The sequence below is a fragment of the Marmota monax genome, unplaced genomic scaffold (genome assembly GCF_021218885.2).
Source record: "Marmota monax isolate L192 unplaced genomic scaffold, Marmota_monax_Labrador192_F-V1.1 WCK01_AAM20220418_F8-fsc00008, whole genome shotgun sequence".
Lineage (NCBI taxonomy): Eukaryota > Metazoa > Chordata > Mammalia > Rodentia > Sciuridae > Marmota > Marmota monax.
This window is the reverse complement of record NW_026694432.1, coordinates 25,929,839-26,058,201: the sequence shown is the minus strand read 5'-3', so window position 1 is coordinate 26,058,201 and position 128,363 is coordinate 25,929,839. Positions and strand designations below refer to the sequence as shown.

The 128,363-nt window shown below is 53.8% G+C and overlaps 3 protein-coding genes across 6 annotated transcripts; 2 read left to right on the top strand and 1 right to left on the bottom strand.

Annotated features, from left to right (window-relative positions):
• Positions 1–15,614: 15,614 nt before the first annotated feature.
• Positions 15,615–26,972, top strand: Nbl1 (NBL1, DAN family BMP antagonist). Its single transcript, XM_046418778.2, has 4 exons — positions 15,615–15,742; positions 23,837–24,025; positions 24,117–24,228; positions 25,494–26,972. Exons 2-4 carry the CDS (start codon positions 23,859–23,861, stop codon positions 25,755–25,757), a joined length of 543 nt encoding a protein of 180 aa, XP_046274734.1. The 5' UTR covers positions 15,615–15,742; positions 23,837–23,858; the 3' UTR covers positions 25,758–26,972.
• Positions 26,973–31,736: 4,764 nt separating this feature from the next.
• On the top strand, positions 31,737–43,836 carry Htr6 (5-hydroxytryptamine receptor 6). Its single transcript, XM_046469309.2, has 3 exons — positions 31,737–32,940; positions 41,330–41,488; positions 41,616–43,836. Exons 1-3 carry the CDS (start codon positions 32,227–32,229, stop codon positions 42,057–42,059), a joined length of 1,317 nt encoding a protein of 438 aa, XP_046325265.1. The 5' UTR covers positions 31,737–32,226; the 3' UTR covers positions 42,060–43,836.
• Positions 43,837–44,127: 291 nt separating this feature from the next.
• Tmco4 (transmembrane and coiled-coil domains 4) lies at positions 44,128–122,243 on the bottom strand. Of its 4 annotated transcripts, none has more exons than XM_046418885.2 (15): positions 122,019–122,241; positions 110,316–110,476; positions 106,562–106,736; positions 101,595–101,769; positions 100,676–100,703; positions 87,682–87,814; positions 79,989–80,086; positions 79,723–79,866; positions 79,108–79,227; positions 75,518–75,682; positions 74,365–74,501; positions 71,298–71,382; positions 54,032–54,149; positions 49,514–49,631; positions 44,128–45,161 (listed from the first exon to the last, which is right to left on the bottom strand). In XM_046418885.2, exons 3-15 carry the CDS (start codon positions 106,726–106,728, stop codon positions 44,772–44,774), a joined length of 1,878 nt encoding a protein of 625 aa, XP_046274841.1. In that variant the 5' UTR covers positions 106,729–106,736; positions 110,316–110,476; positions 122,019–122,241; the 3' UTR covers positions 44,128–44,771. The 4 variants fall into 4 exon arrangements, with proteins under 4 accessions (XP_046274841.1, XP_046274842.1, XP_046274843.1 ...); XM_046418886.2 differs by lacking the exon at positions 122,019–122,241 and adding an exon at positions 113,603–113,623; XM_046418887.2 differs by lacking the exon at positions 122,019–122,241 and adding an exon at positions 113,514–113,535.
• Positions 122,244–128,363: the final 6,120 nt, after the last annotated feature.

Below are 128,363 nucleotides of genomic sequence, written 5' to 3'. Positions count from 1 at the left end.
ATATTAGGGCTGGAGTTGTGTAGCTTCGTGGTAGAGTGCTCACCTTGCACATGTGAGGCACTAGGTTCAATCCTCAGCACCACATAAAAGTAAACTGAAGGCATCATGTTCATCTACAACTAAAAAAATATTTATATATATATATATATATATATTATGTATATTATATATATAAAAATATTTTATAGGGCTAGAATTATGGCTCAGAGGTATAGAGTGCTTGCCTAGCACAAGGCCCTGGGTTTGATCTTCAGCACCATGTAAAACATAAATAAAGGTATTGTGTCCAACTACAACTAAAAAAAAATAAATATTAAAAAATATTATATGTGTGTGTGTGTGTGTGTGTATATATGTGTGTGTGTGTGTATATATATATATATATATATATATATATATATATATATGCAGTTTCTTATGGAAATGTATAGAACCCCAGAATTCAGGCTTTTGTGTTTAATTTACCATTTTTATAATAAGATGGGCAGAGCTTGATCCTATTACCCTTCATCTTGTAAGTGGATTTTTGTATATTTTGTTTGTATTTGAAGTACTATGTATTGAACCCAGGGTCACTCTACCATTGAGCTATATCCCCACCCTTTTTAGTTTGAGACAAGGTCTTACTAAGTTGCTGAGTCTGGCCTTGAACTTGTGATCCTCTTGTGTTAGCCTCCTGAGTTGCTGGGATTATAGGCGTGCACCACTGCATCTGACTTCATTTGAATATAGGCACTGTAGGCAGCAGAGATAAATAGGTAAAAAGGCACTGACTTCTAATTTTAGAGAGCCTGTAGGAAAGACAGACGTGCAGACACTCAGGACCTCCCATTTTAATGAGGAGACGGGTGAGCAGATGAGGACTGAGAGCAAAGGGGAAGGAGTGGCCAAGGCTCTGCAACCTTGCAGAGGAGAAAGTGAGGACGAGAGGAAGAAAGCCTGCAAAGGCTGAATCCTGGAAATTCGTGTCTTAGCTGGGGAACGACAGGTGGTTTGCACAGAGTGTGCAGAGGCAAGGGAGAGGTACGGAAGGGTGAAGCTGGGTGGCCTCCCGGGGCAGAACTAGTGTCTGACCCCAGTTTGGGCACACTGAGTAGACCTTAGTTCTTATGATTACTGTGATGAGTAAATTCAGAATAACAGATCTCCTCCCTCCATTTCTCCCTCCCTCATTCTTTGCCCTACTCCCCTTTCCAGAAATGTGTGCTAGGCTCTGGACTGGAACAGGCAGCAGAGCCACTCTGCCCCAGATGGGCTGAGCCCAGGATTGTAAGTCATGGTCATGATGCTGTGGCCACTTGGCTGTTTTTCTTTCTTTTTTAAAGTTTTTTTTAGTTGTAGGTGGACACAATGTCTTTATTTATTTTATGTGGTGCTGAGGATCCAACCCAGAGCCTCCCACATGCGAGGCGGGCGCTCTACCACGGAGCCCCAGCCCCAACCATCTCTAGGCTCTTCTACATGTTGCCTTCTGTTCCACTGCTGGACACCTGTGGCCTGCTGGACTCATTTCACATGTCTTCTCCATATTTGTTTTAAAAGTTAGCAAGTATGGAAAAGAATCATTCCCCATTTTTCCATCTTCATTCAAGCAGAGATAAGAATAACAGGTTCCCAACCAAGAAGACAAAGACAGAAAACAATGTGCTTACTAATTCTCTAGATACGTCAGAAAGATAGAGTGTCCATCGCTAGGCTGTAGGTCGTAGCATCCATTTGGAGGGATCCCTTTGCCCTGCACCTTTGAAGTACCACCCAAGATTTTTGAGGAATCACAATCAGTTCTGTGAGGGAACAGTTCTGGGCAAAGGTCAGCAGAGACAGCTCTGGCTGTTTGTTTTAGTCCCAGAATACTTTGTATCCCTGCCTTACATACCTTAGCAGAGACTGGCCCAAAGCACAATGCTTCATCTTGTCCCCACTCCCTGCTGCCATCCCAAATCTACCTTCAGAAAGTTCCAGTTTGTTGGCAAAGGCACACATTCTCTTCTACTTTAAGTTTCATTAGAAATTCAAGTCCTCCAGGGCCCCGTTCCCTTGTGGGGTTGCAAAACTTTTGACTTTGCCTCTTGTCTGCCCTTCTGGAACCAAATACAAGGAAATTCATGGGTTTGAGAAGAGAGTGATGGGAACCCAGCTGGGCACAGGCACACTAGGATAGAGCTGTGGCGCCCCAAAGGTGGCCTGCTCTGCCAACATACATAAATACATACAGTCTGAGCTTGACACTGTATAATTTGGCCCAGAACAATATGTATTTTGAACTCATTTAGGTGAATGACTTTGGCATTCCAAGTACCCACTAGGGGAGTCTTTATCAGGAGCGTTGCCTTCTGCAGAAGTGTGCCTTTGTTCTGAGACATGGCCTTCAACACACTCTGCTGAGCTGTCTCCTTTAGTGAGTGTCATCCTCTCTTGCCCATTTCAAAAGACCCAAGAATGCAGTCTTGAAATCCTGTTCAGAGGAAATGTAGAGATTGGGGGAATGAAGATGACTATGTAGTTTTGCTTTTAGTTTTCCCAAACCTCACTGTTTACATTTTTTTTTATGTAACCAAGCCATAATTGCATTTTACTTGTCATGGTTCAATCTGATTGTATTGTTGGATGGACTATTTTTGAACCTGTCCAAATAAACTCTGCAAAATCTTTCCACAAAGATGTACTCCATGGGGCTGGGACAGCCTTCATCCCAAACGGTCCCGAGACACATGGTTTCCTGTTGCATGCTTTCTAATTGCATAAATGCAAAAGGGTAGAAGGGAGAAAGTGGAAATTGTAAGTACCCAAAGGAATGTTAAGTTTAGAATAATAAGCTCATCTGGAAGCCATCACCACTTTTTCTTTTAAGTGTGCTGCAGTGAGTACCACTTGGCCTCAGACACCAAAGCATGGTGTTGGGGTGCACATGGACCTGGGCAGGAGCAGGGAAGACGTCCCATGTTCAGTGAGCAGGCTGTGGGTGAACAAGTATGGGTCAGTGGTAACTTATAGCAGCAAAGGGCCTGAAGGAGAAGGATGGAGGGGTGGAGACAGGCAGGCTATGAAGCTGGGAGACTAAGAGTTGGGATTAGACCCTGGATCTAAGTGCCTACTTACTCCATTGCTTACTTGCTGGGTGGCCTGGGGGAGGTTCCTAATCTCTTCCAATTTAAGATTCTTCATCTGAATAGAAGAGGAATATTTATCTACATTCACCTGAATGTAGATAAATTCCTACACTGTATTGTCATTGAGGGTGAAATATATGTACTAACATAGGTGTATAAAAAAGATTATAGAGGTTTAAGGGGCATGGCTCAGTGGTAGAGCACTTGCCTAGCATGTATGAGGCCCGAGATTCAATCCCCAGCACTGCCATAAATAAATAGGTAGGTAGATAGATAGGTAGGTAGATAGATAGAGGTTATTATTTGAATCAAAATAGAGTGCCTAGTATTAATGGTAGTTGGAGTTCTTTCAGAACACAGGGCATAATGCTTGTAGAGAATTGACTCTTGGGATTGAAATCAGCAAGATCTGTGGAAGAAAATGAGCATCTCAGTGGTCCAGCAAACCTAAGTTGTTGAAAAACACTGCATCTTCCTCGATGAGTTTTAGTGCCATTTATTTTCACTCTGCCCCATTGAGATGCATATGAGCAAGGCCATTATGGCTTCTCTCCTTCTGAAATGCCATCCTAGCTTTTTAAAAAATCTGACTTATTTGCTGAGCACATGGGCTTGGTGCTCAGACTTAGGAGAGGAACCAAGAGCTCCTCAAGGAGGTTTGGCTGGTAGGAAACGTGACTTAGTGAGTGTGCACACTCAGGATGATTGGGATTTTTCGATCCCCTTTGGGGTTCAGAGCCAGAAGGGTAATATTAGGGGGATGAGGTTTCAAGGTGGGGGCAGGTGTAAGTCTTCAATAGGGAAGGGATTGGGGCTCAAAAAAAATAGCTCATTATTAACTGTCAAGTCACTTTACTCCAGGACTAGGCCTTATGAACGAACCAGCACAACATATTTTGTTCACCTCAAATATATAATAACACTTCTGAGCTAATTACTGTCCTAAGATTTTACGTACATCATAGTGAAGAAAGAATTTGGAAGGATAAAGTAACTTGCTCAAGGACAAGCAGTTAAGAGGTAATGCAGGTGGAGTTCACGTTCTGATTCCAGAGTCCAGACTTACCCATGCTCTGTGCTAGTCAAAAGTTAAACTGTTTAAACTTAGAATGGTCGGTATGAAGTAGCTTGATTCAGTTAAAACTTGATTTGGCACACTTAAGCTAGTTGAAATTGATAAGGGCCAGTTGAAATTGATAAGGATAATTTGAAATCATCTATGTTTCTTAAAAAGTATTAATTTTGCCCAGAGTTGCACACCTGTAATCCCAGTGACTTGGGAAGCTGAGGCAGGAGGATCTCAAGACTTGGCAACTTAGTGAGACATGTCTTAACATTTAAAAATGGAGGGCTGGGGATGTGGCTCAAGCGGTAGCGCACTCACCTGGCATGTGTGCGGCCCGGGTTCGATTCTCAGCACCATATACAAACAAAGATGTTGTGTCCGCCAAGAACTGAAAAATAAATATTTAAAAAAATAAATAAATAAAAATAAAAATGGACCAAGGGGCTGGTGATGTAAAGCTCAGTGGGTAGAGTGCTTGCCTCACATGCACAAGGCCCTGGATTCAATCCCCAGCACCTCTAAAAAGAAAAAAAATGGTGGGGGAGACTGAGTATAGCCCAGTGGTGGAGTACACCTAAGTTCAATTCCTAGTATTGCAAATAGTAATAATAATTCCAGTGTGTGTTAATTAGAAACACATTTGTTTTCTTTTGATAGTACTGGAGATGGAACCCAGGGGTGCTCTATCACTGAGCTACATCCCTAGCCCTTTTTATTTTTTATTTTGAGACAGAGTCTCACTAAGTTTCCATAGTTGACCTCAAACTTTCAATCCTCCAGCCTCAGCCTCCTGAGTCTTTTTTTTTTTTTTTAAAGAGAGAGAGAGAGAATTTTAATATTATTTTTTTAGTTATCGGCGGACACAACATCTTTGTTTGTATGTGGTGCTGAAGATCGAACCTGGGCCACAAGCATGCCAGGCGAGCGTGCTACCGCTTGAGCCACATCCCCAGCCCCAGCCTCCTGAGTCTTTAAATTAGAAGCATGTACTATCATGTTAGATTCAAAAATACAATTATTGATCAGCTTCTAGTCAGTGTTACAGGTAAGTATTGCTTAATCCTTGCAAAAGTAATAAAGTATTATGACATTTCATTGATCTATTCATCTTAAAAATATATACTTTAACATTAGAATCTTTTTGAGACTCTTTACAAACTGTAAAATGCATCCTTCACTAGGTACCCCTACTGGGTACAGTGATCCCAGCCACTAAGGCAGCTAAGGCAGGAGGATTGAAAATTAGAAGCCAGCTTCAGCAACTTAGTGAAATATTGCCTAAAAATAAAAAGGACTGGGGATGTAGCTCAGTAGTAAAGCACCCCTGGGTTCATTGCTCAGTACCCCCAAAAAAGAACCCCCTTTTATCATGTATACTGCTAATGTTTACTATCTTAATATTTTAAAGAGGTGAATTTTTTGTAGCTTTTGATTTTTTTTTTAGTTGAGCATATTTTATTTTTATATGGTGCTGAGGAACAAACCCAGCGTGTAGCGTTTGATTTTCGACACAATTTTATATGTAAACAAAATTTTCTGTAAAAAAAAAGTGAAAATAAATCCCAGATACTCAGGAGGCTGAAGCAGGAGGATTGCAGATTCAAGGTCAACCTGGGCAATTTTGTGAGAACCCATCTCAAAATAAAATTTTTTAAAAAGAGGAAGGATGAGGGCTGTAGTTCAGAGATACAGCATTTATCTAGCATGAGTGAGGCTCTGGACAATCCTCAGTCCTTCAAAGAAGAAAAAGGCAAAGTGAATTAATACAAGAAGCTCCTTTCTCCCTTTTACCCATGGTCTTCCATTGTTCACACTTTATTTTTTTCTTCATCCTATGGTGTGCGTGTGCACAGTACTTTTGGACACTTAATAGGAAGCCAGAGACAGACATGCTTATTTGTTCCAGAGTTTCCATGTATGTGATCTAAGAACGAGGTGTTCACAGTACAATGATTGAACTCAGGAAATTAACACAGCTGTGGTGGTGCCATCTAAGCCACTTTATAGCTGCTAATTTTGTGAACTGTTGAAGTAATACATTGTCCAGTTATTTCCCCCAGTCCTGGACCATGCGTTGAACCTAGACGTTGAGTCTCTTTCTTTAATCCTGAACAGTTCATCAGCGATTCTTTTTCTGTCCTTGACCATCTTTGCCAGTTATTTTGTAGACTGTTTCTTAGGTTTTCGGTTTGGGTTTGTCTGATGTTTCCTCGTGATTAGATCCAGGCTTTGACACTTTGGCAGAGCTGGTGATGTGTCCTTTCAGTGCATGATATCACAAGGCACCCGACATCCATTTGTCCCAGTATTAGTGATGTTCATCTTGGTCACTTGGTAAAAGTGGTAGTTGCCTGGTGTCTCCACTGTAAATTCATTATTTTTCTTCTTATAATTAATAACTATGGGGAGAAACTGTAAATATCCCATCCCTTAAACTGTCATCAGCTTAGCATCCACAAATGATTTTGTAAACTTATTACTTCTTATTACCTGGCATTCTATGAAGAAGAACTTTCCTTCCTCTCCCTTTTATCTTCCATTTATTTATCTCAGCATGGACTCACAGATTCTCCTTGCGTTCAATTACCCAGTGCTATTAGTGTTTTGTTTTTAAATACTTTTTAGTTGTCAATGAGTCTTTTAATTTTATTTATTTATATGCAGTGCTGAGGATTGAACCAAGAGCCTCACATGTGCCAGCAAGTGCTCTACCACTGAGCTACAACCCCAGCCCCACTATTAGTGTTTATTACTCCCATTGTCCAGATTGGTCCAACAGGGACTCTTTCAAGTTAGCGCTTGCATCCTTTTGACATATCCACTCCATCTTTTGAAGATATTTCACTTTTTTTTTTTTTTTTTGGTACCAGGGATTGAACTGAGGGGCGCTTAACCACTGAGCCATGTCTCCAGCCCTTTTATATATTTTATTTAGAGACAGGGTCTCACTGAGTTGCTAAGTGCCTCACTAATCTGCTGAGGCTGCTTTGAACTTGCGATCCTCTTGCCTGTCCTGAGTTGCTGAGATTAGAGGAGCGTGCCACTGCACCTGGCAATATTCCACTTTCACATGTTGCCTACCCCAATCTTGGAATAGCCAGTTCTCCAAGGAGTCCTGGTTCCTTTGAGTGGAGAATGGAAGTTAGAAACCAAGATGTCCGGGTGCACCCTTTACTCTTGGTTCATCATCGCCCGGATGCCAATAGCTTTGTTGGCCTCTCAGTACACAGAGCTAGGAGACATGTATGCATGTCTGTGACCGTCAGTTCATACTACTATCTTAAGTCCCAAACTGAAGGAGCTGTGAGGTTGGCGTGGTGGTAGAGCCCGTGCTTACTTAGCACAAGGCCCCAGATTCCATCCCAATACTGCAGAAAGTAGAAAAACCCCTGAAGACTGGTCTGGCCTTCCCCATATTTGTAACTCCCTTATCTAATAATGAGAAACCTGGTCCCAGGGATTAATGTTTTAAAGCGCCGCACTTGTAGATTAGGTCTAGTTGGCTTTGTATGTATGTGAGTGTAGGACAGTGTGTGATCCCTGGTCTCTCCGCCTTTATCTGCAGATGTCCTCCTGTTTCTGTCATTCCTCGCCCTCCCCTTTCCTGCTGCTCTATCTCTTGATGTGATTAAAACCCAAAGTACATTTTCATCATGTTTATGGCATGGTTTTACCCTTACTGTTTCAGCTAGGTGGTTGAGTTTAACATTTTCTATATTTTCAAATTTCCTAATTTAACTTGATTTTTCAGCGGGTGGCCCTGACCACTTCTGTGGGTCAGTCACTTTCGGTCAGAAGAAAGGCTTCCCCTGGTCCTTGCTCCACAGCACGCTCTGCTCTCATCCCAGCTTCCCCAGCGCACTGTGTAAAGTCACTCCATCCCCCACCCCCTGCCTCCTTGTGAGATGGTGGTAATGATCCCTGTCCCTTCAGCTGTACTCTGTCATTGAGGAGAGTAAAATCACCAGCTAACTAGTATTATTTCATATTGTAATCAATTATGTAATACGTTATAATCAAAAGAACAGTTCCCCATCTAAACTGGAGGTATATCAACTGTGATTTCACATTTCAGACTCTATACCAGAAAAATAAGTGGTCCACTTGCTCTTCTTGCTAGGGTTGACTTCATGCATAAAACACAGGTTCTACTTGGTTTTTCCAAAGTCTTCTTGCTGAGAATGTGGCGGTGATAGTAGATCTTGCCTTAATCCATTTAGATATCCCTGGGAGGTTGTGCAGGAGGTAAAGCATAGAATATATCAACCAATAGCCAGGTCTCTTAAGGGTTCTTGACTCCAAGTAGCCTCCCAGCCTGAAGCTCCCCTTCCTACCAGTCTTAACACTATCTTAGGCATGCTGTTTTTGATTCGGGAAATTTCAGAAGAACCCCAATAGGCACAGAATCCAGGGTCAGATTTCTTAACCTGGCATTCTAGGCCCTCACATCCTCCTCCTGTCTCTACTTCCTACCATGTGGAATAGGGTAGGATGAAAACAGGCTGCACAGCTAGAGTTTATGGGATGTTTTGTTTTATTTCACATAGGGTCTCCTAAGTTGCCCAGGCTGTCCTCAAATTTGTGATCCTCCTGTGTCAGCCTCCTGAATAGCTGGGATTATAGGCATGTGCCATTGTGTCTAGAAAGGGCAGAGATTTTTATCAGTTTTGTTAGTTGCTGTATCCTAGCACCAGAACAGAGCCTGGAGCAGAGTAGGCACTCAGATATTTGCTGAGTAACCAAATATTGTCATAGTCACTCTATTTATTTTTTAGTTATTAACTCTATTTCAATCAAACTAGTTGTAACACTTTCCTAGGGGTGACAGATACTTTCAAAGAAAGAAGTTTCATCTCATAAGCCAGATGTACATACCCCGTGGAGGTGACTGTCCAGGGGAGCAGTGTTAGCAAGGATTCTGAGGCTTTTCTGGGCCAGCCAAGTGTCATGTTCATGGTGACTGCTGTGGTGGTGTTATGGAAGTCTTAGGGCCACATATTTGTCAAATACAAATCATTTTTTTCAGGTCTTCTTTCTTAGCACGGACTGCTTTCCTGATTTGCCCATGCTCTGCTCAAACCCTACCTCCTCTAGCCAGTCCACTCTAGTCCCCAGAGATTGTTCCTGTGTTACTCATACTTTGGTCTCTAGGACAAAGATACTTGACAAGAACAACTTGGAGGAGTAAAAGTTTATTTTGGGTTCATGGTTTCAGAGGTTCAGTCCGTGAGTGACCAACTCCATTGGCCTGACCCAAGATAAGGCAGAACATCATGCAAAAGGATGTGGTAGAGGGAAGCTGCTTACCTACTGACAGCCAGAAGGCAGACAGAGAGAGAGAGAGAGAGAGAGAGAGAGAGAGAGAGAGAGAGAAAGAGAGAGAGAGAGAGAGAGAGAGAGAAGCCTGGGACACGACATAGTCCAAGAGCACACCCCCAGTGACCTACTTCCTTCAGCCACTCCCACCTGCCTATAGTTACAACCAGAGAGTCTATTCAAATTATTAACCCATCATATGGATTAATCAACTGAAAAGGTTATAGCTTTCATAATCTAATCTAATCACCTCCTAACATTCCTGGATTGCCCCATGAGCTTTTCCAGGACGTGAAACATCCAAACCATAACAGCTCCCTTCTCTGAACTCCTGAGCCCTCATGGCTGGGCAGCTTCCCGGGCAATGAACTTTCTGGGCAATGACTTTCCCATTATTGTGTGCCTGTCCTTTTCCCCTGGATGGCAGCTCTTAACGTCTTGTCTTATCTCTAGTAACTTGCAATGTGCTGGACACTTAGTAGCCCCCCAAAAAAGTTTGTTTTAGTTAAAACTTGTTAAGAGGCAATTAACTCAAGACAGCTTGAGACTGTAGATACTCGAGAAGCTCCTGGGATTCGTGGAGAAGGTGACCATCGTAAGCACAAAGCAAGGCCTTGTCAGCTTCTTCACCAGCTAGAATCCTCAACGCTCTTGCCCTTCATGTGAACCCCATGTTCCCCACATGTCCCTGTGCCTCTCAGATCAAACTCTTCAGAGAGAGAATTTGATTGGCACAACCTGGGTCATGTGTCCATTCTGCTCCAGATCCCATTGTCCAGGAGGACAGGTTCATGGAGAGCAAGCCTGGCGCTGGGTGCGTTCTGGTGTAGGTCCTGGAGGCCATTCTCTGGGATATTCTTTTGTGCCCTCTTTTTCTTCAACTCCCATGTTCCTGAAAAGTGAATTATTTTCCCCAGTGAATTTGAAGTACAGAAACCTTAAGATTAAAAAAAAAAAAAAAGCCATTCTGCAGGTTATTAAATATATACAGAAGGATCAACTAATTCTTGAGGAAGGAGAAAAATTCTTCTCCCACTCGCTGTGTCTGTGTGGGGGCCACTGGAAGCTGAGGAATGGAAGGAAGAAATGGGAGGAAAACAAACCTGGAGAAGAGACACCATAAAAGAGCTGTTTTGTCCAATTTCTGGCCTGAATGGTTCAGAGGAGAACTGAGTACTGCCCACAGGAAGGGTAGGGAGAGCAATTGGTTTTTGTTTTTGTTTTTTGTGGTGCTGAAGATTGAACCCAGGGCCTAGTGCATGTGAGGCAAGCGCTCCACCAACTGAGGTATATCTCCAGCCATAGGGAGGGCAGTTGGGAGAAAGAGGCAAAGAAGTGCATGGTAGAGTGAGTGGCTGAGCAGGGGGCTTATCCCTTGTGGCCCTTGGCACCGGCCCCTGGAGTTGGGCCACATTTCTGGAAATATCAGGATATTCATTTTTGCAGAGAAGGAAACAGCCATAACTGCCCCCCCACTGCCTCTTAGAAGTGCAAAATAGATGATTATTGGAGTCGGATAGACTTGGACTTACCCCTCCACTCCAGAAACCCTGGAATTGAGCTCTCACTTCTGACCCTCTTCTCTCCCCTTACCTCCAGGGTGCTTAGCATTTGGTCCCTCTTCCTGATCCTTTGTTCCCACCCCACCTACAAAGGGCATTTAAAATTTTCCCAAGGGACCTCATACCTGCTCTCCAATCCAGGCCAAGGCCTCCCTTCCCACACCCCTAGCAGCCCTTGGGAGGGCAGACCCCATTAGTGCATGGCCATCTTCTCCTCCTGAGGCCACCATGGAGCCCCTGAGACCATTGACAGCAGGGTCAATGGTCTGAGAGCCTCCAGCCCAGGGCAATGGACTCAAAGTCAGAGCATCTGGCTGTGGTTCTGGATCTCTACTATTTGCTGAGTGAACTTGGGCAAATCATTCTCCTTGGTGGGAAAGGTCACGTAGCCGCCACCTCCTGAGAGGGGAGCCCTTGCACTGTGCTTCATGTGCATAGCTCAGCGAGTTCTCACAGTCATGTGGGGATGGAGACCGCTGAAATCTCTATTTTGCAGATGAGGAAACCGAGACTTACGAAGTGCATTACTTGAGCAAGAGGAGAACACTTTGTGTTAAAGCCTGGATTTGATTCAGGGGATCCGACTCCCCACTTTTCCTTTGCTATGCACAGAAGCCTCCCTAAAATACCTTTCATTTTATGACCCCCTGTGCTGTTTTCCAGGAACTGTGCTGAGCACTTTGCATCTATTTATCTCCTTAAATCCTCATTCCTCCTCATCACATTCTCACCTTAAATGTCACCTCTTAGAGATGTTTCCTGAGACTTCTGGATAAATCCCTCCCTCCCCCATCGCATCATCCATTCTGGGCTAGGTCTCTTACAACGCTTTGATTTTGTGAAATTCATCCATCAGTTTCCTTGCTACACACTCTGCCCTTCTGTTCTTAGGTTTTGGTTCTATAGAATATATCTTTTGTGTGTGTGTTGCTGAGGATGGAACCCACGGTCTGGTGCTAGTCAAGCAATTTACCACTGAGCTTCATCCCCCAGCCCTTTGTATTATTTTGAGACAGTGTCTTGATAAGTTACTGAGGCAGGCCTCCTACTTATGATCCTCCTGCCTCAGCCTCCTGAATAGCTGGGATTATAGGTTTGCACCACCACAATCCATGAACAAATTCCTTGAAGGCTGGGACCTTATTGGCCTAGTCCATTGCTATGTCCCCACCTCTGTGGCTGTCTGGAACACAGTAGGCACAATGAATATTTGTTAGATAAATGAACGATTCCTGACATTGACCCTAGGGAGCACGTACCAGTACTGGATCAGGAAACCAAGGGGCAAAGTGAAACCCATTCGCACTGAGTCCCATGGGTGATGGTGGGTGATGTCAGGAAGAGGCAAAGCAAGCAGGGAGGTGCCCACAGGAACCTCCCACCTCAAGTGCGGACTCTGTCTTCATCTTGAAGATGGTGGGGGACCTTGGGCCTGGAAGGAAGGTCCTCTGCTTGTTTTCACTCTTTCTCTTGCAAGAGGGCAGAGGCTTGGACCCCTATTGAGCCCAGACTGACAGGATTAGAGGAAACAGCTGGCCCGAGCCGGTGCCCTGCGGGAGGGAGCTCACATTCCCGGGACTCAGGGAGGGAGCAGCTCCCTGCAGCCCAGTCACATTCCAGGTCGGTCATTTTCCTGAGCCCAGATGTTTGCTAATGAGCTGGGGAGAGGGGCTTTCAGCCCTCAGCCCCAGCTCTGGGCCCCACGTTACCTCGGCCCCAAGAGGCTGGCCCTGGGCCAGAAGGCTCTGGCTGTGGGCCCGTGCTCTGTGCCAGCCAGGCCTGTCAGGGCAGCTGGAGCAGCGCTGCCAACCAGGTGCATCTCCTGGAGCTGGAGATTCTGACTTGACAGGTTCTGCCTTCCTGCCGGGTCCCATTACCCTGGGCCCACTGCATCTGCACTTGCAGCCTGATGGGAGGGGCAGGAGGCAGCCAAGAGGGCGGGGTGGGCACAGGAGCCTGGGCTGGGGGTTCAAGTCCAGACTTTGTCAATCACTAGCCATGTGGTCTTGAGCACGTAACTACATTTTTGGTGACTTGATACTTCTGATCTGTACAATGGGAGCATCGATGGGACTGTGGTAAGGATTCCACGAGATATAGCAATATAGTGCCTAGCCTAATGCCTGGCTTAAAGTGGTAGCTGTCTATAGATAATATTAACATGTCCCCTTCTGAGCCCCCTGTCCACATTACTGTCCTCCTCCAGTCTTCGCCAGATAGGCGTGACTTAACTCCAAACCCCATGTCCTTGAGTAGGTGGTTGGTCCTCGATTAGGTGGTGGTTGGCATTCTTCTAGAACCTCCCTGTGTTTGAGAGGGGTGGGCTGCACTGTCAAGGGTGCTGACTGGGATTCCAGCCTCCTGCCCACAGACCTGGTGTGATCCAATTAGCCTCCTGCAGTGAGGGAGTGGGTTCTTCCAAAATGTAGACCTTCACATTAAAAATGTTCCTGAGCAGTTACTGCATCCAATGCAGTGAGGCTGGTTTCTGTAGTGCATTGTTATCCAAGAGACATTAACTGGTATCCTACTGTATGATTTTATTTATTTACTTATTTTGCAGTGCTGGGAACTTGAACCCAGAGCCTCACATATGCTAGACAAGTGCTCTACCATTGATCTACACCCCCAGCTCTTTTTTACTTTTTATTTTATTTTTTCGTGGGAGGGGTAGGGTACCCAGGATTGAATTCAGGGGCATTCAACCACTGAGCCACATCCGCAGCCTTGCCTTTTTGGATTTTATTTAGAGTCAGGATCAAACTGAGTTCTTTAGTGCCTCGCTTTTTGCCTAGGCTGGCTTTGAACTTGTGATCCCCCTGTCTCTGCTTCCCAAACACTGGGATTACAGATATGTGCCACTGCCCTGCTGACTTTTTGTTTTGAAAGAGGGTTTTGCTAAGTTGCCCTGACTGAACTTGAACTTATGATCCTACAACCTCAAGCCTCCCACTGTGTGACTTTAGATGAGCTACTTAACCTCTATCTCTCTAGGCCTTGTTTTTTTTTTTTTTTTTGTTTTCATTTATTAAGTGAGGATAACAATATTATCTAATAGATTTATTGTGAAAGTGGAAAGTGCTTAGAAATAGGCTGTGCACATGTAGTTATTATAATTATCCTTTGGAAAAGCCAATCTATGGGGGATAATTACTTGATTCAACCAAATATGTTTTACATCTCTTCTGGCCCCTTACACACTGGGGATCCTGAAGCACATGAGCCCTGCCTTTGAGGAGCCCAAAGTCTCATGGAGGAAGAGATGTGCACAGTTATCCTAGAGGGAGATTAGCATGGACAGATGGATCCCATGCTCCAGGATCACACCTGGGGGAGGGAGAACTTACGGTTACCCAAAGGTCTTGGGAAGGCTTTCCAATATGGTGTTTGAAGAATGAGTTTACCAGGAGATGAAGGGTGGGGAAGGAAACCCCAGCAGATGGCACAGCACAGGCAATAGCAAGGTGGGGTGCTGTGTTTGGAGAGTGCAGACAGGCTGGAGTAGGGCAGGGGCTGCCACAAGGCCACTAGGAGCCACCTAGGATGCTGGGCAACCCTGTAACATTGGATGAGCAGGTGTGGAGTCCATCTGGGAGCTTCCAGCCTAGCTGAGTTAAAAAATATGGACATAGGTGACCATAATGTAAAGCAAAACCCCGAAGTCCAACACTGTGAGCTACCATTTTTAGGGAGCAAAGCTATCTTCTCACTCCGTTGGAAGAGATCGGTTCTACCACAATCCACTGCAGTGCCCACCGATTAGATGAATACCCCAGGTGAGGCTGGACCCTGGACCCTGGACCAGGCATCCCCGCTCTTCCCCAAGAGCCAGAGAAACGAGTCATTTGAGTCATTTTCTGGCCTTCTGGTTCGGAATAGTCCTTTCTGGGGCTCTCAGCCCCTTCTTGGATGCTTAAGTCAAGTGCCTGGAGCAGATCAGAGGTCATAGAAACAGTATAGACCCGAAACTGGCTGCAAGCCCAGGAGCCGATAGGATGGGCGCACCGCAGGACTGCCGAGTGTGATGGGCTCCCGGTGGCGGGACTCGGTGGGCTGGAGCGCCTCATTCTCAGAGCAAGAAGAATGCCCAGTTCCCATAAAAAAGGACACCTCCATCTTTGTCACCCCGAGGCCTGGCCCGGCCTGAGAGCCCAGTCTCCGGAAAAGTCAGGCGGAGAGAAGTTGAAGGGCAGAGAAACCCAGGGAGGGCGCCTGAGAATCGGTTGGGGCACCCGGTTCGCTGTCGTGTGTCTGCGGCGCCGGCCAGGCTTGCGGGCCGCTGCCCCGCGCCGTCGGGCCGCGCGGAGGTCCGGCCAAGCTCTGGCCGGCGGGCGGGCGGGGAGAGGGGCCGGGGGCCGGGGGCCGGGGGCCGGGCGGCCGCGGCGCCCCTCCTGCGCGCCTGGAGGGAGCGGCCGCGCTCCCGCCCGCTCTTTCTCGCGCGTCCCTCCCCTCGCTCCCCCGCCCTCGCTCCCTATTTGGAGCCGAGACACCCTGACGTCGGAGCCGCTCCGCTCGCCGCTCCCCCGCACCGCGCGCCCGCCCGGGCCGCAGACGGCGCGCAGCGCAGCCAGCCCTGCCGGCCGCCTCGCCCAGCCTCCCGGGGCGCCCCGGCCTGCGACCCCGCGGCTCACATCTAGCTCCGAGGACCCGCGGGCGCGCCGCGCTCCCTGCCGCCGCCGCCGCGCGCGGTAAGTCCCGCCCGGGTCGGCACGCGGGCTCCCGGCTACGGGAGGCTTCGGCCGTTGCGGCCGCGCCGCGCCCCCGCCGCCAGCTGCTCGTCGGACGGCCGCGGACACTGGGCGAGGCGCCGCCACCGAGCCCGGGAACTCACGGGCCGGCCGGGCGACTCCGGCCGCCGGCGCCGGGGACCTGGGCGCGGCACGGAGTGGCCGGGGCACTCCGAGTCCTGAGTTCGTCCCCAGCCGGGCTCGGGGTTCCGTTCCTCGGTAGGAGTTTCCGCGGCCCAGAGAGAAAGTGGGAGGAGGATGCGCGGCCGAAGGAGAGCCCGGCGGGTCGCGCGGGCGCCGGGCAGCACCGGGGCTCGGCAGCGGGGCTCGCGCGCCCTGCGGCTCTGCCCGGGCCTCTCCGCCCGAGGACCCTCTGCGTCCCTTCTGCCCACTCTCGGCTTCTCCCTCCGCATCCGTGTGGCCCTGTTGCTCCGTAGCTCGCTGCATTTCCGCCCCTACGCGCCGGTTCTGCCCCTCCGTCTGCTTCCCCTCCGCCTTCGTTTTCAGTTTCCCTGGGTTTCTGTCTCTGCCTTCATGTCCTCTCCTTTTCTCTGTCCGCGCAGCCCTCTGTGGGAGTCTGCTCTGAATAGCGCCTCCCTGACCCCCACCCTCCGGTTCCTGGTCCCCCAGCATCGGAGGCTCGGTGGGTCCCCCCAGGTGGGTTCGTGGATAGTTTCCTAGACCTGGTGAAAGACGCCAAACCCTCCCGCCTTCCTTCCCCAGGGCCTGGCCTGGGTCATCCCCTCGGAATTGAGACTGGGGCAGGGAGAGCCAGCCTTTCCGGGGGCTCAGTTCTCCTAAGAATTCCACTCCTGAGAGGCCGTGTGCGCTACAGGATCCTGCTGCCGGCCACCTGCCCCCTGGCCCGCTCCCAGGCCCGGGATCTTTTACAAACCTCGGTAAAGGGGACAAGCTGCTGGCCTTGGTGTGGCCAGAGCCCTTGGCGGGAGAAGGACACACTTCCAGACTTTCTGAGGTCCTCACCCAGCGGGAGGCCACCAGTCTGTAACCGGGAGCACCCCCGGAAAACAACCCTCTGGCAGAGAATGGGGGTGGGGAAGTAACTTGTCAACTAGGATCCCCTTGCCCTTTGTTACCATCTAAACCGCCAGCCTGCTGAGACTCCCCCAGATGCTGGGGCTGCTTGGGCGTGGTTTGCCTTGAGTTGGGGCCAAAGAAGAGGCCAGGCTGGAGCGTTTCCTTGGTGACCCCCACCCCTCTCCACCCACCCCTGCATGCCGGACCTCTCTCCTGGGCCTATGTGTTGGAGGGGTGGACGGGGAAGTAAGTGCTCTTCATTAGCTGGGGATATGGCCTCATCATTTTAAAGTGAAATTTCAGACTGAGTTTAGCTCCTTCCCCCCCACCCGCAACCCCAAGGGTCGGAGGCTGCTGGAGCGGGCAGGGTTGTTGGTGAGGTCTGCGGGGACTTCTGCTGAGCAGATGTGCAGGCCCGGCAGCAGCTTATTAGCATGAATGTGTTTCCGAGGCTGTTTGGGTCTGCAGGAGGAGGGTCTGTGGGTAGGAGGGCTGGTAGCTGGGGTTGGGGGCCAGCAGAGGTAGCCAGGGCTGGAAGGTGGAGCTGCCTGGCAAAGGCAGGCCGGCAGGCCGGGATGGCATGGGCTTGGCCTGTGTGCCCTCCTGCTGGACAGTTGGTCCATGCTCAACCAGCCCCAGCCTCCCCAGCACTGAAGGACGGAAGAAAGCCACCCTGTGGTGAGACTGGGGTCGTGTAATTGGAATCACAGTGGCCTTAAGCAGCTCTCCAGAGCCAGATCCTCTCCTAGGGAATCTGCTAAGATAGTCGTTCCCAGGCCATGCTGCCCGGTTCACTAGTGGCAAATGTGAGGCAAATGGCCAGTGACTTTGCCTATGACCATTGGACTATCCTGCCTTCAGGCACACAATGAGCCGGGGAAACTTTGGCTGAGACAGCCTGGAGGATCCCAGAGTGCTCAGGGATTCCTGCTGGGCTGACCAGGGACAACGTCTGACTCGAGTGAGGGGGCATCACAGGCCCACCCGACCCTGCCTGTCCCCCACACACCCTGCCTGTCCCCCCTCCCAAGCAGCATTTTCAGTTGCACCATCCTAGGAAGTCCCTGTATTCCTTCCAAGACCTGGAGGGCTGCCCCACCCTGCTGATCCCCAAGCCTAGGGCTGGCCACCAGCGCCACACCCTCTGGGCCAGCCGCATGCGCAGCCTGGCACTGGGCAGAGTCTGTTTTCCAAAACTGATCTGGAGGGGGCTGCTCTCTCCAGGGCCTTTCTATTATCAGTGGCTCACTGGGAGAGTCTGCAGGAGAGCTTTGCTCAGCTGCTGCCCTGGCAAGGGGGCATGTCGGGTGGCACCTGGCAGCTTATAAAACTCTTCACAGCTGTCCTCTCTTTTTAGTTTCACCTCAAGGAGTCCCCTTCATCCAGATGCACCCCCAGATTGAGATATTCTCAGGACCCGTTCAGGATCTGGAAGGAGAGGCAGAGGCCAGGAGAGATAGAGGACCCCTTGGCCACACCAAGGCCAGTAGCTGCCCCCTTTATCAAGGCTTGTATTGTGGGCATTCTCTCTAGAGGGTTCCACGTACACTTCAACTTAATTCTCCTGGCTTCCCTGTGGGGTAGGTTTAGCCATGACTCCCACTTTGCAGATGAGGAAACCAGGGCACAGAAAGGTTCAAGTGGCTGAGCTTGAGTGTGTGTGTGTGTGTGTGTGTGTGTGTGTTGGGGAGTGCAGGTAAAGGAGGAGAGGAGGGGTGGGGAGCACTGGGTTTGAATGAGCCACCACCCGACATGCTCATTGTGTGTATTTCCATGTCACCCGACTGCTGAGTCCACAGGTAGAAGCATCGGGAGCCAGCTGGGGCAGATGTGAGGGAGTTTCCTTCAGGAGCTGAAGTTGCAGGGAGAAGTTGGCCTATCCACCAGAGATGTGCCCGGTGTGGGCGTGGGCGCGTGTGCGTGTGCATGTGTGTGTGCGTGTGTGTGTGTGCCTGCACATGTGTGCACATTGTCAGGGAAGGAAGGGAGACAGGTGAGTAGTCACAGTCTACCCTGGGAATCCTGGTGAGCTGGACCTCAGCTGACCCTGAATAGTCCACTTACCAAAAGAGGAAATGGGGAGGGGGATGGTTCATCTGTTTCACAAAGTCACCTCTTTACTACACAAAGGATTTTGTGGTGGGTAGAAGCTGGAGGTGTTCCTTGAAATCTAGGCCCCTCTGGTGCATTTAGGATGCTATTGCAGGCACTAGGACCCAGGCGGTGGGCTGAGGGGCCCCTGTCCTGGGGAGCTGGGGGGCTATGGCTCCTGACCTGGCTGGGCCTCAACATCATGTGGGGAGCACATGTACAGATGCCTGCTCCACAGCCCAGGCTGGGGGTTCAGACTACCCAGGCTGGGCCCAGGCCTCTGCATCTCTGACCATCATCTGGGGGAAGCTGTCAGTGCTGGGAGGTGTGGCTCTCGGGGCCTGCTCTGTTTGGGATGTTCCTGCTGCCCACCTCCCTGCCTTCCTGAGTGACCTTCTGAACCAGGCCCTCCCCCACCCCTGCACCAGCAGCCCTGGTCTTCTGTTTGCTCACTGCCCTCTTCCCCAGAGAGGGAGGTATGATGGCCACTTTCCTGAGCTGTGCCTCAGTGTCCACAGTGCTGAAATGGGTCAGCCAGTGTCATCCCCTTGGGGGCTTCCTATCTGTGTGGTGGCTGCTCAGAACCAGTGGCAGGAGGCTCCTGAGGAATCAGAAGACTTGGATTTGAGAGGTGGCTGGGTGAGCGGGTGGGCTTGGTCAGACACCCACCTATGCTAAGGCGCCTCCTTCAGCCCATGCAGCCCTGTGGAGAAGGACCGTCCCTTCCCTTCTCCAAGGCCTCAAGGAGCTGGGGTCTGCCATGGCCACTTGCTTATCTGCAGGGAGCCAGGAATGAGATTTGAACTCGGGTATGTGGGGAGCCCCCAGGTCCCAGCCTGGGCAGTGGCTGGACACCAAAGTGCACAGGAGCAGGAGGGCAGCCACAGGGCCCGGGCTTCATCCAGCGGGGGCCCATTCCCTCCATCCTGGGCGCTGCGCCTCGATTCTGATTCCTGTTTCTTGCTTCTCTCTTTGGTGACCTTCATCTGCAAGGGCAGCTGGGGACCCACCTGGTACTGGCTTACTGATGGTGTGAGCTCCTGCCAGTCTCAGCTTCTCTGTGCCTCTGTCTCTGGAGTGGGAAGAGGGGCATCTGCCCCGTGGGTACTGTAAGGACCAAGTCCCTTGGCTCAGGTGAAAGCCTTGGACCGGTGCCTCGCCAGCCCTCTCTGTGAGGCAGGAGAGGACGTGCAGCGGCTGTGAGTGCCCTCCCTCTTTTGCATAGGCCATGCCCTCCCCGGGAGCTCCCTCCTTGCCCACCACATCAGCCCTGTGCAATGCTCTCTCCATCCAGTTAAGGACCTCTGTTCCCCTCTCCCTGCCATCTCTGGCTGTCCTTGCTCAAACTGTTTCCCCTTGGCCCTGAGCTCCTGAGTGAGTGGGGGGCTGGGCCCCGCACCCCCTCCTTTTGGCCACCCTGCCTCTCCCTCCATCCTGGAAAGAAAGCTCTTGGTAAGGAAGAGGAGAGCCTTGGAGAGGAACCCCAGGGAACAGAATGACCCAGGGAATGACAGGGTTCAGGTGACCTGCCGGGCCCTCGGGGCTCTGAAAAGCCTGGGGCGGTGGCCTGGAAGATCGCAACTCCTCTTCCCGCCCTGGGCACTGGGGAGTCCCATGACTTGCTGCGTGATCTCCAGGGCGGGGAGGAAGAGCTGAGAATCTGGGTGAGGCCGGAGGCTCAGGAAGCAAGGTCTGACTGCTGCTTAAAAAAAGTTGGCCGAGTCCCTGTTGAAAAAACAAAAATGTATAAACCAACAATAAAACCTGCTAGCAAAAAGCCCACCCACTGATGGGGGCAGCGTGGGCTCTTCCTGGCAGGGCAGGGCTGGGCAGGGCAGGGCTGGGCAGGGCAGGGCTGGGTAGGGGGGCAGAAGAGTGGCTGGGAGGAGGTGGATGTGTCCAGGCTCCCCGGCCTGGGCTCTGGAGCCGCCCCCCTTTCCCATGAGCCCCCTGGGGAAGAGAGCTGGCCTCACTGGTGCCTGCTGAGTGCTGAGTGCTCTCACGGGGTCTTCTCAGTTCTTCTGCAAGGAAAACTCTCTGTTCCCCATTTAAGATGGGAAGGTGGGTTCCCAGAAGTGAACTTTATTTCTGGATGCCATAGGTCCTAGGTGGGAGGTCCGGGATTCCAGCATTGGAGACTCGAGGGGCCTCACGTCTGGTGGGAGGCGAGGCAGTCTGCTGGAGCTCAGGGCTGCTGGCCCAGGGAGGCTGAGGGTGGCCCCAGTACCCTGAGCTGGCCAGGGTACGGCAGGTTGGGTTGCAGCACCCCTCTGTGGGCATGGCTGACCCTCATGATGAACTCTTCTCCACTGGGCACTGGAGCGGGAGAAGGAGAAGGGGGTGGATGCCTCAGTGTGCCCTACTTCTCCTCGGCTTCTGCCATACTGATCCTAATGGGCAGTGCCTGATCTCTGGGCCAGAGACTGTTCCCCAAACTCCCCGTTATTCTGTGCCCTGCAGCCTCAGCTCCACTCGGCTCTAGCCTGGGCCTGGCCTGTAGTGATTGAGCACATGCCCCCCGTACAGGCCGTACAGCCCTCCTTCCACCCCAGGTCCTGCAGAGACCCTAGATCTTCCCTGCCCCAGTCGCCTCTGGCCTTTTGAGAAGACCGTGTTCAGATGCTGGCTCAGGCTGATACCCTAGAGATGGCAGGGGATCTACTGGGGACCAGGAAGCCTCCTGGAGGCTTGTCACACATCGGCTAGATGGCCAGTTAGGAGCAGGTCCACTCTGTCTTGACTGTGCTGACAGCCTGTGGATCTTCTGAGCGAGCCGGATACATGTGGATGAGAGCCGGCGTCCAGGCCGGAGCACCTTTGGGGTGGGGGCAGACTCTCCCACCTTACCTCCAGCTGCTCTTCTCCCTGCCGGACTGGAGTCAGAGGTCATCTCCCGTGAGCCAGGGCCAATGCCAGGAGAAGGGCAGGAGCAGAGGGGGATGCTGGATGGACAGCAGAGTGCTGTGGCGTGTCATGCCTGCAGGCCGCCTGTGCCCTACCGACAAGACCCCGCTCAGCCAGCCCACCCAGATTTCCACTGTGGGGGCAGGCCACCCCCACCCGACCCTGGACACTTGACCAAGTACCTGCCTCTGCCAGCCCCACTTGCTTTCTGAAGAAGGAGGGTCCAGGCTAGGGCCGTTCTGAGTGGGGTGCCTGGTCCTGAGCCATCACCCGCCCTGGGGCTGGGCTTCTGTGGGACATGCCCCTGTCCTCCCATTCAGTCTCATCCAGGACCCTTGAGGACGATCCAAAGACCCGGAGCCCCAGACTGTTTGATCTGGAAGCTTCCCCCGTCTGGCTCCGCAGCAGAACCACTCCCTGGAAGCTTTCTGAAGGTGCTGAACCCCAGCCCACCCTAGAGCTGTCACCCCACAGGTCTCCAGGGCATTCTGATGGGTTGGGTTTGGTGACCCCTGGCCTGGGGCAACTCATTTTACAGGTGGAGAAACTGAGGCCTGAGTGTGCAGGCTCACATAGCACGTATGTACCCTTCCCCGGTGCCCTGTCTAGAGGGTTGGGGACCCCACTCAGGCACTGCCCTCACTTCCAAATTTCTCTGGAATTTCCCATGCCACTCTTGTTGTGTGTGTGTGTGTGTGTGTGTGTGTGTGTTTGTGTGTGGTGCTGGGGATTGAACCCAGGGCCTTGTGCATGCAAGGCAAGCCCTCTACCAACTGAGCTACATCCCCAGCCTTCCATACCACACTCTCTTTGAGGTGGGGGTAGGGGAGGTTGGGGGGCAGTGGGTGAAGTGTGAAGCCAAGAACATGGGAGGGTGAAGTTGGGGAACTTAATCCTTTAGACACAGACTGTCTTGCAGCGCCATCTTCTGGCAGGCTCTGGTATTGTCTTGGTGTCCTCTCCTTCCTCCTATCTCGGGGGATTAGCAGATGTTCAAACTGGGCTTTGTCTCCTGCTCCACTCAGGGGTTAGGATGGAGCTAGCCGTGACATTGTGTGTAGGGCCCTGTGGTTTTTTAAGGCTCAGGAGGGGCATCTGAGAAAGAAATATGTCTGACTGGGGTGGCATAAGAACTCACTGTGACATGAAGTTCGAGTTTATCTTCCCCAGAAGGAATTCTGATGGCTGTGGCAATGGTGTCCAGGATAATACGTGGTGGGTGGCTGGCCCCTCCAGGGCTGTGTGGACAGTTTTTCATGTGTGTGGTGCTGGGGATCAAATCCAGGGTCTTGCACATGCTAGACACTTGCTCTGCCAATGAGCTACACTCCAGTACAGTGGATTTTTCTCCTGCAGGATTCACAGCATAAAAGAGAGGGAGCTCACTGCTGGACGTGGACTTGAACACTTGGTGTCTTGTTCAGCAACTGCAACAATTATTTTTCTTCTCCTTTATTATTCATTCACTTATTTATTATTATTTTTTGGTACAGGGGATTGAATCCAGGGGCACTCTGCCACTGAGCCACATCCCCAGCCCTTTTTCATTTTTGAGACAGGGTCTCACTAAGTTGACCAGTCTGTCCTTGAACTTGTGAGCCTTCTGCCTCAGCCTCCTGAATAGCTGGGATTACAGGCATGTCCACCAGGTTGGGGGCAATTGCCATTCAGCATCTCCACTTTTTAGATGAAGAAACTGAGACACAGAGATAAAAAGTAACTTTCTCAAGTCTACATAGTAAGTTATAAAAATAACGAACACATATGGAGTGTGAATTGCCTGTGAGGCTCATTTCATAGCTCATTTAATCTTCCCAACACATCTGATGCAGTACAATTTCTGGACGGGTTTTCGAGTTTCAGAGAAGAGAAATAACTAGCCCAAGGCTGTACTTGGCTAGTGAGTGGAAGAGTGGAAGAACCCAGGGGTCCAGTCCCTGGGTCCTGCTTGTAACCACCAAACCCTACTGCCTGGCCTCTGGGCCTTGCTGAGCCTCCCCTGCCACCTGTGATCCATTCCAGGACTCTGGAGGTTGCGGGCACGATGCTGCAGGTCCTGGTGGGGGCTGTCCTCCCTGCCATGCTATTGGCCGCGCCCCCGCCCATCAACAAGCTGGCCCTGTTCCCAGACAAGAGTGCCTGGTGCGAAGCCAAGAACATCACCCAGATTGTGGGCCACAGCGGCTGTGAGGCCAAGTCCATCCAGAACAGGTGGGCCCCAGGGGGCAGGTGGGAGGGGAGGACCAGGGCTGCCCCCCTTCTCCCCCATGGTGACACGGCATGGTGACCTCTCCTTCCACAGGGCGTGCCTAGGACAGTGCTTCAGCTACAGCGTCCCCAACACCTTCCCGCAGTCCACAGAGTCCCTGGTGCACTGTGACTCCTGCATGCCAGCCCAGTCCATGTGGGAGATTGTGAGTAAGGCCCACCCGCCCTGCTCGGGCTCTCCCATCCAGCTGGTGGCCACAGTTACCCTGTGCAGGGTGCAGGGCTTGTACTGGGGATGTACCCTGGTCCTTGCCACAGGATGGCCTCACAAGCCTTACACCAACCTGCACACAGGATCTTTCTGAAGCCTCATTCTGATGTGCTGAAAAATCTCCGGGGCCTCCCATTGTTATAGGCTGAGACCAAAATCTGCCATGCCTTGTAAGACCCTACCCCCACCCTTCCTTAAGAGCTGGACATTGGATATCAGCCTACCTCCTTTAGTCCCTTCTTACCTGCTCTGCTCCCTTCTACCACAGGGCCTTTGCACATGTTGTCTGAAAACCTCTTCCTCCCCGCCCCCCTCCATCCTCCTCCTCCTTTTCCTTCCTTCTTGCTCCTCCCCTCCAGTTAATTTCTGTTCATTTCTCTGCTCTTGGCTTAAGCATCATTTTCTTGGGGCCTCTTTCCAGACACTCTGACTGAACAGGGTCAAATCCCTGTTCCATCGGCTCCCAGAGACCTTTGTGCCTCTGCTTTGAGCACCTGTCACATGTGAAGACTCCCCCACCCCCATGTCTGGCTGATTGTGGCAAGTTAGATTCGGATTCCTTGAGGGTCCATGTCTGTCCTTGTGCCCTGAGAGCTGGCTTGGGGTAGGTGCTGTACGAAGGAAGGAGGGAAAAGAAGAGGAAGGAAGGGAGGAAGGGCAATAGGAAGGTGAGCACAGGGACAGGCAGGGTACTCATGGGGTTCCTACAGGGTGGACCTCCTTTGAGGAAGGGAGGTGTGGGCTCAGACCCAGAGGTTTCCAGGAGTTAACTGGCAGAGTTTAGGGCAGGTGGTGGGGGATGGGTTGGGCAGGAGCCGTCCAGGCAAGGGCACAGCATGTGCGGGGCCTCTGGAGCAGGTCAGGTGGAGCGTGGACGGGAGTGGGGTCAGCCAGGGGCAGCCTGAAGACCTTGGGTGGCTGGAGGGGTGAGGGCTTTCTCCCAAGGGCTGTGGGAAGCCACATTGGGTTTTCTCCCCAGAGTACCCTGGGGAGTGGGTGGGAAGGGGACAGGACAGGTGTGAGGAGAGGAGTCAGGTGGCTCCTGCAGGGTCTGGTCCCCATCTGCTGGTGGCCTGCAGACCTAAGGGTGCCAAGGGAGGCTTCGGGGTCGCGGTCCTCACAGGTCGTGCTGCTCTCGGGGCCTCCCCACTTGCTCCGGGCTGCAGGAACTATCCCTTCCTCTCCCCCTGCTCTCTGCAGGTGACCTTGGAGTGCCCCGGCCAGGAGGTGGTGCCCAGGGTGGACAAGCTGGTGGAGAAGATCTTGCACTGCAGCTGCCAGGCCTGCGGCAAGGAGCCCAGCCACGAGGGGCTGAGCGTCTATGTGCAGGGCGAGGACGCGCCCGGCGCCCAGCCTGGCTCCCGGCCCCACCCGCACCCTCACCCCCACCCCGGTGGGCAGACCCCGGAGCCCGAGGAGCCTCCGGGTGCCCCCCATGCTGAGGAAGAGGGGGCTGAGGACTGAGGCCTCCGGCTTCGCTCCCCTCCCAGCCCCCTGTGGAATGCCGGGTCTCAGCCTCCGGGGAGGAGGGAGCGGAGAGGCGGAAGCCCCCAGCTTTGGCACTGGACGGACTTGGATTCAGACTTGGACTTGGAATGCTGCCCGTTGCCATGGAGACCTGAAGGGGCGGGGCTGCAGCCATGCTGCACAATTTAATATATTCAAGTGTCAGGGCCAGAAGCAGAGGTCTGCGGGGCTCTTTTTGGAAAGTGTTGGGGGGGGTCTTCCTTTCTGCCTTCTAGTGATGTGCCCTTGGGAGGGGGAGGAGTTTAGCTAAGCTGCTGAGGAGGGGGTGAGGCCCTCCGAGATAGCAGGCCCAGGCCCAGGTCCTCAAAGCCCCTGGTGGGGCAGGATCCCCGGGGGTGGGCACATGTTGCAGCCAGAGCCCTGGGCTGAGCGTGGGGGAGGGGCGGCTGGGCCAGGGAGATGGCTGGCAGAAGCCGGAAGCTCCAGCCCCGAAGGTTTCCCCAGAGGCCTCCCCTGCACCCCCATCCCCAGGAAAGCAGCTTTCCCAGGGCCGGAAGTGGCTCCCTCAATGCAGTGGTTTGGGAGTCAGGCCAGGGCAGGCCCCTCCTGACTTGGGGCCCCAGAGCCAGCAGCCAGGCTCTCTGGGCCTGGCATGGGCTTCCTTGGGTGCCTGGGTGTGGGGAGAAGCGGGGGGCAAAGGAAGAATCTTCCCGGGCCAGGGGGAGGGCAAGCCCCAGGCCACCCCTGAAGAAGACCATCCCTCCCTCCTCTCCCCCAAGTTCTAGGCCCTTCACAAAGCTGATGGGAACCAGCCCTTCCGTCTGGGGGAAGGTCCTTCTAACTATCTGGATGTCCCTCCCCCAGAGGCTTAGAGGAGGCCCTGAGTGGACACTGTGGCACCTCTAGGAAACCAGGACAAGGAGGCCTGTGGGCAGCCATGCCGGCCTCACCCTCCAGCTCCAGTCCCGCCCCTCCTCCTCCCAGCTGCACTTTAACCCTAGAGGGGTGTGGGACCAAGGGGCGCAGTGGCGGGGGTGGAGAAGACCCTCCCAGGCCCCTGAACTGCCTGTGCTGCTCTTGTGCCTGCCCTCGACCCCTGCCTGGGGTGCCTGCTCCATGGCTGTCCCTGTCCTGACGAGAGCTTCTAGAGCTTGTAACCAGTAGTGGTCTCCCTACGGACCCCGACTTATGAATAAACGCCTTCCAGCCTGCGCTCTCTGCCCTGTGCTTCCTCCAGGGGTCCAGAAGAGGGGAGCCCTCGCCCAGCGGCGCCAAGTAGGGTGGGCAGGTCTGTAGGCACCGCCTGCGGCTCCTCCCTGCATCCTGGGACCCGTTCACCCGCCTGCCATGTGCCTCCTGGGCCCTGCTCCGCTCCTCCCAGGGCCCACCTCTTCCCTCAGGAGTCCACTCTGGCCTTGCCTGTGCCTTGGGTGGGCCTCCAGACTGGAGTTTTACCAGGGCCTTGGTCCCGCCTCCTGCCGTCCCTTCCTAGTGACCCAGCATCAGCCCTTGCAGGGCCGCAGAGCTAAGTTCCTCCCATCGGTCAAGCCCCTTGACGCCCACAGATACTGCCCTCATTTTGAGGGTGAGGCCTCTGAGGTGTACAGGACTAAGCAGTCCCCCAGGGTCAGGCAGTTAAGACATGGCAACAGCTTGGGGCAGGCTGGCCGGCAGCTTGCCAGGCTGGGGGACGCCAGCACCCAGAGCCCACGCGTGGACTGCCACACCTGTTTTATAGAATGGGAAACGAGGCTCTGGAAACAGGAGGACTCGAGCAGGCTCACAGGCCGCCCTGACCTCACGTCTGCACACTCGCCTGCACACTCGGGCACGGAGGTCAAAATACTGGCAGTAAATGTGCCCCTCGAGGTCCTTGGTGCAGATCTCTGAGCCCCAGTGGGCTTGGATCTGAGCACTCTCGGTGACAGAAGTAGTCTTGGTCCTCCATCCTGTGTTTGGAACAAGGAAGGGTCTCAGCGGATAGAAACTTTAATTAATTAGAAGCTGGGTGGAGAAAAGGCGGGAAGGTGGGCCTGGAAGGCTGGCCAGAGGGCAGGCCGCTCGTGGGCAGCCAGGCTCCACACAGAGCTGGGCTTCAGCCAGACCTAACGGTGGGAAGAGGCTGAAGGCCAGTCCAGACCCAGATGCTGGAGGCCAGAGTTGGGTGGGAAGGCCGGGCTCCGCGGGATAGTTGTTGCTGATTCTATGTGGGAACCAGAGAGGGGGAGGGGAGATAGATAGATAGACAGATAGATAGATAGATGGGGACAAACAGACACACGTGGGATAGTGACTTCTGATATTTCTCTCCACCTAGTTCAAACGGAACAACCCAATGAGCCCAGGAATAAAATCGCAGCCCCCTGCCCCTCCCCACAAGGGCGGAGGGATTTGAAGTCTTTACCAGGGGTTAACGGTGGCATCAGCACGGTCAGTACTGGCCCTCTCTGGACGGCTGGGCATTGGGATAATTGGTTCTGGCTTCCCTCCCTTGTTTGCCTATGTGGAGCTACTGTCCTTGTCCCAAGCCCCCGGGGAGGGGAAGTCGGGATGCCTGGGCTCAGATCTTCTCTACTTCCTAAGTGGAACCTTGAGCAACTCACAGAAGATCTCGGAAACACAGTTATCCTGAGTGTAAATGAGGACTACCCACCACACTAACTTCACTCCCCAGGGTCAAGGTGAGCATTCCCCCGTCAGGGCACGTGAGAGCTTGCAAGATCCCCTGGAAATTGGTAAAAACTCAACAAATGCCAGGTTATTATTGAGAGTGAATAATTGCAGGTGGTTGGGCTGACGATTGTGTCCATTCATTCATTGGGCAGATATTTATTGAGAACCTACTATGTGCCACAACAGACAGAACCTGCCTGCAGGGAGTTTATGCACTTGGTCCATACTTTCTCTGAGAGCAGCTTCTAGCAGGACTTGGCAACCCCCCTGGACCCCAGTTTCTCCATCTCTGCAAGAGGACCTTCACTTGCTTGTCCTTGATGCCCTGCCAGGTGTGAAGCTCTGGGCAGAGGCTTCCTAAGGCTCAGCTGTCCCATTGAGGCCCCAGCTGTCTCCTTCAGAGAGGAAACTCGCTAGGGCCAGAAGTAATCTTTTTTTTTTTGTTGTTTTGGTACCAGGGATTGAACCAGGGGCATTTAACCACTGAGCTACATCCCCAGCCCTTTTTCTTATTTTTATTCAGAGACAGGTTCTCGCTGAGATGCTTAGGGCCTCGCTGAGTTGCCGAGGCTGGCTTTGAACTTATGATCCTCTTGCCTCAGCCTCCTGAGCCGCTGGGACCACAGGTGTGCTGCCACTGCACCCGGCATCACTGATCATTCTTGAAAGTCCCTCTCTGCAATGTTAAGGAAGTCAGAGACTGGATTGTTCTGTAACTGAAATGAATGACAAGAGCTGGAGCTTCTGCAAAGGTCTCAAGTTCAACTTAATAACAATGTGGCCACAAGGTGGCATCACTACTGCGGCCCGATCCTTACAAAAATGATTTTCTAAAATTATAGCAAAGTATAAACCATAGATGACTAATATCCAGGTATCTATCGCCCACAATGAACTCATATTAAAATGATCGTCATGTTGGGTGTGGTGGTGCTTGCCTGTAGTTCTAGCTACTCCAGAGGCTGAGGCAGGAGGATCACAAGCTGGAGGCTAGCCTCAGTAACATAGCAAGGCCCTAAGCAATTCAGTGAGACTGTGTCTTAAAAAATAAATAAATAAAAGGGTTGGGGATGGAACTCAGTGGTACAGCACCCCTGAGTTCAACCCTCAGTATCCATCAATCAATAATAAATAAAATGATCATTGTGTTTTCTTTACAAAAAATAAAAGGTATTGCACATTATAGAAGAATCTAAAACAAAGGATACATTCTTTCCCACTATATACTGATTTTTACAAAGCTAAAATTTGTCAGGCAAGACCTCTTCTGTTCCAGAAGGTTTAAATATTCACCCTATTTGCATCTTTGGTATCCTAATATCAGAAAAGCAGAGAATTTAAGAGGCTTCGCCAACCTCACAGAGCAAGTAGCAGAATCATGACTAGGAACCCATTTCACAGGCTCTGAAATCTGTTCTACGGAGTGTCCGATGAGATAGCCGTCCCTGACATCAGGACTCCATAGCTGAGGACCCCAGGCCAACGGCACCATCACGTTGACAGATTACACCAGTGCCATTTAATCTCCTCAATGACCCTGGGTGGCAGATACTGAATTGTTCTGCAGTGACCCAAGGAGACAGAGTGGCCCTAGGATCTCAAGCCAGCTTCCTGAGCTTGGGTCCAGCTCTTCTGTTAGTACATTCTGTTCCCCGGAGACATGTAGTGCGGTGTAGAGGCCTCCTCCACTGCTGCCTAGATTCACCTGTGGGCAGGACTGGGGCTTAGGGGTGGGTGGAGGCGCTGCAGGGTCTGAAGTTTTTGTCAGGAGGTACCTTCACCACGGTAGCGGGCTCCCTGTGTCCTAAACCTACAGCAGATCTGAGTTTCAGTTTCTACTTGATTGATTGCTGCTCGGGACCTTGGGAGGAGCCCTGGACTTCTCTGAGCCCCACTTAAATACCTTCTTCTCCGCTTTAATTTTGGGGATATTAAGAATAGGAATAATATAACAAACACAGCAGGGCCTTATACGTGGGAAATATTACCTTTTTTTTTTTTGGTACCGGGGATTGAACTCAGGGGCACTCGGCCACTGAACCATATCCGCAGCCCTATTTTGTATTTTATTTAGAGACGCAGCTCACTTTTGCAGAGGCTGGCTTTGAACTCGCCATCCTCCTGCCTTAGCCTCCCCAGCGGTGGGATTACACGCGTGCGCCACCAAGCCCGGCTTATTTTTCTTTTTCTGAAAAAGATGCTCCAGATCCTCTTTATACTGCTGTGCCTTTTCCTTTTTTCTATAGCAATGATCACCTTATGATCACTCTGTATGTTTATTATGTTTGTTGTTTATTCCACTATAAGGTAAGTTCCACGGAGGCGGGGATCTTTGTTTTGGTCACTGCAGTGTCCTGAGTAGTCACAGCAGTGTCTGTTGCCTACTACGTGCTGAAGAAGTTGTTTGTCAAATGAGGAATGGAATCTGCAACATGAATCTGCACAGCAGCCTTAGCGGAGGGTCACAGCCAGGGGGCGCCACACCCCTCTGCCTACCGCCCTGGAGGATTCCCACCTCGGTTCGCTCGCTGTTATACTGGGGACGACAACAGGTCAGCGACTGCCTCCGCAGTACCTGGTGCGGTGTTGGTTCTTGCTCAAAAGACCAGAAGAGTCAGCTCACTGCTCAAGCTAAAGGGGAAAGATGCCGGGAATTATTAGCCTATTTTATAGGTTCAGCAATCGAGGCCCAGAGGGGTGATAAAGAGACTTGCCCAGTATTCCGCAGCTGGTTCTCCTCGAAAGCGCGGCGACCCTCGCCGGGAGGGACCAGAGCTTACTGTGGAGGGATCCCTGGGTACCGGCAGGTCACAGCCACTTCTTCTTTGAGTTCCGCCTGCGCCATCACCACGTGTGGGCTGGGGAGGGGGGTGCGGGGGTGCGGGGACTGCCATCTCCCTGGAGGCGACTCGGTGCGGCTGGGGCGCTCGGAGCGTGCCTCCACCGCCTGGGGTACGGGGACCCTCTGCGGCGAGGCTGGGGCCCGTCTCCCCGCCCACCGCGGGGCGGGGCGCACGCTCGGCGGCCCCGGGACCGCGCGCTCCCGAAGCAGCCCCGGCTCCTCGCCGCGCCTCCGGTGCTCCCGAGTCCCCGGCCCACGGCCGCGTCTCCTCCAGCCCGGAGGGCCTGCGGCAGTCGCCGGCAGCCGAGCGCCCCAGGTACGGAGCGCGGGCGGGCAGGGGCGGAGCGCGGCGCTGCCCTCTGCCGCCCGCGGGGCCTGCCCGGCACGGCCCGGGGCCTCCCGCGTGCCGCAGGGCTGCCTCTGCGCCGGCGGGAGAGAGACCTGCCTTCCCCGCTGGGCTTTGCTACAGTGCCTGGGCCACCAAACCGCGACCCCAAGCGCGACGGCTTCGATCTAGCGTTCCAACACGCCCACCCTCGCAGGGCAGCCTGCGCCGCCGGACAGCGCCCTCGGCCCGGGGTCCCGCCTTCCCGGTGCCCCCGCCCTAGACCCTAGGCCCGCCCCCTCAGGGGACTGTCCCACTCGGGGGAGCCCAGCCGACCTCCGCCTAACTTTACGCTGCTCCCGTCAGGGGGACTCGCTCATCAGGTGCCCCTCCCCAAACTTACTGCCCGTGGCCTCGAGGGGTCCCTGCCGCATCCCGGGGCGCGGGAGATATAACCCCTGTGCCTCCACTTCTGGTCGCTGCCCCTTAGCGCCCCGACCCTCTCTTGTCGCCTACCCGCCTGGGGACGGTGTTGCTCTTCTCGCGGACAACAACCTCGGCTCCTCCAGGCTGCTCACCGTCTCCCCGCCCATCCTATCACGTCCCTGTACGCATCCCCAGCCTCCATGGTCCCAGACCCAGGCCCTGCCAACAACAGCACCCCGGCCTGGGGCCCCGGACCTCCGGCGGCCCCCGGGGGCAGCGGCTGGGTGGCGGCCGTGCTGTGTGTGGTCATAGCGCTGACGGCGGCGGCCAACTCGCTGCTCATCGCGCTCATCTGCACGCAGCCAGCGCTGCGCAACACGTCCAACTTCTTCCTGGTGTCGCTCTTCACGTCGGACCTGATGGTGGGGCTGGTGGTGATGCCACCGGCCATGCTGAACGCGCTGTACGGACGCTGGGTGCTGGCGCGTGACCTCTGCCTGCTCTGGGCGGCTTTCGACGTGATGTGCTGCAGCGCCTCCATCCTTAACCTCTGCCTCATCAGCCTGGACCGCTACCTGCTCATCCTGTCGCCGCTGCGCTACAAGCTGCGCATGACGCCCCCGCGCGCCCTGGCGCTGGTCCTGGGCGCCTGGAGCCTGGCTGCGCTCGCCTCCTTCCTGCCTCTGCTGCTGGGCTGGCACGAGCTGGGCCACGTGCGGGCACCTGCTCTGGGCCAGTGCCAACTGCTGCCCAGTCTGCCCTTCGTCCTCGTGGCGTCAGGCCTCACCTTCTTTCTGCCCTCTGGTGCCATCTGCTTCACCTATTGCAGGATCCTCCTGGCTGCCCGCAGGCAGGCCGTGCAGGTGGCCTCGCTCACCACCGGCGTGGCCAGCCAGGCCTTGGAGACACTGCAGGTACTGGGGATGCTCCCGGAGATCTGGGCTTGTGGGATGGACAGGAATGAGTGGCCCTTGTGGCCCACCACTTAGTAGAGACTTAGTAGATGACCTCCTCTGGGCCTTCCTGGTGCCCACCTTTCCTCTCAGCTCAGGACAGTGTCATTGGGATGCAGGGCAGGCAGCTGACTGTGCGCAGGGAATCTAGGGTGGCCACCCTCCCCCCATCTGCTCCTCCCTCGTCTTCCTCATCATGGCACCATGGTGGCCTCATGCCAGAAATTCAGGGAGAATTTCTCTCTTGCACTCATGCCATTCTTGATCCAGGCCCGTTGGTTCTGCCTCCTGAATAGGTGCTGTCTCCACTGGCACCTCCCGAATCCAAGCCACATTGCTTCTCACCTGGGAGCCTTGGGGGGCCTCTGCTGGCTGCCTGCTTCCAGGGCAGGTGAGCGGCTGCCTCCTCTGCTCAGGAGCCAGAGCAACTTACAAAGGAAGTAACCAGTTGCTCCCCTGCTCAAACCCCCACTGCACTCAAGATATCTCAGGATGTGGCCTCAGGATGTGGTCCTGCGGCCTTCCTCCCTGTCTCCCCTCTGCCTCTCTCTTAGGCTGCACCAAGCAACCTTGGCGCCCTCACGCAGCCCTTAGCAGGCACCAGGCTCCAATCTGTGCTAATGTCTTTGCACTTGCTGTCCCCTCTGCCTGGCATGCTCTTCCCTGGGCCTGCTCCTGTCTGACCCTTTCCAGCTCACCTGTTCCCAGAATGGTCTCGACCGTCCTATCTGCAGAGCCATCACCCTGCCCCATCTGTTCTCCATCAAACCCCAGCTTACTTGTGGTCTTGGTCATCCTGGCTTAAATATTAGCCCTGTGGGGGGTTGCATGGATCTAGCTCAGTTTTGGTCCCCAGTGCACATAATAGATGCTCAATAACTGCTCGTGAATGGGGAAGGCACTCTGAGCTCCACGCTCTGCGAGCCCTACAAGTGGCCTGACTGCTCACATTGTGCCCAAGCCCTGTGGTTCGTCTTGAGAGGTGGAGTGTAGGCTGATGAGGCCTGAGCCTCCAAGACGTGGGTCACTAAGTCTAAGGCCCTGGGGGAGGTAGCACTGGGCTGCCCAGGGTCATCTTGGCTTGGGGCCTGACTGGAGTAAAGGGCTCGCAGCCTCCTGGTGGCCTCCCAGAGCAGCTGCACTGTGGCACTCAGCAGTGAGGCTCAGAGCTAGACCCGGCCCTCCACCTCAGAGGCCAGGGTGGCCCTGCTTGGTCTCCCTATCTGTGCTCCCCAGAACATTCTTGAGTTCCAACAGGCGGCTATGACTGGACTGGCTTCTTCAGAGGTGGGCTGGCTGCCCTGGCCGGCCCACGCTCCCTCTTATGTTTATAAAGATTTGCTTTCTTCTCTGGGGCCAGCGGACGGCTCACTTGATCAGGCCTTCCCAACTGGGTGCAATGTCCCCTCCTAAGTCCTTTGGTTTTTCTGTCACTTGACTTGAGTATGAAAGGCGAGAACGCAGGTTTCTCTCCTGTGGGAACTTTCTGAGTTAAAAGGAAGGTAACTCTGGAAGGAAGTGGACAGTCGGCAGCCCTTGCCCTAGGTAGAGGGGGGTCACAGGCGGCATCCACTGACCACCTAGGAGTAGCTCTACCTTCACAGCATGTCCAGGCTCTGAGCGGGTCTTTCCTCTCTCCTGCTGCCCACCAGGGCGGGGCCCCTTCACTGACGCCCAGGTTATTGGCAGTCATCTCCAAACTCACTCCCTAATTCTGACCTTGCTCCCTTTCGACCTTATATAGTAGCTGAGTGATCCCTGTCCCTTCAAGTCATTTGTCTGCTCTGGTTACCTTGCATCTCATGTCCCCAGACCCCTCTGTTCCTCATCTGGCTTTCCTCTCCTTTCACCAGCCAACTTGTTCTTTCTCTTTGAGCTACCCTGGTCTCCTGCTATTCCTGGAACACACGGAGCCCATTCCTGTCTCAGGACCTTTGCACTTGCTGTCCCCTCTGTCTGAGTATTCTTCCTTCACACCTACATAGGTTTTCCCATTTCTTCCTTCTGGCCTCCATTCACTTCCTTCCCTAATCTGTCTTTCAAGGGCACTAACTTGCAGCCAGACGTGGTGGGGCACACCTGTAATCCCAGCAACTCAGGAGGCTAAAGCAGGAGGATTGCAAGTTTAAGGCCAACCTCAGCAACTTAGTGAGACGCTATCTCAAAAAATAAGTAAATAAATAAAAACGACTGGGGGTGTAACTTAGAGGTAAAGCACCCCTGGGTTCAATTCTCCCTCCTCCAACACCTTCCCTGGGCCCTCTCCAGTCCTAATTTCCCGAGCTATTTTTCTCGGCAGCATCAAGGATAACCTGAAATATTTTATACTCACCCATTTATTTATTGATTACTTACTTCCTCCAGGAGGATGAAGCTCTGTGAGGGTGGGGACTGGTCTTTTTGTTTACTGTGTGTTTCTAGCACCTCACACGGCACCCAGCACGTCCTGGGTGCTCAGCACGTGTTCACAGGGGGATGGAGTGAGCACAGCACCCCAGGGAGCTGGGGCCCCAGGCTGCCCACGTCGATGCCTAGTCTCTCTGGGCGAGATTCTAAATCGCTTTTTTTTTTTTTTTTGGTACTGTGGATTGATTGAACACAGGGGTGCTCTACCACTGAGCTACACCCCCAGCTCTTTTTATTTTTTAATTTCGAGACAGGGTCTCACTGAGTTGCTGAGGCTGGCCTTAACATTGTGATCCTCCTGCCTCAGCCTCCTGAGTGCTGGGATTACAGGTGTGTGCCACCACCCATAATAATAAGCCTAGTGATAAGCTTTTTATCATGTGAATTCATTTCTTTGATAGCATGTATTGAGTACCTACTGTGTACAGGAGCTGCTGTGGGCTGCAGATGTGGTGTGAGCAGGACCGGCGAGGCCCTGCCCTCTTGGAATCTGGGTTTTGGCTGGAGAGAGAGAGATTTGGAGAGGCAGACGCTGGTCATGAAGGCTCTCAGGAGGGCGGTGGAGCCTAGGGAAGGGGCGCCTCTCTCAGCCAATGTTCTGCATCTACTCACTGTGTGTGTGTTGGGAAACTACAGAGGTCACAGTGAGCCTTAAAACCAGGGGCCATGCCCTGGGCACTGGGGCCAGCACCCTACCTCCAGGGCAGAATGACCCACAGCCCTTGAGCCTGAGATGTGCACCACCCCCTCCCGGCCTCCTCAGCGAGCCCTGTGTATCCATCATCCTCATCTCTGGCAATGGCCTGCTTTGGGGAATTTGTGTCTGGGCTGCTGCTCTATCCTGACTCCTGTGTGGTGACCCTTTTCCTCCTCCAGGGCTGTCTGCCGCAGAGGCCAGCAGCATCCAGCCTGGACGTGGGGCCTCTTTCCGTGCCAGGACCTTAAGGCGCCTCAGGGACCCTGTCCTCCGGCGCTCCGCCCACTCTGCCTTTGCTCCCCCCCACAGCCTCTAGTTTCCCCACAGAGGGGACAAGCCCAGCACAGGTCTCCGAAGTCCCGCCCCCCGGGGTTGAGAACCTTCTTGCTGGTCAGCATCGGTGTCCCCCCGACATACGCCTGTGTGTGCCATGGGCTTTCAGAAGCCTCTGGTTGGTCCAGTGGTTTCCCCGGCCTTCCTGGCAGCCCAGGGCTGGGGACAGAGGCCCTGCTCAGAGCTGGGCTGCGGGGGATGGGCTGGGGTGTGGGGCTCAGATGCTGCGGGGAGGGGGTGGTGCGAGCGAGTGTGTGCACGTGAGTGTGCATGTGTGTGCATGTAAGTGTGCATGTGTGTGCATGTAAGTGTGCATGTGTGTGCACGTGAGTGTGCGTGTGTGAGAGGTGGGTGCCCGGGTAGGAGTGGTGCTCAGCCTTGGGCGATTCTGGAGGCTGAGGGCATGGCCATGCAGCCTTGGGGCAGCACCCAGGCAGGCAGTGTGGGTGCTCAGCCTGGTACAGTAACAGGAGGGAGCCAACTGGGAGTTCCCTGCAGCCTCCTCCACTGCATCTCCCACCCTCCCCCTCCTTTCCCACCCAAGCCTCCTTTCTCTGCACCCCCTCGCTCGCTCTCCCTCACCCAACTGTGCCTGTGCTGTCTCAGTGATCCATCTCCCTCCACCTCTGTCCTTCCTCCTCCTCCTCCTCCCTGGAGGAGGCTGTGATCACAGGAATATCTGTGTGGAAGAGGAGGGGGTCGAGCTGGGAGAGGCTGGTTCAGGGGCTGTGTGCGGCTGCCCCAAGCCAGGCAGCTGGTGTAGGCAGGGCCCGGGCAGGAGCCTGGTGTCTGTCCTGTCTCTGCCATCACAGCTGGATGACTTTGGAGAAGTCATTTCACCACCCCGTATCCCCCTGGGACTAACGAAACTTATCCTGTGGCCCAGGGCTGAGCTCAGTAGCCTAGACTGTGTGAGGCTTCAGGTTCAATCCCCAGCATTGAAAAAAATCCCTGTCTTCCTATTGATGCCACTAGATCAATGTTGCCATTAGGACCCGCTAAGCTGGACACTGACAATAAACAGCAGTAATGACAGCTGACACTTACATGACCCTATGTGCCAGGAGCTGTTCTGATCACTTTTGTGTATTATCTCACTTAATCCCTAATCCAGTCCTGTGAGGTCCATGGTCTTATAATTGCCATTTTACAGAAGAGGAGACACAGGCACAGAGAGGTGGAGGAACTTGCCTGAGTCACACTCAGCTGGGTAGTAACAGCCAGAATCCAGCACAGGAAGTCGGGCTCCAGAGCATGTCTGTGGCCTTCGCACTGTGATCAGATGAGGTTACAAGGTGGGAATGCACAAGGGAATACATAAGTCCACTCTATTTGATTGTTTTGCAGTGTTGGGGACCAAACCCAGAGACTGGCCCTTGCCTGCCACCGAGCTGCACCCCTGCTTTCAAATAAAAACTCAACAATAAAGTAAAAGAACCCCCAAATCCTTCCCTTCCATCCCCAGGGGCACTCAGTCTTTTGGGCATGTCCTCCAGGTCCTCATTCCGTGTTTACATATCTGTACACTAGCCAAGGAGTCTTGGTGTTTTGGGGCGTGGGTACTGTGGCACATGCATGTAAATCCCAGCAACTTGAGAGGCTGAGGCAGGAGGATGGCATGTTTAAGGTCAGTCTGGGCAACTTAGTGAGACCCTGTCTCAAAATAAAAACTGAAAAGGTCTCAGTGGTAAAGTGCCCCCAGATTTCATCCCCAGTGCCAGAACCCCCAAGCCCTGCCAGCCTCCGTCCAACGCTGCCCTCCAAGACAGGAGAGATAATCCAGGGCTTTCCTGAATTTGTCCTTGACATCCGCAAAGCCAAGTTTCCGTATTTGTAAAAACATACAGAGGGACGGAGTTATGGTGTGCTTTGTCTCCCCGCCGCCCCTCTGCTCCATTCCAGAATGAGAACCCCTGGTCCTGGGGAAGAGCAGGGCGCAGGCTGTGGCCGGGTTTCAGCACCGCGGACAAGGCTCCGCCTCTGGAAAGGGGAGGGCGCAGGGGGAAGGAGCTCTGCAGAGAGGGGTAGGGGGACTCGGCAGTGACACATCTTGGCTTTGCCGCCTCCGCCCCCTTCCCATCTGCCAGGGTTGCCTGGGAATCTGGCTCCCTCCTGCCTCTTTCTGATCTTTCCATCTCCCCACAACCAGCCCACCACTGTCTGTCGCAGGAAGGTTCTCGTGCAATTTAGGAAACGCTGGCCACTCCCTGGTTTCAAAGCCCAAGTGTGCTCCCCGTGGCCCACGCGACCATTCTGTAAATTGTGCACGCTGGCACGTCCTTAAATTGGAAAGATAGGTGGGTCTCACTTTGTGTAAATCTTAAATAGGAAAAGCCAGGTTGGTCTCAGCACATGGTTCACAGGGGGCTTCCCTCCCCAGCTTTCTGGACTGTAGAGGATGCACGATGGAGGCTAGAGCCTTCCAAGTGCCTCTGAACCTTCTGGAAGTGTGGGACTTTGTGTGTGTGTGTGTGTGTGTGTGTACAAATGGATGAGCTTTTTTATTTTCTGGGGAGAGGTTTTTGTAGATTACTTAGATTTTTGTTTTGGTGCAGGGGATGGAATCCAGGGCTTTGCCATGTTCAGCCAGTGCTCTACCACTGAGCTACACCCACAGCCCTTTTAATCCATGTTGTGACAAGGTCTCACTATATTGCCGAGTCCCCAAACTTGTGATCCTCCTGCTTCTGCCTCCCGAGGAGCGGGGATTACAGGTGTGAACCACCACACTCAGCTTACTTCCAAGTTCTGCTCAATGACATGAGCACTCATCCAAGCTCTAACTTTGGAATTATCTTTGTAAGAAATGAAGGTGGGGGCTGGGGTGGTGGCTCAGAGGTAGCGCGCTCGCCTAGCACGTGTGAGGCACTGGGTTCGATCCTCAGCACCACATAAAGTAAAATAAAGACACTGTGTCCACTATAACTAAAAAATAAGTATTAAAAACAGAAATGAAGGTGGGACAAAGTTAATCAAGAGATAGAGGAAAAGAAAATAGCTTTTATTGAGCTCCTACTGTGTACCTGGCACTATCTGGCCCAGGAGGTAGGTACTTCCATTTCCATATTATAAATGGGGGGGGGGGATTAGATGTTTCTCAAGTGTATTCATTCCATTCCTGTCTAACAATTCAGAATTTTCTCACTTCATGTTCCTGGTAGGGCTGGCTCCCTCTGATCCAAACCCATTCTGTATAGAGCACTGCCAGAATAATCACATGAAAATTTCATTTATAGCACTTGAGTTCCCTACTGAGAATAGTGAAATGCCTTATGCTTCTGTATTTGCCCACTGACTCGGCCCTAACTAACTAAATAAATATGTGTTGCTTAAAACCTTCCCATGTAGCCAGGCATGGTAGCATATGCCTGTAATCCCAGGGATTTGGGAGGCTGAGGCAGGAGGATCACAATTTGGAGGCCAGCCTCAGCAACTTATCAAGACCCTCTCTCAAAATAAAAAATATAAAGGGCAGGGGATGTAGCTCGGTGGTTCAATTCCTAGCTTCAGTCCTGAGTACTGCAAACAAAACAACCACCAAAAAACAAAAACAAAAACAAAAACAAAAAAACAACCAACCAACCAAGTCCCCCGAGCCCCCCCAGGCCTATTTGTAGTAGAAGCAAGTTTTTGGGACAACAGTGTTTAATACGCCAAATGCACGTGAAAAAGTCAAGGCAACTTAAATGCCCTTAAGAGAAAATGGAATTTAGACCCTTCACAATCTCCACACTACTAGACCAGCCCTCTTTAGAGAAAGGAGGCACTGAGATTAGGATGTCTGGGGGACAGAAAACACCCTCAACTAGTCACTTCAGTTTCTTAAAATTTCATGAAGTTAAGAAGGAGAACTTCTGGGCTATGGGACCAGCCTTGCAGAGCCATTTGAGCTTTCGGGTCCGCTGGTTTCCTGAAGTTCTAAGGGCCCCTGGCCTGGTCCTCCTTCTGGTGGCTGCTGGGGAACAGCTTCTCCCCCCACTTTCTTAAGTACCAGGGATTGAACTGAGGGGTGCTCAACCCCTGAGCCCCATCCCCAGCCCTATTTTGTATTTTATTTAGAGACAGGGTCTCACTGAGTGGCTTAGGGCCTCACCATTGCTAAGGCTGGATTTGAACTCATGATCCTCCTGCCTCAGCCTCCTGAGCCGCTGGGATTACAGGTGTGCACCACCGTGTCTGGCTGCTCTCCCGCTCTTGATGTCTGCTGTCGAGACGGGAGATGCCCGCTGGTCCTGGCATAAGTGACTTGTAGGATTCCAAGGTCACTAGCATCCCTAGCAATCTATAAAAGATTCAGTGGCGATCGTTTGCTTTGTGCACACGTTCTCCAAAAACTACAACAAACACTTCTGTTTTACGGAGCACAGGAGTCATCACACAGGCACATGCATTGTTCCCAAATAGGAAGAGACTCCGTACGCTAAGGCGGTGCCTGGCGGATGCACACACTCTTTCCCTCTTTCTTCAAGTGCTGTTCAAGTGTATTCAATTCTTGAACTGCGAAAGGCTCTGGAAAGTTCTGTGTGCTGAAGGTTGACTTGGGGGGATGACTGTCCCACTGCCCTGCCTGGAGCTCCTTTGTGGAACTCAGGGTCAGGGTCAGGGTCAGGGTCAAGGTCAGGGCTCATCCAGGTCCATGCCTGGCTCAGTTTGAAACGTTGGTGTCAGGGTTTGACTGAGGTCAGTACTTAGCATTTTGCCCAAATCAGGCTTGGTTGGGCGCCATGGTCAGCGTGAAGTTTGGAGTCGGGGTCAGGCCTCAGTCTGGGGCCGCAGCTGGGCCGGTCCAGGGTGAGGACTCAGCTGCTGGCTCTAGAGTTCAGCCTGCAGTTGGGGTTGAGGTTCAGTCGATGGCCAGGAGCAGGACCAAACTGGGCTCTTGCTCACCTGACTGCCGTGACCTTCCTTTGCCAGGTGCCCAGGACCCCACGGCCAGGCGGGGAGTCGGCTGACAGCAGGCGTCTGGCCACCAAGCACAGCAGGAAGGCCTTGAAGGCCAGCCTGACGCTGGGCATCCTGCTGGGCATGTTCTTCGTAACGTGGCTGCCCTTCTTCGTGGCCAACGTGGCCCAGGTAAGGCCGTGGCTGGGGGTGGGACGAGGGGGAGGGTGGGCACCTCCCGTGGTGTTTGCCGCATCTGGGCTGGGTATGGGGATCCGGTTCCTGCTCTCAGCCAAGGGTGACCCACCTGTGTCCCCAGGCTGTGTGCGACTGCATTTCCCCGGGCCTCTTCGATGTCCTCACGTGGCTGGGGTACTGCAACAGCACCATGAACCCCATCATCTACCCACTCTTCATGCGGGACTTCAAGCGGGCCCTGGCCAGGCTCCTGCCGTGCCCCCACTGTCCTCAGCAGCGCCGGGCCAGCCTGGTGTCCCCCTCCATGCGCACTTCTCACAGTGGCGCCCGGCCAGGCCTCAGCCTGCAGCAGGTGCTGCCGCTGCCGCTGCCCCCGGACTCGGGCTCCGACTTGGACTCGGGCTCCAGAGGCTCCTCGGGCCTTCAGCTCACGGCCCAGCTACTGCTGCCCGGCGAGGCCACCCGGGACCCTTCGCTGCCCGCCAGGACCCAGATGGTCAACTTTGACATCGATCCCGCGGACAGGGAGCTGCGGCTGCACCCGCTGGGTACCCCCACGAGCTGACCGAGTTTGGAGCCGGCGGGCGGGGAGGTGGGTCGGACAGGCCGGGCCCCCAAGGTCTCAGGCCAACGGAACCCGTGAGCTCCAGGCCACCGGCCTGAAGGAGGAGCTGCCTGGGGTGTCGTTCTCTGCAAGATGGTCCCTTCCTGAGTGTGACTCGGGGTTCGTGGGGGATGGTTGGAGGACTCTGGGAGTCGGGAGCAGGACTTCTTGGTTCAGAGGAGGATGAGAAAAATTCCTGTCCTTTGCCCCTTCTCTCAGGTTGGTGGGAGGGGACGCGTCCATCTGTCGACGCGGGTCCTGGCTTGGCCCGATCCCTTGCTCCTCAGCGTCCGGTCAGCATTCTCATGGCCTTCTGGGAGTCTGCTCAGAATGCCCATCTCTGCCCACCCCAGACCGCCGAGTCAGAGTGTGTGTTAAAAGGCCCAGGTTGGCCACGGGCCCCTGTGGCTGGAGGGGGCTGGCAGAGGGGATCTTTAACCCCGAGAATGCCGTGCAGGACACTGGTTGGACCTGCCAGTCCCCCGGACGTGTGTGGCGGCACAGGAAAGCCCCTGGCCTTCCCAGGCACAGGCTGGCTGGACCTGAACCTTTGCTTTTCTGCTTCTCCCTCGGGGGCCTGGCACGGGCTGCTTGGCCTCTGAGAGCCCCGGTTTTCCCACGTGTGAAGTGGGGTAGTCGTGGCACCAACCCTCGGGTCATTGTGAGCATGAGCATGATACGTACTGTGTTTCCAGCCTCAGCAGGGGTCCGCGTATGGTCCACCAGCCCAGGGGTCCTGGCTTTGGCCCGGAAGGGCTATTTGTTCGTGTAGTTCTTTTCGGGGGGTGGAGGCCAGAGCTGGGCACCTGCTAGCCAAGCGCTCCTGCTCTGAGCTGCCCCCCCCCCCCCCCCGGGCCCCTCCGTTCTTTTAACAGTTCGCTCCTTCTTTTCCGTCCCAGCCCAGATTCCCGGGGACTAACTCGGTTCCCCAGCTCCCCGTTCTGGGTGCTGGGTGGGGCCCCCGTTGCTCAGGGACCCTCCTGGCCTCCGCACTGTCCCTCCTGGCGCTAAGGGCGGACAGCACTTTCCCGTTCAGCCTGGGTCATGCGTCTCCCTTGGCCTTGGGCTTCCCTGGACCTGGAAGGGAACAGCCCATGGGAGAAGCCCCGCCCCCGTCCCACCTCCTTCTAGCTTTCTCTGGGGTCAGTGAGGGCCAGGGGCCTCCAGGGTCAGCAGAGCAGAGCTGAGGAGAGCTCTCCCTGGTGGGGGGCTGCAGGCAGGGGCCTTGCTTTCCGGTCAGGGAACCGGGTGGGGGACTCCTGGCTCCCGGCCCACCTGCCCGAGGCTCCTTCGCAGCCGGAGGTTTTCCTTAAAGCCCTGAAGACCCACCAACCAGACTTTCAGGGGTCCCCTGCGCATGGCCTGGCGCTCTCCTTGGTGCTGATCAGACTCAAGCCGGCCCGGGCCGCTGGCCGCTGGCCACAGAGGGGCCATGGTGCTTGCTGGGACTTCCTCGTGCCTCCAGGCCTGCCCGAGGGGACTCTCAATAAACTCTCGCTGAAGGACGTGACCGTGGTGTGGACTGGATTCTGTCGCGGCAACGCTGGGGGCTTGCAAAGCGCTGGGACAATGGGAAGTGACCCTGGCTCAAGAGTCCTGGGTTCTGGCCCTGACTCTGCCCCTAATGTGCTTTGGGACCCCAGGATCATGTGCCCTTTGGACCCTGGCTTCCCACATGTGGTGTGAGCAGTGTGGACTAGAATCAGCAGGAGTTGTGTAAAGGTCTGCAGGATGAATAAACGCCCGCACCCGAGCGCCACCCGGCGCCACTTGGAGCCTACATTCTGTGACTCACTTCTGCCCTCCCCCACCTCCCTCAAAGCTGTCCGCACAGCCTGTCCCGTTCAGCTTGGCACTGATGAAGGCTCCATCACTGATGGGCTGTGTGACCTTCAGTAGGTTACCTAACTTCTCTGAGCCTCATTTTCCTCAAGTATGAAAAGAAGATGGTCATAGTACCTACTCCACAGGGTGAAGGTGGGTGGAAACAACCCAGGTGAGCGCTTGGTATGGGGTAAATAATACGCGGTTGCCGCTCATATTATTTTTTATTAATTTCCTCCCTGTTCCTGCTGTAGGAAACCCTTCCCCTGAGATCCATTCTTGTTGCTGGGCCCAGTTCCCGCCACTCCATGTGCTGATTCGGCATTTACTGCTCCAGCCCATGATATGGCCTAGCTCTGGGGGCTGCTTACAACGTCACAGCTACGTGACCGTTGCTCCTATGGTTGTGCTGTGCCCAGACGGCAGGACTGCGCGGGACAGAGCTGGTCCGTGTACTGAGTGGAGAGAGGGAGCTGCCCCCTGGGCACCTGCACCCCTGTGGGTGCCGGTGAGTGGGCCCGGGGAGGCAGGTGGCTGGGAGTCCCAGCCCCACACATCTCTCGGGACCTCCCGGACAGCCAGACCCCACAGCTGGGACCTGGGGTGCAGGCAGCCCCCGCTGCCTGGGAGTCCTGGGCTCCTGCCGGGCTGGGCTGGCCTTGCAGCCTCTGCTCCCCAGGGAAGGACTGTCCCCCACTGTTCTTCCTTCTGGTCCCTTTTCAAGTCTGACCCCTGCATCTCAGGAGCGGCCTCTGCAGGGATTTGCTCACCTCAGCCCTCACCTGGGGGCTCAGCAGAACCAAAGCTGCATATAGAAACCCGAGAGATGGCCCAGGTCCCCCACTGGGGTCAGTCCAGCCCCGGGCAGGGGCCCTGGGTCTCGCGGGCACAGTCAGGGCAGCCCAGTGGGTTGGGGTCCACACCATGGCTGCACATAGGGGGGCTCCCGGCTGGGCCTGCAGCGGCAGGAAGCGAGGCCCCTTCAGATGGATGCGGCCCCACTGGCTCCTGGGCTTGGCTGGGGTCAGCGGACGCTCTGGCGGTGTCTCTGGGTGCGGGCCCCTGGGTCTGCCCATCCTGGCGGCTGGTCTTGTCTGCCGCTGCCTGCCGAGGCTCCTCCTGGGGCAGGCCGCCTGGGGCCAGCAAGAGCCCCTTCTCGCCCCAGCCTGGCTTGGTGCGGACGCCCACGGCCTTCAGGATGACATCCATCTGCTTGGCATAGTCCAGGTGGCCGCTGACCTGCAGGAGGACAGTGAATGAGGGCCACGGTGGTGGTGGGCAGGGCCCAGCCCTCCTGGGTCCCCCAGCGAAGCCTCTGGACCTTGTCCTTGTCCCTGGCCAACCAGTCACCAGTCCCACGCCTCCATCTCAGAGTCTCCCGGATCCAGAGTGGGGTGGGAGGGCCCCGGGCTCAGAGGAGGTCTGGAACTTAGGAAGTAAAGATGGAGGACGTTTCTCTACGCGGCCTGCGTCCTCTGGGACTGGACAGCCAGGTGGACGGTCTCCCCTGCCTGCAGCTAGTGGCCCGGCTGCTCCTAGCTGTGGGCTTGGGACAAGTCCCTACCCCACCCTCACTGTCTCAGCTGTACTATGGGGACAGTAAGGCCAGCTTCGCAGGGGGTAAAATAAAGCCCAGATGCAGACCATGAGATCTGTCCTCAGTGCTCCGGCCCCTCCTGCCTCAGCCCGACAGCACCCACACAGGGTCCTCAGCCGCCCGCGCAGTGAGGTGCAGCGCTGAGATGCTTTTGGCCAACGAGATGACTGGAGTTTGAACGTGGCCCCCTGAGTTCATGCGTTGGAACCCAGCCCTGGTGCCACAGTGTTGGAGGTGACTAGGTCCTGAGGTGCCTCGAGAAGGGCTAGTGGTGACTAGGTCCTGAGGTGCCTCGAGAAGGGCTAGTGGGCTCGGGGGCTGTGGCTCAGTGGGAGTGCACTTGCCTAGTGCGGTGGGGCCCCGGGGTCTGTCCCCAGCACTGCACACACACAGAGGGGAGCGATGACGTCATTGCAGACCGGTCCTTACAAGTGGGTTTGTTATAAAAGTAACCGTGCCTCTCCCTTTCCCTCCCGCCTTCCTCCATGGGCTGACGTAGCAAGAAGGCCCCACCAGACCAGGTGCCATGCTATGCCCTTGGACTTCCCAGATTCCAGAAACGAGAGCCAACTCCATTTCCATTCATTGGGGATCACCTAGTTTCAGGAACTCTCGAATAGCAGCATAAACCCACTAAGACAGAGAGAAAGCAATGGTGTTATGTGGTGCCCCTGAGGAACCGTGCTCTTCTTGACTCATTTCCTCTTTCCTGCTGGCTGGAAATCAGATGTGATGGCCAGAGCTTGAGCATCCATTTTGGGCCATGAACTGGACCACTACGGTGGCACAGCAAGCAGCCAGACGGAGGGGACTCTGGCCCCTGAATACTGTGGAGCCAACAAGTCAGCCGGAAAGTGCCTATTCATGGGACAGAATCAACATCAGGGATCCATTATAGGGCTCGAATCCCAACTAGCACAAGGGCCGAGAACTCAGAAGCGCCCACCCCCCTTCCTCAGAAAATAAGACCCCGTTTTTGTGCTTGGATGTGTCTGTGAGGGAAAAGGAGGCCGAGGAGGGAGCACGCGATGCCCGACACAGATTAGGTCTGCACACAACTTAGCACCTACGTGAGTGGACACAGGCCCTCGGCAGGTGCTGGCTGCTAGTTGTGGCTGAGACTGAGCCATAGAGAGGGACAGGGTTGCCCCAGAGCATCCAGCCGAACGCCTTGGAGCAGGGACCTGGCCCTGGCCTGTTCCTAAGGCCCACGCTCTGCACAGAGAGGGCCGCCCCTGGCTCCTCAGGCCTCAGGTCCAGGGGGAGGCCAAGGAGGCCGCGCCCTTCCACAGGAGGGGGCTTACTTTGAGGCTTGGCGTCTGAGACCCGGGCTGCCTTGCTCTCTTCTGCCAGGAGCTTGTCCCCTGCCATATCCTGACTGCAGCTTCCCCACCTGGAAAATGGCGGTAAGACCCTGATGGCTGCAGGAGCTGGAGGGCCTGGTGCTTTGTGGGAATGGAGTCCATGCGACCTTCTACTGTTATGTTCCATGTACAATTCAGAAGAGTTTTTATAGAGACATTACTCCATTTGAGTTAGTGATACCCAGCCTCGGGGGGCTGGCAGGCGGTCACAGAGCACCAGTCTGGCAGGCAGCCCATGCTCCATGAATGTGGTTCCCTTACGTTAGTTTTCTTAGAAGGGGGAATCCATTGAGGAACCCAAAATGGCTGCTTAAGCTCCAGCCATCATGTCTGAATTTCAGCCAATAGAAACTTCAGACCCACAGGAGACAAACGATAACTGCTTCTCTAAGGACAAACCCAGCTGCCTCCCTCTATCTTTTTAGTGCTTGTGAAAGGCTGGTCGAAGGGTGGGGAAGAAAGGCCAGGTCAGGAAGAAAGGGACGTGTCTGTGGTTGCTTGTACAACTGACTCTGGGTGGAAATGCTACTGCACAGCTGTCCCAGGACCCGAAGCTGGGGCCCTCCTTGGCTACAGGTGGGCCCAGGTCTCAGCCAAGCCTCGTTCTGAGCTGCATTCCACCCAGGCGGGGCGCGGGGGCGGGAGTCACTCAGCGCTCCAGCCCAGCGGGTGCTGGAGGAAGACGTCCGCGCCCACCAGCTCCCTGGCTGTCCTGGTTGATCTGCAGCTGCCCAGATACACGCGGGACAGCGCCCGTGGCAAAGCCCTCTCTGACGGTCCCTGCTGGGGAGGGCCTTCCTGGGGGCCTCTGTGGGGTCCAGATCCCCCAGGGCTCCTCCTGTTTCCTGCCTCACAAGACACCCCCACACCCCACCGAGACGCGGACCCACCCACTTCTGCCCGCCCAGCCACTCCTTCCGGCCTCTTGGGCCCCTCTGGACTCCTTTTCCTCTCGGCCTCGGTCTCCTCAGATGACACTGATGGGGACACCTGCACCACAAGGCCACTATAGGTGGCCCAGGCTTCTTGGCGGGTCCCAGGGCACTGCCCGAGGCCTCGCCTGCGCAGTGGGACCACCATGTGAACAGGTGACAAACCTCTGTGGCCACCGGGCAGTGCCAGGCGCGTGCCAGCTGTGGGGGTCGGGTGTCCACGTGGTGCCAGGCCCTTTGCTAACTTCTGGAGGCCAGCGGGCATCTCCTATGGGACATGAAGGGTCTTGCCCTGGTGGGGACGCAGGGGAGGGGCAGTCTTCTGCTGGCTGAACCCTGGCCCCCCTCACTTATGGGCCCTGGAGATTCAGCCCCGGGTGGTCCACAGAAGTCAGCAGAGACCCAGGTCTGCAGGGCTCTGCAGCGGGGACCCTCCTCCACCCACCTGCCCCAGCAGCCTCCCAGGGAAACACAGAGGCAGCCTAATGACTTCTAATTGCCTGGAGGAGGAGAGCCCTGGGCAGCTCCTAATGTGATAAAGAGCTATTATTAGGCAGAGCTGGGGAGCTGCCAGGGAGGCAGTCTGAGGAGGGAAAGAAGACTGGGAGCCGACAGTCCCACAGGCAAAGGCCAGAAGGTGCTGGCAGGGCCTGAGCCGAGGGAACCAGTATGAAATGAGGGCCTGCCCTGCACCAAGAGGCTTACATGTGCTGCCCGGGAGGAAGACAGGTGGTTTCCACCATTTCATAGATAAGGAGACCGAGGCTCACAGAGGTCCCCTTCCCACTCGCTATGATAAGCAGGTCTCAGTGGACGAAGGCTCTCCAAGCCTTAAAGATCATCTAGACACTCGAGTTGTTTGCGTGGCCGCCCAGACAGGCTCTTTCCACCCATCCCTGCAAGAATTCTCGCCAGCAGGACCCCTCAGGGTGCACATGGCCCCCTAGAGACGGAGTTGGAAGGTCTGGCGGTGGCACCCGGGCTGTCCCCTGATGAGGGCTCAGCTCTGGGTTCTGCCTCTGCTTCTGGTCTGGCTGGAGCCCTCTACCTGGTCCTTTGCTTGACCTGGTGGTTTCCGGGAGGGGCAGACAGGCCTGACTAGAGAGCTACGGGGTGGTGGGGGAGGGGAAGACCTGGGAATGGGGGTGGTGCGCAGTCATGTGGGGGGCCAGTGCAGGCTCTGGGGGATCAAGTCCAGCCCTGGTAATTGCAACTTGCGAGACAGGAACTTCTCTTTCTTTTCTTTTCTTTCCCCCTTGCTGTGCTGGGGATGAACCCGGACCTCACACACACTAGGCGAGTGCTCTACCACTGAACAACGTCCCAGCCCTTTTTCTTGAGACACGGTCTCACTACATTGCTGAGAACAGGTGACAAACTTCGGCCTCGAACTGTAATCCTCCTGCCTTGGCCTCCTGAGTGACAGATTACTGATGTGTGCCACCATGTCCTGCAAGACAGGAATTTTTCTAAACTTTGATTTCCTAATCCATGAAACGGGGACAGCAGTGCCTGTCCAGTGAGGATTAGCACTGGAGTGGAAGGCGGGGGACAGAGCCCTGTGGGAGGAAGGAGCCTGGTCAGTCGCTCTCCCTGCTCCAGCGCACAGCCGGCTGGGGCCACTTCTCCAGGGCTGAGGCTGCTGAGCTGGGTGGCCAGACACCTCCTCACACACAGGCAAACGCGGGCGACACTCACCACCGAGGACAGGTCCACGTTCTCCACCCTGCGGTCCTGCAGCTGCACAGGCTGAAGGCCGGCGACGCGGAACTGCACGGAGGACGTGCGGTACACGAAGCTGAGCAGCCAGTCTCCCCTGTGGGCAGAGACGGGGCCACCGTCAGCCTGGGGAGACGCCAGGCTGGGCCTGCCTGTCTCCTGGGAGGTCTGGGGGACCGAGCTGAGGGCTTTGCACAAGGCCACGGTGGCTCCAGGAAGGCTGTCTGGTTGGGTCCCTTCTGGGTCCCCAGAGGCAAGAAGAGTGTCTGGCATGTCACAGACGCATGTCTGTTGACGAGCACCTCATTAATTCTTGTTGGAGCTGGACCCGGGCCTCAGCTCCACCATGAGCTCCCCAGCCCTGCCGGCTGACCCAGGGCTGCGGGAATAAAGAGGGAACTGACCCCGTTCCCCACAGTCAGCAGGCCGCTCGGGACTGTGCCCAGCTGGGGAGGTGGCTGGCCCAGGGCTCCCTGAGGGGTCAAGGGGGAGGGGGCTATGGAGTCAGGGGACCAGCTCTGCCTTTCGAGGACAGGCCTGGCCCACTCAGGTTCTCCTGGCCCTCAGTCTCCTGGCAGAGGCCTGGTGGTTGCCCAGGGGGTCAATGCCCGGGAACACTCGTCCCTTCATGGCTGCTGTGAACCCCACTTCCTCCCCCTCCCCAGCCAGACACCCCTACCCCATCCACAGAAAGCCTCCTGGGACCCTGCTGCCCAGCTCTTTAGTGCCACAAGCACTGTCCACGGAGGACGGGTCTGAGGGTCCCATGATATGGCCTTCCTGGAACCCCTGAGCTCTGTCCCGGGGCGCTGGGCCAGCCGAGCCACGTAGTACCTGGGGGGCAGGCCTGACCGTGCACGTCTGGTTTCTTCCACGGGCACCAGCTCCCTGATCACCTGGTCCATTATTTTTGGAAGCTTGAAAGACCAGCCTCCCTCACTGCAGCCCGGGAGGGGGCTGAGAGGCAGGAGAGGGCAAGTCCCCCACCCGCCTGGGGCCTGGGTGTGCTGTCTCCCGGGCTCCCAGCTCCCCCTCGGGGTCTCCACCACAGGAGTGCACATGTAGGTGCCAGTGGGGAAGGCCCCAGAAGGACTGGAGTCCAGTGTCCAGGGCCCTCTAAAGACCCCTGCTGGGGTGGAGGGCTCCTCGGCCCCCCACTCCTTCCCGGCTATCATCTGCTCGGTCCCTCAAGCAGAATCCAATCTCAGGCGTCCCCACCTGTAGCTGGCCTGCCCCTGCCCTGATGGTCCCTACTCCGCCCCGTCTTCAATGTCCACTCTCCTCCCAGCCGGAGGACAGGCAGGGCCTCCCCTGCCCCCAGGGACCAATGCAAGGTCTCCTCGCCCCCCCGCCCCCGCCCCTGGCTCTCCCCTCTGGGACCCCGTGGCCTTCCTAAAGCACCCCTCTTCTCTCAGGAACTGACCATGGCTCCCCTCTGCCTATGAGCTTTCGCTTCTAGAAAATTCCATAACTCTCCAGAGAGCATCGCTTCCAAGTCCCAGTGTCTACCTTACGGCCGAGGGTCCCAGAGGCACCCAGAATGGACGGCGAGGGGAGAAGGAGATGATCCAAGTCATCTTAGTGAGGAATTATGAGACTCAGATGCATCAAACACTGGATTTGGGGATGGCCCACAGACGTTGTTGCTATAGTTACCCAGGAGCAAAGAAAAGCGTTGCTTCTACGTTATTTTTGTTGTGATTGTGACAACACTTTACTGAGAACTGTTAACTGCCCTTCCTTATGCACATTTAGGGACGGAACAGGAACGTGTTAAAGGTCCTATGTCCTCTTTGGAGTCCTGAGCGAGCCACGGGTCCCTCACTGGCACTCAAGACCCTTCTCCAGGGCCGGCCTTGTCCATTATGAGCCGTGTGACCTTGGGGGAAGGTGCTTGCCCTCTCTGAGCCTCGGTGGATCTAAGCTCCCAGAGTCGGTGGGAATTTAAATGAGGTGGTGCAGGGACACACGGATGCTCAAGAAGTCTTGGGGATGATTATCACCTCCCGGTCTGGGCCTTGTGGGTGTGTGGCTCCTCTTCAGCTGGGCCTGTGCTTCCGGCCTCTGACGGGCTCCTCTGTACACCTTCCGGGAGTGCCCTGAGCCCTCATCTGGTACTGTCTACCCTTCAGCCCTCCTGTGCTGGGACTTGCTCCTTTTGGGACGGTCCTCACACGTCCTCCTATGTGCTTCCTTGTCTTTCCCCTCTTACAGGCAGAGAGCTCCCTGAGGTCAGGACTGTCCCTCAGTCACAGGACTCCCGGGGGCAGGGGGTGGCCCAGCTAGGATCAGCCACTGTGGGGACCGGCTGAAGGGGCGCCTGGCTCACTCTCCAGGCTCTCCCACCATAGTGGGGCCTTCCTGTCCTCCTGCCACCCCTCCACACGTCAGCTGGAGCAGAGACGCTGGGTGGCCTCTGACCTCTGGGCTAAGGGAAGTCACCATGGCCACCAGAACTCAGCCCTCTAGCACCCGGGCTCTGCCTGGTGGACCCTGGGCAAGTCACCTCTCCCTCCCAAGGTTCCCTAACTCGGGGGGACAGGGAACAGTATGACCCAGCCCAGGGGGTCAAGAGAAGCCCCAAAAGTGAAAGGATTGGCCAAGGGTTACCAATGCAAGTCACACATTGATAAACGCAGGCAGCTGGTGCTGACCTGCCCTCCCTCCCCGCCCTCAAGTTTAAGTTCACAGCCACGGAAGACGGAGGGGGCTGAGAGCGGAAACTCCTAGTGGATGCTTAATTGGACCACGGAGCTCCAGCCCTGGGCCTGGTCGGTGGGCCCCGGCTCCCCTCCCTCTCTCTACAGAGACGCGGCCGAGGGTCTCTAACATAATTGAAAACCAGGCTTTTTAGCCTCCAGTTCTCAACAGAACAGATGGTTTAATAAGACCGCGGTGCCTCCACACCGCACACTTGCAATTTTAATGCTTTCCCTTGGCTGTTGTGAAAAAATAACAAAAATCAAGAATCAAAAACCTCACCACGTGAAGACGCCCACTAACAGATACCACAAACCACTGCTGCCATTTATGGGGCACCTACTACGTGCAGCCTGTTCCTTCATAATCTCCCCAGGACCCCTGTGCGGGAGGCCCTATTTGTGCAGCTTTGCAGGTGGGGATACTGAGACTCAGGGACGCCACCCCAAAGTGAGCGGCAGAGCCAAGCCTTTAACCCAGCCGCGTCTGACACCCTAAGAACGTCACTCTTGTGTTACCCTCTTAACCATTGTGCTCATTTAGGTTCTTTAAACTTTTTAATTATAAGTGAAGCTGTGATAGCCCGTTTATAGCCTGTATTTATTTAATGAATGATGAGGAAGTTGGGTATCTTTTAAAAGTTTACTGGCTATTTGTAGTTGTTCTATGAGTTTGTATGACGGTATCCTTTGGCGATTTTTTGTTTTTTTTAAAGTACAGGGGCTTGAACCCAGGGATGTTTTACCACTGAGCTCCATTCTTCAGTCTTTTTGATTTTTAAACATTTTGAGACAGGGTCTTGCTAAGTTGCTGAGGCTGGCCTTGAACTTGGAATCCTGCCTCAGCCTCCCGAGCAGCTGGGGTTACGGGTGTGCACTACCACGCCTGGCTCTCCTTACTAATTTGTAAAGCTGTTTCAATTGGAATGGAGTCAGTCAGCTCCCATGCAAGCTCTGAAGTCATGTTTTCCTTCCTTTCTCGTCCCCTACAAGTAATCACCTGTCCCACTGTTTCTTGAACTCCACACGGCCCTGTATTTGGAGCTCAGAATGTCACCTTCCTTGGGTGACCTGGTCAGCATTCTGCACTTCAGCTGAGTGGCCCCCCAGTCCTGAGGGTCCTGTTGTGTTTTAGAATCCGTAATGTTTTGGAGTCTGTAAAGGTCCTCTGGCCTGTTCTCCCACGAGGTCTGGGTGGTGGTGGGTCCCAGCCTTGACGGAAAGCCCTGAGCTCCCCTCCCCCAGCCCCAGGCCGGGGCTGCTCTCCTTTGAGGCTGGCCCTGTCTCTTGTCAGAGGGTCTGTCACTCTCTGGCCATGGGCCACCTGCGGGCCATCAGCTTCCCGTCCTGTCGCCCTGCCCTGAAACGGCGTTCTGCAGACTCAATCCAGACCCCTCGCTCGTTCCTTCAACAATGATGAACCCAGAGCCCCTCGGTCTCGTCCACAGCCCTCCATCTGTGGGACCCATCTCTATTTAAACCGTCAGTGTCATGTCCACTCTCCTGTGGCCCCTCCCAGCTCCAATGCTGGGCCCTTGCTGCGCTCCTGTCAGCAGGCAAGTGGCCTCAGGCCCAACCCAGGGACATCCTCTGCTCTTCCGGATCTTCCCCCGTTGCCATCCACCCTGTAAGGATGGACGCTTAGCGGATCAGAGCACCCGGCCTGGGCCTTGCTGCCAACAGGGCCGGGGCCTGCACTGGGACAGCAGTGTCAAATGCACGTCCCCAGCACGAGGCCTGGGACCCTAGGTGCTTGGGAAGAGGTGTCACCTCCCTGCCGGAGAGAGGGTGCACAGACCTGCTGTAGCCATTGACGATCCTCCCGGACACCACCTTCCGGAAAGGCTCCCAGTGCTTGGGGTCTCCTTCCACGGGGGCACCCAGCAGGATGACGTCCTCGATGATCCCTTGGCAATCTGGCGAGAGACCCCAGAAAAAGGCCATCAGTGTCCCTGGCCACAGTGGTTCCTGGGAGGGATACCCCAACCGCACTGAAGGAGACACATGTCACACCATGCGCACACACATGCACACACACACGTGCACACACAGGCACATTATGGGGTCTCTCCTTACTGGGTTCCAGGGCCTGGGTGGAGCCCTCATGTCCCTGATCTATTCCTGCAAAGCCCCATTGTCACTATTTTAGAGTTAAGGAAAACACAAGGCATGTGGTCAGCAAGTGTCGTGGCCCGAGTCGGAACCTGGGTCTCTTTCCAGCACCCACAAAGCTCACGCCTGCTGTGGACCCGGATGGCCTGCAAGTTGGAAGGTGGGGGGGACAGTGTCCCCTTCCTTTCCTGGCAGGAAGGTCCTGGCAGGAAGAGGGCAGTGGAGAGGCGGTGGGGTGTCCTGGCCGGCTGACCAGGGATATTTTAGCCAGGGCCACTTGAGGTGGGTCTCTGTGTCCTTTTTCTTCTTGTCACACATCATTTGTTCACCTTCTGTCCCCTCCTCTAACAGTGAGGTCCCATGAGGGCAGAGGCTCCGGCTGCCTTATCACAGCCACGTGTGAGGGCCAGGGAACACACCAGGCCCCTGCGTGGTGCGCAGTGAAGACCTGAATGAGTGAAGGAGGACTGAACTCTGTCCTCAGGAAAGCCAGTGCAGGGACCGCGACGTCCGTTCCAGTCCCAGCATAGGCACTTCTGAGCTCTGCAACGGGAGCCAAGTCACTTAACTTCTCTGAGCCTAAACGAGAACCACGGTATGATACTGGGCTTGCGGGTCTTTGGAGGATTGAGTCATGGTACGGGAAGCCAGCGCCCTGGGCACACAGGGGCCGTCAGTGGCTCCTGCACCGCGGCTCCCCACCCTTACGAGTCTGAGTTGCTGCACCTCCCGGGGTGACTGTGCCTGGTGGGGCAGCTTTGGCCAGCTCTGCCGCCCTCTTGCTCAGTGACACAGGACAGGAGGCTTTGTCTCTCCGGGCCCTGGCTCTGGCCAGACGGTTCTGTTTTCTGTCTGGGCTTCCATTCCAGTTTATCTGAGTGGACGGTTCCAGGCTAACAAGACTTTGGGAACCTGTTATGGCTTGGCTCTGGACGGACCCTCGGGTGCCACGTGTGGAAGGCCTGGTCCCCAGTGCAGCCAGAGCCAGAGGTGGGGCTCTTGGGAGTGACGGGGTCCTAAGGGCTGGGACCTCATCAGTGGATTAATCTGTTCACAGCCGAGTGGATGACTGGGGGGGGGGGCGTGGAACCGCAGCAGGTGGGGTGTGGAAGGACTGGGTCACTGGGAGTGTCCCTGGCCTCTCCCTCCCTCTCTCTGCTGCCCTGAGGTGACAGGTCCCTCTGCTGGCCCTTCCCCTATGATGTTTGACCTTCACCCCGGGCCCGGGGCAACGGAGCTGGCCGACCTCGGACGGAAACCTCGCAAACAGTGCGCCGAAATAAACCCTTCCTCCTTTAAGTTATTCTCGTCATGTATTTTGGTCACAGTGACGAAAATGTGACTAATGCAGAACCCCGGAGCACCAAGCCCTCTCAGCTCCCCCCTGCTCTGATGTGAAAGGATTCTATGACACAGACTCCATCTCGCTCCTCTGCTTCCAGGCAGGTGATGATGTGGCAGAAGGTTTCAAACTTCGGTCTGCTGGACTGAGTCTAGTCCCTCCTTCATTCATTCAGGTCTGGGCTGACCTGCAGGGTGGTCCTGGCGCCCCTCCCCGCAAGGGGTCTTCAGTGCTGAGTTGCTGGCGACACTGTTGCTGAAGGGACCCTTACAGATCAAGGAGATTTCATTCCAACCACTTCCCTTGGCAGATGAGGAAATAGGCTCAGAGAGGGGATGCGACTTGCCCAAGGTCACACAGCCAGAGAGAATACAGCTGGGGCTGCAACCCAGAACACACAAGAGAGCTATAAGGTCCCTGGGCCATTCTCTCTGCTGATGCAGAAACCACTCACACAGTGATCACAATCGAGTTACTGTTGCTGCCAGAGGGCTAAACAGTGTGGACCCTCTGGGCTAGCAGCTCTCTTTGGGGACCAGGCGCAGGGTGGGGTGCCTGCTGTTCCTGTGGAATCTATCTGGAAGCTGGAGAGGGGCCCTTGCCATAGCTCTGCAGAGGGAGGGCTGCGCCCCCTAGTGGCCAGCATCCGCCATAGCAGGTGCCTGAACAACTCCTCTGATCAACTCAAAGCTGCTGGGAAAAGCAAAAAAAAGTTACTTTGTCTGAGACCTTAAGCAGAGACAAGTGCTGAACCTCATAAACCAGCCCAGAGTGCAGGCAAACCATGCCTGGGCCGGCGGAGACCTGAAAGCACATTTTCCCACATCTGAAGCTGGACTGACAGCTGCCAACTGGACCCCTTCCCTTCCATCCTCAGACCACTGTTCCCTGCTCAGATGCGCTGGGTTTTAAAGAGGATTATGCTCTCTGCGTGGCTGCAAACCTGGGGAGAAGCTGTGCAGCAGGCTCTCAGTAATGCCCAGGTGTTAGCTAAGGGGCGTGGGCAAGAATCACACCAGGTAGGACCGGTGGAGGGAGGCCAAGAGCCTCCCAGGATGGAAGCGCAGAGGGGAAACCTGGGGTGCAGCTCCCCAGTAGGGCTCTTGTCTAGCACGATGCCCTGGGTTCAATCTCCAGCACCAAAAAAGAAAATAAAAACAAACAAACAACAGAACACCAAATCCCAAACCAACCAAGCAAAAAACACAGACAGCTTGTAGCTGATGGGAAGAAAAAAAAAAAATCCAGATCCCACTGTTTGATTCCAAAACTTACACTACCAGAACCTTCCAGTCTTCTAGGCAAAATACAGAAAACCCTTGCTCAGGTGCCACTTTCAGTGCCCATCAGACCTCTTCCACTGGGGCAGAGATGATCTCTGGATCCTGTCATGGATTGAGTACAGAATGATCCTCACTTTTCAAGACCAACAGAAGAAACTGGAATTTAACATTTAACAGTAACTAATGAAGCCGGGCACAGTGGAATACACCTATAATACAAGCGGCTCTGGAGGCCGAGTCGGGAGGATTGCGAGTTCAAAGTCAGCCTCAGCAATGGCAAGGCGCTAAGCAACTCAGTGAGACCCTGTCTCCAAATAAAGTACAAAAAGGATGTGGATGTGGCTCAGTAAGTGCTCCTGGGTTCAATCCGGGTACCAAACAAACACCCCCTGCACTCCCCTGGACAGAAGATCCAACCACCTTTGCTGGCTCAGGAACACAGAGTTTGAAACACATTTGGATTTTTTTCTTCCTGCTGTTACCATCTTCTAGCATAGACCCTTTTATACATATTCAGATTTTTATGTAAAAGAGGGCGGGGATCATCAAGTTTAGAAGTAATACACAAATGGCTTTTGTGCCCATAATTTCCATTTTTAAACCAGTTCTCTGGATCTTATTAATATCCTGCAGTTACTGCTGCAGCTGGAAGCCCTTCATCCTGTTATAACTTCAGCATTAAGGAGGCGTCAAACCTCCAGCAGTTAAGAGAAGCTCCTGCCAGCTGCGCCCACCCCTCCACTCACAGGAGTTTGTCATTGGCACGTGCAGCGAGACACATTTCTTTTCAAAACTTACTTTTGCTTTTGCCTCTTAGTTTGACTCTTTCACTCAGGAATCAAAGAGATCCATTACATCCCAAGTCGAAGCACGGGGTGTCTTTCCGGGGTGATGGGAAGGTACTAAACTCAGGTTGCAGTGATGGTCACACAACTCAGTATATTTACTAAAAATCTCCGACTCTGGGGTTGGCCTCTTGCACTTGCCACCCCCCAGCAAATTGGAAATGATTTCAGTTTTTCAAAAACCGTCCAGGGCTGAGAAGGGACAGCTTCTTCCTAGTAGCAAACTTCATGTGATAGCTTTGGCCTGGGAAACTATGTAAATTGAGTTTTTGTAAATTCTTCAAATGCATCAAGAGGAGCCGGCTCTTTAAAGAGCCCCCATGGAGAACCCTTTGGCGTGGTGGGGGGTGCTCTGCCAGGGACACCCCTCGGTCTGCTGTCTGACCCTTTCCCTGCGGTGGCCTTCCTTAAAGCCAGGCACCCGTTCCACATGCTCATCACGTTGTCAATAATGAGATTCTCCTGGCTGCAAACACCAAAGCATCTCAAGTTCAAGAAGCAAAAAGGGACGGATTTTCCCCTCCTGGCAGGGGTGCGTGTGTGCAGCCAGCGATAAGGGCGAAACGAAGGAGGAAATTATCTCCCGACTGCGGGTCCAAGAAACAGACCTTGAGGGAAGGGATGCAGACTGCACCTACGGCAAAGGAAATCCGCTGCAGAGACACAGGACCGACCAGCAAGGAAGGAGCGACAAAGGAACAGGGGTTCCATTGTCTCCAGCCCCAGACCCCCGGGGAGCAGGTTCACACTGGGGAAATGCTTAGCAGAGCCAGTGTGGACATCCTACCAGGATCTGGGGTGAATTAAGGGAAGGAGTCAGTCTTCATTTCTCATCTTTGATTCCCACCTCTTCCATTTTGCCCTGCGAGGGTAAGGCAAGGCTGCTGCAACAGGGGTCCCCCAAACTCAGACTCTGTCATAAAAGCCCAAAGCACGGGAGGCACCCTGACTTGCAGGCAGGAAGCTTTTCATCTTCCGCTCTGCAAAACAGGCCAGGCTGGTCCCCCAAAGACAGCAGTTAGACAGTACTGGTGCACGGGCCTGAGGAGCACGGAAATCTTAGATACAGGAGGAAAAAACCTCAATCTCCATTACACAATGCTGTGAACTGAGATGATTAATTAATACGTAAATTAACGGGGCTGTGTGTGTGTGTGTGTGCGTTTGCACATGCAGGCCGGGGTGTTTGCTCCTCCCACAGAGGAATGCTCCTTGCTGCAGAGGGTCTGGATCCTCACGGGATTATTACTATTGACTGAGACTCTCGTGTATGGGACTTGTTTGCACGAAGTTCTGAGTGAGGGGGAGGCTCTGGAGGGGAGGGAGGAGTGGTCACTGGGAGGGGCCTGTCCATGAGGCTGGAAGGGATGGCCACAGGGGCTCCAGGTGGCCAGGGAGAGATCTGCTCCTGGAGACCATCCCCTCCAGGGGTGCTGGACACCACAACTCTGATAGAGAATCAGTTTCCCCAGAACTGGGGCAGTGAGCACAGGCAGCCACTCCATCTGTATGACCGTGACGGTGACAGGTGGATCTGTGCAGCATTTGGCTCTCAGCATTGTCTCTTGGGAGTTTGCATAATAGAGACATCATGGTTAAGATCATGTTTTAGAAAAGCCCAGAGCCAGACTGGGGACATGCTGGTCAACCTCTCTCCTCTCACGGCACACTTAAGCAACACCAGCGGCTGGATCGCACACTCTGGGCAGTGCCTGACGTCCCCTGATCTACAAGTAATGGACTCCTATTGAACTGCAGTTCCTAAATTCCTAACCTACTGCCCCTAGCCAGGTAGGATGATTCCGGTCACTAGAAGCAATCAAACAGAGGCTAGTGGACATCTCTGCTGTGCAATGTCAGAGGGATCCTGAATAGCGCAGAAGTTTGAACCCAATGATCTCAACTGTCCCCAAGAGCCCTGAGTCCGTGTGACAGTCTGGACTGATATTCGTGGGATGAAGGAATAAAGCAAGGCCCATTGTACTGACCCTGAGATAATGGTCAGGGCCTCCTGGAGCACCTCATTAGGATTAGACAGAGCACTAGGTGCCCTTCACCTCGTTCTAAGGCTCAGGCCTGCTAACCAGCCTGTGAGCTCAGCCAATCTCTGAGCATCACTGTGCGCAGGCTCTGTGCTGGGTGCTTCATATGAGCTATTTCATTTCTCCTTGTGAAGTACATGTCCTTTTGTCGGCTGCGTGAATAGGGAGGGTCAAAGAGCTTACGGACTCTGCAGGGGCCGGGGAGTAGGTTGTGGTGGAGCCAGGTTTTGAAGGAAGGGTTTGCTGACCTGAGTCCGTGATCCTGAGACCTGTGGCATCGAGAACTGTAGCCTTCTGGGTCACTGTTAGCAAACTTTCCACCTACTCCACTTATTCTGCATGCACTTTACAGTTAGGAGTGGGAAGTGGGTCTACCAATGGCTAGATAGGGTCTTAAGACAGGCTTGGGGGGAAAAGTCCTTGAATAACGAGGCCCTGGGGGCGTTTGCATAAAGGGTTCGCTGGCTCTGGGCTGCAGGGACAGTGGAGTCCTCAGCCTTCCTTCCTTCCAGCCCAGCGTCCCTGCCCACCTTTTTCCCAGGCCTCCCACTACTGCCCCTAAGGCAAGAGGGCGAACGGTCTGGTGATCAAGTGTAAGAATGCTCTCGGAGGACATGTGCTGGAGGGCAGGTCACTGTGTAACAGGAAGTCAGATGGCAGGGTCTGCTTCCTCTCCTGAGCTAGTCAAGCCCCTCAGGACAGGCGGGGCCCCCTTCTCTATCCCTGACCCTGTATTTAGGGCTGGTGATATAGCCCACCCTTGCCAAAAAAAAAAAAAAAAAAATGGCAGGAATCTGGCTGTATATTCATCCCAATGGCGGGTGGTCTGTCTCTGTGTCTCCCTTTTGCCTGCCTTCTTCTGTGTCTGGCCAGCAGGCTACAGGTCCCTGTCCAAGACCTGGGGCTCCTGGGGGCTACGCCTGCCATGCGATCCAGCACAGTTTTCCTGGGGTCGCAGGTGGCAGGTGCCTCTGTTAAAGTGGTGGATGCCCTGGCACGCATGGAGCTGGGACCTGCGTGCTCATTTCTCCTGGGGACCTGGTGGGCAAAGGGCAAGGACTTGGGCATCCCCGGGTCTCCATCACGATCTCATCAAACTCCCTACAGACACCAGTTGCCTCTGCCGTTTGGGCATATTCTCTCCTGGCTCCTTTTCCTTGCTGTGCCCTGAAGGTGTTGGGCAAGGAGGTTCCCGGAGGCTCCTCTGAGCCCTGGAAGTTAAGTGGATTTATTTAGGAGGACACTTGGTGGCCAATCTGAGGGAGGCTGGTGAGGCAGCTCCCCTGGCCACTGTGTCCTGAGGGCTAATGGTGGAGCAGGGAGGCCAGGCCCCGGGAGTGAGGCCAGGAGAGCCCCGCATTCAGGGTGCAATCAAATGCATTCTAGCAGGTGGTGACCGCTAAGGTCAAGGGTGTCTGTGTCCCCTCCAGGACCCCAGGGGCTGCTCAGCCTCTAGGTTGAATGAAAGCAGGAACCCAGGGAACCCCACGTTCTGTCCCGAGAACAGAGCTGTTATATTCTGGAGCTCGGAGGCACTGGGTACTGCAGCCTTGAAAAAGTCCACCTGGAGAAACTGGTGGTGGAGGGAGAGGGGGAGACCTGACTGATGGCATGCTGGTCGCCAAGCACCCTGTAGTCACACCTGCCCCCACAGGCCAGCTTTGCCGTGACCTAGGACCACGAAGAATGTCAATTACTGTACTTTATCCCTGTCTAGACCCAGGCCAGGTGCTTGCAATAGAAGGGAACACAGAGACACAGACCTTCGACCTCCTCATAGGCCAATGGGAACATCAACAGCTGCCTCTTAGTGAGGCTGGAGAGAAAGATTGAAAAGAGGGAGAAAAAAGACTTAAAGGAAAGACAAGGAAATTATATTTGGATTCAGGAGTCACGCACGCATACTTTCCCCTTTATCGTTCCTAGGCCAGTCTCTCTTCCAGACCTGCTACTCACAAATTTCTAAGAAATCTGTAAATCCACCTGGGCACTGTGTTCAATAAACCTCCAATAAACAGATTAAGCAAAGAGGGCGTCTTGGGGAAGCTGTAATTTAGAGGATTTCCCGGCACTACTGACTGGTCAGATGATGAAGACCACGTCAGCCTGGGATCCTGAGACTGACCAGGCCACCAGAAACCGTCTTGAGACCACCAGACTGGTGTCATTCCCACACACCTTCCCACACTGCCCCTCGCCAAGTTCCCTCTAAAGAAGAGCTGGGGACCCCAGAACTGCACCTCTCACTCTTGTGATGCTCACACTCTCCCTTGAATGTGTCTCCCTTGCTTTACCCCCAAGGCGTCTCTCTCTTGAGATGACCCACAGTCTCCCTTGAATGTGCACCCACTTTCCTCAAACAAACTGCTTTCTGCCCCTGGCTGGCATGTGCTGAAATTCTTTGCCATCGCTGTAAGCCAAGGACCCTGCAGGTCCTGAACCTGTTCCTCCTTCTCTCTGGGAACTCCTAGATCCTTTTCCTGAGACACTGCTTCTTTTGTGACATTAGGGCTGTTGGTATATTAAATAAGAGAAATTCGGCAAAGCTCTCAGCACTTTGCCTGGCCCAAAGGAAGTGTTCAGTAAGTGGCAGGTGTTAAATCCCAGAATGAGACCCAAAGGCACCAGTATCCCTATTATACTAATCACCCTGAGGCTCAGAGAGGTGAAGTGACTTGCCCGAGGGTGCTCAGACAGAAACTAGCAGAGTCTGGATTTAAACTCAGGTTTCTAGGTTCTTTATCCAGTGTGCCCTTGTTCGTGACATTTTCAGCAGGTTGCCAGGCTTCCCTGCACCCTGGAGATACTAAGAAAAGTGATGGAATTGCAGAGGAGAAGGGGTGGAGATCCCGGGCTGGAGAACTGACTGACCCCAGCGCCCAGCTGAAGTGGGCCATGCAGGCTCCTGTTCGCTGGCTGAGCACGGGCTCAGGCAAGCGGCTTAGTCCTGAGGTCTCCCAACCAGTCAACACAGCTGCCCGGCACAACAGTATGCAATGCTTTTAATTAATTCTCTTCAAATGCTTTTGGAACAAAGAGGAGAATAAATGCATAAATAACTGAAGCAATTCTTGGTTCATGTGGCCATTTGGCTGAGCCAGGAGTAGGAGGCAGATTGAGTTCCCTTTCAACCACTTAATGTTTGAAATTATTTTACAAATACATGGAAAAGATGCACCAGGAACTGTGATGTGGGGCCCAGTCTTTCAGTGAGGACTCAGATGGTGGCTCCTCCTGGCAGCAGACACTGCCCCCTGCCACCTGCTGGGGTCAGAGAGCTGTTTACTCCCAAAGCTAGTGCATGCCCTTGGCTGGGAGATAGACCACCCCAAGGGACGTGTTTATCTCTGGGAATTCTGGTTATGCCCATTTCCTGCCCAAGGCACAGCCATCTGGCAGGTGCGCATCCTGCCTTGGTTTCGAGCGGGTGGGAGCAGCGGACTTGGTGTGCACAAGCTGGCAGGCTGTGCCAGTCTGGAACAGATCAGCCTGCATGATGGGAGGTCACTGGGAGGCCTGGACAATAGGTCAACCAGCTGGCCCTGGACATGTAGGCTGTGGTGTCCTCCTGGCCAGGGCAGCTTCTGGAACCCCTCCCTAGAGGCCTGGGGCAGGGTTCTCTGCAGGCTGTGCTCACTGACAGCTCCCTGGCTGCTTCCTGTCTCATTAATAACTCAGCTACTGAGGTGCACGGGCACCTCCTCTGTGTCAAAGCCTGAGTCAGGAGCTGGTGACACAAAGGTGACAAAATAGCCCTGAAGGTGACCTTCGTCTAGCAGGGAGAGACTTGGGAGCTGATGCTTGGTGAGTGAGTGTGGGCAAAAGTGGGTAAGCACGAGGGAGGGAGAGGTTGGCAGCAAGACCCAGGGGGTGACCAGGAAGGGGACGGCGCGATCAACCACCCACTGTCTCTGTCTCTGCGTCCTCATGAGGATGCTGTGAGGGACAGAGTTAGGAAAACCACCGCCACGGACGTCAGCACATACACCTGGCCCTGCCGAGGCAAATAGCCCACAAAAAACAGAAGCAAATCCACCCTCGGCCCTCAGTGAGACAGCAGGGAGAACAGGATCATCCTGCCACCTAGCCCCCTCAATAATCGAGCATTCGCCACAGTTGCTGATACTAATGACAACAGCGCTGTCCTTAGCATCTGAAGACTAATATCTCAGGTACTGCATGTCCTGGGCGGCTTCTAATCCTAAGTGTGTGTGTGTGTGTGTGTGCACGTGCTGTTCCTTTAAGATTAGTCCCTTGATACCTGAGAGGCTTGGTTCAGGGACCCCTGGGGAACCAGATCTGAGGGGTTCAAGTCCCTTCTGTGACACAGTGCAGTGTTTGTGTTTAAACCCACGCACATCTCCCAGATACTTCAAACCAGCTCTAGAGACTTCTAACACCCAACGCAATGGAAATGCGGTGGTTGTTGTGCCCTGTTGATTAGGGGACGATGATAAGGTCAAATCTGTGCACATTCAGTGTGAACCTAGGTTTTTTTTTTTCCCCGTGTGCTGCTGGTTGAATTCCAAGACCCAGAACCCACGGATACGAGGGCCCACTGCCTGGCATGTGTGTCTGTGTGTGACTGGACACCGAACCCAGGGCCTCGGGCCTGTCCAGCACATGCTCTACCCCTGAGTGGCTAACCCAGCCCTGCAGGAATCTGCGCCTATTCCTGTCTGCTCGGAGGATCTGAACACCAAGCTCCGTAGAGCCTTCTGGATCTCTCTCTGAGGGCCCCATCCCCTGGGGCTGTGGGAGGAGCAGAGGGGCTGGCTTCTGGGACTGCTGCTGTTTCCTTAGCCAGGGCTCTCGGGTTGGGGCAGCGGAGGTAACGGTCCCGGGGACGCACAGGCCGAGCAATGTCAGCCCCAGCCGGGCAGCCTGGAGAACCTGGTGCCGAGGAACAGGAGAAGCGCCCTTTCCCAAGTGCCACCTAGGGGCCTGTTGCTCTGTTGGGCGATGGCCAGGTTGTCATCGCTAACCCCCACACCCACTCTGCAAGACCCCGACTCTGTTCTCGGGACGGCAGCTTGTTCCCACAGATTGTGAGCTCCGAGAGGCCGTGAGCCCAGCACGGGGCACCGAACCCAGCACAGGGTGCTTACTAACCCCGAGCTGGTGGGGTGAGTCGGTGGGAACTTCCCGTCTGCAAGGTCTGGTGTGGAGGCTGCTTTGAGTGACAACACCCAATGGGGTGGGGCTGAAATAAAATCACAGGACAAAAGCGGAGCCCTGGGGGCTGGGAAAACGTCAAAATCCTAGTTCTGGGGTAAGCGACTCACTTTCTCTAAATCTCACTCTTCTTCTCTGAAAAATGAGGGGTGGGCAGGACTCCCTGCCTGGGGGGCTGGGTCTTTGCAGGCGGAGCCACTCCTGTCTCTGCTGTCGCTATTCCCATACCTGTAACAGTCACTGCCACAGGCAGCTCACATGTCACCAGACCACCTCCGTGAGTCTCTGGGAACTGGTGCTGTCAGAGGTCCCCTGAGCTTTGGCCGGATCTGCCTGACCCTGTTCCTTGTCAGAGTGGCTTCAGAGCCTGGCTTTGGCTGGGCTCTGTGTCTTTGTGGGTGGCATGCTGGGTCCCACTCCTGCCTGTCAACATGGAGGCCCCTCGGGAGTTCCTGGCTCCCTGGATTATCAGTCCCTGGGGCTCTTATGGACACTCAGCCTTCCCCTGAGTGTCCTGCCACCCTCCAAGGTGGAAGGGCTGCACCTGTCAGTCAAGAAGAGGAGGAAAAGAAAGCCTCCATTTTGCAGATAAAGAAACTGAGGCTCAGCGACAATGTTGTCTTTTTAGCTGAGAATTTATGGTGCAGGCCAGAACCCACCAAGGGCTCCTGGCTGCTCTAAGTATAAATTTTTAGCACACTCAGGAGACAGAATCTCTGCTTAGTGTATTTTTGTGGAACCAGTGTATTTCTGAGACCCCATAGTGGACATGGGACACTTGAAGTTATCACCAGTGCTGATCACCAGAGGGCTCTACTCTGTCTTCTGAGCACATGGGAGGAACACACTGGCCTCTTACTGATGTTAGGAATGAACATCCATGTTCCTCGCTTTGGGCAATGAAAGTGACATATGTAAAAGTTTTTTTGTTTTTTTTTTTTGGACTAGGGATTGAACCCAGAGGTGCTCTACCACTAAGCTGTACCCCCAGCCCTTTTAAATTTTATTTTGAGACAGGATCTTACTAAGTAGCCCAGGCTATCCTCAAACTTGCAATCCTCCTTCCTCAGCCTCCTGTATAGTCGGGATTACAGGCATGTGTGTGGAGTTTTTAAGAGCCAGCACATAACTCACATTCTTTGACCCATGCCTGATAAGGCTCATATTAAGGTGATGCCCCTCCTTGTTCTGGCAGTCTGAGTGACTGTGCTCAATGCTCCCTGCCTACCCACAATAGACAGGCAGCACAAGTGAGAAATGAACCTTTGTTATGTGAAACCTGTAAGAGTTGGGGGATGCTTGTCACTGCAGCATAACCTAGCCTACCCTGACTGATACACTGTGAAAGACCATAGTGGCAGACTTTAAGTTTGGTTTACTCATACAGCATGCACTCTCTGTTGGCTTTATTTCAGGTACAGGAGGTACAGAGGTCAGACAGCTCCTTGCCCTCAAGTGGCTTGCAGCTGACACATAGTCGAAAAGAAGCTGATCACACTGAGCCTAAGGGAAGAGCAGGACTGGCTGTGAGGAGCCCTGTTACTGGTGACAGAGTCCGAGGGCAACACCCTCAAGACCTGTGGCATCCCCCCAAAAGGGAGGCACAGTGTGAAGACAGATAATTCTATAGGCAGGTTTTCTTGTTGAGAGGAAGGAGGGAGGGCCAGGCTGGCTGAAGTATTGCAGGCTCTGTGTGATTCTGGGATTTACTGTTACATTTCGTTATTGGCTCTCAAGGGGCTCCAGAAAACAATTAGTGGATTCAAATGTATTAGAGTAATTCCCCCTTTACACCCCCTAACTCAGATAATGACAGCTTTCTTGCAATTAAGAGAGGGTCTCCTCCAAGTGCAGATTAATTGGGTGTTGAATCATCAGGGCTGCCTGAGACCAGACAGAGAGCTGGAGAGACTCAGATGTGGGACAGCAGCCCTGAGCCAAGGATGCAGCAGCCATTCAAGTTCACGGGCAGCTGGAGCCTTGAAGAGGCCCCCACCAGCAACACAGGCTGGGCTCTGTGAGAGGGTGGCTGAGGAGGGAACAGGTGGGGGTGGCGATAGGAAGGAACAGGAACTGCAGGTCCTGACTTTGTGGGAGGCTGAGGGCCTACCCAGGTGCCAGCTCCCGTTTAAGACGCTTTGGACGGTTCCTAACATAATAGGAATGCACAGTACGTGCTATCATGTGCCCACATTTCCACTCTCACTGCTATGATTGGGATAAGTGTCTCCCAAAGGCCCAAGTGTTGGAGGCTTGGTCTCTAGCCTCTGGAGCCATTAGGAGGTAGTGGAACCTTTAAAAGGCGGGACCTAGTTGGAGGAAGTTAGGTTATTGGGAGGGGGTGTGGCCTTGGAGGAGATCTGGGACCTGGGCCTCTTCCTCTTTCTCTTTGCTCTGGCCACACACTCCCACATGATGTGCTGTCTCGCCACAGACCCCAAAACAACAGGCCAACCGGCCGTGGGCTGGCACGTCCCACCCTGTGAGCCAAGATAAACCCTTCCTCCTAGACATTGATTATCTCAGGTGTTTTGTCACAGTGATGAACGCTAACACCATCACAGACAACGTAACCCTTTCCAACCTCAGTGTAGACACGGTTAGGTTCTGTGCCTCAAACAAGTCAGCTGGTGCTCAGGAGGTCAAGGACGGGCCAAGTGCTGGGTTTGGAATTGAAACCAGATTCCCAACTCCAGGGCCCGCACACTGGCAGCAGCAATGCGGGTGGCTTCTAGGTGGGGAGGAGCTATGTGTCCCATCATCTGAGGACCACAGATTCCCGCATCTTGCTACTGTCCTGCCATTGCCGGCACAGGGCCAGCCCTGAGTGTGTGAGTATGTTTGTGAGTGTGAGTAGGTGTGTGTCCATGTTCCTATTCACTCTGCTTCTGGGTGGGTTCAAGCAGTTCAGTGAGAAAGGTTCTGCTCTAGTCCCCAGCAGCCTCCTTGGTGCCAGCCCCCAGGGGACTGCCGGGGAGGCCATGCCCACAGGCTTGGCTCTGGGGATCTTGGACCCCTCAGTTCCCCACGGACACACCCAGGGTCCCACAGCTGGTCAAAGATAAAACTGGAGAAAGATTCCAGTCTATCTAATTCAGACGCCCAAATTCTTCATGGTGGGCAGGGAAGGGCTGGGGGTGGGGCAGTTCAAAGATGCCAGGGGAAAGCTGCTCTGGGAGCCCACCATCCCAGTGTCATGCTACCCCACCTTGTCACCACGAGGCCACCTGCCTCCCCCTTCCCTCTCGCAAGCTTCAAGTCACTCTGGAGGCAGCTGATGGGCAACTTCACTTCCACTGACCGCAGCCAAGTGGCCAATGTCATTCATTCAACTTGCTCCGCAGGGGAACGGGGGCCTGGCTTCCAGTGGCATCTGGAGGCAGCACGTGATTGATGTAGCTGGAGGCGGAGCTGCAGGGCTTCCTCTCAGTGAGGAATAGTCTCTGTTCCCAAGACCTCCGTCTCTGTTCCCAAGACCCCCGTCTCTGTTCCCAAGACCCCCGTCTCTGTTCCCAAGACCCCCATCTCTGTTCCCAAGACCCCTGTCTCTGTTCCTAAGACCCCCTGTCTCTGTTCCTAAGACCCCCTGTCTCTGTTCCCAAGACTCCTGTCTCTGTTCCCAAGATCCCTGTCTCTCCAAGTAATGAACTGGGCAGGTGGTTTGTGGATGGGTTGGAGACAGGTGACCAGGAAGGGAGCAAAATGACAACAGGTCAGTGGATGGCAGCTTTTCAAGGCCTCCCTGGGAGGAGTGGATTTAGAGGGCAGGGAGGAGCAAGCAAAGATGGCTGGACACACGAGGGGTTCCAGCTCTGACGGCCACCACAGGGGTGAGGCTGATGGAGAAAAGGGAACTTGCTTGACTCCCCGGAAATCGCGAGGGTCCCAGGCACGGCTGGTTTAAGCCACTGGGTTTGGAGAGGTGGCTTTACGGCAGTCAAGAAGAGACAGGATGTTAGTGAATGTGACACAAGCAGAGGTCTTAAGTTTGCACACCCAGTTTGCTTGGCTCTGGCATGCTTCTGCCATGAACAGAGCACTCCCTGGGTAGCTGCTGCCCTTTAACCTCCCCAAAACTGAGCCTGGAGCCAAGCCTGCCAACCTTACAGAGGCCATCTCAGGTCAACCGCACACAGCCCAAGGGTAGATCCTAAGTGTGATCTGCACCCTTCTGAGTTACGGTGTTCTTTGTTACACAGCATCACTATAGCAAGAACTGACTGAGACACCCACCCTACTTCTTTACAAAACCACATATGGTTTATGGCATAGCAGATTCTATGTTCTCCTGTTGAGAAGTCCTGCCCCCCATTTCCCCTGAGAGATTCTGACATTGCAGCCTTATCTGCACGGAGTAGTAGAAATGTAAAATAGCACTGTGCAGTAGGAGTCAATGGTGAGGTTGTCACTTCAAGAAAGCCATTTACGGAAGTGGTAAAGAGCTGGAAATGGGGAGACGCTGTGGGTCTGTGGCGGGTTCCTCCCAGCAGGCCAGTGTCCCAATGGATTCCTTGTAGCAGGTGGAGTGGGGAGGAAGGTAGAAGATGGCTTATTGACGTGCTACACCCCTGGTGATGCCTGGGACAGAGAGGGATGTCTACGGAAAGGGAAGGCCCAATGTTCTCTACCTTTGCCCAAGTTCACCCTGCTTCCTTGCCGGTTATTGCTGACCTCTGACCCCAGCCTGGATCTTCCTGGTGAGCACGGCCCAGGCTGGCTCCCCAGGCCTGCTGCGTGCTGGTCCCAGGCTACCCAAAGCTCGTGGGAGTAGGACAGTGGTGCCCGGTTGTTTTCCCAGGCATGAAGAAAACCAGGGAAGGAGGAGGCTGCGGAAAGCTTGGAGGGGGTGGGGGAGGGGAGCAGGGCGGCTGAAGGGACCCAGGGCAGAGCACAGACCCAGCAGCGTGGCCCTTCTACTGTCAACACCAAGGACGGCATGTCCCCCCCTGCCTTGTAGCCAGGAAAAGAGCACCTGTCCAGTCCCCCTTAGCACTGGGGGCATGGGTTTGTCAAACTTAAACAGCGAGAGTGAGCCATGCCCCCGAGCCATGCCCCCGAGCTCCAGGCCGCTGCCCGCCCTCTGGGAGTGAAAACAAGGAGATGAACACCTGGCTGAGGCTTCTTCAGGTCCAGCCAACCGCAGGCCTCCCGTCCCCTGTCCCCTGCTTGTGGGAAGTCGAGCAGCAATTGTACTGCCTGCTCAGGATGACAAGGGCGGGGTTGGCTGTGACTTTGGCAGGCTGAAGCTCCGCAATGACGTCATGACACTCACTCTGGTCAACCAAAGGCTTGAGGATTGGGGCACCTCACTTGCTTCTCAGAAAAACCCTTGGGGGGGGTCACTGAGTCTACAAGAAGGGAAACGGAGGCCAGAGAAGCGTCCCGTGAAGGCCTGGGTAGGCCTGGGCGCTGTCTCCCCAGCCCCCCTCTTGCTCCTCATTCCCCTCTCAGTTCTTCTGCTCATCTTAAGAGTCCTGCTGCTGCGAGTCCCACCAGGAGGAAGGACAGCCCACACCCCAGGGGCGGTGGGCCACAAGTGCTCCGAGCTCTGGGGCTCACTTCCCAGCCACTGGCCTCCCTCAGCCTCTGCTGACAGATGTGACCAAAGCCAGCATTCTGTCCTGGAGCCCTCAGCCACCTGAGGCCAGCTGCAAGGCCCTCAGGGTTCCTGCTGCCTTGACACAGGAAGGAGGACACGGGTGGGAGCCCCCTCCACAGGGGTCTGTGTGGGTGGATGGTGGGGGAGGTTCGTCCACCCAGAACAAGACCTTTTCTGGAAGAAGGGTCTTTGCAGGTGTAACTAAGTTAGAAGTCTTGAGATGAGGTCGCCCTGGAGTCTAGTGGCCCTCAAGCCAATGACACTGTCCTTACAAGAGAAAGAGGGAAGGAGACGCCATGGGAAGTCAGAGGCAGAGACCTGGGTGAGGAACACCATGGAATACTGGTGGCCAGAGGCCAGAAGAGACCAGGAGGGATCCTCCTCTAGCGCCCACGGAAGGAACGCGTCCTGCCAACGAGCTTCCGAACAGAAGGATCCATGTCACCACAGGACTGTCCACCATCCACCCCCTCCAGTTTATGTGCAGAAAGAATGAATCATTTGACAAATGGCATAACTACTTCCCCCTATTTTTAAACTATTAACTAGTAATTCTGAGAACTAGGAACACGTTTTCAAAGCTGGTGACCCTGGGGCTCAGAACCTCTCTGGCCTGGGTGACCAACCTGGGAAGGGTTTCTGAGTGTGACGACGAGCCAGACTCACCTTTCTCCCGAGCCATCTCTTGCAGACAGAAGTAGATAACTCTGGCTCCCAGGCTGAACCCAATCAAGGTGACAGGTCGCTGGCCCTGAGGGAGAAAGGAAGGGCACAGGTGCCTGGTACAGCCAGTTCTAGCACAGCGCCAGGACAGCCTTAGTGTCTGCTTCTCCTTGAATGAGTCTCTCCTGTGCCATTCAGGGTCCCCGAGCTGTGAGGTCTCCATGCAGAGTTGCCCCTCGTTTAGGCAAGAGTGTCCCTGCGGGCGGGGAGCCTCTGGCGGGATTCATTCCCTGTCATCTCAAGCCATTATCAGCCACCGTCTCTTCTTCCTCGGGAGACACGACTGGTCAATGACCAGGGCTCCTTCCCTCGGACTCATCTGCCTGTGGCAATGATGCAGTGAGACCCTCTGGGGGTCCCTCTGGGGCTGGGGAGGTCAGGCAGAAGGCACCCCAGGCGTGATGGGTAAAAAGCAAAGAGGGACGCAGGAGAGACGGCTGCTTCATTGCTAGATAGGAAGGCGGGACACAAAGCACTGGCTTCAAATGACAGGATTAGGAAGCAAGTCAGATCAAAGAGGATTCTTGGGGCTCACGCACCTGTAGGAAAGGCAAGTTATTTTGGAAAGTCTCTAAAGAAAAATAAAGCTGTCCTGGGTACTTGGGTACATTCACAGGGAGAGAGGGGGCAGGTGAGCTCCAGAGGCCCGCGCTGGCTTCCCCACTATTCCTTGTCCTCCCAGCACCTGCTCTATGCCCTGGTCCATTCACCACCACAGAAAAACCTCCATTAAATAGTATTTGAAACCCGCAGGAGCTTTGTAGCAAAAACTGCCTCGTCTCTCAATATCCCTTCTCCCCTCTGTTCTTCGGTACTGGAGCAGAGTTTTCCCGGGCCACAGCCACCCAGCCAGAGACCAAGTGTCCCTGCCTCCCGTGTAGCTGGGGTGGCCTTAGGAACTGGAGATGAGGGGCAGCTGTGACTTCTGCTTTTCTTTTTTTTTTCTGTGAGGTCTGGAAGGGGGTGCGAGGCTGGGAGATCCTTCCCAGACCACAGAGAGGAGCCGGGTGCTCCAGGTGAGCAGCCAGGAGACCCAAGGAGCCCAGGGTCCCTACACTGTGAAGTCACCACGCCGGAGACACATCCCTATCCCTGCAACCTGGGGACACCCCCTTCTATGGAAGAGGGACTCTGCAGCTGTGATCAGCTTAAGGATCCTGACTGAGACGGGGAGATGATCCTCGATTATCTGGGTGGCCGAGGTCATCATGGGAGTCCTCATAGAGGGAGGCAGAATGTGTCACTTGGACAGAAGGCAATGAGACCACAGAAGCAGAAGAAGAGACAGGAGCTCTAAGATGTCACACGCCTGCTGGGTTTGAGGGTGGGGGAGGTGCCACTAGCCAACAGAGGCCCAGGTGGGTGCCACCCGGGAGCTTCCCTGGGATACACCTCTGTGGATACATTGGCCTTTGCTCTCCAGAGCTGTGAGATAATAAATTTGCAGAAGAGAATTCATCTGGGTGAAGCCACTCAGTTTGTGGGGATCTGTCATATTAATAGGAAATGAACACATCCTGCCTTGGCCACTGAGACGTGACTGTCACGTGGCAGAGAATAAACTTCCCTCTCGTGTAGCCGATGCTGCTTTGGTCTTTGCATTGCAATCAAAGCTGCCAAAGGACTTTTGGTGTTTTGTTTGTTTGTTTGTTTTTGCACAAAGACTCAGGGATTGGCTGGAGCTCTCAGTTTCCCGGCAACTTAAGCACAGTGATAGGAACCGCTAGGCCATCCCTCCAACTCCCCCTCTCCTGCGTCCACAGTAACTGAGTTTCAGCTGGCTTCATTGCTACTCAGAATAAAGACCATTTCCTAGCCTCGGTGGCAGCTTGGTGTGGTCCTGTGGCTGGGCTCTGGCCAGCGAGGCCTCAGCTGCATGCAGGAAGGCCCGTGCTCCTCCTCTAGCTCCTCCTTTCTCTGGCTGGAGCTCTGATGTGGCCATCGTGGACCAGGAGGTCCAGGTCAGCTACAGCAGAGACGAGCCAACCCAGAGGGGGTGCAAGGAACCCGGGCTCTGCTCCCTGGCCCACCACCTGAGAATCTCAGGGTCACTCCTGGTTTTCCTAGGAAAAATAAACTACTACCTCATTTAAGCCACTGGTATCGGTTTTCACTCACTTGCAGCCAAAACAAATCCTAACAATATGGCCACCCCTGTGCTGTTTCTCAAATGTTTGTGTCCATTTACTCCATCTTATTTCAAAGGGGACAGTTTAACTTCCTTGGTAAACACATCTTTACTGGATTCAAATTTGGCGGGAGTGGAGGGTGTACTGGGGATCAAACTCAGGGGCATTTGGCCCCTGAGCCCCATCCCCAGCCCTATTTTGTATTTCATTTACCGACAGGGTCTCACTGAGTTGCTTAGGGCCTCATTATTGCTGAGTCTGGCTTTGAACTCATGATCCTCCTGCCTCAGCCTCCCGAGTTGATTCAAATTTTAAATGTACTGTGATGATTTCTCTTCCTAACCATTTCCCAGGGTATTTAGACCAGTAGAGATGTCCTCTGACCATCACTTGATAATTTTAGGAAGAAGCCCATGGCCACTGGACATGTGAGTTTCACTGGTGGCCAGCAGAAGTGTATACGTGGGCTTGTGGACTTGATCAACTTCACTGCAAATCGAGTCAGAGGTTTTCAATGAAATATCACCCAAGGAGCCCAACCATATTGCTAAACTCTCTAATTACAGCTGATACAGAGGGGCCTCTTTTGCTTCTGTGTGTGTGTGTGTGTGTGTGTGTGTGTGTGTCCCTGCTCCTGGCTGCAGATGCCCCTGTATTCAGTCCTCACCTGATTACCTATAAGAGACGCACGGTCCACAATTCTTACTGCTCCATACTAGGACACTTTCATGACTTGAGCTGGAGGGTCAACAAAGACCACTTATGCCCCCAAAGCCCTAAGGCTACCTCCAAGTAGACTTGTTGCCAGAGCTGACATCTGTATACAAGCCACCCCCACCCTCCCTTCCATTGTGCCCCCACCCACAGCCCCTGCCAGGTACCTGCTGCCGGGAGAGCAGGATGTGAGCCAGGTGCTTGCCAACCTCAGCCGATCGATGGAGACACACCCCCCAGGGGTTGTCGATGACGTTGGCGACACTGAGGAGTGAGGCCGGCCAGGTCAAGGCGGCCACGATGCCTGGGGGTGGGGAGGATAGCAGTGATGAAGCTGGGGAGTCTTTCTAGAGAAGCGATTGGCCCTGGGTGCTGGAGGGACCGCCTGCGGGGCCCAACTGGAACCTACAGGGTTCCCCAGGGCTGCCAAATGCTAAGGAGCAAAGGAGAAATTCCAGCCTTAAGCATTTCTGACACATGGACTCTGCTGCCCGAGCACATCTCATGTGTGAGATTCCTCAATCTGTCACTGCACCCTGAATCCTCCCGTTGGCCTCTCTACAGTGCCCCTCCCTTCTGCAAGACCCCTCCCTCCCCACCAGGGGCAGCCATTGCTCTGGCCAAAGTGATGTTAGTAGGTGTCGGCTCGAACTCGACTCCAGAGTGGGGCAGTCTTTAATTTATTTATTTATTTATTTGGTACTGGGGACTGAACCCAGGGGCACTCAACCACTGAACCGCATCCCCAACCCTTTTTTTTTTGTATTTTATTTAGAGACAGGGTCTCCCTGAGTTGCTTAGGGCCTCGCTAAGTTGCTGAGGCTGGCTTTGAACTCCCAATCCTCCTGTCTCAGTCTCCTGAGCCGCTGGGATGACAGGCATGAGCCACCGCACCCGGCTGGGGTGGCCTTTCTTGCACGTCCCCTGATGGCATGGGTATGGGCTAGGACGAGGAAAGACACCTGGGGCACAGCCAAGATGCCCATAGGCAAGGCCGGTGTCGGCCAGTGGACAGTGTCTACTCTACAGACACAAGAGCAGGCCCAGCCGAGATGAGCCAACCCAGCCTCACAACTCCCGAGCTACAATAAGTGATTGCTATTTGGGGCCGTGGAGTTCCGGGGGGCTCGTCATGTGGTGGTCAACACGTCTTTCCTGGACAGGCACATTCTGTGGTGGCTGCTCTCCTGTCTCTTCCCATAAAGACCATGAACTCCTCATGAAGGAATGCAGCCTTTGCCTCCAGCACCTGGGGGCAGCTGGCAGGCAGGGACACGGTACCACGGTGCCTTGCCATGGCTGGTGGGGGGGGGAACTTACCAGACAGCACAGTGTACTTGAGGGCCTCCTGGGCCACCATGTTGGCAAGACCACTGAGGATGGTTTCCAGGGCGTTGCCCAGCTCCATCAGGTACTTGGCCTCCCAGGCCAAGCAGTACTGCTCCTGGCTTCGAGCCAGGGCCGCCCAGGGGGCGCTGAAGGTACCTGGAGACAACACAGGTAGGTGGCGTCTCTCCTGCCGCGGTAGTGGATGCCCCACCCGATCCACTAAACCAGAAGGGCAGCAGCCAGGGACTGCTCACCCCCGTGGGGCAGACAGGAGGCCCATCCTGGCCACCGTTAGCTGAGCAGAGAGGCACTGAGCCGCCCTGTGAGGCAGCCCCAGGAGCGCGTTCAACTCCTGCACACACTAGTGGGTAGGTGACCTTGGGAATATCACTCTCTGACCTTGAGCCTCACTTTGCTCACTGTGAAGTGAGGAGATAGATAATAGTTATGTCCCTTCACAGGGTGGTTGTAAGGAGGAAGTGTCTGCTGTCTATGTCAAGCGTCATTTTATCCCACCCTGGGGAATTAGTTCCACACTGAGCTACCAACAGTGGGACCAGCAGGTGACTGTGTGTCAGCGGCATCTGTTCAACAAACAAGTAGCTGGAGACTGGGGAAGAGGGGCTTGGGCCCAGCTTGGCTGGGGAGTCCCATTTTTCTGGGCCTTGATTTCCTTACCTGAGAAATAGAAATGGAACACAGTCGTGGGAGGGCGAGGAGGCAGCGGGGCCCTGGTGGCCTGTGTCAAGCAGGGGGCACGACCAGGGCTGCTGGCCTCCCTTCCTCCTGCCCCGCCACCGAGGGGCACCTGATCTGCTCCCCCTGCAGCCCACGGGTCCTCCTCCCAACCCCACCTCAAACCCGCCTTCAGCTCCTGGGTACTGACGTGGGCTCCCCTGGCTCGCTCTCCAGAGCCCAGTCGCCACTGGGCAGCCTTCCTGGCCCCTTCCTGGCTCCCGCCACCTTCCCCGCAGTAAGCACTCATGACCATCTCAAGTCACATCCTAGGGTTGGAGCGGCCTCTCCTGCCATATGGCTCACGCCACACTCTCTAAGCCACAGTAATCGCTGACAGGAAACAGGAAGGATGAAGGCAGCGGAGCCTGGTCACAGACCTTCAGGCCTGGACGTGAACCTCTGCTTGCCCGGCCCGGAGGCCTCGCTGTCCCTCGCAGGCTGCTACATTGGGACATCTCCCATCTGCAGGGATCCCGCCTCAGCTCTGCACCACCTCAGGGATCGATGGCCTCTAGTTAAGGATACAGTGACAGGCAGTGACAGGTGGCAGGTGCAGCCAGGAGAGCCGGGCCTTGATGTGCTGCTGGCCCGGGCTCTGCCTCAGCAAGGCGGCTGTCTGCCCTTGTGACTCACAATGAGGTGCGATGCCCTTTGGAACCTGGTTTCTTTTTTTTTTTCCTAAATATGTTTTCTAGTTGTAGTTGGACACAATACCTTTACTTTATTTATTTTAATGTGGTGCTGAGGATCGAACCCAGGGCCTCGCACGTGCTAGGTGAGTGCTCTACCACTGAGCCCCAGCCCCATTTCTACATTTATAAGGATGGGATCATAACGTCTGACTTGCGCCGATGTCCACAGGATCACAGGAGAGGCTGCGTGGGCTGTGTTATATAAACTGTGAAGTGCAGTCCGGCATTGTGATGCCCTGTGGCCAAGAATACAGGCTGAGGAGTGACATGAAGTGGGGAATCTTGCCCCTTCCTGATTAGCTGGGTGGCCCTGGTGGCTTTTATGAGTTTCCTCAACTATAAAATGGGGTTGTGGTGATGCTCGCCTCCGGGGCTTGGATAAGGTGGTCAGTGCCTGGTTTGTGGCTGGTGGTCAGCTACAAAGCTATTATTGTTATGATACACAATTATGATTACTAAAGACGTGAGCAGAGGGAAGCCCAATTATTCTCATCCCGCGTCCAAGCAGGTCTGAGATAGCACTAAGGCTTTGGGAAGACAGAGAAGCTGTTTATTTTCTCCTCCCTGCACTTTGTCTAACTTGGTCATATTTTGTACAATCGCCACATTGCACTAGAACAACTAGAAGAGAACAGCGAAGATGCTTTTCTTCCCCAAAAGCGAACTTGACCTTTGGCCTGGGGTCAGGTCAGTAAAATAATGCCCAGATTTGCTTTCCATCCTGGTCAGAGTTGTAAACTACTTTACTTGACACTTGTTCGTGTTCCCTCCTTCCTGCCGCAGAGTGAAAAACAGGTGAACGGAAACCCTAAACGGCGGTCGGGAGAACTGGGTTCTAACACTGCCCCTGCCTCATACCCCCTCTAGGCTTCCTCTTCCCACAGATCAAGGTAAGAACAGCCCCCTCCTCACTGAGCAGAGTGGGGACGACATGACGTCACACACATCCTGGTCCCACTCTGCAGGTGCAATGCCTGACTCAGGGCAGGCAGGAGCCCAGTGCCCAGGCAATGTGGGAGACCCTCGGGGGGGATGGGTCTAGAGGTCACAGGTCATAAGCCGGGGCCTCCAACACCTCTAAATGATACCTCACTTGCTTTCTTCCATGTTGTCTAGGAGAGCTGTGGCTGTCCCCACTGGGATCTCAGCTGTGCCTGGGTGTGCGTGTAGGTGCGGCTGGGAGTCCCGGGCTCCCCTGTCCTGTCTCTAACAGAGGACTCGCTGCCGAGCCTCCAGCTGGGCAACTGCAAAGGGGAGCCAGGCAGCCAATGGGCGGAGGCTGGCAATCCTCCAAGCCACCCTGGTCGATTGCCCAAGGCACGCACATCCAGATGCAGATGTCTGCGGAATGCCCCCTAGAAACCAGCCACACGTTGTCATCTAGCTCAGCCTCATCTTAGTAGCGACCCTAAAAGACAGGAATTTGCTTCCTTTGACAAGTGAAGTCAGGGGAAGTCAAATAACTTGCTTGAAGTCAATGGCCAAGTCATACTGACCTCTCCCCAGGTGACTGAAACCCTTGACCACCTTCTACTTGCTCAAGGACAAATAAAAGTTCCTTCGTGGTGTGGCCCCATCACACTCCTGCCCGCTGGACCCAGCTAACCCCAGCCAGCTCTTAGCTTAAATGTCACTTCTTCCAAGAACCTATCCCCAAAGCACCCCATACTTCCCCTATTATACCACCCATAAAGTTTCCCTATAATCACCTGGTCTTATGTGTTCTGCAGGAACAGAGGCCGTGACCGGCCACCCACCACTGAATTCCTAGGGCCTGGCTTTGCTCATGGTACGCGGTCATTACGATACTTTATAAATACTGCTGGTGGGTGAATAGATGGATGGGTGGATGGTCAGAGGTGGGTAAGTGATCGCTCAGTGGGTGGGTGGAATGCTGGAATGCTGCTGGATGGATGATGGGTGGGTGATGGGTGGATGATGGGTGATGGAGGGGTGGGTGGAAGGATGTGGGACAAAGTTACTTCACCTCTCTGGGCCTCAGTTTCCTCCTCTGCAAAAATGGAGCTCTCCTTGCCCACCCCCTAGAGACACAGGCAGGTAAGAACCTAGCCCAGGTCTGGCCGGCAGCTGCAGGCCCAGCTCCACTACCACCCGCCCCCCTCCTCCTCCTCCTCCAGTCCTGGTCCTTACGGTATTTGCCGGACGCGAGCCACCCAGTGATGGCGATGGTGATGTGCAGCTGCCTGCCCTCCGTCAGGGGCAGGAACGTGAACTCCTCAATGGCTCCCACCCGCTTCTTCATCTTGTATCCTGAAGACCAAATGGAGGTGAGTGGGACCTGGGGTTGTTGGTCAGAGGGGCTGTCTGTGCTCATACAGCGGGCACCGAGGGTTTACCCTGCTCCTGCCCGCTCCTGGTTTTGTCATCCACCTGTTCAGGTACTCTTGGTGACAGTGACTGTCAGCAGGGAGTGATGCTCACTTGGGGACCTGGGTGGGGATCTGTGTGACTGAGGGCCATCGACACAGGTGAGGCAGGTACAGGAAGGGCGGCTGTGTCCTCTCTGAACATGAGGGAGCCCGTGTGTCTCAGTGAGGGGGGACACCAGCTTGTCAAACCTGGCCTCACCCTGGCCCTTGCCGAGTTCCCTCTCTCCCTGGGCCAGTTCTCTCTGAAGCCTGCTGCAGGTGCGGGCAGGGCCGGGCCCAGAACGACAAACCCAGGCTGCCTCTGCCTCCCCAGGAACCATCCCTGGGGCCACACTGGGAAGAAATCCTTCCCAACTGCCATCCCAGCGAACCTCACCCGTCAGGCCAGCTCCCGCTGCACCGAACAGAGAGGTCATGACGGCGATGCCAGCTGCTGAGCCCAGCGCTGCGGCCCCGGCGCTGCCGATGATCGTCGCAGCTCCAGCAGCAACAAGGGGGGCAGCCAGACCGCCGGTCACACCTGCAAGGAACGCAGCCGGGAGGCCAAGGTGGGCATGACCGCTGGGGCCGCTTCCCAGCAGACACTGCGGCCGCCCCACTCGGAGCCCGGCACATCGCTGGCGCCTCTCCAGCAGGCCTTACCGATCACGGCCCCTCCTCCTACGGTGGCCAGGCCTATCAGAAGGTAACGCTTCCATTTCCTCCGGTTTTCTCTCTTCTTCCGGGATGCCTCAGCCGTCCTGGGAGAGAAGAGGTTGGGCTTCTGGGCCACGATGCCCAGGATCCCTTGGGACCTCCCACCGTGCCAACCCCCCAGCCGCGGTCAGTGGTGGGTAGGTCAGTGCCACACAGAGTAAGAACCAGAGTCGCCCTGGGCCCATCAGTGGTTTTAAAAAACTGAAAACTTTGTAAAACCCAACTGGGGAATCAGCATATATACGGGGTGCACACTTACCCAACAGATCCATCCTAATAGGTTTGCAATTTGAATAATGAAAAGACAAAAAAAAATAATAATAGCAAGAGAAGCACAAAAAATACCATTCAACAGATGGACCCTCGGTGAGTACAAAACAGCACCCCAGACTCCACCGTCTCCGGCCTCCCTTCCTCTCTCCCCACGCTGACACCGGATTCCACCTCCCTCTGGGAGGGGTGGAAACCAGTTTTGTTCAGAAGAACCACTTCACAAGGGAGTGCTTGACTTTGAAGCAGTAGCTAGACTCGCTGAGACTCAAAATGTGAACCCTATACAATCTGGCCAAAGGAAAGTCTCCGGAGTGAATGAGTGTCTCCCAAACGGTCCTTGTTGGACATTCAGCCCTTGGGTGCTCTGAGGCCACCACCGGGGGGGGGGAGCCAGAGGGGAGGCGGAGGGCGGGACAGAGCGGTCATTATGTGGGAACTCTGCACTGAAGCTGGAATTTGGACAACAACTCAATGCGGAGTGATAGCAAATGACAGTGATGATAAATGATAAAAAAAGGTTAATATTTAGTGAGGGCTTCTCACTCTAGCTACTGTGCTAAGCACGTCCCACACTTTAACTGATTCCAAGCAGTTTTATTATCACACACACACACACTAGAGATGTGTTTGGATTTAACAGCGGCTGCTTCCCAGGGGCTGCGGGGTCCATTAAGAGGTCCCCTGGGAAGCTTGTGGCCCGAGGGCTGGTGTTCTGAGAGTGTTGGGCAAAACAGCAGCTGCCTGGGTCTAAGGCCCCATGGCCCTGCGCCTCTGTCTCCTGTTGTGTACAATGGTGACAATAAGGTGGCCCTCACTGTTGCTTAGGGGAGCCTGAGCTCATTCCTGCTGTGCCTATTGGGTCGACTGCGCTTAGTGTGACTAGGCACAGAGCGGAAACCCACACGCTCAAACCCGCAGTCGTTTCCTTCCTGGGCTTCCTTGTGGAAGTGGAGTCAGCTGCGCACTCTGAGCTGCCACCTCTGTGGCTTTCTGCCAGCTCCCAGGGGTAAAGCCCGGCACTGCCTGCAGAGCCGCAGAAGCCATCGCTTCTCAGCCTGGGTGGCCCTGGTGACCAAGTGCAGGGTAACGGGAACCAGTGGCCCACATCTGGGCACACTCGGGGCGGCTTTTCCATGATGGAGACATTTTTTGGCAGCATTGGAAGGGAACCCAGAGCCTCGTGCAGGCTAGGCAAGCGCTCTGCCTCTGAGCCGTGTCCCCAGCCCCCTTAGTTGAACTCTATGTCATCAACGGGATGGGATGACGCGGAACCGCAGCCATCTGGCCGAGCGGGTGACGACTGAGGGGAACCTGATGTCAGGATTGACTGGCAAACACAGGGGTGACTTCTACCTCCACTGCGGTGGTGGGCTGGGCCACCAGGGTCCCTCCCTGTGGGAAAACTGTCCAATCATGACTCAGTATCCTGGGGGATGGGTTTCAGGACCCCCCGGGTGCCCCAACCCACAGGCGCTCAAGTCCCTTATATGAAATGGTGTGGTATTTTCTTAGAACCTACACACATCCCACTGTAAACTTTAAACCATCTCTAGATTTCTTATAATATCATGCAAAGGCTATGGGAATAGGTGTTAGACTTACTGTTTGGGGGGTAAGGACAAGGGGAAAATGGAGACCCAATTTCCCCCGCCCCTCCTTTTTTTTGGTACTAGGGATTGAATCCAGCAGGACTTTACCACTGAGCTACATTTTCAGTCCTTTTTTACTTTATTTTAGAGACAGGGCCTCTCTATATTGTGGAAGCTGGCCTCCAACTTGCGATCCTCCTGCCTCAGCCTCCCAAGTTGTTGCGATTACAGGCATGTACCATTGTGCCTGGTGAATTTTTTATTTTTTAAATTATAGATGGACACTATACCTTTGTTTATTTTTTATGGGTGGTGCTGAAGATTGAACCCAGTGCCTTATATTGTGTTAGGCAGGCGCTCTGTCACTGAGCTACAACCCCAGCCTCAGCGCCTGGTGAATTTAAAAATAATAATTTTCATCCATGGTTGGTTGAATCTGAGGATATGGAACCTGCTGGCCGACTGCACGTCCCTGTCTTGGGTGGTCATGTGACCTACTCTAACTGCTGAAATGCAGGCAGAAGTAATGGTTGCTACTGGTGCAGTCTTTAAGACTGCAGGAGCCGGCTGGGCCTATAATCCCAGCGACTTGGGAGGCTGAGGCAGGAGGATTGGGAGTTCAAAGCCAGCCTCAGCAACTTGGTGAGGCCCTCAGCAACTTCACGAGACCCTGTCTCTAAATAAAATATAAAAAAAGCTCTGGGGATATGACTCAGTGATTAAGTGCCCCTGGGGTTCAATCCCTGGTGCCAAAGAAAACAAAAGTTGCCGGAGGTGGCTATGTCTCCTTTGGCTCTGACCTGGGACCAGCATCATTCCAGGCAAACTGGAACTCAGAACCAAGCCAATGTGGATGACAGTCACAGCCAACCTGCAGTGGACACATGGTATGGGCCAGACCCGAGTCTTCAACGCTGGCTATTGGGATCTGGGCCTTGTTTGTTACAGCAACCAAGTCTCCTGATGGCCAGAACTCCACTTTCTCTGTGCCCGTGCACAAATTGCTTGTTCCCCCTGAGTTCCTTCATTGAACGCATGAGCATAACAACAGTGTATGATTCCCAGGGGTGGGGGAGGCTAAAATGGGGTGAGCCATGTGGACACTGGCACACTGTAACCATCCAGTACATACACCTGTCGCTATTATCATCCTTTTTATTATCACAATAATTTCCCCCTAAACAGGGGCTGGTGATATACTTTGCCCTTTGATTGCTTTGCCCCTTAATTGGATAATCCTTCATTCAGTTCAAAGAGGAAGGTTGGAAATTATTGATTTTTTTTGGCAGAGCTCAAGACCTGATGGATAAAAAAGGCCAGCTGGTGACAACGTTCAACAGGGGCACATACCAGGACCTGCACGTGGCTCTGAGTCAGCAGCGCCTGCGTTCAACAATCACTGGCTGGGGAGGGGGCAGAAACTGGGGATGGGTGTCTCGAGCCCAGGTCTGCTGGGGCACTCAATTTTTTTTCCTTTCCAGTATTGGGGATTGAACCCTGAGGTGCCCCATCCCTAGGTCTTTTTTTTTTTTTTTTGAGACAGGGTCTCATTAAGTTGCTGAGGCTGGCCTCAAACTTTCAATCCTCCTTCCTCAGCCTCCTGAGTCGCTGGGATTACAAGTGATCACCACTGCATCTGGCTACTGAGTTGCCCAATTCTTTTGAGCCGTGTTTTCCTCACTTAGGAAAATAACATGGGAAATGACCCCGTGGGGGTGAGGAGAGCGCAGTGCGGCGGTTGCCAATGTCAGGTAGCAAAGTATGACCAGGTGCTGGCTCCCTGCTTCCCTCTTGGCTGTAAAGACTTCAGGATAGTGTCACCTCCTCAGTGTGTCACTCAGGACCTCTGCGTCCTCCCCCTGCCTCCCACCCCAACTTCACCTTCATCACTTCCTAACTCACATGCAGGTACGTGGCCTGTACCCGAGCTCCATCAGGCCCTGGGACCGAAAGGACCTTCTCTCCTTCCTGCGTCCAGCTTGACATCACTCATCCTCCAAAAGTCAGCTGGTACGTGACGTCTCCTCCAGGAAGCCTCCCTTGAGCCCCAAGGTTGCTAAAATCTGTGACTCTGAGTCCCCTGAACCGTCTGTAGAATATTATTGGGAACTCTAGGCCAGTGTTTGCAAAGGTCCCTGCTAAAAGAATCTCTGGGCATGAGCATGAGGAAGCTCATTGGTAACACCCCTCCAGGGATTCTGCTCTATCCCAACTTTGAAGGTTGCTGGGCTCAGTCTTCAGGGCACAGGCCAAGCCATCTCTGGCTCTCTATCCTCTGTAGCTTGCCCTGGCCCTGGGGCAGAGGGTGCTCAGAAAATGTTTCTTGAATAGAATGCAATTATTCCAACAAAGATTGGGGGTGATCACCTTGCTGTGGCGACACAGCCTGCTATTTGTTATGAAAACCAGAGGGGCACTGGGCACTGCAGTGCTCACCTGTAATCCCAGTGACCTGGGAGGCTGAGGCAGGAGGATCAAAAATCTGAGGCCAGTCTGGGCAATCTAGTGAGACCCTGTCTCAAAATAAAAAAATAAAAAGGGCTGGGGATGTGGCTCAGTGATAAAGTGCCCCTGGATTCAAACCCCAGTACAAAAAAAAAAGGAAAACAGAGGGGCACAGATCAGGTGTTTTGGCAAAATAAAAATGTGCAGTCAGAGCGTAGATCAATCACAGTCTGAAAACTTTCGTGATTACTGCCCATTTGTTATTTTTATTTTATTTTTTGGGTGACCGGGATTGAACTCAGGGACACTCGACCACTGAGCCACATCCTCAGCCCTATTTTATATTTTATTTAGACACAGGGTCTCACTGAGTTGCTTAGGGCCTTGCCATTGCTGAGGCTGGCTTTGAACTCGTGATCCTCTTGCCTCAGCCTCCCGAGCGGCTGGGATTACCTGCGTGCACCACCGCACCTGGCCCATTTGTTGTTAAGAAGCTCATTCAGACTGGACATGGTGGCTCTGAACCCTAGCCGCAAAGCTCCTGAGTTAGTCCTGGCACTGTCTGCTTCTAGATTCCTCCTAGGGTGACATCTACATGTCCCCGGTGCCAGACAGTCATCACTTTAATCTGAGTTTGATGGAGGAGAGCACATGGCCTGATTGGAATCAAACACTGAGCAGTGTCCGCGGGCCTGGACGGCTGTGGGATTCAAACGCCTGGACTCCAGCACAGCGAGTCTACTTCACAAAGGCGGGGTGGGTGACAGGCCTCCTCCTGCTTCGCGTGATTATTTAAATGTTTATCAGCATTCGTTGATTGGAAAAGAAGGTATTTTTCCTAGAGTTACTTCGCTGAGTTATTCTGGTCTGACAATCACCCAACTGGCCACTCTCCCTTTTAGAATGTGCACGTTCTTAGCAATTGTTTGCTACATAAAATGAACAGACTTCCTGGTCATTGTTAATTATCCCAGATTTCACCCCCCACTCCCCCCAGGTACTTCTGCTGGGGGGACTTTCAGCGGCTAACGCTCAGGAGGTGACGTCTGCGCTAAGTCACATCTAGAACGCATCCTCCCTTTTCCTTGGAAGCACAGATTCAAATGACTCCAAATCCAGGTGACAGCTCTGTCCCTCTTATAGACTTTGCCCTGTGCTTAGACACGACGGCAGCCCGTACCAGCATATGATCGCTGGCCAACCTCACGTCTGTCTGGATCACTAGAAAGGAGCTTGGGTTGGCTTTCCCTGTCATAAGAGCAGAGCCAAGGCCACGTGGAGGCTTGGGTCAGATCCCCAGCTGATGCCAAAGACACCCAAGAAGGGCACGACAACAACGCTGCCCGTCTCATCGGGCCACGAATAAACCTTACTCACTGCCATCAGCTCTCCCAGGTGGGGCTGTTCCCCACCCTGAGGTCCTCCTCAGCATCTGCTCTGGGCCTCTGAGCGCCCCAGCCCACCACCTGCTTTGTTGTCCTCACCTTCTCGGGTTAACAGGCAGGGGGCGCTCTCTCTCTCTCTCTCTCCCAGGGGCCCAGGGGTCCTTTCCTAGTAAAAGCTTAGACAGCCCCACAAAGAATTCTCTTCACTCCCTTCTTCAGCGTTCAGGAGGGAACCTGGGATTGTCAACCAGGTCTCGAGGGATGCAGTAAATGACATTCAGACTGGACGTGGTGGCTCTGAACACTAGCTGCAAAGAAGCACCTCCCAGAAACACGCAGCCTTGGCGTTAAAAGGAATCTACCTGCCATTCGATCCCCTAATTGCAAAAAAAGGGTGTTGGTGCCCAAAGTGGGCAAGCAGCCTGCCCAGTGTCACACAGAGAGTTAGTAGCAGAATCGAACTAAAAACTAGGCCCCTTGGTAGACAGATGCTGTGTCTCCACTGGACCTCAGATCTTCCTGGAGACCACAGACAGAATCTGAGAGGTCTTCATAGTCTCTGAAACTACATTTTTCCCCCCTGGGGAGAGGGTGCATAAGCAATAATAACACAATTATAATAGTATCATTGAAAACAGCAAATCATGAGATTTATGGACCAGTTACTCCTTCCCAGGCTCATGTGAAGCGCTTTACATGTATGAACTCATTTCAGACCCACAAGAATCCGAGGAGGAAAGTCCCACTGTTATCCCCATTTTGCACACGAGGACACGGAGGCCCAGAGACGCTAAAACTTGCTCAAGGTCACGTGGCTGGTAGAGTTGGAGCCGGACCGTGTTAGAACGTCTGGTTTCCATCTTCCCTGATCTGGCGTTATTGATATTATCAGAACAAATCCCCCTAGGTAAAACACTCCTTCCTGACAATAAGATTTCTAAGTAGGAGCCGAGAAGTTCCCTAATTTCAAGGCTCCAAGACCCTGCGAATTTCTCATACAGCCAAAGAGCCGGGCAGCCCTGGTGACTGTCTGGCCCAGGCCTCTCCTTCCTGACGCAGCGCTAAGAGTCAAGCAGGGATGGTTTTAGGTTAATTCCACAAATCACCTTTGCTCCTTTCTCAAGGTCCTTTGCCCCATAAACCCTGGTGGAGGCGGCTCTGGCTCTGAACTTGACTTCAGGGCTAAACTTCCAACTGGGCTGAGCTGGTGTGACCGGGCTGCTCAAAGAAAGACACAGTGGATGAAGGGGACCAGGGCTGGGCGGACGTGCCTGGTGCCAGCCGCCCTCAATTAGGCTGCGACAAGGGGATTGATTTATTGCCCTGGGTTCGATTCCCTTTTACAAAGAGCTGGCCAAGAGTCACCAGGGTCATTTCCCTCCGCTTCTGCTCTAGAGCTGATGGGCTCAGGGACAGGGGACGGGGGAAGGGAAGGATGGGATCCTGTGAGCACCTGCCGTGTGCCAGCTCGGGGCCAGGCACTTCGTGTGGTCACGGTCTTCTTTCCCAGTGACTCTGTGAGGCTCTTTGTCCTTCCTGATGTATAGGTAGGACTGTTTCAGTGGCCACCTGCTAGAGATCCCATGGCACTGGGTGTCAGAAGTGGGATTTGAAGCCAGGTCACCTGGGCCCATGGACAAGCTGTCACAAGAGTGTGAGTGGAGCAGGGTGTTAGGGACGTGGGGTGTTGAAGTCATAGATTCCAGGCCTTAACATTCATTCGTCTGATTCTCTCTTCTTACAAATGAAGACTGAGGCCCAGAGAGGGCATGCGGCTTGCTTAGGTCACACAGGGAGTTGGGCTACCACTGGGACTCTGTCCAGTGCTCCTTGCACCCACAGCACCATTTCTCAATTGGGAGAGGGGCTCTGATATCTGCAAAGTGCAGATTTCCTCAGGTGGACATCTGTGGTCCCTGTGGGGAGGGGGTGGTAGGGCTTTCTTACTCAGATTCCTCCTCCTTGGTTTCCTTCAGACTCTCAAGGAATGTCTCTTCAAGGACGTCCAACTCCTCCAAGGGCACCTGGAGCAGGGAGGTCATGTGGCAAACGAGTACTCTGGCCCGGGCATCATAGCGCCCTCGAAAGAGAGAACGTGGGGAAAAATCAACAGTTCAGGTTTTAAACACTGAGAAGCCAACCATGGTGTAATTAACAAAGGCCAAACCTAGAAACATCCTACCCACACAGCTCTGTGAGTTATAAAACAGCACCACTTCTAGAATGGAGTACTACGCAACCATCAAAATGTTAACCAAAAGCTGGGTGGTTCTTCTCACCAGTCCAATGGACAAAGATCAGTTATTTAAATCCCAAGGTTGGGGGGCTGGAGATGTGGCTCAGTGGTAGAGTGCTTGCCTAGCGTTCATGAGGCTTTGGGTTCAATCCTCAGTCACACACACACACACACACAATCCCCAGGTTGGTAAGAAAATGATAAAAACTAGTGCTCAAAGACACTGCTGCCAGGAGTGTACCATGGTACCAACTTTGTGACAGGAAATTTGGCAACTATGTATCCACTTTTTAAAAAAGGGTAGATCCTCTTTGTCCCACAAATTCCATTTCTGAAATTCTAAACTTAAAAGAAAACAATTCTTAGTACAGAAGATATTTAGCAAATAAAAGCACTAATGAAAGTAAAGTCCGGTTTTAGGACATGAAATTGGAAATAATCTGGAGATTTCTAACATCAGGGAGTTAAATAAACAATGTACATCCCTCCAGGGGACGCTGTGGGGTCCTAACGAGAGGAGTTCCAAGGAAACTCTGCAATAATGTTTGAAACGAAATTGCTCAGACAATAAGACAAATTTTAAAGGTGGATGGAAGACCGATTCCCTGGTGTGTCCTAGGGTCCCAATTAGGAAACAGGACACAACAGAAAATGGACCCATCGTGAACCTGGGTGGACTTCATAACTGGAAAAATTAATCTCTCAAAATCCAGCCACGAGTGTCCATCTGAACTCTAACTACACAGTCCAGGAATCTGAAAGACGATCCGAATACCTGGTCAGTAAGGGACGAGGGGTCAGAAAGGGGTAAAATGAGCCGATTCTCCTGAGAACACCAGGACAGCGCTGTCCACACAAGGTGGCCCTCGTCCACCCAGCTCTGATTCCACACTGGCCTCAGCTGCCACCCCCTCCACTCGCCAGGAGGTGGGTGGCCCCTGTGTGGCCTCCTCTTGGGGGCCTCAGAACACACCACCTAACCACCAAGCCAGGCACGGGGGGTCTCTGCATCCTCCTGTCCCTCACCCTCACGCGCAATGTCCCTAGCAACTTGTGTCCCACATCCAGCTCTTTCCACCCTGCGGTACCCACCCGGCTCAGGCCACTGGCACCTCCTCAGTGGCCCCTGCCAAGCAAATCCACAGTGGGTCCTCCGCCTCTGTCCCATCTCGGCCCACAGAGCCCAGCCTCTGCTGGCAGCCTGCATGCGGGGACCAGCCTCCCCCAGCTCCCTCCCTTCCTCAACTCCGACTCCAGCCCCGAGCACACATGTCACCCAGGTGCCTGTCAACTGGACAGTCTCAGTTTTAACCCCCCCACTGCCATTTTCTATCTAAGGGGCCTTGGATCTCTTTATCTCTCTGACCCCGAGATAAGAAGTATAAATTGCAGAAGTTGGTGGTGCCTAGAGACAGTGAAATTTCAATAAATTTTTCTTTACAATAAAAAAAAAAAAACGTATAAATCGCCACAGGGCTTTGTGCGAAGCGAGCTGTATTAGTTTCCTGTGGCTGCTGTAACAAACACCAGGCTGAGGACAATACAAATGGGTCACCGCACAGTCCTAAGGCCAAATATCTTAAAATCAAGGCACCTTTGGAGGTGCCAGGACAGAACGCCCCCTTGCCCTGCCCTGTTTTCCCTCTTAGAAGGACCCTGGGATTCCGCTGAGCCCCAGATGGCCTGGGATCATCTCCCCACCCCAAGATGCCTCCAGCTTCAAAGTCCTTTTGCCACAAAAGGTCTGTTAAGGGTTCCGGGGATTTGGAGGTGGACACCTTTGGGGACATTATTCTGCCCGTCACTTAAGCCTTGAACTTTCATTTTCCCCAAGATGAGGCTCAGCCCCCAGCTCCGCTTGGAACCTCCTGTGGATCTCTCCTTGCACGGAGGGTCTGTGGTCCCCACCCAGCGCTCTCTTGAAGCGTCGTCCCGCAGTGACAGAACTGGTCTGCGTTCTCCTAGGCCCGGCCGGCTGTTGGGATGTCCACCCCAGCACCCACCTCGGGCGGGCGAGGCACACGGGTTTCCTGAGTCCTGACTTAGAGGACCCTCCTTTCCCTGGCCTCGGGTTTCCGAGGGAGGGACTAGTCAATGTCACAGCCCCCGAGGTTGTGAAGTTGGAGGTTTTGGCTTTTGCAGAAATCAGGTTCTTCCTGGCCTGGGGTCCTTGGAGCCAGACATGGTGCCCGGGGTCCCGTGGCTGCCTCCTGGGCCAGGAGCTGACTACGTGTCAGGGGACAGACAAGAGCCTGTCTCGGGGTTACTGGGCTAATGACGGCTCCGCAGACACAGCAGCTCCCTGAGGGAGGGAAACTGCTGTCCCCAGGTGGTGTGGACAGCAAGGCTTCGCCTGATGACTAATGGGCGGCCTGATAACCAGAGCTCACTCAGGCTCCACGGGTCAAGGCTGCAGTGATTCAGCCTTTAGCAGACGGCCGCCAGGTGCAGGGTGATTAATGTTCCCTGGAAATGTCAGACTGGGGCTCGGTTCCGTGGAAGGGTCACTCCTAGCATCTGGGCGAGTGGCTGCTGGTCTGAGGCAGGTGGGTGGGGTCCCGAGCCCCAGGCTACCAGGGACGCTGGGGTTCTCCAGTCCTGGTACCACTGCCCGCTGCCAGGTGCCAACTCCCCGCTGCAGGGCCTGTCCACCCTTCCACTCTGGGCCCTGGCAGCCTTCTCGACTCCTCTGGTGTCCTCATTCTGACGTCCAACCTCCCAGGTACATTCTGGGCCCATGCATTCAGCTGCATCTCCCCTGCCACCACCTGCCACCTCACAGTAAAATCCACACTTCTTCCCATGGTCTGCAAGACCCCTTCCTGCTGCCCTCTCCCATCCCATCTTCCATCCATCCCTGCTTCATGCACCAGTATCTGTCCTTCTGAGAAGCCAAGCTCCTGCCTGCCTCAGGACCTTTGCACGAGTGGTTCTGGGTACCTGGGAAGTTCCTTCCCCAGAGCTCTGCCAGGCTGGTGCTTTTCCACTGGTGAAGCCTCAACTTAAATATCAACTTCTTGGAGAGGCCAGGGGCTCCTGAATGGGAATAGCCCCTCTCCTGGTCACCCTGTCCCCATTACCCTGTTTCCTACCATTGTTCTATCTGGGAATGGATGGTTATGTACATGGTTATTGTCTGGCTCAGCCCATCAGAATGTCAGTCATACAAGGACAGAACCGTTGCCTGGTTCCTTGCTGTCCCTGTGCCTGGGACAATGTCTGACTTAGTAGGTGCACAGTTAAGATGCATTGGCTCATTAACTGAAGTTCTCCCCGGCTGGCCAGGTCCTCTGCTGAGCCCACTCACCCCAAGCAGCAAACACAAAAAACCTTTCCGCTTCCCACGTCCTCTTGAGACTTACTGTTTCCAGAACCGTCCAAGTCCTGCTCCCCCAGGGCACACAGGGGAGAGAGGGGACTCAGTGGCTGAGGCCTCTCCTCCTCCGAGTGGGATTTTCTCTCACAGCAGTGAATTCCCCTAAGTGCCCGAGCCTGAGTGTCCAGAGCCCTCTTTCTGAGACCTGCTCGTGGCTCAGTTTCCTTCCTCAGGGCCACCTCCTCCAGGAAGCCCTCCCTGGCCCACTCCGCTGCTTTCTGCTTCCTTACTGTGAATGACCTCTTCGCATCACCAGCTGACACCTCCTTCTCTGCCTGTCTTTCTCTCCAGAATCTAAGTTCCAGATTCACTGGGCGTCCCTGGCACGTGGGCCCCTGTCCCTGACACTCGGGCCCCTGCCTAAAACAAAACAGCTTTGATCATCTTCCCACGAGCGGGACTCTGTTGGGAGAGGTCTAAAACATGGCGGGTGGTGACGCTGGGGGGTCTCTGTCCCCTTCAGACAGAAGTGTCCCATGGCTCGTGAGCGACTGATCTGGAAGCTTCATTCAGCCGCTGGTTGCTCTGAGTCTGTGCCTCATGCTCGGTGGGCACAGGTCTCCCAGGTCCTCTGACCACCCAGGAGGCAGTGGTGACAAAAATCTTATCAAAGTGGAAACAGGCGCAGTGCGCTCTGGCCACCGCCCGCGTTCACCTGCCAGCAAGTCGCAAAGTGGGCAGTCTGGCCACAGAAGCTGTGCCCTTGAGCCCCCTGGTGACCTGGGAACCAAGTCAGGGCCAGCAGGACAAGGTCCACACTCGCCGGTCCCTCCCAAAGCAGCCTCTGACGTAGATGTGCGGCAGTGGGTGCTCTGTCCCTGGGGGGCGGCCCTCACCAGCAGCAGCACCCTGGGCTCCTGAGGTCCCCTCTAGACTGGAGATCCAAGGGCAGGGTACCTGCGTGTCCTTCCAGCCAGGGACCTTCAGAAGTCCTTAGCCCAACAGTGACGTGGTGATGTGGCATCTTAACCCCACATTGGGGGATGGGGGTCTTGAACTTCAGTGTCACGAAGGTCACCAGGGAGCCCATGAACACTTCTTGCTGGACATGCGGAGGTCTGGGGAGGGGCTCTGGAAGCAGGTGATTCCTACTCCAAGAGACAGAGCAGGGGGCTCTCCTGCCGCAGAGACCAGCTCTTCCAGGTTAGGGGTGTCCAGGATCACTCCTGCCCAGAGTTAGGAGTGTGACCAAGAGACCCTCCCACACCTCGGCAGGGAAGGAAACCAGCACCTGGGCCTGACTTAAGTGCCGGAGCTTGTGTCTGTGGCTGCTGAGCCCCCCACCTTCCTAGGAAGCATTACGACGCCCCATTTTGCCAACTGAGGGAAGAACACACGCAGAGAGGTTAAGGAACTTTCCCAAAGTCACACAGCTGAGAGAGCGATGGATTGTGATCCAGGGATCTGACGACGTTTCTGCTCATCCCACTGTGGCTGTCTTCTAAAGGGAAATCCCCGGCTCTTGAACAAGGGGCTCTAGGACAAGCCCACACGGCCAGCTGCGAATCCGATCCCCTGTGCACATGGGTCACAGTCATACTCAGGGATAACCCTAGGCCATGGGCCACAGGCACACTTAAAGTTGACAGATGACCCAGGAGACCAGTTCTTTGGAGAGTTGGGTGGTTGGAGGCTGGAGGGCAAACCAGGCATCAGCCCTGCCACCAGGGGGTAGGAGTGTGCCATCCATGCCCAGCTGCCCACGGGACACACAAGCACAGGGAGTCCGGGCAGCCCCGCTGGTCCCCTGGGTGGGGAAGCTGGGAACACTCCTGCCAGAGCCGGGGCTGGAATGCACATTCCTGGGCCCTTGCCCAGCGGCACCTCTCAGCACAGCTACTGCACGGTGCCCCTCATTGTCTGGCGTGGACTTACGCATCGAGGATGAGCAGCGCCTCTGGAGCTTGGCACTAAGGCACCCACTGGGAGAGGTGCAGGGACCACTTGTGGCTTCCTTTGGGAAGAGACTGCCGTCAATCCCAGCCCTTGGGGGGCTGCCCTCCAGACCAAATTAAAGGAACCCTGAGGCAGAAACTTTACCCCTTGTTCCAGAAACCCGGGTTGGAGTGTTCATCTGACTACCTACTGACCGAATGGCTTCAGGTGAGTCTCTTGACCTCTCTGAGCCTCAGTTTCTTCACCTGTGAAACAGGAACAAGAATGCTTCCTCTTTTCTTCTTCTGGTGCTCAGGATGGAACCCAGGGCCTCGTGTGTGCTGGGCAAGGGCCCTGCCTCTGTTCCACACGCCTGCTCCAAAAATACTTTGAAAACTGACTTGGCTGTGGTTTGCAGTGCGTCTGGCCAGAACCTGGCACACAGTAAGTGCACAGTAAATAGCAGCGAATACCCGCCGTGGTGTGGTGAACTGTCACGTCTCCATCCTGTCTGGTAAGCCTGTGGCCCTGCTGCTGTATCAGGGTGGGGCTCTTGGTCTCTCTGCTCCCTGGGGTCCGGGACCCCCTCCTGGGCCACACATATAACTGCCAGCCCTGCCCACTCTGCGGCCATCCCTTGATTCACCAGCTTCTCTCAGTACATTGCTTCTGGAGGGAATTCTGGTTATTGATCCCATTCTTCCCTGATGTGGCTTTTTTCCCATGAGGGAGAAACCACACTGCGTTCCAACCCCACGTCGCCCTGCCTGAGCAGGGGTCTGAGCTTCTGCGTGGGCCCAGGGTCTCCACTTTGGGAGGCAGGGCCTGGCTGGGGGCCCCCTCTCAGGGCAGCGGTTTCATTCTTGGGCACTGATTCCTGCCCTGGACAGTCAATGACGCTAAGGAGGTCGACAAGCTGACTTCGAGACCGGCCGGGGTGGGGGCAGAGGGCAGAGAGGAGGGGCCCTTCCTGAGGCTCCTCCAGCTCCGCCGTCTCTGATACAAATCAGCAAGATGCACGGTGCTCCGGTGGCACCAGGCCTGGCACCCGCCCCTCATTCTCTGGCCTCTTAAACCAGCTGTAGGGAGGAGGTCTCCACGCATTGCCAGGTTGATGAGAGCGAATTAAGAGCTGGACCCCCCACCACCACCTGGGTCAGTTTTCCCTTTTGTAAAATGGGTTCAGTCACAGCAACTACCTCGGAGGCTCTTTGTGAAGCTTAAACAATTAGCACCTGTAAGGAAAGCACCTGGCTCAGAGCCAGGCATACCGTAGGTGCTCAATCAGTATCTGCTGTCAGAATTACTCCCAGGGCCTTGCACAAGGTGGGTACACAGAGCAGGTGTGCAGCCCTTATTTGCTAAATGGATGAACCACGCTGTTTTGATATTGATCAAGGACCCCGACAGACAGTAAAGGGGCTGGGGATGTGGCTCAGTGGTTAAGAGCCCTGGCTTCAATCCCTGATACCAATCAATCAATAGATTTAAAAAAAAATCCTGTAGCACACAGGCTCCCCACCCTGCCCAAGCTCTGTCCAGCGGTCGAGTGGCCCGTACTTCCATCTCGGAGCTGCTGACCTTCATCACAGAAGACCTGCTCTTACCGTCACGTGGGCCGAGAGCGCGGCAGGACACACTCCATGAGAGGAAAATGATTCCCGCTTGTAAAACATCCACCAGCCGCCGGCACGCAGCCTCTGTGGCCAGGGTCCCTGAGCTGTCAGCCAAGCCTCCAGGAGTTCTGAGCCACGCAGCTTTCAACTTGACTTCCCGGGCCGATTCCATGGTCACTCACCCGCTCACACCCGCACCCAGGGAGGGAGCCTCCTCTGCCCGCGCCTGCTGTGGGTGTAAGACACTTCTGTGTCCCTCTCTCTGTCCTGACTTCTTCCTTCCCTTCTCCCCATTCTTGGATCCATCCATCCATCCACCCATTCTTCCTTTGTCTCTCCCTCACTCCAGCAATTACCAAATGCCCACCACGTACCCTCAATGTCACAGAGGCCGAGACACCACGGCCAACCGGCCAGACAGGGGCTCTGCCCTCGGGGAGCCCGTGGGGAAGGACAAGGGCAGCTGGCTCAACTAGGACAGTGACTTTCTCCTTGAAAGATCCTTGACTGTTCTTACAACAAAAGATCTTAGGAGCAAACAACAAAGTCCTTTTGGATGGAATATCTGGCTCTGGCTCTCGCCCCTTATTTGTATTTGAGATTGCAATCCAGAGAGATTAAGTGGCTTGATCAAGGTCACACAGAACAGGAGTCTCAGAGACAGCATGTGAATCTGCAGTTATTCCCGCAGGTCACCTGAGGAAACTGGGCAGAGACGTCCAGTCACTTGCCAAAGGGAGCTTGGATTTTAACCCGGGGGCAGGTTGACTTCCCCGGTTAAAATTCAAGTGACTCCGTCATACCTCTGCCCCAGCAGAGAAGGAGGCGGGTTAAAATTCAAGGGCTCCTTCTGCCCTGTCCTTCACAGGTGGCTCAGTAGAAATGGACAAAGCAGAGCTGGTGTAGGAGCTGCCCAGGAGAACACCCTTGGGCAGGTGGGAAGGGGGCAAGATGGGCTCTCTAGACCCACTCAAGCCACCGTGTGTCTACTCTGCCACTGTGTGTCTCCGGGAAAGCCAGTTTCCCTCTCTGGGCTTCCTCCCCACCCCCCCTCCCCGTCAATAAGAGCAGATCATCCAGGTTGCCCTTGAGGGGCGAGTCCCAGGTCTGCAAAGTGGGAGCAGCAGCCTCGACCCCTCATGGGGTAGAGGGTTACACGTCCGCACGAGCCCCTAGGATCCTGCCTGGTGTCCATGAGAGGTGGCTTTGTCGTGACAATGACTACCCTTTTAGGCTCTGCGTGGTGAGGTGCTGCCCTGCTCCCCAGCAACCTGAGCCTCAGGCCACGTGCAAACTCAGCCTCTCTCCAAGGCAGCCCACGGGGCCAGCCAGGCCGTTCTTCCCTCACTCCTGATTTAAAAAAAAAGAAAGATGCGATCCCTCGTTATGAAGTCTCTGAGGGAGAGCTCTGGCGACCACGGTGGGGGGTGGGCAGGAGACGCTCCAAACCTGGGGTCCAAGGACTCAGCAGGGTTCCAAGGCCACCTCCTCTGCCCGCTCAGGGGCTGCCCGCCTCCTTCTCTGCTGGGCAGAGGTGTGACTGAGCACTTTGCCTGCCTGAAGGGGGTGGCTGGCCCTGTCACCCTGTGAGGTCCCACCTGGCTGTAAGACATGGGGTGAAAATGCTTCTTTTGGATAGAGATTTGAGTGTTCCCCCAAAACCCATGTCAAAACTGAATCCCCAAGGCACCAGTGTTAGGAGGCAGGACCCCAAAAGCTAACTGAGCTATCGGGGATGGATGCCATCACCATGGGGGCGGTGTCACCACTAGAATGGGCTCATTGTCACTGAGGGGTTCACTACCATGGGGCGCGTTCCTGAGAAGAGGACTAGTTTGGAACCCTCGTGCCCTCCCACCTTCTGCTATGGGGTGACACAGCATGAGGCTCTTGTTACATGCCCTTGACCTTGGACTTAGCTTCTAGAACTGAAAGGAATTAAACTCTGCTCTTTACAAGTAGCCCGACCTCAGGCATTCTGTTACAGCAGCACCGTCACAAAGACAAGGACCGAAAACTAGCTTTGGGGGTGAAGTCCTAGAGCAGCACAGGAAGATCGGAGCCCAGCGGGTCTGAGTGGGCCTGAAACCGCGTATTTCCGCCTCAGCTCCGGGTGCTGAAGCTGCTGGTCCGTGGACCACGCTGGAAGGAGCAAGGGTTTAGGGGTGTTTTTTTCTTTTTCTTTTTTTTTTATCTCTAGGATAGATAAAGAACTCAAAAATCTTAACACTAAAAAACCAAATAACCCAATCAACAAATGGGCCAAGGAACTGAACAGACACTTCTCAGAGGAGGACATACAGTCAATCAACAAGTACATGAAAAAATGTTCAACCTCTCTAGCAACTAGAGAAATGCAGATCAAAACTACCCTGAGATCTCATCTCACTCCAGTCAGAAAGGCAGTTATCAAGAATACAGACAACAATAAGTGTTGGCGAGGATGTGGGGAAAAAGCACACTCAGACACTGCGGGTGGGACTGCAAACTGGTGCAGCCAACCTGGAAAGCAGTATGGAGACTCCTTGGAAAACTGAGAATGGAACTACCCTTTGACCCAGCTGTCCCACTCCGCCATCTATACCCAAAGGACTTAAAAACAGCATATTACAGTGCTGAGAGCCATAGCCAAGTAGGAATGACGCATGGCAATTTCCTTGTCCGCCTACCCCATGTTGCTTAGAGGGAGGACTCTCCATTGTGGAAATGGGCTTGCCTTGGACCCAGTCATTTGCAGTGACATTGCATGAATGTTTGAGAGTTTTGGTTGAAAGGTGACCCTGCTCGGGGTTTAGGGTGGATCCTGCTGGGAATAGGGCGCATCCTGCTGCCTCAGGCGCCTGCTCCTGGAGTTCCCGTTGAGTTCTCGTGGGTATTTGGTACGCAGAGCCCGGTGGAGGGTGGATTTTCCCAGAACGTGTGTGTAGAGTGCCGGTGACAGTTCGGGAATAAAGAGCTGCTGTTTGAATCTACAAGGCTTTTGTGGTGGCTCGGTTATTTTGTGCCCAGCCAGACTGTGGCATTTGGTGGCCTGTACGGGGAGTTAGAGTCTGTAAACAAGTCAGGATGGCGCCTGGCAAAATGCCAGAGGGAGTGGTTTGTGAAGTAACGCCAGCGAGCCATTAAGTGTGGAGATTCCTTATTGGTTGACTGCTGTATCTAGTTTATGTTAATTAAGATAAGCTGTGTGGAATGTATATATATATATATACCCCTCCGGTCCTACAATAAAGGGCTCCCACTCCTGCTGTATCAATCTACACAAGTTCTTTGTCACCCCCTGGTTATTTTGCTGCAGCCGGACTGCGGCACTACAGGGACACAGCCACATCAATGTTTATCGCAACTCAATCCACAATAGCTAAACTGTGGAACCAACCCAGATGCCCTTCAGTAGATGAACGGATAAAGAAAATGTGGCTTATATATACACAATGGAATATTACTCAGCAATAAAAGAGAATAAAATCATGGCACTTGCAGGTAAATGGATGGAGTTGGAGAAGATAATGCTAAATGAAGTTAGCCAATCTCAAAAAACCAAATGCTGCATGATTTCTCTGATATAAGGACGCTGATTCATAGCGGGGTTGGGAGGGGGAGCATGGGAGGAAAAGACGAACTCTAGATAGGGCAAAAGGGAGGGAGAGGGAGGCTGGGGGCAAGGGGGTAAAAAAAGACAGTGGAATGAGATGGACATCACTACCCTAAGTTCATGTGTGAAGAAGACATGGTGGTGAGAATGTACTTTGTATACGAGCAGAGCTCTATATATGTAATATGTAATGCGAATTGTAATACGTTCTGCTGTCACAGATAACAAATTAGAATAAAAAATTACAAAAGGAGTAAAAAAAACTTATGATCTTCATCACTGAAGCCTTCAAGCCGGTGACCTACCTGCCACCTGGCGGTGACTGCACTACACAGAGGTTAGTTGGAAAGCAACATGAGAACACAGTCGGTAGGACCTGCGGGTGGCCTGAGGAAGTCCCCGCTCCCTATATTTTTAGGGTCTCTGACCCTCACTTTACAAACAAAAGGGTCATCAGAGAAGCACAGGACCCTGAGGCAGGACGCTAACACCCTTGTAGCTGGCGCCAGGCAGTGGGGACTTCAGAGCGGAGCTGCTGCTTCTGGGTCCCCCGCTCCTCGGCCCCCACACCTGGTGTCTCTGCCCCAGAAGGACCCTTGGGGGCAGCCCCTCACCGGCTCTCTGCTGCTGGCCTCAAGGAAGCCCTGCTCCTCCCCCCGGCCAGCTGCCCCAGTGCCCCCCCAGGCCCTCAGAGCTGGCCACCTGCTGCCCACCGCCCCCTGCAGTCCCTCCACCTGCCGCCTGCTCCCCCCCCACCGCAGCCTGGGTGGGAAGCAGTGGGGAGCCGTGGGGAGCCGGCAAGGTTTCCCCATCACCTGGCGAGGCGGCGGCTGGGGACTTCCTTTCCATCCCCCGTGCCCCCTCCCTGCTGGCTACCTAAAAACCCAGAGGACTTGGAGGCCAACCTCACTTCAGGGGACAGAAGGGGCCGCACTTGCACTCACAGCAGAGCCCAGGGTGGGGGAGGGGAGCAAAGAGGACAGGGGCCATGGGGAGGGGAGGCGCTTAGCAGGCAGCCTGGGTGGCCAGGGTTGAATGGTGGCCCCCCAAAAGATAAGTCCGCGTCCCAGAGCCTGTGAAGGTGACCTTGCTCGGAAACAGGGTCTTTGCAGATGTAATCAAATTAAAGGTCTTGGGGTGATGTGTGTATGTGGTACCGGGGATGGAACTCGGGGCACTCTGCCACGGAGCCACATCCCAGCCCTTTTAAAATTTTTATTTGGAGACAAGGTCTCACGAAGTTGTTGAGGCTGGCCTCCAACTTGTGATCCTCCTGCCTCAGTCTCTTGAGCAGCTGGGATTACAGGTGTGTGCCCTCTTGCCCAGCACAAGTGTCCTTTTAAGAGATGCAGAGAGGAGAGGAGAAGCCACAGGAAGACGGGGCAGAGGGGCAGAGACGGGGTGAAGCAGCCTCAGGCTGAGGTACGATGCCTGGAGCTAGCGGAAGCTGAAAGAGACACAAAGGACCCTCCCCTGACTTCGGAGAGATGGGGCTGACACCTTCCTTTGGACTTCAACAGATGGTGAAAGACTACATTTCTATTGTTTCAAGCCACACAATCTGCCGTAACTTGCTATGGGAGCCCTGAGAAATAGCGCAGGTGGAGTCCCACAATGTCACTTGCTGAGCAACTCTGGATAAATTGCCTAACCTCTCTGAGCTCATTTATGGATGACTTTCTCATCCATAAAATGGGGCAGTAGGATCCATTTTATTAATTCCTTCAATGGACATTTACCAAGTATGAGCCACATGCCAGGTGCTGACAGCTCAAGGTACAGAGAGCGCAATACGCCCTGGGAGCTGTCAGGAGGCGGAGGCTGAAGCCACACTGGGGGTGGTTGAGCTGCAAGGGGAGGTGGGGACAGGGACCAGGGACAAGAGCCACAGTGGAGGGCAGGTCTTCCTCCCAAGTAGTGGGGAGGCCCCGGGCAGGTGGAAGCAGGAGGCCAGCCTGGTCAGAAGGGCTGGAAGGGACGCAGGGTGGACAGCAGGCTACCAGCCAGAGTGACCAGTGAGGAGACTCCAGTGGTCACCTGGGAGGATGTGAGGGGCGGCGGGTGTCGGGAACGGGGCTGGATCTGAGTTACTCCGGGGGAACGGCCCAGGGCAGGGTGCGGCAGGGTGTGCGGCTCACCCCGGTGGCCTCCCTGCGCCAGGAGGCCTCAGAGCCCGGCCTGAGGCTGCCAGGGCTCCCCTGGCGGTGGCCACCCACACTCACAAACTTAGCACATCCACTTACCGTCCTTGAGTGAGAAGCTCAGAAGGTCCTGGGGGAAAAGAAAGCCGGAGTCACTGACGAGCTGAAGGGCGGCTGAGCGACAGGTGTTTGTTTCCTCTTGTCAAGGGGAGGACAGTGGGCAATGCCCTCGGCCCACCCCGTCCCCAGGGAGCAGAGAAGGAGGGGAGGGACTGTTGTTACGTAGGCCTGTGGCCCCACAGCGGAGCATGTTAACAGCTTCTGCCTGTCCTGACTGCACACAGAGCAGGTGAGTGACGTGCCCAAGGGCACACAGCAGAGCTGCTGCTTCAGGAGAGAGGCAGCTCCAGCAGCTCCAAGGTTCAAATCCTGGCTCAGCTACTTATGGCTGTGTGATCTTGGGCAAGTTACTTAACCTCTCTCTGTCTTGGTTTTCTTAACTGTAACCTGGGGATGGCCATACAGGTTGAGCATCCTTAATCCAAAAAAATCCAAAATCTGAAACTTTTTGAGCAACTACATGATACCACCAGGTCAGGAAACTTTGTTTCATATACTAAATTATTAAAAATGTTGTATAAAATGACCTTATGTTAGACCCGAGTCCCGTCACCACGAGATCTCATCACATGTACGCAAATATCCTAAAACCCATAAAAACCTGAAATCTGAGACAGTTCTGGTCCCAAGCATGGATGGCGGCTCCCGTATTACCATCTCGGAAAGCTGTTGGGGAATTTAGTGCCTTCGTTTCTGCAGGGGCATCAGCACCTGTTAAGTGCCACGTGAGTACAGCACCTGGGGTGGATCTTCACAGTGTGATGCAACGCTGTGACCGTGGGCATCGTATTATGGGCTCCTTTATCTTGAACCACCCGCCCCACTAAGAGCGACTTTCAAACTGACGTGGAGGGGGAATACTGTTGCACTGTCCCCCCGGAGGGGCCAGGTGCCAGCCTACCTGCGTGATGGCCCCCAGGCTGCCCTGCAGGGCGGGGTCCTTCGATATACTCTGAGCGAACAGTTCTGCCCCTTCGCCCCCCAGGCCGCTGGTGAAAGCAGTCATGGTCGGCAGGACGGCTTCGGACAGCGCCAGCCACCTCACCAGGCCCGTCACAAACTCGGTGCAGAAGGAGCTGCAAGATAGGCACCACTTAGACCCCGGGCTCGTGGGGACCGCCTGGCCACGCGGGAGGCCGGGATCCCGGGAGAGCCAGATGTGGTCTCTGGTGCGGTTCGGGGCCCGGGAGACGCTGGAGTAAAGAGGCCATCCCAGGGCCACCGGACTGTGAGGACAGAGCGGGGACAGGTCCTGGGTAGTCCAATGAGGGAGCCCCCAGGCCCCTGTGGAGGAGGAGCCCTCCACCAGGTGTGCTCAGGTGAGCCCCCAGCACCGGCTCTGCCTGGGGGGGAACTGTGGGCATCGGGGTGACTCGGCCCCCCAGAGGCCAGTCGGTTGCCCCCCGCTTGCACCCACCCAGCCTACTCCTTGGTGCTGCTGCTGGTCAGGAGAGTCGCCTCAGGCTAGAGCTGCGCTGGAGCGGCCAAGAGCCTGAGTTCAAATCCTGGCCTCCCCCTGCCATGGAGGGTACTAGAAGAAGCTGGTCTGAAAAGAAGACCATCAGGGCTGCCCCCGGATCAAGGCCTGGTGAGGGAGGCAGGGAGCTGGGCAGAGCTGCCATGTGTCTCCAGGGGAGACCCAGCTGACCCCCGGGGAGTTCTCAAGGTGGGACGGCCCCCAGGGGAGCACGAGGGTGGGCCTTCATATCCTGCGTCTGCCAGTCATGGACACGGGAACCCCAGGGAGGGGGCAGGATCCTGGGCAAGGTGGCTCCCTGGGCTCTGCTGGCCACCCTTCCCTTGAGCCTGGAAGGGGAGCTGAACAGCATAGCCTCCGGGAAAGTAACTCGACCTCTCTGTGCCTCAGTGTTCTTGAAGGCACAGTGGGTTTAAGGGACCAGCTTCCTGATTGTGCTTAAGTATTAAACAAGGTGACACCCTGAGCAGGTGAGGCGGGCAGAACGCGCTCCCTCGGCTGAGCCAGCACTGACGTTTGTCACAGGGTGACCCACCAGGGAGCAGGTAGGACAGGAGAGAGTCAGACCCCAACGTCCTACCTGGGGAATCCTGGCTCCCTTGGTGACAGCCCCGTGTCCCTACTTTACCTCTCGGTTTCTCCCCTCTGCTGTAAAATGCAGATGATAACAGCACCTGCCTCGGAGATAAGCCGGGGAGAGGAAGGACCCGGAGCAGGGCCTGGCTCCTGCAGAGCCGCAGCCAACGGCAGCCCCGGCTACTGCGGTGACAGCACGGGCCCAGCCCTGCCCGCTCCCGGGATCCCCCGGGTGGCTGTGGCATGTGCAGGGCTGACTTAGGGAATGACGGAGCCAGGTGAACGTTGCTTAGGGGTCAATGTATATCAGGGATGGCCCAGGCCAAGGGCAGGGGCCTGGCCTGGCCTTGTTCACAGAGAAAGTCTTGGATGAAGAGAAGCCTCTGAGAACAGGAGCAAAGGATAAAGAGCACGGATCTGGGTCCAGCCCCATCTGCCCCAGGCCGTGGTTCCAGGGTCAGTGACTCCACTGATCTGTGCCTTGGGCGCTTTTTTTTTTTTTAATTTTTAATCTGTAAAACACTGGCGATAACAAGGAAACCTATTTCATGGGGTTGGAATGATTAAGTGAGCGTTTGGCATGTGCTTAGGACAACACGTGGCACACAAAAGCCACCATAAACATACTGTATTCACTGCGTAACCATCGCAGATTTTAAGCCACATTTTTTTTTTTGCAAAGAAAAGTGGGGCGTGACCCAAACCCCTTGGGGCGGGAGGCACCCTGGCACCCATGTAGAAACAAGGAAACCCAGACCTGGAGACTAAGTGACGGCTCCAGGTTCAGACCTCCATCTATCTTGGAGCTGGTGGCCACACTCACCTATCGCAGAGGCTGACCCTGTCTAGTGACTACTGAGCTCCACCAGGTACTGGTCACTCCCTGGGCAGGGGCATGGACCTGCCACTTTGCCCTCCCTGACGTTATAGGTGAGCGCCTGGGCTGCAGAGGCTCTCACGTCCCCTCCTGGGGAGGGGCAGAGCCCCAATGGAATCTGGGCTTCCCCACTCCTGGTCCAAAGCTCCTCACCCTCAGCAGAGGTCAGCAAACCGCAGCCCTGCGCGGGACAACTCTGGCCCATAACTTGATCTTATAAATAAAGTTTTATTGGCACACAGCCACACACACTCCATTACAGACTGCGCATGGCCGCCCTGGGGCCCCAGCAGCAAAGCCGAGTAACTGCAACCCAGGCCCCTGGACACCAGGAGCCTAAAGCATCCGACCCTTGGCAGAGGAGTTGCTGACCCCCACTCTGGCCCACTATTTCTACATTTTAAAAAAATAAATAGAATTATTGTAAGGAAGAGCATCTATGATATCTGCAGCACAGATGAGAAAAAATATCCTCGAGGTTTGCTTTTATGCTCCACACGGACCAAAACCACCACGGGGTGTTTCCTGAAGATAGCCAGAACCAACAGCCCATCTGGACTTTAAAAAGATGGAGGTTTTGAAACACTCGCTGCAGTCAGATCAACCCCCGGCAGCAACGGCTTCCTGAACGCCCCTCAGGGCCACAGCCCCTCAGCCACGTAGGCCAGAACAGTCCCTGAACGAGGGTGGCGGGGGACCGGGGACGGCAGCTCACTGCTCAGTGCCTTCCTGGGTGGTGCCTGGGACAGGGCTGGCACACAGTCCAGGTTCATGGCAGGAGGTTCGCAGAGCTCTCTCTGTCCATGAGCTGGTCTGTTAGGAGGGGGTTTATCAGGAAGGGTTCTCAGGCTAGGGAAGCTTCCAGAAAGACGGAGTCTTCCAGTCTGGAACAGGCATGGGCCACAGCCGGGAGCGCATTGGCCTTTTGCAGGGGATGGAGACAGGCTTGCTTGGGAACAGAACGTCTGAGATGTTTTCTAACCTGTAGACAGAGGAGGGGGCTGCCTTATTAATTATTGCTATTTTTGCAAAGCTGGGGGCCAAACCCAAGGCCTGTGCATGTACTTCATTATCAACAACGAGAACACCTGAGGCTCACTGGGCAGCGGCTCTGAGATGGGTAGCAGGGGCCATCGACTCATCCCTCGTCACGAGCACCCTCTCGGATGGTGGCACAGGTGGTGCTGGTAGTTTCTCTGCAGCCATAATTCCCCGTCCCCTTCTTTCTGGCCAGCAGAACCCACCTCCCATGATGGCAGACACCTTTATTAGTTCCCAGGTCCCTTGGTAGCTGAGGCTTGTGACTGAATCTAGCCAATGACACAAAAGGAAACCTTCTTGAGGTATGCTAGGAAAGAGTTCTTCCCGCCCTCCTTCTTCCTGCCTTGAACCTTGTCCTATGAAGGTGTGATATATGGAGCTGAAGCAGCTATTTTGTGATCAGGAGAGGAAGGCCAAGAGAACTATAGAGAAGTCAACCCCAAAGACCTTTTGAGGTACCATGTCAATCCTGGAACTACCTATTTTTTGACTTCTTGCTAAGTGAGAAGAATAAAACTCCTACTCTTTATTTAAATTTCTTTTAGTACTGCACCCTATTACTTGCAGCCCAAATACCCTGACTGGTAGGAATAAGTTCCAGGAAACTGGGGCAACAAAAGTAAGACCAGAGGTAGCAAGCAACCATTGCCATTTATTGAGCACTTACTATGTGCTAGGCATTGTGTTGTCTGTTCTACCTGTAGTATCTCATTTAATCCTTGTAATCATCCTGCAGGATGGGTATGACCATTCCACTGAGAAGAGACTGCGGTTCAGGAAGGTTAAAAAAACCTGTTCCAGGTCACGTGAAACTGGCAGTGGCAGAGTCAAGATTTGAACCAGATTTGAGTCAAACACCCGCAGAATGCCTCCTCGCTTATGAAGCGATCAGTTACCTGCTTTCCTCTTCACCAGCTTTTACTAGATGTCTTGGCCACACCAAGCAGAGTGCAGGGTCCAGGGACTCAGAGATGGGCAAGGTGGCACCTGACCCCCAGGAGCTCTGACTGGAGGGTGGAGGGTCTGGAAGAGTTCCAGGGCTGTGTGTGGTGGCCGCAAAGGGTCACAGCCTGAGCAGGTGAGGGCAGGTTGGGAGGGCTTCCTGGAGGTGACCCCCAGGGAGACGAATGTGGTCAAGTGCTCAGTCCAGTGGAGAGGCAAAGAAGAAAGACGGCTCAGGCCCCGAGCAGCCTACTCCTGAGGGCCACCAAGTATGGGGGGGGGGTCAGATCAAGAACTTGTCCCTGTGTCCCCAAAAGTCTGCTCCCTGTCCTGTCACGACATTTCTGGCCTCCTACACTCTCCCCTGGCCTGGGCCTTTAAGGCACAGTTAACCTCCTGTCTCTGCCTCCCCCTGACCTCTACCAGCTCCCACCTCCACTCCTGCCTCCCCGTGTCCCTCTGCCCTCCCACTGACATTAAATACAACACCTTCTCCAAGCTGAAATTCTGCTCCTGCGACACCCTGACTGGGCCTGTCACAGCACTTCTCATGTCTGTCTGCCACTGCCACACCGGCCAGGTGGTCGCCCCACGGTGTGTAAGCACCTTGGGGGCAGCAGCCAGGCCTTGTGCTCCCGTTTCCCACACGGAGATGGCGCTCACCAAATGCACAGGTCATGAGTGAGTAGATCTGTGCCCCATGGACTGTGACCTCCTCAGGGAAGACGGTGCTGGTTCCATTCATTCTATTTGCATATGTCTTCCAAGTAGCTGGCGCACAGTAGGTGCTTAAAAATGGCTGGGGAAGTTGCGGGTGAGTGGATAACTGAGTGAGGGGTGTGACCGCGGGTCCCTTCGAGGCGAGGACACCACTAGCTCCCCGTAAGGCCCCAGGACCTGCTCGCTGTCAATCACTGGAAGCAGCGAGGCCTTCCCTTGGTGACACTGAACTCACCTCTGCTCAGGTTCTGGGAAGAGCTGGGACAGGGAGATGCCACAGAGGGCGGCGTAGGCGAAGCGGTTGGCCTCAGTCAGCTCGCGGCCCAGGGGCGGATGCGGCTCCTCTGCAGCAGGCTCTGCCACCGGGGGCTGCCTGGGGCCTGGCCTGGTCCATGCGGCCATTCCCAGCCCTGCAGGAGAAGAGCCTGTGAGAAGTGCTTCCAGGGGGGCAAGGGCCACTGGGAGGGGACACAAAAATCATAAGCCGTAAAGGAAAAGATTGATCATTAGACTTTGTCAGAGCAGAGAAGTTCTGTTCGTCACCTTCAAGAGGGTGACACTGCCCCCCCCCCCGCACCGTGGGGGATCTTCAAAAGGTGCATCAATAGGGATTTGTGTCCGTGGGGTGCAAACAAGTCCTGGAAGTGATTAGGAAAAAGAAAGCCATGCGAACTCAAAAGTGGGCCTCCCGGGAGCTCTGACCATCAGGGGCACGCAGAGGCTTCTGGGTGAGGGACGGTTCTCTATCTCGACGGGGTGGTGGTCATGGGTGTAATTATATTTAACAGTCACTGAGCTGCGAGGGAAGGCACAGGCTAGGCCAGACAGCCTGGGTGTGAATGCAGCACCTCCCCCTGGCAGACAGGGACCCTGGCAGCCCACCTCTCTCACTTACATTTATTTGCCTTCAAATGGAACCAGGCACAGCTCCCCGGAGGAGCTATGAGCAGCAGATGACAACCCATGTGCGCTGGCGCTCGCAGAATGCTCGGAACACAGCCGGGCATGGGGCTCCTGCTTCATGAGTGAAGCCATGTGGGCTGGGCGCGGTGGCACACGCCTATAGTCCCAGTGGCTCGGGAGGCTGAGGCAGGAGGGTCACGAGTTCAAAGCCAGCCTCAGCAGCTTAGCGAGGCCCTAAGCAACTCAGGGAGACCCTGTCTCTAATAAAATATTAAAAAGGGTTGGGGATGTGGCTCAGTGGTTGAGTGCCCCTGAGTTCAATCCTTGGTACCAATTAAAAAACAAAAAAGAATCAAACAAATAAATGAACTGTTCAGTTGGTGCCTAACACGAGGAATAACAACCGAAGCTGGCCGGCTGTGGTTTTGTTTCTTTCTGCAGCCATTGCACACTGCGCTCACCCCAGCCTGGGGCTGTGATGTCACACACATTGTCTCAGTGTGCTGAGGCCATCTGCCAAGGGAGGAAACAGGGGCAGAGGAGAGATAACTGGACCCAGGTCACACAGCCAGCAAACGGTGGCCTGACAGAGCCACGCCAGAGCTCCTGGCCCGCCACCTCCTGTTTTGAATGGTTGTCCCATTGACAAGAGCTTTCTTGTCTAACAACCACACCCCACGCCGTTCTGGGTCCCTAACTTTGTTGCCGCCCAGCTGAGCAATGGCATTTTTTGTTTTCTTGTTCTCAAAATATTACTTGTATAGAGGACTTTAGACAAATAACTAATATTTCATTGGTTTTCAAAATAATTCAGAGGCCTCTGAAAGCCACAAATCAACATTCCTTTTTACAGCAAGTAACCGTTTGCCAAGCACTTTCCAGTCCATTTAATTCTCACTAGTGCCAGGCAAGGGTGAGCAGGGCACAGACAAACATGATTTCCTCCTTCGAGTGAGGAACAGGCCCAGAGAGGTCAAGCCATTTTCCCAAAGTTACACAGTGAGAAATTGATGAGATCCAAATCAGCCTTCTGACTTTAGACCTCGAGTTCCTTCCTCTACGTGAGCGCAGCGATCTTTCCTTTCTAGTTTCCGGTGGAGACGCTGTAAGTCAACCTGCAAAACTGATTTCCAATGGCTTGGTCCAGGAAACTCAAGCCTGGGATAAAGTGTGGATTTCCCTGATTGGAGGATCAGCCCACAGCATGGTGGTGGAGAAAGGGGACACCATGAGCCACGTGCTGAGGCCACAATGAGTGTGACAGCAGCATAATGTCAGCACACTCAGCAATTTGCGCTCCCCTGAGCGACGCCCCTGCACCATCTGAGGGCTGTGGTAATTGCACCAATTACCCAGAGGAGCCGGGGCTGGTGTTTTCTCAGGCTGGTGTCTGGGGAGCCCCATGTCAGTTCTTGGTTCAAGAAAAAAACAGCCTTCCATTGGAGAAGCATGACCTGGCTTGCTCAGGGGACACTGGGACATGCTTAGCACACAAAAAGCTCAGCTCAGGCTGAATCCATTCCACACACACTACACTCGAGGCCTCCCGCAATGCATTCCCCCACAGTAGCCCAAACGACCTTTCTGCCATATCTATTAGTCTAGCCACGCCCCTGCTTAGAGGCTGCCAAAGTCTTCCCAGCAGGACAGGCCTAGGAAACCTGCTCCGACTGGCCTCAGCTGCCCAGGCCTCCGCCTCAGCCCCCCACGCCTGTCTGGTCACGCTGGCGGTCTTTCTGCTCTTCAGTGTGCAAGCTGGTCTCCTCCCCTGAGCCTCTGGCCTGCTGTTCCCTGACCTCCACATCTGGGCTCAGCCTGAAAGCTGTCTCCCCTGACAGGCCCTTCCTGACCCCCCAGCTAAAGCATCTCTGCCCCTCTGTGCCATCGCCCTGTTCTATGTGTTCCCCCAGCTTCCCGGGCAGCCTGGGGCACCGCAGGCGTCTGGCAGAGGCCTGTTGGAGGAACGGAGGGGAGAGCACGCCATGTGCAAGGCCTGGCCTGGCCTCGGGCGGGTCAGGGACCACTAACGCTGACCAGTCCCTGCTCTCCAGGGGCTTTCCTGGTGGGAGACAGGCAACAGCACACCAACACCTAGTGGAACAGGAAATTAGTCACTCGGTCACTGTCACAGAGGTGGGAAGTGGTGGAGGTGTGGCTGCAGGATCGGGGTCTCCACAGCCCCTGTGGACAAGGGAACATCAGGCAGGAAGAATCAGGGCGGGCGGGGCGGGGGGGGGACTGAAGTGCAGCCACAGGAGGCGGTGACCACTGCCTGCAGGGGCAGGGTGGCATTCCTTCCTGCCCAGGCCTCCAGGGGGATGGGGAGGTGGCCCTGGGTGGACGGAGGGAGGAGGGGGCTCCAGGGGAGATGACAGACCAGTGGGATAAACGCTGTGACCCAGGAGGTGGAGGGGCCCAGAGGGGCGCTCAGGCCCCACATTGGCTCCTGGGGAAGGGGACAGGCAGGAGAGAGCCTGACAGGGCGGGGGGGAGCAGGAAGGGTGTGTTCTGGGCAGAGGGGAAGCAGCAGCAGGACCCAGAGTGGAAGAAGCTGCGCTCTTGAAGAACCAAAAAGATGTCCAGCACAACCAGGGCGTGGACAGTGGATAGGCATGGAGGAGACAGGGAAGAAGGGGGCGTGCCCAGGGTCACGCCCTGGGGGCCCAGACACCCAGGCAAAGTGTTCAGACTTATCTGTGAAGGTGACAAGTTGCGCTGGGAACACGGGGCAGGTGGGCCCTCCAGGTCCTATTTCTACAACTTCCTGAGTCGATACTAATTTAAAAATAAAAGTTAAAAAAAAATAGTAGGATGTCTGTGAAGAATTTTACACATATTTTCTGAAAGTCTAAGTAAATCACCAATAAATACTTACCGCCGTGGCGAATTAACACATTATTAATTTAATCAACATGGCCTGGCGCCAGGCACCTTGCTACATGCTGGGGACGAAGACCAGAAGGACAGAGGACTTCCCTCCGGGAGCCAGCGAGGGACAGCACAGAGCAAACCCCCAAGCTCTGAAATAAGACACTTAAACAATGGCCAGGGGTCTGAAGGAGAAAGAAACCTTGAGAGATACTTACTGAGGTTTCGAGAAGCAACCGAGGGCCTCCCCTCTCTGTGAGTCCAAAGGCAGGCTGTTCAGCTTCTGGATGGTTCTTCAGAGAAAGGTGCAAATCGCCTTGGGGGAGCAAACCAGAAAAACCAACCTGTGGGTCCATAGGGCGCCGGGCCTGGAGGAAACCTGCAGCAGAGGGAGCTGGTTAGCCTAGAGCCTGCCCTGCGGTCACCCCTCTGGGCCTCTGTCCCTGCGGGTCCCTCCATGGGGCCTTTCTCGGCAGGAAGCAGGCAGCCCCCACCCACCGACCATTCACCAAGTGCCAGAGCTGGGCCTCAACAGAGCACCTGGCTTAGCCTGGGCGCACAGATGTCATCCACACCTGTGTTCTGGTGCCCAGCTACGTGCCTACCAGAGAGGGTGCTCAGAAAACGCTGGTTATAGGAGTGAAGGCCCAGGGTGGCTCTCAGGTTTAAGCGAGCGTTAGATTTCCATGGCTGTCTCCCTGCAGGAACCCATTCCCACGCCAAACTTGTGATGGGAAGGTTAGGGGACCGACAGATGAGGATGTGGGAACACGAAGTTAAGAGATTAATTCTATACGATGGCCCCGCTGTGCTGACCCCATGTGCGCTCTTTTCAAGAAGCAACTGACTTGCAGCCCTGACTGGCCTAAGCGGACAGGATGTATGGCCCATTTCTCAGCAAACTATGTGCTCACTGCAGGAGAAATGCAGCCCCAAGGTCATGCTGATAGGAGGAAAACCCCGAGTTATCCTGAAGGAGACTCTGTGACCAGTTCCTGAAACTCTGGGAGACAAGGGTGGTTCCTCCTAATCTTAAAATCTGTAGGAATGTATGGTTGAGAATCCAATTAGAGATAGGAAGGGCGGCAGAATAGAGTAGACATTATGATTGCTGTATGTATATATGTGACTCTAGGACCAGTGTGATTCTGCAATCTGTACAATCAGAAAAATGAGAACTTATACCCCAATTGTTTCAAATGTATGAATTGCCAAGATCATTGTAATGTCATGTGTAGCTAATTAAAAAAAAAAAAAAAAAGAATCCGATTAGAGGCTGGGCACAGTGGCATAGGCCTGTGATCCCAGCGGCTCAGGAGGCGGAGGCAGGAGGATCATAAGTTCAAAGCCAGCCTCAGCAATTTAGAGAGGCTGGCTAATCAACTCAGTGACACCCTGTCTCTAATTTAAAAACGGGCTGGGGATGTGGCTTAGTGGTCCAGTGCCCCTGAGTTCAATCCCCCTGGTACCCCAAAAAAAGAAAAAGAAAGAATCCAGTTAGAAACAGTCAGCATGGGCCAAGGTGACCTACAGTTGCCATGATAGTGGGGACTTGAAAGCCTGATGTCACCCTGCTGTCCATCAAAAGTCAGAAGGCGGACCTGGACGGGACTCTCTGGAAACTTCTCTGGGATTCCCAATAAAAGTGGAGTGAGTGCAGGAGACGCATGTTGTCCCTCTCCTTTACAAGAGGAGCCACTCTGTCTTGTCCCCACCCAGGCACTGTGAGTGTCCCCTTTCCCCTGTCCCTTTATAAACTCATTCCCGCTAATCTGAGGGACATGTCTGCAATCATTCTGACTTGATTGCAAGAATCAGGGTTTGAAGAAGGGGTCTTCACGGTGCCTCAGTGTCTTGGAAGTTTCCATCTCCGTGACAGGAAGGGACACGCAACAAGGGCCAAGAGTCTGGAATTACCAAGGGTGGCTCCAGGGCCCCAAACCAGGGTACCTCAAAACGACTACAGCATCCTCCCAAATCATCTCTGAAAGGTGATATCAGGGATATTTCTGTGTTTCTCACATTTTCTGCCATAAATACATATTGCTTCTGAACTCTCTAGAAAGTTATCTGGAATGTCTTTATCTGCAGGGAGGGAGCTAGGGGGACATGTTCCAGGATGCTGGCAGAGGAGGGAGGGAGGCTGGATTCTGGATTATTGTATTTTTTTCTGTATGTGTTTTTTATGTTTTGTGAATTTTCAAAAATTGAGTAATTATCAATTTTAAGATCAGAAAAAAAATTTTAAGTGACAATATTGTGTGCTGGACTGTCCCACAGTGGCTGGCAAGAATCAGCCCTGTGCCTCTCTTCCCAGCTGTGCTGGGTGGCGGTGGCAGTCTGAAATCGGCACAGTGGGCGCACACCACAGGACTGGCGAATGCTGCACGCCAGGGTTTGCTTTTATCCTAGAGAGGTGGCTTTCCAGCATGCCAGTATAATTCCTGTTTTACAGAGCAAAGAGGCCAGAGGGTGATACTTCCAAATGTTCACGATCATTGGCTCTTGGTGGCAGGGGCCGAGGGACTAGAGGTGATTGGTTTTTGTTTAATTTTTTCTGTATTTTTTTGCATTTTCTGTCAAGCATTTAGTGGTGGCTTTTACAATGGAAAAAGATAATGAATTAAAAATAACCTTGCTTTTCCAAACCCTGAGGGGAGTGTTTTAGAAGGTCCTGGCCCATGTGGCCAGCCAAGCCAGGCCACTGAGGTTATGACACATGACCTGTTGTTAGTAACAAGAGTGGCCAGGTTGGAGGGAAAGATGGAGGCAGCTCTCAGCCGTCCATCATGGTGGATAGGGACAAGGGCACCAGCTCTATGGACTGTCTGGGTGGATGGGCTGAGCTGTGGGGGAGGGATGTGTCACCTGCACCGTGTGTGCTGGTCCCCGGGGGCCTCCACCCCTTGATCCGATCCAGGGGCCAGCCCAAAGTTAAGATGGCTTTCTTAAATGGGTCTGACAGGCCACACTGATTTGAGACTCTACTGGGTTCCTGTGGCTAGAAAAAGATCCCGCGGGTCTGGCCAGCAGGACCTCGGCAAGTCCAATGTGCACAGGCTGGTCCAGCAGCACCCAGGGGAGGAAGTCACTGATGGAAGGCGTGGACCCTCCCAGGGGTCTTGTCCCCACCCGGGCACTGTGAGGCCACCCAGGAACTCCACGAGGCTCACACTGGACCGGGGAGAGCACTGACTACAGGGAAACAATAGATCCAGAATGAAAGTGGCCGTGCCCATGGCTGGACAGCACAGCCCAGACTGGGGAGGACGAGGAATGTTCTGGAACAGAACCGCCTCATTCTGTAGCTCTACAGTTACGACCTTTGTTTAGTGAGTCACATCCACCACCAAAGAAATCGCTGACCAAATCTTTTGTCAGTCCCGGGGGTGACATTCCACAACCCCTGACCTCACCCCAAAACTCCCGTGGAGGAACTCGGGGACAGATGCCGCGCTGTGGGCAACCAGCGGGATCGCTTTGCAGCAGATGAAAAATACTCAACTCAGCGTGGAGGAGGCAACCAAATAAAGTCAATATTGTCCTTGAAAAATCGCTGAAATTATGCTTAAGTCTGCCTGACCTAGGTCTTCAGAGGATCGCACGCAAGCATGAACTCGTTTTTCCAGCTGTGGCCTCCTCCACACCCCCCAGCAGTTGGTGCAGATCAAGGTCAAATGTGAATGGTCTGTGTGTGGCGAGGTAATGTTCCTCCTTCTCTCCTATTTCTGGTCACAGTTGAATTTTAACACGATTCTGCAGTGCGGTCAAATAACTAATAGAGAGATGGCTCCCGTGTCTTGGGCAGGTAGAAGATCAGTTGTTTCGAGGTAAGGATAAGGAAAAGCATTTAGCTAAAGAAATCTCAGCTGAAAATTGAAAAGAAAAATAACAAAACAAAAAGTCAGTTGTTTGAAAAAAAATTAAAATTGATAAACCCTTAGCCATTGATAAACCCTTAACCTTCCTCTGCTAACAAAGAGGAGCAAGGAAACTCAAATTACTAACATCCATGATGAAAAAGGAAATATCACAACAGACACTACAGAAATACAGAACATAATTAGAAATTATTTTGAAAATTTGTACTCCAATAAAATAAAAAATATCGAAAGCATCGACAAATTTCTACAGTCATATGATTTGCCCAAATGGAATCAGGATGATATACACAAGTTAAACAGACCAATATCAAGCAACGAAATAGAAGACGCCATCAGAAGCCTACCAACCAAGAAAAGCCCAGGACCAGATGGATACACAGCTGAGTTCTGCAAGACCTTCAAAGAAGAACCAATACCAATACTCCTCAAATTATTCCATGAAATAGAAAAAGAGGGAGCACTTCCAAACTCATTCTATGAAGCCAATGTTACCGTGATTCCAAAATCAGACAAAGACACATCAAAGAAAGAAAACTTCGGACCAATATCTCTAATGAAGGTAGATGCAAAAATTTTCAATAAAATTCTGGCAAATCAAATACAAAAACATTAAAAACCTAGTGTGTCACGGTCAAGTGAATTTTATCCCAGGGATGCAAGATTGGTTCAACAAACGGAAGTCAATAAATGTAATTCATCACATCAGTAGACTTAAAAATAAGAATCATATGATCACCTCAATAGATGCAGAAAGAGCATTTGACAAAATACAGCACCCCTTTATGTTCAAAACACTAGAAAAACTAGGGATATCTCAATATTGTAACAGCTGTCTATGCTAAGCTCAAGGCCAACATCATTCTAAATGGAGAAAAATTGGAAGCCTTCCTTCTAAAAACTGGAACAAGACAGGGATGCCCTCTCTCACCACTGCTATTTAACATAGTTCTTGAAACTCTAGCCAGAGCCATTGGACAGACAAAAGAAGTTAAAGGGATATGGATAGGCAAAGAAGAACCCAAACCATCACTATTTGCTGACAACATGATCCTATACATAGAGGATACAAAAAAACTCCACCAGAAAACTTGTAGAACTAGTAAACGAATTCAGCAAAGTAGCAGGATATACAATCAACATCCTATTTACAATAGCCTCAAAAAAAAAAAAAAACAAAAAAACAAAAAACCACTTGGGAATCAACTTTAATGAAAGAGGTGAAAGACCTCTACAATGAAAACCTCAGAATGCTAGAGAAAGAAATTAAAGAAAATCTTAGAAGATGGAAAGATCTCCCTTGTTCTTACATAGGCAGAATTAATATTGTCAAAACGATCATACTAACAAAAGCACTACACAGGTTTAATGCAATTCCAGTCAAAATCCCAATGGCATTCCCCACAGAAATAGAAAAAGCAGTCATGAAATTCATCTGGAAAAATAAGAGACCCAGAATAGTCAAAGCAATCCTTAGCAAGAAGAGCGAATCAGGTGGCATCACTATACCAGACCTTAAACTATATACTACAGAGCAATAGTAACAAAAACAGCATGGTACTGGCACCAAAATAGACTTGTAGACCAATGGTACAGAATAGAGGGCACAGAGACTAACCCACATAAATAGTTATCTCATACTGTTTTGGACAAAGGCTCCAAAAACATACGTTGGAGAAAAGTTAGCCTCTTCAACAAATGGTGCTGGGAAAACTGGAAATACTCATGCAGCAAAATGAAATTAAGCCCCTGTCTCTAACCATGCACAGAACTCAACTCAAAGTGGATCAAGGACCTAGAAATTAGACCAGAGACCCTGAGCTTAATGGAAGACAAAGTAGGCCCAAGACTTCCTTAACAAGACACCTATAGTGAAAGAAATAAAATCAACAATTAATAAATGAGATGGATTCAAACTGAAAAGCTTCTTCTCAGTACAAGAAACCATCAGTGAGGTGAAGAGAGAGCCTACAGAATGGGAGCAAATCTTTACCACACGCACATCAGATAGAGCACTGTTCTCTAGGGTATATAAAGAACTCAAAAAACACCAAATAATCCAATCAATAAATGGGCCAAGAAGCTGAACAAACACTTCTCAGAAGAAGATATACAATCAATCAACAAATATATGAAAAAATGTTCAGCATCTCTAGAAATTAGAGAAATGCAAATCAAAACTACTCTAAGATTTCATCTCACTCCAGTCAGAAGGGCAGTTATCAAGAATACAGACGACATAAGCATTGGCGAGGATGTGGGGAAAAAGGCACACTCACACGTTGCTGTTAGGACTGCAAATTTGTGCAACCAATATGGAAAGTAGTATGAGGATTCCTTGGAAAACTGGGAATGGAACCACCATTTGACCCAGCTATCCCACTCCTTGGTCTATACCCAAAGGACTTAAGAACAGCATACTGCAGTGACACAGCCACATCAATGTTTATAGCAGCACAGTTCACGAGAGCTAAATTGTGGACACAACCTAGATGGCCTTCAATAGATGAATGGATAAAAAAAAAAACTGTGGCATATATACACAATGGAATATTACTCAGCATTAACAGAGAATAAAATCATGGCATTTTCAAGTAAATGGATGGAGTTGGAGAATATAATGCTAAGTAAAGTAAACCAATCCCCAAAAACCAAAGGCCCCATGTTTTCTCTGATATGTGGATGCTGATCCATAATGGGGATGGGGGCAGGGAGCATGGGAGGAATGGAGGAACTTTGGATAGGGCGAAGGGGAAGGAGGGGAAGGGAGGGGGCATGGGGGTAGAAAGGATGGTAGAATGGCATGGACGTCATTACCCTAGGTACATGTATGAGGACATGAATGGTGTGACTCTATGTACAATGAAATGAAAAACGGTGCTCTACATGTGTACTATGAACTGAAATGCATTCTGCCGTCATGCATAACAAATTAGAATAAATTGATAAATTAAAAAAAGAAATCCCAGCTGAGGTGCTGAGCTACAGTGCCGTCCTCAGGCCAGAAACCCTAGATGGGAGTTGGAAGGTAAAATACACACAGCACCGTAGGAGAGAAACCCGCTCATCCCGCACTTCTGTCTGGAAGTCAGGCGGGAAGCCAGATGTCAGTCAGCCAGGCGTCTCTGGAGGTCTCCATGGCAACGGTTCCGGCCCAGAAGAACCCAGACAATCACATGGTACAAGCAGGAAAAGAGATGCTGACCCAGAAGGAGGGTTGTCACCTCACTTCAGCAGCCTGGGCAGTGGGCAGGAGGGTAGCATGGGACAGCGACCTGGCTGCTGCCATCAGGGTGGACGCCCAGGCTGCCTTCTTCCCTCGGGCGCGCCTGGCACAGGCCACTGCATCACTCCTGTGGGTCACACGGGGCCCCTCTCTGGTCTCCTGCCCTCAGCCCTCATCATGCATCGTGTCACATCAGGGGAGTGCCATCTCAGACCACATCGGGCCACGCCCCTCTTCTGCTGCAAACCCCCCAGCAATCCTCTCACCCAGCCGAAGCCCTCGCCAAGGCAGCAGGGCCACGGCTGACCCCGTGAGCCCTGGCCCTCTCGTGCCTGTTCCAGCCATGGCACCCTGACCCCACTAGGCACGGGTATCACGGCCTATGCACTGGCTGCTCCCAGGTCACATGGAGAGTCCCTGCAGGACTTCACTAAGCCATTGGGCCCCCAGCTTCCTGTCCCACCCCTTGCCCATGGCTTTGCCGTGTCCCCACCACCTGTCACAGTCTGACCCATGAAACCATTTACTGGTCTTTGCTCATGGCTTATGACCTCTGTCCACTACGTGTTCAAGGACAGCGGGCACTTAGGAACATTTGCTGAATGAAGGGTGGTTTCCACTTGAGATAACCGAAAAATTATCTAAGAGGCACATTTGCCAGGGGAAGAAGAGAGGGAATGATAAACTGTGACGATTGCTGGACCTATTGATTTTCAAACTGCTCTGTAGAGCCCCAGGGTCTTCTCTGATCCTGGGGGACGAGAGGGGGTGTAGAGCCCCCGGCACCCACCCCCCTACCAATTACGACAGTCAGTGATCCTGCGACACCACTTCTGGATTCACTTTCAAAAGGACTGAAGGCAGGTGATCAAAAGGTATTCACCCACCACGTTCAGGCGGCAGGCACCAGGGCCGAGAGGCAGAGGCAGCCAGGTGCTTGTGGCTGTGAGTGGATACATAAAACGTGGCACAGACACAATGGAACATCATTCAACCCTGAAAAAGGCAGGGAATTCCAACCTGGTCTATTATGAGTGAGGACCTTATGAAATACACCAATGGAAAAAGACAGAACTGGCATGGTCACACCAGGTCCAGTACCTAGAGTGATGGAATCCCCGAGGCAGGCGGGAGAAAGGCGGCTATGGGGGGACAGGGACGGGGAGCCGGGGCTGTCACTTAAAGGGTTTGGAGTTTCAGGTCTGAAATCCAAGAGTTCTGGAGACCTGGAGCACAATGGGGTGAGTATACTTAATACTGGGGAACTGCACACAGAAAACCCTTGTCCAGGTAAATTACATGGAACGTATTGTCATCACAATTAAAAAATCTTGGTGGCCGTTAGCCACCTGCTGTGTCTTTGAAGCTTTACCTCCTTTCCTTTCAGCAATCATTTGAGGGCAGGTGCTACTATCCCCATTTTACAGGTGGGGACAGAGAGGTCTTGAGGTCAAGGTCACTGGACAGGTAATGTGGTATTTAAACCTGAGCCTGGGTCTTAGCCTGAGGCAGCCACCTTGAGTCCCCTGGCACTTGCTTTGTTTTGGTCAAGTTTACATCCTGGGGTGGCCCCAAAGACTTCAAACACCATTTGAAAACCAGTAAATTTGATGAATCTCCCTGGTCCCAGCTGTCCCCTGGCTCACACGCCTCTCCTTGGCCAGCCCAGCATGGTAGTGATGGCCTTGTGGGTGGCCTTCCAGCTACCCTCAGCCCAAGCGCACTCCGTGGCTCCAGCCCATGCGGGGTCCCTATGTCCAAGTGGCACCTATTCTCATGATCCTATTTGGAAGAGACAGCTGTCCCCATTGTGTATGGGACAAAACTGAAGCTCACCAAAGTGGAGGTCCCACCGCTGACAAGTGGCAGTCCCCCCATGCGCGTGCTAGGCCCGTGTGACTCAGACCTCAAGTTCTTCCTCACTTCACTGAGGGGGCTGTGGTGCCTTGGATTGTCCAGCTGGCCCTGGGACAGCACCTGGCAGAGAAGGTGCTCAGTCCCTGGGTGCTGAGTGAATCGATGCCGCACCATCACGCCTGAGAAATGGCTCCCCGTAGTTTTTTGAAGGACAGTAGTTTTATATAAAGACAGGTCCCCGCTGCCTGCAGATGGGTTTCATCCCTGAGCATCTACTTAGCAAACTCAAACCCATTCCTGGAAGTCACGGGCTGGTGTCCAAGGGACAGCCAGACATCAATCCCAGCAATGAATGTAAAATTCCACCCTGGGTTCAACCTCTTCAGATCTTCCTGCACTAGTGGCCTGGGTCCTTTGCACTGTAAATTTGGGTTGAGCTAAAATCTAAGGAATGAGGAGGTGTTTATTGGGAAAAGAGATAAGGAGAAGCCCCTGTGAAGGCCCTGGGGAGGCAGGACAGAGAGTGCTGTTGGTAAGTGCTCGGAGGTGGGCTGGAGGCGGTGGCCAGGCATGAGTGCAGGCCTTATGGTCCATGTTACAGGACTTTGCTCTTTTCTTCTAAGTAATCAGGAAGCCACGTGGGGTTTTAGGCACTAGGTGGCACAGCCACACAGGTCTGGCTGCCAGGTACAGAGCAGCTAAGGGGGGGGGGTGGGTTCCCATGGCAGCCCCTGCTGTCTGTGGTGACACATTCAAGACAGGAAGACCCGCCCCGCCCCCGCATCTGCAGTTTACAACACAGCAGTGTTTACAAAACAGCCAGGAGGAATGAAAGGCCTTGATAATCCACCACCAAATGACATTCCTCAGGTCCCTTGTGTGCCATATCTGTAGCCCTGTGGTACCCTGCCCCTGACCAGAGAGATGGTTTCAGGCTTAAAAGAAATTCTCTGGGTTCCAACCTTCATGGGAAGCACCGAATGAGTTGTGGCAACCCAAGTGGTCAACGGCGCCCACCCCACCACTCTGGGGACCTTGGGTCTAAAGTCGTTCCCAGACACTGCTCTGTGCCTTTGGTGCGTTTAGGTCCTTTGATCCTCAGGACAACCTTGTGGACAGGTGTTTTACAAATGAGGTTCCTGAGGCGCTCCAGAGAGGTCGTCTTGCTTAAGACCCTCAGGAAGTCCCAGGCCAGGAGCTGAGCCTGCCTGTCTGCGGCTAAACCAGGCTGCAGGGTGACAGTGCTGAAATGCGGGGGAGTGGGGGGGGGATGGGTGTCCGTTTCTGGAGCCAGGAGGGAGCTCGGCCTCCTCACCTGGAACTCAGCCACCCCCACCTCTGCCTCTAACGTTTCTTTCCTGGGAGCAGCAACAGGTAATCGAGTCACCCGAGTCTCTAAAGAAATACACCCTTGCTTAGGCCAGAGGTGTCGCTCAGAGGCAGGGCACCTGCTTAGGGTGCACACGGCCCTCAGCTCCATCCCCATCACAAGAAAGAAAGAAGGGAAGAAAGGAATATGCCACACACCTTGCTTACATCTGACAGAGGCCACACTTTGCCCTGAGCGCCGTCATTTGCAAAGCATCTTGATGTTAGGAAGTATTATGATCCCCATTGTATAAGAAAACAGAGATCCAGAGAGGTATAGGAAGATACCCAAGGTCACACAGCTCGGAGGTGGCAGCACCAGATCTGCAGCTCAAGTCTCCAAGCCCTGTAGTGCTCCCTTTGGACCACTCTCCACTCACTCCCCCACCCTCCAAATCTCTGGGGGAGGGGGAAAGCTCAGGCTGGTAGAAGCAGCTGGAAAAAGACCTTTGAAGGCCTAAGGCTCAGAGGGCTTGATGCTGTTCTACCACCCCTGAGGGAGGCTCCATCTCCTGCCCTCTTTGTATAACCCTCTTTAGTTGGGAAGGTTCCCATGGTCTCTCCTCTCTGCCCAGCTGTCCCTCCCCAGAATGAAGGGAGGTGTTTTATCTCCCCCTCTGGAGTGTGCTCCTGAGCACAGGACTCTTTTGTTCACTGCCATATCCTAAGTGCCTAAGCACTGCACAAACTGATACATAGTAGGTACTCAATAAATATCTGGTGAATGAATGAAGGAATGGATGTCCTGGAAGTTTAAAGCGTTTTCCTGTTTTCTGCAGTGTAATGAACACTTCAGGCAAAGAGAAGCAAAACAATCCCTAGAGACAGTAGTCTCTAGACCGAGACCGGGATAGCCAGGCTCTACCAACTAGTGTGCCTTCAGGGGAGGGCACTGACTGGACACTGGACAGACCAGTTCTGTGCCCAACCGTGGCTCAAGCTCTGGAGCAGGTAAGCCGGGTTCTTATCCTCGTCTCTATCTTAGTCGCGTGGTCCTGGAGAAATCGCTTTTCTTTCCCTGACTCAGTTTACCCAGCTATAAAATGCAAAGTCAGTAACAGTCATTTCCCTCCTTCATATAACTGCAGGCCACGGGGCGAGAAGCCACGCCCCCTGATACTGGGGACCTGGGCATTTCTCCAGGCTCCCCGGACCCTCTTGGAATTCTCGGTTTGGGGTCCGCTGTGGGCCCAGGGGCTGCACAAGCGGCCTCGCTCCCCAGGGCGCCGAGGGGCCGGCGAGGTCAGAGAAGCCCAGCAACGGCGTGACCTTGTGTGGGCCCCTTCCTCCCGCGCCCAGCCCAGCCACGTGCATTCATCCAGGGGGCGGTTGGGTGACCCCTAAAGGATCGGCAGGGCGCTGGGTCGCCTGGGGACGCCTGGGTGTTCGGCGGGGCTCAGTTTCCCCACCTGCCACCCGCCAGATTTCTAAGGGCACTTCCGGCTCCGAAAGCCAAGCGGCCCCGGCAGCAGCGTCCCCGCGGGGCGGTCAGGGCGCTGGAGCGCGGCCGCGGGCTGCGGGTCCCGTGCGGGAAGGGCGCGGGGCAAAGGCCGGGCCGGGCGGGCGGGCGGCGGCTCGGGTGCGCTTACCTGGGGGCGGCGGCGGCGGCGACGGCAAAGGCCGCCGGCTCCTCCTGGCTCCTCCCCGGCCCGCCCTCGCCCGTCCCAGCCGCCCCGCGCCGGCCGGTCCCGTACGATCCCGTCCTGTCGCCTGCGCAGCCACCAGGGTCGGCAGCGGGGACGCGCGTCGGGAGCGCGGCCTCCGGGCTCGGTTTGCCCAAGACGGTCCCCACCCGCCACCCGCCGCGACAGGGGTGCAGCCCCAGGAAGTGACGGGCCAACCCGCCGCGCGCGGTCTGTGCGCTGGGCGTTCGCCCTGCAGGAAGCGGGACGGCGGGCTCCGGAGAAGGGCTTCAGGGGTGCGCCCCGCGGAAACTGCTGCACAGGGGCTCGGGTCCGAGGGAGAGGGGAGGGCCCCGGAGCGACTCGGATGGAAAACTTGAGCAATGCATTGGGTGAAATGACAGACTCAGCCGTCCCACCCGTGTAGACCGCACTGTGAGTTTGCAAAGTAGTGAGACACCCGCGATCGCCCTGATTCTACTTTCGGTTTCTCCCAGCTAGTTTGGTCCAGTCTCAAGGCCTTTGCACCCGGAGCTCCTGTGCCTGGGACTCTGACCCCAGACCTCTTCTCCCGGTTTGTTTCTGACTTTCCAGTCCTTCAAGCATTTCCTTGACTACCCAGCACAGTCAGTCACTGAACAAATGTTTACTAAGCACCTACTATGTGCCAGGCACTGTTGTAAAGACAGTGAAATCACACAGCAGGTTACCAGTCCTGATGTCTTTTAATCATACCATTTATCCTCTATGAAATTATTTTGTTCATTTTCGTGTTGGCTAGTTTATTATGGTCTGCCATAAATTCTAGAATTTAAAGGCCCCAGGCTGGAGGTCTCCACTGCCCCCTCCCTTGTTCTGTGCCCAGCCCCAGGGATTATGCTGGGCACTTGGTAGAGGGACTGGTGGCCCTAGCAGTCTGGTGGATTTTCATCACACCAGTTCTACAAGAGGGGAAATTGAGGCTCAGGTCCAGACAGAGCAGACGCCACAGAGCTAATGAGGACCAGAGAAGGAACATGAGTCATCGCGGCCTCGAGTCTGTTGATCTCTCTCCTGGTGAAGACAGACTGGGATTGTGAGTGGGAAGGATTCCAGTGGATGGGGTCGGAGACCAGCAGGCTTCCATCTCCTTATCCACCCTGGCCAATCAGAACCAAGAGGGACAGCTAGACAGTTATTTTGAGGGCCAAATGACCAGCGATCTGTAGGCTTCAAGGGCATGATGCTTTGGGCCTTGTTAAAACTGCATAATCAGCCGGTGTCATGGTGCACCCCTGTAATCCCAGCTACATGGGAGGCTGAGGCAGTAGGATCACAAGTTTCAACCTGCTGAGCAACATAGTGAGGCCCTGTCTCCAAACAAACAAACAGATAAAATAACACCAGAGCTGGGGATGTAGCTCAGTGGTGGAGTACCCTGGGTTCCGCCCCAGTGCCACACACACAAAAGATGAAATAATAACCATATTGATGTGGGTTACAGCAGAGCGAATTCTAGCCACCCCTCCAGGTACTTCTCTGCAAGAAGGCTTTGCCCTGCTCCTAATTTGTTAAGAGACCTCATGTCAAACAAACTTGCCTTTGGACACTGGATCTAGTTAGATCCATTTCCGGCACCTGCCCCTCGTCCCCGTCACCCCCATTGGACATAATTCCATAATCAAGGATAAGGGTGGGAAGGATGAAAAAAGCACGATTAGCCCTTTTGGTTATGCCTTTGAGGGATTTTTTTTAAGTTGATTATTGCACATGGCAGGATTTAGTTTCCTCCTCAACCTTTAAGTGTCGTCGTGAGGACTCACGAGTGTGCTTGAACAGTGTGTGGTGTATTGGAAGCACAATAAACATTAGCTGCGATTTCTCTCTGTAAAAGATACTTCTAATAAGATGTTTTCTTATCATCTCCACCCAAAGGAATAGGAAGGGGGTTGTGTTGGAGCTGGAAGCCTTTTTGTTTTTTTAAAGACCTATTTATTTATTTATTTATTTATGGTACTGGGAATTGATTCCAGGGGTGCTTTACCCGTCAGCTACAGCCCAGTCCTTTCTGTGTTACTCTTGAAACAGGGTCTTGCTTAATTGCCAAGGCTGGCCTTGAACTTGCAATCCTCCTGCCTCCATTTCTGGGTCTCTGGGATTACAGGCATATGCCACCAAGCACAGCAAGGGAAACTTTTGACTTAACCATTGACTAATTTACCAGGATTTATTGAGTTGCTGGCAGGGTTCTAGGCATGGGGCATACAGTACAGGAAGGAATCAAAGCTCTGTTTTGTTTTTTTTTTTTTGCGGGGAGCACCGGGGATTGAACTCAGGGGCACTCAACCACTGAGCCACGTTTCCAACCTTATTTGTATTTTATTTAGAGACGGGGTCTTACGGAGTTATTTAGCACTTCAACATTGCTGAGGCTGGCTTTGAACTCTTGATCTTCCTGCCTCAGCCTCCTTAGCCACTGGGATTAGGGGTGTGCACCATTACGCCCGGCCTGAGGCTGGCTTTGAACTTGAGCTCCTCCTGTCAGCTTCCCAAGCTGCTGGGATTCCTGGCACACACCACTGTGCCTGACTCCAAAGCTCTCTCTCTTTTTTTTTTTTCCCAGTAAAATTATGGAGCTTACATTCTGGTTTAGGAGATGGGGAGAGGAGAGATGGGTGATGGGACAGAAATTAATTTAGCAGGTAGTGATCAGGGTTATAAAGCAAAGCAGCGAGGAGTGGCCAGGGAAGGGTGACCCAGAGTTGAGGGGTAACACATGGGTTATGGGGGGCAGAACTTCCCAGGTGGACCCGGCAACTGCAGAGGCGTTGAGCTGGGAGTATGGTGGAGTGTAGGATGAGAGCAGACTGGAGAGGTAGCCGGGGCCAAATCCCTGTATGTTAGTCAGCTCTCCGTCACTGTGACAACATTCCTGAGAAATTCAGGTTATAAGAAGGAAAGGTTTATTTTGGCTCACAGGTGTTGAGGTTTTAGTCCGTGGCAACTTGGCCCTGAGGAGGCGGGAAAAGAGGAAGAGAAAGAGGGAGGGGAGAAGAGAAGGAGAAACAGAGCAACATCCTCTTTGGAGTTCCCAGCCACACGAGTGACCTCACTTGTTTCCATTAGGCCCCATCTGCCAATAGTTCCAAAGGTTGGGGACCAAGCCTTCATCAACACATGGGCTTCTTGGGGACATTCAAGATGCAAGCTGGTAGCATGAGCTTTTTAAAAATGCTGTTGTTTGGGTTTAGGGATGCCAGATATAGCAAATAAAAATGTGTTATTCTTGAATTTCAGTTATACATGAATGCTTTTTAATATGCATATAATTCAAAATTGTATTTGATACACTTACACTAAAAAAAAATTTACTCATTGTGTTTCTGAAATTCAAACATATTTCATCTGGTGGCCCTACATGGACCCCGTCCCAAGAAATTCTGATTCCATTGGTCTGGGATCAGGCCAGGCATAGGTCCTGGTTATATGGCCCACTGGGATATTTCTAAATTTTGACCTTGGGTTGGGAACTATGATTGTAGCATCTTATCTAATCTGAGAGGCTATGGTTGCAGAATTGTAGAGGGCTTGGGCAGTGAAATGACATGATCTCACCTTTTTTTTTTTTTTCGTACTGGAAATTGAACCCAGGGGTGCTTTACCACTGAGCCACATCCCCAGTCCTTTTTTTTTTTTTTTTTTTTTTTTATTTTGAGACAGGGCCTCACTAAATCGCTGAGGCTAGCTTTGAATTTGAGATCCTCCTGTTTTAGCCTCCTGAGCTGCTGGGATTATTTGGCTGCCCATAGGGAAATCAGAGGGACAAAAGTGGACAGTGGCAGCTGGTTAGGAAGGTGTTGCGATAGTCCAGGCTAGGGAAGGACCTGTATTTGTTGGGCACCTACTCTGTATGGGCTAGGCCCAATAAAAATCTATAATGGAGTCATAGGCTACTGGGCCGTCTCCCACCAGACCCACCAATTTAGAATTTCTTAAAAGTGTGGAGGCCTAGGAATTTTTACTGTTTAACAAAGACCCTATTAGTGAGTCTGATGATCCATCGGGTTTAGAACGACTAAGTGATTGGATTTAATTCTCCTAGAATTAAATTATAGAAATAACCATGAATACTGTTTAGGAGCACTGCCCTTGGGACTGGCTATATGTGCTTTCCGGACATACTTTGTTTATATCACTTAATTCGATGCAGTACCTGATGTCATTAGCCCCAGTTCTTAGGAAGGAACTGAGGCATGGAGGAGTTAAATAATGTGGTTGGGATCACTGAGCTTCAGAGCTGGGATTTGAACCCAAGCCTGACTCATTCTGCAATCCTGCCTTCCTGCAGACCTAAATACCAACACAAGTTTAAAGACAGCTTAGTGGCAGATAATGGATCCCCAGTGGAAGAAGCTTCCTTTGCTGCATCCTGTTAATGTCTGTCCTGGGGCTTGGGCTGACCTGAATATTTGTTGAATGGAACTGAATTTGTGGTGACGTCACCGAAGGTAGCCCTATATCCCTTCCCAAAGAGTGTCCCCAGGACGCTGTTGTGCTAAACCTCAGGTTGAATGTTCCAGAAGGATGTTTATGGTCACTTCTTTTCCCATGACATTCAGAAAAAAGCAGGGCTCTCCTTGGGGGGGGGGGACTGGACATTCCTGTGGAGGAAGGCCAGGTAGAGGGTGTCGCAGGCACGTAGGTTACCATGGATGTTGTGTTGCTGAGCAACCTCTAGTTTGTGTCTCTAAGGCATCTGTGATCCAAAGAACTGAGCAGCTCTTTGTTAATTGAACCATCAACTGGAGTGGGCAGAGGTAGTGGCAGAGGTCGGGAGTCAAAGTCATTTGGTTCATATTCCCCCCATAATTCTCATGCGTGAGGCAGGCTTTTGTAGTTTGCTGCCTTATCTCTTTAGATAGAGGTATGGAAGATGACCTCTACCAGCTCCTTATTTAAGAGTGCTTTGCGCTTGTCCCCGATCTGATATTTTGTAATGTGTGGGACCCATATCACTGGGGCATAGAGATACTTTTGGCTGGTGTGTGCACGTGCGTCAAATCACCTTGAAGAAAGTTATGAGAAAGTTATATATCCTTGAATGCTTGTGCTGTTGAGAATAACCAAATCTTTAATGCTTTTTCAACATTTGTTAATCTTTTAAATGAAATGGAAACTGGTCTTAACCCTGAACCTTCAGCCATCTAGAATAGGGACTTAATAATGGTATTTGTTGACTTAGCAAATTTTGTTGTGGGGAAGGATTTTAGATTGACGATTGACAGGAAAGTTGCAAAGACAATCCAGACAGTTCTTGTCTGAGAATTGTTTGTCCTTCACCCTGTTTCCCACAATTTAGCATCTTATATAACCTTAACTATGATACAGGTGGCACCTGGTACAGGACTGTTGGTTAAAGCACATACTAACTTACCAGTTTCCCCACTCCTGTGTTCATGGTCCTGGAATCCAATGTAGGATCCGCCTTGCATTTAGTGTTAATTATTACCAGCATTGATTTCATTTTATATATTTTGATTACTTTCTATAGTAGCAAATGATCCCGGTTTTTTATTTATGGCAATGATGTCAATGATGCATCTCCTTTGAAAACACTAAGCCAAATAAAATGACATGCTTTTAAAAAAAGAAAAGAAAAACAAAACAAAATAAGGAGAAGAAAATCAAAAGTAAAAGTGGTATACATATGTGGTCAAACATTCCCAATTTCCTCTGGGTTGGCTTTGCTTGTAGGAAAAATCCTCCCACGAGGGAGAAGATGGTCACCAGTCAGAATTCTCTCCCCAGCCATTAGAATGGACATTTCCAGTAGAATGGTCAGTGGCTGCCTATGAAATGCTGACTACATTTTAATGACTGATGTTTTACCAAACATAAAACCCAGAGGTGACGGGTTCTGGAATCAGTCAACACCTCGAGGACGTCAGGGGGACCTGAGCTCCTCTCACCTTTCGGCATCCTCAGCACGACAGCTATTGTCCTTCACTGGACCATGCTGGGGCTCCAAGGTGGCGTCCTCAGCTCTAAGCCTCAGATCCTTCAGCCGTTGTGTGCAAAAACAGGAAGGAAGAAAGAAAAGGAGGCTTTCCCTTGAGCATTTGCCCAGGGGTTTCTCTCCCATGGTCAGAGAAAAAATATTTCCCAGAAACCCCCTTGCTGGGATCCCGTGACTGGGTCCCATGGCCACCCTTGGCTGCAAAGGAGTCTGGGAAAGCAAAGATCTGGACACGGGGATTGGTTAGACCCTGGCGGGTGGGTACAGGCCTGTTCTAAGCTCTGTGAAACTCCAGGAGAGTACAAAATGACTAATTA

Bases quoted from the DNA above. Each gene is read 5' to 3' on its own strand.
- Nbl1 (XM_046418778.2), top strand. From the start codon at position 23,859: ATGCTGCAGGTCCTGGTGGGGGCTGTCCTCCCTGCCATGCTATTGGCC. The intron at 24,026-24,116 runs GTGGGCCCCAGG...CTCCTTCCACAG, and splicing joins GCCAAGTCCATCCAGAACAG to GGCGTGCCTAGGACAGTGCT. The intron at 24,229-25,493 runs GTGAGTAAGGCC...TGCTCTCTGCAG, and splicing joins CCCAGTCCATGTGGGAGATT to GTGACCTTGGAGTGCCCCGG.
- Htr6 (XM_046469309.2), top strand. From the start codon at position 32,227: ATGGTCCCAGACCCAGGCCCTGCCAACAACAGCACCCCGGCCTGGGGC. The intron at 32,941-41,329 runs GTACTGGGGATG...TTCCTTTGCCAG, and splicing joins AGGCCTTGGAGACACTGCAG to GTGCCCAGGACCCCACGGCC. The intron at 41,489-41,615 runs GTAAGGCCGTGG...CTGTGTCCCCAG, and splicing joins TCGTGGCCAACGTGGCCCAG to GCTGTGTGCGACTGCATTTC.
- Tmco4 (XM_046418885.2), bottom strand. From the start codon at position 106,728: ATGGCCGCATGGACCAGGCCAGGCCCCAGGCAGCCCCCGGTGGCAGAG. The intron at 80,087-87,681 runs GTAAGAAAGCCC...CTTCTCTCCCAG, and splicing joins ACCAAGGAGGAGGAATCTGA to GACGGCTGAGGCATCCCGGA. The intron at 54,150-71,297 runs GTGAGTCTGGCT...GTCTCTCGCCAG, and splicing joins AGAGATGGCTCGGGAGAAAG to ATTGCCAAGGGATCATCGAG.